The sequence below is a fragment of the Wyeomyia smithii genome, chromosome 2 (genome assembly GCF_029784165.1).
Source record: "Wyeomyia smithii strain HCP4-BCI-WySm-NY-G18 chromosome 2, ASM2978416v1, whole genome shotgun sequence".
In the NCBI taxonomy this organism is placed as follows: domain Eukaryota; kingdom Metazoa; phylum Arthropoda; class Insecta; order Diptera; family Culicidae; genus Wyeomyia; species Wyeomyia smithii.
In genome coordinates, this window is record NC_073695.1 from 16,212,641 (window position 1) to 16,329,335 (window position 116,695).

The 116,695-nt window shown below is 39.6% G+C and overlaps 9 protein-coding genes across 23 annotated transcripts; 2 read left to right on the forward strand and 7 right to left on the reverse strand.

The window, feature by feature from the left end:
* Window positions 1–8,450: 8,450 nt before the first annotated feature.
* Window positions 8,451–10,768, reverse strand: LOC129722340 (retinol dehydrogenase 12-like). Its single transcript, XM_055675709.1, has 6 exons — window positions 10,323–10,768; window positions 9,995–10,258; window positions 8,997–9,345; window positions 8,874–8,941; window positions 8,698–8,814; window positions 8,451–8,644 (listed from the first exon to the last, which is right to left on the reverse strand). The coding sequence occupies exons 1-6, from the start codon at window positions 10,385–10,387 to the stop codon at window positions 8,536–8,538; spliced, it is 972 nt and encodes a 323-aa protein (XP_055531684.1). The 5' UTR covers window positions 10,388–10,768; the 3' UTR covers window positions 8,451–8,535.
* A 2,453-nt stretch (window positions 10,769–13,221) lies between these two features.
* Window positions 13,222–14,088, reverse strand: LOC129725871 (uncharacterized). Its single transcript, XM_055682224.1, has one exon. It carries the CDS (start codon window positions 14,086–14,088, stop codon window positions 13,222–13,224), a length of 867 nt encoding a protein of 288 aa, XP_055538199.1.
* Window positions 14,089–15,619: 1,531 nt separating this feature from the next.
* LOC129725877 (uncharacterized) lies at window positions 15,620–18,823 on the reverse strand. The gene is made up of 3 exons (XM_055682244.1): window positions 18,407–18,823; window positions 18,124–18,307; window positions 15,620–18,048 (listed from the first exon to the last, which is right to left on the reverse strand). The coding sequence occupies exons 1-3, from the start codon at window positions 18,821–18,823 to the stop codon at window positions 15,620–15,622; spliced, it is 3,030 nt and encodes a 1,009-aa protein (XP_055538219.1).
* Window positions 18,824–28,096: 9,273 nt separating this feature from the next.
* On the forward strand, window positions 28,097–29,939 carry LOC129722616 (retinol dehydrogenase 13-like). The gene is made up of 6 exons (XM_055676213.1): window positions 28,097–28,416; window positions 28,483–28,746; window positions 28,807–29,155; window positions 29,221–29,288; window positions 29,354–29,470; window positions 29,529–29,939. The coding sequence occupies exons 1-6, from the start codon at window positions 28,352–28,354 to the stop codon at window positions 29,635–29,637; spliced, it is 972 nt and encodes a 323-aa protein (XP_055532188.1). The 5' UTR covers window positions 28,097–28,351; the 3' UTR covers window positions 29,638–29,939.
* A 9,932-nt stretch (window positions 29,940–39,871) lies between these two features.
* Window positions 39,872–53,587, forward strand: LOC129725879 (uncharacterized). The gene is made up of 2 exons (XM_055682256.1): window positions 39,872–40,004; window positions 53,067–53,587. The coding sequence occupies exons 1-2, from the start codon at window positions 39,872–39,874 to the stop codon at window positions 53,585–53,587; spliced, it is 654 nt and encodes a 217-aa protein (XP_055538231.1).
* Window positions 53,588–54,018: 431 nt separating this feature from the next.
* On the reverse strand, window positions 54,019–54,830 carry LOC129724763 (uncharacterized). Its single transcript, XM_055679915.1, has one exon. It carries the CDS (start codon window positions 54,828–54,830, stop codon window positions 54,057–54,059), a length of 774 nt encoding a protein of 257 aa, XP_055535890.1. The 3' UTR covers window positions 54,019–54,056.
* Window positions 54,831–69,528: 14,698 nt separating this feature from the next.
* Window positions 69,529–72,734, reverse strand: LOC129721779 (zinc transporter ZIP11). Of its 5 annotated transcripts, XM_055674714.1 has the most exons (5): window positions 72,589–72,734; window positions 72,375–72,527; window positions 71,131–71,201; window positions 69,994–71,043; window positions 69,529–69,936 (listed from the first exon to the last, which is right to left on the reverse strand). In XM_055674714.1, the coding sequence occupies exons 4-5, from the start codon at window positions 70,980–70,982 to the stop codon at window positions 69,858–69,860; spliced, it is 1,068 nt and encodes a 355-aa protein (XP_055530689.1). In that variant the 5' UTR covers window positions 70,983–71,043; window positions 71,131–71,201; window positions 72,375–72,527; window positions 72,589–72,734; the 3' UTR covers window positions 69,529–69,857. The 5 variants fall into 5 exon arrangements, with proteins under 5 accessions (XP_055530689.1, XP_055530691.1, XP_055530693.1 ...); XM_055674716.1 differs by lacking the exon at window positions 72,375–72,527 and having other exon boundaries at window positions 72,589–72,730; XM_055674718.1 differs by lacking the exon at window positions 72,375–72,527 and having other exon boundaries at window positions 72,593–72,617.
* Window positions 72,735–80,582: 7,848 nt separating this feature from the next.
* Window positions 80,583–81,304, reverse strand: LOC129724665 (uncharacterized). Its single transcript, XM_055679746.1, has 3 exons — window positions 81,168–81,304; window positions 81,006–81,102; window positions 80,583–80,943 (listed from the first exon to the last, which is right to left on the reverse strand). Exons 1-3 carry the CDS (start codon window positions 81,222–81,224, stop codon window positions 80,738–80,740), a joined length of 360 nt encoding a protein of 119 aa, XP_055535721.1. The 5' UTR covers window positions 81,225–81,304; the 3' UTR covers window positions 80,583–80,737.
* Window positions 81,305–81,564: 260 nt separating this feature from the next.
* Window positions 81,565–114,735, reverse strand: LOC129726138 (rho guanine nucleotide exchange factor 18). Of its 11 annotated transcripts, none has more exons than XM_055682797.1 (24): window positions 114,615–114,735; window positions 102,310–102,762; window positions 102,139–102,245; window positions 101,905–102,077; window positions 101,716–101,845; window positions 101,520–101,653; window positions 100,796–100,867; window positions 99,563–99,669; window positions 99,430–99,500; window positions 99,308–99,363; window positions 98,380–98,466; window positions 90,480–90,551; window positions 89,748–89,913; window positions 88,975–89,672; window positions 88,774–88,906; window positions 88,548–88,705; window positions 88,376–88,488; window positions 87,824–87,847; window positions 86,764–87,704; window positions 86,537–86,702; window positions 86,377–86,482; window positions 86,199–86,319; window positions 86,044–86,138; window positions 81,565–85,886 (listed from the first exon to the last, which is right to left on the reverse strand). In XM_055682797.1, exons 1-24 carry the CDS (start codon window positions 114,664–114,666, stop codon window positions 85,508–85,510), a joined length of 4,614 nt encoding a protein of 1,537 aa, XP_055538772.1. In that variant the 5' UTR covers window positions 114,667–114,735; the 3' UTR covers window positions 81,565–85,507. The 11 variants fall into 11 exon arrangements, with proteins under 11 accessions (XP_055538772.1, XP_055538774.1, XP_055538773.1 ...); XM_055682799.1 differs by having other exon boundaries at window positions 90,480–90,545; window positions 114,615–114,732; XM_055682798.1 differs by having other exon boundaries at window positions 88,975–89,669; window positions 114,615–114,732.
* Between the last annotated feature and the right edge of the window lie 1,960 nt (window positions 114,736–116,695).

Here is a 116,695-nt window from a genome sequence, read left to right on the forward strand (position 1 = left end):
GAGTGATGCTGATAATCTCCGCTTTCAATTGAAAATCATTGCTTTCCCTTCAAACTCTTTATGTCAAAATCAAAGCATGAGCTTTCGAGTAGTTTTCATTCGACTCACAAAGTGCTCGAAAATGATACAAATGCTTGTCAATTGAAAGTGACGGGTCATAGCGTCACTATTACCCAATAACTGTACATTGAAAATGACTGTCAGCCTCTGATTTTGTTTACTGTTGTTCATTTTGCTTCCTTACTGTAAAGCCTGTAGTACACTCTTTGACCGAGCGTCAAATATTTGTCACTTTTTGACAGATAAAAATTTGGTCGAAGATAATTATTTGTCACTCTCCAATTTTAACATGGGGCAAACACGGGCAAACAACAACCATGATGTCAAATAAATTTGGCCATTATGTCAGAAGGTCAAATATTTGACCATTAGACAAAGAGTGTCCTACAGGCTTAAGACTTTTTTTATTTTTCACCCCCCTTTTGATTTATTCGTGGAATTACGTCTCACGAAAACATTCTGGGATGGGGTGCAAATTGAAAACGTCGAGAGCCCAACAGAAATGATTCAATTTCAAATGCTAATATTGTCTGTTTCTTTTAAAACAAAACGCAACAAATCCGTCACCAAAATCGTCGCCCCGCCTTACAATTTGTATGGCGACGATTTCTGCGGCGAATTTGGCGCGTTTTGTTTTAGCAGAAACAGACATAACTCATTCAGTTTTCCACGGATTGTCTTCATTCTTGCAGGAATCTATAGAAACCCGAAAAAAAACTTACGAGGTGTTTTGTGGTGAGAACAGTAAATGGACAATGTTTTTAGTTGTAACCATAAAAAACAATGTATTTTTATTGTAAGCTTGCGAACGTTTTTTGTTATGACAATGTTTTTTGTTGTTGAATCAACTATCGACGATCATTTTACCACGAAAAACATTGTCAGTGACTTCTAAATGTATGGGAAAAGTGCCTGGAAAAATGCTGTTAATATACATAACAACCCCCCTTTTTCATCGTAAAAAAGGCAAAAACAATGTTTTTTATTGTTCTGGACAATGATATTTAATCTAAAAATGATGAATTTACAATGAAAAACATAGTTACATTATTGTAAAACTATGTACAAAACCTAAATTAATCCACCTAGCGGTCAGACCCAGCCTTTCTCATTCAAACTTTTATTTGTTTGAATAGATTTACATGACCGCTTCAATCCAATAAATGTATATTCACTCTTTAGGTTCTAAACTATTGATGTTGTAATCTTTACATATAAAAATGCAGTCAAGTCTGTCTGTCTGTCTGATCCATATAGGTTTGAAAACTACCGAACCGATCGACGTGAAAATTTGTATGTTATGGTTTATGGTGCCGATAAAGGTTCCTATGATAGTTTGAGACCCCTCCCTCTTCTGGAAGGGAAGGGTCCCATACAAATGAAACATAAATTTCTGCACAACTCAAGAACGAACCAAGCAAATGAAACCGAATTTGGCATGTGGATGTTTTAAGGGGTAACTAATATGTCCATAATAGTTGGATGAAACACAAATTTGTGCACATCTCGAGAACTAATCAACCAAATGGAACAAAATTTGGCAGGTAAATGTTTTTAGTGGTAACAAATATGTACATAATGGTTTGACACCCGACTCTCTCTTCTATAAGGGAGGGATCCCATGAAAATGAAACACAAATTTCGCACAGCTCAAGAACCAATCGAGAAAATACAACCAAATTTGGTATGTGAATGTTTTTAGAGGTAACAAATATGTCCATAATGCTTTGCGCCCCTCCCTCTTCTGGAAGTACATGATTCTTCACAAATTTCTGCACATCTCGCGAACTAATCAACTAAATGGAACCATATTGGCAGGTGAATGTTTTTAGTGGTAACAGATATGTTCCATAATAGACCTCAGAAAACATTTCGGATTGTAAGATGGCAACTTCCGGTTTCTGGAAAACAGCCTGAAATGGACGATTCCCATTAAATATTAGTATTTCTGGAACCAGCAAGATGCATAGAAGCTAAAAATTGATCACAGACACAATCTTGAATTTTAAGATGGTGACTTCCGGTGTCTGGCAAACAGCCGGAAATGACCAAATACCATTCAGTATGAATGTTTTCGAAACCAGAATTACGCCCAGATGACAGAAATGATGACGGCTGACGACTGAATGACGACTTTCGGCTTCTGATAAACAGTCCAAAGTGACAAAATATCACCCAATATGAGTTTTTCTTTAACCAGCATCCTAAATACAATTTTGAAATCCAAGATGGCGACTACCGGTTTGTGAAAAACAGCCTTAAATAAACATTGACCCTGGACACCATTTTGAATTTAAAGACGACCACTTTTAGTTTCTGGAAAATAACCAAAAATACCTCCCAATATGGGTATTTCCGGTGTCAGATTGATGCCAGAAAGTCTGCTGAAAATGACAGAATACCACTCAATATGAATATATTCAGAATTAAGGCGATGTACAGAAGCCAAAAGTTGAGGATATTGTCATTTCGATAAAACCAATCATTTCAAACGATTTGTTATTTGACTTTGATCATATCCTATTACCGATTCGTCGTGCATTTGCAGACTTTGAACACATTGCAAGGAATCAATGAATTTGAAACGTTCAAATAGTACGATACCACACTTAAATTATGTTAAGTCCACATATATCGATCAAAGCAGGTATAGTTTTAAGTAGTCTTTGAATTTCTCTTCTTTCCATAACTTTTGAGCCACATATCAAATTGTTATGAAGTTTGTTATTTGTAAGTTTGAGAGATGACTCCTTCGTATGACACTAGTTATGTTCAAATAAGTTATGTAATCTTTGAGATAATAGACTTTCGTTGTTTTATTAACAATTTAACGGTTGCTTAAGTTCGATTATAATCAAATGAAAAGGGAACGTGTAGGGCAGCCAAACTTTGAAACTACGTGTTCAATCATAATTCATCAGTTAACCCTTAACTAGACCGCTCATCTGATAATAATAATCGAATCGGTTGTGTAGTTTCTGAGATAATGAAGTTTCGTGATTTTCACAAGTCGGTACATTACAAATGAAGTTACACTTCGATTACAGTAAAATTCAATAGAGTCTTCTGAGGCAGCTAGACCATTCATTTGACACTAATTTTGTGGAAATCGGGTCGGCCTTCTCTGAGATAAGTGAGTGAGTCCAAGTAGTCTTCGGAATATGTTCCTTTGCATAGCTGGATTTCACATTTTTAAACATAACAGGCAAAGTAATAGTCCGATTGCAAAACAAATTAATAGGGTCTTATGGGGAAACTAAACCTTCCATTTGACACTGATTTTATGAAAATCGGTACAGTCATCTCTGAGAAACATGAGTGAGATTAAACAGTCTTCAGAACACGTTTCTTTTCATAACTTTTGAACCACATGTTCAATCTTCATAAAACTCAAAAGTTAAGGGTTTTTTAGGTAGCCCGTTTTTTTAGACCAATTTTGTTCAAATCGGTTGTGTAGTTTCTGAGATATTGTTGTTTCGTGATTTTCACATTTTGATACATAACCTCTAAACCAAAAATCCGATTACAATAAAATTCAATAGGGTCCTATGGGGCACCAAGACCTTTCATTTGCAATTAATTTCATGAAAATCGGTTCAGCCATCTCTGAGAAAAGTGAGTGAGAATAAAAATCTGCACATACACACACACACATATACACACACACACACACGCACACACACACATACAGAAAATGCTCAGCTCGTCGAGCTGAGTCGAGTGATATATGCCATTCGGCCCTTTGGAGCATTTTTATACTTTCGGTTTTGCAAGTGATTGCTATACCTTTCTAGGAGAAAGGCAAAACAGTAACTTTTAAGGTTTTTTTGATGTTATTTTTTTCGGGAAATTAACCGTCCACCAAAGTGCGAAAAAGGTTATTCCATGATACTAAATCTTGTAATATTTAAAATTGTGGAGCATTGTTTTGAACGCAAATTATAAACAATTAGAGCTAAAATGAAGGGTAAATACCATCCAATATGCGTATTTTCGGGACCGGTTTGATATGCAGAAGCCGAAAATCGACCCCAGACACCATTTTGAAATCAATGGCTGCATCTTCCGGTTCCTGGAGTATAGTATAAATGACCAAAAACCACCTGGTATGGATGTTTCCGAAACAAGAAAGATGCCCAGGAACCGGATATAAACTTCAGACGCCATTTTCAAATTTACAATAGTGACTTCCGGGTCCTGAAATACTCCAGACGCCATTTTGAATTTCAAGATACCAAGCAAAGAATGGTCAAATACCACCCAAATATGGATATTTGCGGAACTGATTGGAAATCGACTCCAGATGCCATTTTGAAGTTCAGGTGATGACTTTCAGTTTTTGGAAAACAGCCTGAAATGGTCAAATATTACCAAATATAAGTAAATTCGGAACCATTTAACGTTTTGATTCTCTTTAGAAACGACATATTCTTTTCATAGAATTATTTTATGAGGGTTAAAGAGAAATACTGATAGTAAATATATTTATACCATATTGTCTATCGTTATCTTAGTGTTAGAGAGATTTAAAGGTGAATTATTACTGAAATTTACTTCTTCAGAGCATCAAATTAATTGGCTTCAATCGAGTGTGTGTTACACACAATCTTTTAAAATTTTTGTGTTACTTGATTTTTTTATTTTTATATGCGTTTTTTGTTTTTTTAACCCACGGATATTTCTTGAGCACTGTACTTAATTTCGGTTCTTATATTTTAATGTTGGAATCCTTGTTAAATCTCAGTTTTCGTTTATTTATATCTTTCTATTCAGGTTAATGTTTTAATATTTCTTTTCTCTTTCTTTTTTTTCCGTGTTGATGAATTCAAATATTCTTTTTTTCTTTTTGTCGTTTTGTTGAATTCAAATATTTCTAGAAAGATATCGTATCGATATCCAAGCTGTATCATTGTATTCCTATGTTTGGTTTTAGTAAGTACCGTTATGCGGGCCTTCTTCTGATATGCGGGGCTACTTTGGACACTTCAGTTTTATCATGTTTTTTTTTTTTTTTGGCAAAAATACTATTTAAACTTGCACATTAGCTTCTACATGTTGATACAATAATGTATTCTGCAACATTTTGAATAAGCTGTTTTAAAACATCACTCGTTGTCAGAATAAAACTAAAAGTTATCAAGCTTTGATAGCCGTGTTGCAGGTAATTATAGTTGCTTAGACTTTGGTTCCAAAATCGTTGATTTTAGTAAGTCAATAACTTTATCAAAAACACCTCCTTTTTCATATTCGGCCATCAGTTTTATTAAAGTTGACTCAAAGATTGTTATTTTTGGCAAGAATATTGAAGGGGGTCAATTTTTTATTTTTGCAGGTTAACAGGTTAACAGGTTTTGCAGGTATTTGCTAGGTTACATGCAATATAAATATGATTTAAACTGTCCATTCTTTAGCATAGTGAAGAGAGTCTAGTGCTTGTTTAAAGTCAATGAAATACGTATTTCACGGTTCGTTTTTCTCAAAGTTATGACACAAATTCTAACAGATCACTTGGTTGTTCCAGAAAATTGATCAAATAAACTGAGTTCATGAAACTATACACGTGCGAGGACACAAGGCACAAGTGAAAATGATTTTTTTAAATACACTTTCTATAACTGAAGGTACTTTATTTTTTATTTAGATTTTTTTGTTCGAAAAAGCGTGATAAAAACGAAAAAAAAAGCGTGAGAAAATCGAGCGTGAGCTTGGCGAGTAGAGATTAAAACATCTCTTGAAAAGAAATTTAATTTAATTTAGTCGAAATGCATTTTTGAATAGCATTGAGTTAACTGTCAAAGGTAGCCCTCAGCCGGAGCCAACAAACAACTTTCTGATCGCAATATGAACTATTTTCGCATTTATCAATAAATTCAACTTAAATAATTCATGATTGGGCTCCTTTTACTTCAATATGAGTTCAATTTACATACTAAGATTTTATTGCCGAGAACCCAACAGCTGATAAACTCAGCAAAATGTTCTACAAGTTTTCGGCAGAGTTTTCAAGAACTTCGGCAACATTTCTGTCATTTGTTAAAAACTTTGCCGAGCCCGATCAGCTGTTGGGAAGTTTGCCGAGATAAATTAAATGCGTACACTAATTTGAAAAACTTTTAAAACAATAATTCACCCAACTGTCTGATTAACAGTAGAGTAGTGAGGGGCAAAAGTACGCACGGGGTAAAAGTACGCATTGGTCTTTTCGAAACATACGAGCGAAATAAACTGGAAACAGTGTATGAATTTGCAGTATTACAACGTCAGGTAATCACACATGTAAACACAGAAGATTCCGTTTAAATGGTGCAAAGCTATGAGGAAAATTGTGTTTCAAGCTTTGATCTAATTTTCTTAGTTTTGGGAACTATGATTGACCTATTGAAAAACTACAGAAACTCGAAATCAACAGAACCCAAAAAACTTTTGTATAATTGTGGTTTGTAGTGTGAATTTGTTTTGCCGAAAATATTTTGATATTTGTCATAAAACTCAAACCAGCTGGAAAACTCATTGTGGGGCAAAAGAACGCATAGAGCGTAGGGCAAAAGTACGCACTAAGTGCCATTAACCGTAATAAAAAATAATAATAATAGAAACCATAGAAACAATGAAAAAACAAGTTCAAATACCATCCAATATTTATTCTCGCAACCGGGATGATGCTCACAGATCGGAAAATGGCCAAGAGGCCATTTTGAATTTCAAGATGTCAACTTTAGGTTTCTAGAAAACAACCTAAGATGGTCAAATACCCTCCAATAAGTGTATTTTCGTAACCGAGATGATGTCCAGAGCGTGGAAAACGACATTTTGGATTTCAAGATGACGATTTCCGGTTTCTGGAAAATAATATGGGTATTTTCGGAATCGGGATGATGCTCTGAGACTATTGAATGACACCAGACGTGATTTTGGGTTCCAAGATATCGACTGCCGGTTTCTAGGAAACAACGCAAAATGGTACCCCCAATATGTGTATTGATGGAAATAAAATGATGTTCTGAGACTGGAAATCGACTTCAGACGCCATTTTGAAACTCTAAATGGTGACTTTCGGTTCGTCTGGTGTTGTTTTCAGGTCTCTTGGCATCATTCTGAAACCAAAAGTGTTTGGTATTTGGATGTTTTTCAAAAACCGGAAGTCACCATATTGAAATTTAAAATGGCGCCTGTGGTCGAATCGCGTTCAAAGTAGATTTCTGGTGTCTGCACATCATCCCGATCCGTGAAATACACACATCGGTATTCGGCCATTTTGGGTTGTGTTCTGGAAACCGGAAGTCACCATCTTGGAATTCAAGATGGCATCTGGAATCGTTTTCAGGTCTCTTGACATTATTCCGAATCCGAAATAACTCATATGGGGTGGTATTTGGTGAATTTCCAGAAATACCCATGTCGGGTGGTATTCAATTATTTATGGTTGTTTTGCGGAAACCAGAAGTCGCTATTTTGGAATCTAGTATGGCATCTGGGTCGTATTCGGGTCTCTAGAAGCCTCAGTGGAATCTATTCCGGATGGTCCATTTTCGGGGCATATCACAAAAAAACACTCAAAACCCGGCCTGTGAAAGTAATTTTATGACATTTGAACCTATAATTGTAAGATTCTGTTCAAATATTCATAAAGTTTCTAAGTTTCGGAACATATCCCCAGAAAACTGGATTTCCGGAAATAAGAAAATTGTTTCGGGGCACCGCTCTAACGCAACTAGAAAGAATAAGTGCAAAACTAGCAAAAAAAAAAACAATTAACTTTATTGAGGATAGTAAAATAAATACAATGTTCATACAGTGCGAACGTTTGCCCCGTTAACTGCGTACTTTTGCCCCGCATGCTGGGTAAAAGTTGGCATTTGAGTATTTCTTCAATAAGTGGAATTCTCATGCTACAAACAAAATTCGAAAAACTCTGGTAATACATTTTAAAGACAAAAGGTTCATGTACCGCTTGGAAACAAGACCGAATTTTATAATGATTGTTTGCAAGAGTTCTGTTGTAAAAACAATTAAGTGCGTACTTTTGCCCCTCACTACTCTAGGTATTTGCTTCAAAGGTTGAGCTTTCAAATTACTCTCTCCCCCTCCCCTCAGCACGCAGCTATGAACTGAACAAGTAAAGGTACAATTCTAGTCTGCTTTCGATCAAACAATGCAAATTAGTAAGAGAAAAAAATACACAACCTGCCGTGTTGCCGTGGTTACGCCGTCACTTGTTGACAGACCGCTAGTCGGCGCAAATGGCGGATGACGTTTCACGTGCACGTGAGAACGCTGTCATCGTTCTAAACAGCGTAATCGGATAATAATTGACGAAGAAGTATGTGCCATAAGCCTTGACCGAAGGCGGTGAATGTAATATGAACTCGAAGGTAATTGACACATTGTACTGTTGGCTGTATTTTGTAACGTTTATTAACAACGTAAATGCCTTACACTAATTATAATAAACTGTTATCTGAAACTTGAAAGTTGTTAGGAAGATTTTCCGGCCAATCCGGTCATTTTTTCACTAATATCCCACAACCAGCTGGCAGTTTCGTCGTCCCTGGCTGCTTTACTGGGAACAGTTTCGCGACAGTCACTGAAACAGAAATCTATCTGTCAGAGCTCCCGATTAAGGTAAATTATACTCACGCATAATATTTCCCACTTTGGTTGGCCAATTCTTCATCCAATGCTGTATACAAGGTGGTCTGGGCTCCTGACCGCGGTGTTTTGAAAGCTACTCTCAGGAAAGGCTTTACGAAATTGCTGGTAGAAGGTACTGTATGAATTAGGGCGTCTTACACAAAAGTCTCCTCCATACTTACTGCTCAAAAAGGAAGAAAAATGTTCCCATATGCCGCGGGAGCTCAGTGTTTACAGTTCCTGGGTGAACCTGAATAAAAATAAAAATCTTATTTGATACTTAACATTACTATAACGGAACTCACCGCATAGGTTGTCACTCCGGTGCCTTCCAAGCGTTTGGCCAACTCTCTCGTGAACAGGACATTTGCCAGCTTGCTCTGACAGTAAGCTGTCACTTGGTTGTAGGATTTTTCACTGTTCAAATCACGCTTGTTAATCGATCCGTACTGGTGGGCCAAGCTGGACAGGTTCACGATCCGACTCGGACTGGACGCCTTCAGTCGATCCAGCAGTAAGTTGGTCAGCAGAAAATGACCCAAATGATTGACACCCAGTTGCTGTTCGAAGCCGTCTTTGGTTAGGCCCTTCGGGCAGGCCATCACTCCGGCATTGTTGATCAGAATATCCAAGCGTGTCTCCTCTGCCAAGAAGCTGTAGCGAATGGTTTGTTTAGGGGGTCTAGTTCAGTCAGCCATTAGCAGCACCATCGTAGACTCCGAGGAAATTTTGTGAGTTTGGTTAAACATTGTACAATGATTACATGTTTGTGAATTTTCTTTCCGAAAATTTGTTGCTAGACGTTGATAACGTAGTTTAAAGTTTCCACTGTTTTCCAATCATTGCATTTACTTCAATTTCTAATTAAAGTTGCGAGTTTGTGCTTGTATCAATACACTTAAGTACCGTTAGCATTAATTGAATATCGAAATTAAATCAAAACGCCTGATAAAAATTCAATCAGTCCGTTATGCTCTCTTTTTGTAGATTGTGGCGAGTCCTATGGACTCTTAAATAACGTATCGCTTTTCTTCCGAAAGAAACGTTTACAAGAACACTTTATTAAATCAGACATTCAGCACTTTCCACCAAACAGTAAAATAAAACCAAATTGCAAGTGAAATTCTTATGCTGTTACCGGCAAATTAATAAAGGAATTTAAAAAAAATTGTCTAGATTTTGTTTGAGTATGTAAAGCTTGAACTTCCGATGTCACCCAACTCACAAAGTTTCACTAAATTCTGAGCGGGTGTTGCCAAACAGCACGGACAACTTGTCCACAAATAAACGATAAGAACATTACCCAGCGGCAAATTTTCGCACCGACTCCAGCGACGACAGATCTAACTCGCGAACGTGAACATTACTCGAACCAGTTTCCGCCGCCAGTTCTAGCCGGGCTTGGTTTGCCTTTTCCAGCGAGCGGCAGGCGATGTAAACCTTTCCACCACGTAGCAGCAGCTCTTTGGCCGTTTCCTTACCGATGCCCGTGTTCGCCCCAGTTATCACTATCACTTTCCCGTCGCAGCGCGTTGCCTTACGAAATTGACCGCCCTCGATGAACAATCTGGCGAGCAACGATCGAATAGAGGTTAATTAATTTTACAACGAGAAATGATTCCACTGCGCACCTGAATAATCGGAAACCCACGTAGCCAAGCAGCGAAAAGACGCCGATATAAGCAAGATTAAACATCTTTGGTTTGAGCTCCCCCTGCAGGTGCGTCCTCGGCCAGGTGCAAAGTTAAACTAAGCTATTAAACGATGTTCGTCTTTCAGTACACGTTGAAGGCGCCACTCCACTGTGACGGACAGCAAACTGCTTTAGCTTACTAATTAGTACATGAACTTAGCGCACTATGAAGCTTTGACGGTAAGTAACGATTCGCGATTTTTTGTTGTTGTTGCTATTCCGACTTAATACATCTCCGAGTGAGTGTTCCTCAGCCTGTGGCCTTAGTGTTCTCGTTATCACGACTGAATGAGAATGCAAAACAGTCAAGACAACCGAGAAGGCAGCAGGGCTAGCCGATAGAGCAACATAATCCACAATAAGTTTGTTACGGTAATTCATCGTTTGCGCGAAGAAGCGACACATGGGCACTTTTTTCGAAAGTTTCTCATATTTACTACCAGGCAACGCGTGAAGAGTGTGTCACTGATATATAAATGCGTTAATAACTTTAAGCTTTCCTTTTGATTGAGAATATAATTCCAGGTGCATTCAGCGGGAGGTTTATATTCTGTCGGAGTTCATTGGACATATGGGTTTTTTATGTTTCGTCGTGGCCTGATAAACACTCTAGTAGAGGAAACCGCGCCCAAAAATCATCAAATGTAATCTAAATCACGAAATTTGCCACACTCGAATTATTATATTCTTTATATGATTGTTTGATGGATAGAGCTTTCAGGCCAAATGACCTGCCTCAAGTGCCTCCGATTCGAATGCACATATATATGGCTGGTCACGTGAAATGCGACTTAAGTGTATTAGATTTTACATGCCTGCCGTACCCAGATGAAGATGCTGGAGAATTCACGATAGATTGTACGGATGCTAATCGATAGTAAACTTAATTTCCGTGCTGCAATGTAATCGACACTAATCACAAATCAATAACGATAACAAATTAATATCGATGTATCAAGCTCGTCACAGCACAGTCATAAATACATATGTCCTTAAGATTCTTAATATACATTGGCTCGATAGAAATGACTCAGAAGAGAATATCTTGTCCTTTCATTTTTTAACACATTTTTAACGTGTATTCGAACTTGTTGAACACCCTGTAAATGAAAGAAAAGTTGAAGAAGATCAAAAAAATCAAAATTTTCCGCCGAAAAAGGTACTCAGTGTCCATAATGAAATCCTTCCGGTGGAACAGCTTCTGTATCGCTGATTTTCCTGTTCAGGCGATGTACACTACACGGTACAGTATAAATTGTCTAATGAAATATTATCGTTCTTCACTATTTTAGAATGATTTTCATTTCTGATATCTAAGTTTAACATCAATACAATTGTGAAGACGGAAAGAATGATAACCATCACTACGCGATGGGTGTTGATGTTTATCCGGGTGGTGTTCACTGATTGTTTATTATCATGAACTAGTTGAACGTTCCCGGCGATGCTCGGGATCAAAGGTTTTAAATTTAAGAATCATTTTTTATAGTTCATTACTGCTTCAGCACAACTTACTTAAAATACTTCAATATTTAGAGAACAGAACACACATAAACTGGAAGTCGCCATATCGGATTTCCAAACGACGTATGGAGTTCCACTTTCGGAATTATTGAAATGGTTGGCCAAATACCACTTTAGGTTATTTTTCTTAAGCCGGAAGCCGCCGTTTTGGATAATGTTGTGTGGAGTCATCCCAGTTTCGAATATACCTATACTGGGTGATATTCAGACTGTTTGACAATCGTTTACAGTAAAACCTCTTTTTAGGAAATTCGAGTAAGTAAGAAGAATTGAGCATGACCATTCATGCTTATTTCTCCTCTATAATGAAATCTAAAAAGATGCTTGTGATTTTTTTTCAAAACGAAAATGTTTGTTGGTGTCCAAGGAACACGTCTGAGAAGAAGTGAATGTTTTCTGATAACTAACAATTGTGCTTTAATCCACAAAATTTTATAGAAAACAAAAAATGACTTTCAATGCCTAAATCGCCTCTTAATCTATGTTCAAACCGATGAAATGGGACCTTTCCTCCAGCTAAATGTTCCAAGATCTAGTTTGGGTAAAGGTAAAAAAGTAAATCGAATCCCGTAATGTGTTACTATTAACAAATCTACGAATACATCAGAAATGTAAATTTTTTATGCTCGACTCGCACTGATTCAAAACATGGATTTTTCTTCAAAAAAATATTTGGAAATATTGAAGACACAACGAAAATTTTATTGAAAGAAAAATCACATGTCATCGTTTTGAATTTTTATTTAGATGCGACTTGAGCTTATGCTTAAAAAGTCAAAGTTTTGCATGTATTATATGTTTTAAAAAAAAATCACAGAGAGAATTTTAAGGTGTTTCTTTGCATGCAGAAAATCATCTTCAAATTGCTTCGAACATACGTAGTTTTTTGAGTAATATGTCAGCTTTTAGCAATAAGATACGTGTTATTTTTTCTCAAATATCTATCCTGAACATTAACTAACATTTTATTGGAAAACAATCACATATCATAGCTTTGAATTTTCATTTGCAGGCAAATGAATGTTCATGATTTTGCACGTTTTACTTAGTTTTGTGAATAATATCTACTGTTGCTTCGACCCTTCGGTTCGGAGAAATGATTCCACACAGTAAAGGTTTTCCCAATAACTCGAAATTTAGTTTCTCAACAACAGACTCACGTTACAAACTACAGTCCGGCTTTCCTGTCTAAAGGGATGACACAAATTTGACGCTAACAAACAGCCTCTAAGCGTTCCAGATGAAATTCCACTTCTTGACTTCTCAACTGCACGCTAACGATTCTACTGCCTATTGTTTTATTCTATCACTGGCTATCGTGCCGTTTCGTGGCTAATCTTGCGCCCCTTCGCAACTGGAGTTTGGATGGACCCCCCCTTCGCAACTGGGTGTACATTCAACATACCCTCGCCCGTAAACCCTGTCACTGCTGCACTCGGCGGCAGTACTGGTTTACTCTGCTCCATCTCCACTTCCAAGACTGCCAGCCTTGACACTGGCCGAAGTTTCTCGCCTCTACTAGTCCTTACGGAAGCAGAACGAATTCTTCCATCAGTACCAGCTAGCACCTTCGTCACTATTCCTCGCTTCTCTCCATCAGCAACAAATACTAAATCCCCGATCGCCACGTTTCTCTGGTCTACAAACCATTTTGATCGTTTGTTCAATGTCGGCAGGTACTCATGCTGCCAACGCTCCCAAAAACCGTCTGCTAGCTGTTGAGCTTTACTGTAGCTACTCCGCAGCGTCTCAGGTAAGCTTTCCGGGTTCCTCGATGGCAAACATTCTACCGATGAACGGCCACGCAAGAAGTGATTCGGTGTCAATGCCTCTTTATCTTCCTTAACATTAGTCGACACATAAGTGATTGGTCGAGAGTTAATTAAGTTTTCAGCTTCAATCAAAGCTGTATGCAATACCTCATCCGTCAGCTTCTGCCCGTCAATAAAGATATCCATCGCTTCCTTTACTGAGCGTACCATCCTCTCCCACGCGCCTCCCATGTGTGGCGCCGAAGGGGGGTTGAATGACCATCGAGTTTTCGCTCCAGTGAATGTGTCGGCGCATGCAATATTGATTTCTTTCAACAACTCTCTATTGGCTCCGACAAAATTCGTGCCATTGTTAGAAAAGATCTCTATTGGGCTGCCACGCCGTTTTACAATTCTTCTAATCGCCATTTTGCACGACTCCGTTGTTAAGCTGTACGCCACCTCCAGATGCACGGCACGAACGGTTAAACACGTGAAAAGTGCAACCCATCGTTTTTCCTTCCTTCGCCCTACACTCACTTCTATCGGGCCGAAATATCAATTCCTACGTTCGAAAACGGATCGAGTCTTGCCGCTAAACGCTGTCCTGGTAGTGGTGCCATTCTGGGTACAGTAGGTTTCGATTTGCGAACCTTACACCACATGCACTCACGCATTACTTGATCGACTAACGCGCGTACGCATGGAATATAGTAGCGCTGCCGAAGCTCATTGACAACTGTTTCTCTACTACCATGGCCATATTGTCGATGGTAATGCATGACCAACTTCCTTGTTGCAGCGTGATTCCAGGCAACGATATGTGATGCAACAGCACACTTGCGCGAAGTTCTTCCGTGTTTTCCACCATGGAACGTTTCTGTTTTGGCTACTTTGATTCATCTTGATACAGAAATTCTGGTCCCAGGAACCATCGACTACGCGACTTTATCTCTGTTTCCTTACCCCACTTTGTAAAATCATCTGCGGGATTTTCTTTTGTTCCTACCCATCGCCACTCTTCAGGGTTTGTTAAGCTCAGGATCTTACCTATCCGGTGCGCTACGAATGGTTTAAACTTTCGTTGATCGGATTTAACCCACGACACCACAGTGTCTGAATCGCACCACAGATACCGTTTTGAAATTGGGAAGGAATGACCTTCACAAATTGTCTTCACCAAACTTGCGCCGCGAGTAGCTGCTTCTAATTCCATGCGTGGTGTAGAAAGATACTCCAATGGTGCTACTTTCGCCTTTGCCTCCACGAACGCGCAGTGAACGACCCCCGCTTGTTCAAATCTAAAATAGGCAACACATCCGTAGGCTGCCTCTCCAGCATCAGTGAATACATGCAACTGCACCGACTCATATGCAGTCGAACTCAGTCCACCAAGATAACATCGCGGAACTTTAATCGCTTCAATTAGATAGAATAACCGCGTCCACTGTATCCACCTTTCGTAATGAGGTTTCGTGACCTTGTCGTCCCAACCTATGCCGCTACGCCACAAGTCCTGCATGAAAATTCGACCTTGTATCAGGAGCGGTGCCAAGAATTGTTTCGGATCGAATATGCTCGCAATACATTTTAGCACTATCCGTTTCGTGGGCCAAGCACCCTCTTGAATATATGGCTGGAGGTCCGACCGAATCGCTGTCGAGAATATAAAATTATCGCCTTTAGGGTCCCATAACATCCCTAAGACCCGTTCCGTCTCACTCGATTTGTTCGCTTCTAGTGGCTTCAGCTCATTTCTCGACTTTCCTAGCGCCTCTAGAAACTTTTCAGAGTTACTGACCCAGTTTCGTATCTCGAAACCTCAATTCGCGTGCACTTTCCTAACTTCTTTCGCCAGCTTGACCGCCTTTGCTTCAGTTTCAGTGCTGTCGAAGTAGTCGTCAACGTAGTGTTTTCGAACGATCGCATTTGCAGCTTCCGGATACACCTCAGAATGCTCTCACGCATTCAAATTTTTAACGTACTGGGCAGAGCACGGCGAGCAGCTTGCACCAAAGATTACAACATCCATAACGTAGATTTGTACATCTCCATCGGGGCCTGGGAGCAGAAAACGCTGAGCTTGTTGATCTTTCGAACGAATCTTCACTTGGTGATACATTTCTCTGATGTCACCTCCGAACGCGATATGTTTCTCACGAAACCCATTTATCACCGTTGGCAATGAGGTTACCATATCTGGCCCTCTCAACAGGCAATCATTAAGCGAGACTCCGTGAGCTTTCGCTGCTGCGTCCCACACTAATCGTACCTTGTCTGGCTTCTTCTGATGTACCACATAGTTCAGTGGCAGATACCACTCCTTTCCCCGCGGTGTCTCTTCTAATTCGCGCTTGGTGATACGATGAGCGTAACCTTTCGTGACATACTCTTCCAGCTGGTTTTCCAAATTTTCTCGCACTCCGGGGTTACGGTTTATCCGAGCTTCCAAACTACGCAAGCGTTTCATAGCCATATCGAAGCTTTCTGGAAGACACACATCATCTCTCCTCCAGAGTAGTCCAGTTTCAAACCGTTCTCCATTTCTCTTTGTTGTAGTTTCCAGGATTTCACGCGCTCTACGATCTTCGTTGGACTCTAACCGAATTGCCGGATTTCCGACTTCCTCCAAATCATACTGTTGCTTCAAGGCTTCGTCTAGCCTTTGATCTGCTATACTGCACTTCTCACACATGCATCGACGATGACCCAGGAAGTTCACGCTACTGGAGACACTCGGTCTCGGCCCGTACACCATCCAGCCAAGATTGCAACGAACTGCTACAGGCTCACCAGAATCTCCATGTCGGGATTCCAGTGGAGCGATCAAATGAGCATTGTCGATTCCAATTAGCACTTTTGGTGCAGCTATTTTGTAACTGGGAAGTCGTATGTCCTTCAAATAATCAAACCGCTGTTTCAGCTCTCTGGCATCTACCTGTTGTACTGGTAAATCCAATCTTGACACAGTACGAACTTCCGACAAGTCATAGCGATATGGTGAATCTTTGGCTGAAATTTCTAATTTCACCTTTTTCGACTGATTCTCCGTACGTTGCACACCATTCGTCCAGCACATCTGCAGGGGTTCCACTGGTCCATCTGCTCCCAACAATTCGACCACTTCACTATCTACCATAGTTATGGATGATCCTTCGTCGATCAAAGCGGGAACGTCAACCGCCTTCCTACCGTGGTGCAGCGTTACTGGAGCCATTCTGAACAGTACTGCACGACCCTTCTCCCGATGACTGTTACACTGCGCTCGGATTTGCGCAGCACTTCCACTCGAATGTAGCAAAGTGTTATGCTGCTCAAGACAACCATCTTCTTTACAGCGCATTCTAATCCGACAAGATCTCTGTCCGTGGTCGTACAGACAAAGTGGACACAGGTTCAATCGCTTTACAGTTTTCCACCGCTCTTCAACGCTCTGCTTCAAGAATTCCTGACAGCTTCTTCCATAGTGCCCCGGTTTCTGACAGACTGAACAGTTATATTCTCGTTGTCGCTGCTGATTTGACGACTTTTGCTCTAACCCTTTTTTAGCTTCCTTTTGGTTTCGCTGACTCTCTTGGTTTCCCACATCTGTGGCGTGAACGAAGGCCTTCAACTTCGGCTTCTCTTTCCCTTTCACCTTTCCATCTAAATCAGTCTTTTCAAATGTTGCCTCCAACGCCTTTTCCACGAGACCTTCCATAAACGCCCCAAACGGCTCCAAATCCACCGTTTTAGCGCGGCGCTTATAGTCTACCCACTCCATGGCATAATACGTTGGCAGTTTTTGAACTAGACTCTGCATTAGAATCGGATTCTTAAGATGGTCAACTAATCCAGCCGCTTTAAGGTGCTGACTAAATTCTTCAACAGCACTACCGAATTCAATTACGCTCTCCAAGCTCTCCGAGCTTGGTCCATCTAGCTGTTGAATCCGCTTAGCCAACCTAGTCGACAAAATTTCCGGGTTGCCGAATCTTTTCCGTAGCTTCTCTATAATCAATGGGACGTTCTCTGGCAAAAGTAGGCGATTTCGAACAGTCTCCAACGCTCTACCCCTCAAGGCTTCTTGCAACCGAACCAGGTTCTCAGCATTGGTAAATCCACATGACTGATTTGCATGCTCGTAGGCGCTAATAAATACCGGCCACTCTTCGGCTGCACCGTAAAACTTGGGCAAGGTTCTTGGAAACACTTGTCGAGACGCTATTTTAAGCCGAGTTGGTCCCTCCACCTTAATTTCATCATCAGAGTCTTTCTCGCCCATCGAAGACTCCAGGTTATCATCGTCTTTTTCAAATGACGGACGTCCATTCTTCGAGGAACGTTTCGAACTTTTCGTCGTGTGTTTCTTGCTTGCTGATGTCGAACTCTTGCTGTTATTCAGTTCATCTAGAAGTTTTAGAAATCGGTCATACTAATCCTGATTGCTGTCCTCGGTATGTTGTTTCCGTGGAACAATTTTACCCGCATTTGGATTCCTTGTAGATCGCTTCTCTGGCAGCACCGTCCCGAGACTGCATATCGATCCATCTACATCTTCACCTGCTGTGTCCGAATCATCTTCGGCAATCTGGTTGATCGTCTTTTCTAACTGCAACCTTTTTTTCCAGCGCTTCCTTCCGCCTAACAATCCGCTTTCGCTGCAGCTCTAGAATTCAAAGTTGATTTTCCTCTTCGAGCTCGCAAACGTTAGTGGTTGACTTTGACTATTTCGCAACTTCTCTATCAAACCAGTTAATGCTTTTACCCTATCGTCTACCTTTTCGTGTATTTCACGTCGAGGTTCATTATCATTCGAAATTTGCTCATCCTGCTCTGATTCGCTACAGCCACTATTATCCTGTGCTCTTTCTCTACTAATGCGAAGAGATTTTGACGCTTTTTCCTTACTTGCTATTTCACCGACCTCTTTATTAGTACCACCTTCGGCCGGCTGATGTTCGATCACTACCGGGTGAATTTTTGTCTTTCCTGGTGCGCCCAATGACTGACGGGCTGAGCTATCCTCTCCGATGCACGTCGTACAGAACCAGACTTCCTCCGCAATAGAATCATCGACACCGGCGCATCCGAAATGGTACCATTCCTCACATCTTTCGCACTGAACACTGCCGTCGCATTGCTCATCACCGTCACAGCACGGGTACTTGTAGGTTGTTTCCATAATCAAAGTAAATTTCGAGAATGTTGCGTCGACCCTCCGGTTCGGAGAAATGATTCCACACAGTAAAGGTTTTCCCAATAACTCGAAATCTAGTTTCTCAACAACAGACTCACGTTACAAACTACAGTCCGGCTTTCCTGTCTGAAGGGATGACACAAATTTGACGCTAACAAACAGCCTCTATGCGTTCCAGATGAAATTCCACTTCTTGACTTCTCAACTGCACGCTAACGATTCTACTGCCTATTGTTTTATTCTATCACCGGCTATCGTGCCGTTTCGTGGCTAATCTTGCGCCCCTTCGCAACTGGAGTTTGGATGGACCCCCCCCTTCGCAACTGGGTGTACATTCAACAATCTACATTTTCAGTAATCAGCAACCTAACATTTCTTCTCAAAAGCCATTCCAGCATCTTCATCTAAGTTTAACATCAATACAATTGTGAAGACGGAAAGAATGATAACCATCACTACGCGATGGGTGTTGATGTTTATCCGGGTGGTGTTCACTGATTGTTTATTATCATGAACTAGTTGAACGTTCCCGGCGATGCTCGGGATCAAAGGTTTTAAATTCATTACTGCTTTAGCACAACTTACTTAAAATACTTCAATATTTAGAGAACAGAACACACATAAGCTGGAAGTCGCCATATCGGATTTCCAAACGACGTATGGAGTTCCACTTTCGGAATTATTGAAATGGTTGGCCAAATACCACTTTAGGTTATTTTTCTTAAGCCGGAAGCCGCCGTTTTGGATAATGTTGTGTGGAGTCATCCCAGTTTCGAATATACCTATACTGGGTGATATTCAGGCTGTTTGACAATCGTTTACAGTAAAACCTCTTTTTAGGAAATTCGAGTAGGTAAGAAGAATTGAGCATGACCATTCATGCTTATTTCTCCTCTATAATGAAATCTAAAGAGATGCTTGTGATTTTTTTCAAAACGAAAATGTTTGTTGGTGTCCAAGGAACACGTCTGAGAGGAAGTGAAGGTTTTCTGATAACTAACAATTGTGCTTTAATCCACAAAATTATATAGAAAATAAAATATGACTTTCAATGCTTAAGTCGCCTCTTAATCTATGTTCAAACCAATGAAATGGGACCTTTCCTCCAGCTAAATGTTCCAAGATCTAGTTTGGGTAAAGGTAAAAAAGTAAATCGAATCCCGTAATGTGTTACTATTCACAAATCTACGAATACATCAGAAATGTAAATTTTTTATGCTCGACTCGCACTGATTCAAAACATGGATTTTTCTTCAAAAAAAAATATTTGGAAATATTGAAGAAACAACGAAAATTTTATTGAAAGAAAAATCACATGTCATCGTTTTGAATTTTTATTTAGATGCGACTTGAGCTTATGCTTAAAAAGTCAAAGTTTTGCATGTATTATATGTTTTAAAAAAAAAATCACAGAGAGAATTTTAAGGTGTTTCTTTGCATGCAGAAAATCATCTTCAAAAATGCTTCGAACATACGTAGTTTTTTGAGTAATATGTCAGCTTTTAGCAATAAGATACGTGTTATTTTTTCTCAAATATCTTTCCTGAACATTAACTAACATTTTTTTGGAAAACAATCACATATCATAGCTATGAATTTTCATTTGCAGGCAAATGAATATTCATGATTTTGCACGTTTTACTTAGTTTTGTGAATAATATCTACATTTTCAGTAGTCAGATACCCAACATTTCTCCTCAAATGCCATTCCTGAACATGAACGAACAATTCATTTAAAAAAAATCACATGTCATCGCTTTGAATTATGTTTTAGAGACAAATTAAGCCTAAAAATCTTGGTTTTGCATTTTTCACGTAGGTTTATTAAAATTATTTAAATTTCAAATGATCAGGTACTTAATTTTATTTATTTTTCCTTAATTTCATCTTAAAAAAAATCACAGATCATAGATTCGAATTTTGATTTAGAGGCAAATTCAGTATGAAAAGTCATGTTTTCGCATGTTTCACGTAGTTTGGTGATTATTATCTCGAATTGTAGTAATCAAATACCTGTTATTTTTACTCGAATGTTTTTCTTGAACATCAACGAACTTTTTAATGAAAAAAAATCACATGTCTTCTCTTTGAGTTTTGATTTGGAGACGAATTGAGCATAAAAAGTCACAATTTTGCATGTCTTACGTAGTTTTGTGAATAATATTTCAAGTTTTAGTAATTAGCTATTAATTATTTATCCTTGAATGTCTTTCCTGAACATTAACAAACATTTTAATGAAAAAAGGATCTCATGTCATCGCTCTGAATTTTGGTTTAGAAGTAAATTTAGCACAAAAAGTCACAGTTTTGCATGTTTTACGTAATTTTGTGAATAAATCTCAAGTTTTAGTAATCAGATACTAATTTTTTTTCTCGAATGTCTTTCCTTAACATTACATACATATTAACGCATAAAAAACCACATGTCATTGCTTTGAATTTTGATTTAGACGCAAATTCAGCTTAAAAAGTCATAATTTTGCTTTTTTCCCGTAGTTTTGTGAATAATATCTCAAATTTTAGTAATCAGCTATTATTTATTCTTCCTCAAATGTCTTTCTTGAACATTAACAATCATTTTAATGAAAAAAGAATCTCATGTCATCGCTCCGAATTTTGATTTAGAGGTAAATTCAGAATAAAAAGTTACAATTTTGCATGTTTTACGTAGTTTTGTGAATGATATCTCAAGTTTTAGTAATCAGATACTAATTATTTTTCCTCAAATGTCTTTCCTGAACATTAACAAACATTTTCATGAAAAAAGAATCACATGTCATCGCTTTGAATTTTGTTTTAGAGGTAAATTCAACTTGAAAAGTCATAATTTTGTGAATAATATCTCAAATTGTAGTAATCAGATACTAATTATTTTTCACCAAATGTCTTTCCTGAACATCAGCGAACATTTTCCGGTTAAAAAACCTTTATGTCACCGCTTATTTTTCTGATTTAAAACGATTTCAAATGATGATGATTACTGTACACCACAGAGACGGAGGGAATAATATCAATAAGATCAAGCGTTACGGAATTCCATTTTTATATAGTAGAGAAGAAGAAGATGTCAACGTTTGCATGAATAATAAATTATCGACAAATGGAAGGCTAAAATCACCGCTTTTGAATATCTTAAAAGCGAATATCCTCAGCACTGATTATTATTTTTTGATCTTCATTCAACTTTTCTTTAATTTCGCACCCTAAAATTATTATTTTCCGCATATGGCGGATCATGATTGCTGCAAATGCGAAAAAATCTGAGAGGAGAAAAATAACTGAGTTATACAAGGTGAGGCTGTTAAATTACCGGGAATATTGCTGTAACCTTCCAGCACGACAATTTCAGCGTGTTCGTATACTTCGTACAGTTCTGGACTCATAGAGTTCTCCAAGCGAAAACACACGAACACTACGACACGGCCCGCTTTACACTGTATACTGAAATTTGTGAGAGTGTGAATCAAACTCAGTAGATTTTTATTCTCTCTTTTCGATGATAGTTCTCACAGGTGACAAAAAATTCTTACAGCTAACAAAGAAAAATCGAATACATCGCACTAATACAAACGCGCCTGGAGAACTCTATGCGCCTGCACTGTTCCCCATTTTCTAGCTTGTTACCAAGTATTGATCGCAGAATTTTACGTTTGAAGACCCCAAACGCTCACCGATCGGCCTTCCTCCCACGTCCACGATTCGTAACCGTAGAGCTCCATCGGGAGGATCAGCCTCCTGTAGACGCAATGTCAATAAAATCTTCGATATCGACAATTTCATGAACTTCTACTTGTGCATTTTTTCAACGGAGAAAAAGTTGAAACTTCGACCGACGTTGCCAAAAGAAACGCGCAGAGTTTGCCGAAGAAAAAGAGCGTATTCACGAAGCGGCCGAAGTAAATGGCTACGAAGAAGGATTCGTGAATAAAATCCTCCAAAAACACCGACGCAAACGACATAGACAAATGTCAACAACGCTGCAACCGGAACGAGAAGAAATGAAGAGAGTCAGCCTGCCGTTCTACCCCAAAGTTACCAACCCGATCAAAGCAACACTGAAACGGCAAGTACTTCAGGTTGTACATAAAAGTGATAACACATTACGTGATTCACTGTGCAATGAAGGACAAGGTTCCTCCAGAAGAGAATTCAGGCATTTACAGGATTCCTTCGCAAAAATTGCCCTTCAGTGTACATTGGACAAACTCGCCGTAAGGTTAAAGTGCGCTTGAAAGAACACAAAGCTGCCGTTGAGAACGGAGAAACTAGTGAATCAAGTGTAGCTGCTCGTGCAACGATTTGCAACCACGTGATCGATTGGAAAGGAGCGAAACTAAATTCGTTTTTACGGCAGGGCTATACCGTCCCGGACTACATTTTGCAGCTGAAAAAAAAAAACACTTTTCGAGCAGTTGCAATGGTGTGCGAAATACCAGAGGTAGCTGTCACCTTGTTTTGTTTTGGGCATTATCGCCATTGTCTTTTGGTCGCGTTTGTGGTACTATACGGATTCGGACGATGATGATTCCAAACGCTTAAAAAGTTCCTCCATTTCGCAAATGTTTTGACAAAATAAAATCCTACCTGATGTTTGACACGCGAAGAACGATAATCAAAGTAAACCGATTTTGCCACTTTTTTTTTTTGACACATACGTGTGCATGTGTTGGTGTCTTCAAAACTGCACTCTGTTTCTTTCGCGGACTGTCCGGGACAAAAAAGGGTACCGTGGCATGGGGTGAAATTGATCACCTGAAAATTCGTGATAAAAAATACTAATCAAACGATATTGCTCTTACAACACTAGGCAATGTTAACGTGTCCTTGAACGCAACTTTTGCATGATTCACATACCTGTCAAAGTTAAACCTTGCATGCCCAGTGCAATTTTTCATATTTTCGAGAAATTCTTCTAACTCAGTCATAACTCAATCAAATTTGATCGGACAAGTTTCCAAATAACAAAAAAAAAGTATTGAATTTACTTAAAGTAATCTTAGTTGAGGGTTAATTACGTTAAATTTGGAGAAGTGAGTAAAGTTCGATAAAATTTGATGTGTTAACGCCGTTATTATCACTCATTATTAATATTTGAACAAAAACCTGTTTTTTAAATTATTTAAAATCCCTGCATCCATCCATCAGAGCGGGGGCCTAGTGTGGTTGGTAACGTCTCCGCCAATCACGCTCGACGCCTGGGTTCGAATCCCACCGCCGACATAGGTGTCGATGGTTGTGAGGTGGCGTGATCCACTCACAACCACCCAACTGGTCTAGATTCAATCCTAGCCGACACCGGGAGATTTTCTGAGGCGAAAAATCTCTGGGATCACGCCTTCCATCGCATGAGGAAGTAAAGCCGTTGGCGCCGGTCCGTTAATAAACGGGTCGTGAGTTAGGGTCCTGGGTGTGGAGTCGCCTCCCTGGGCGTCGGTGATTGGCCACAACAGTGGCGGAACTAGACCGACGGAAAATAAGCGAGAATAAAAAAAAATAAAGCTCGATAAAAGCTCAAAAAACGTAATTTTCAACAATGATCATTCCATACCATTAAAGAAATACTGATGAATTCACAGGAAACCACAAAGATTTTAATTCTAGAGCTAGTTTTTGAGTTTTTGCAACAGACCGAATTGAAATCGGTCTAACGACGATCAAATAAGAGCAAATTTAGCAACAAGCAGGTCGTGAACCAAAATAAACAAATTTTAACCTTAAATATCGTTATTTTCGTTTCCAAACTAGCTGTGAATCATATTTTTCAGTACAGAAATCATTATTTATCTTTGGCATATCGAAAAAAAAGCACATTGCCAGAAGAATGTATGGATTTCAATGGTGATCAATTCCACCTCAATTTACCTCATAGTACCTTATAGAATTATCGAATTTATTTAATGAAGTAGACAATAGAAATTTCACCAATAGCCATAGAGGTTTGCTGGAGCACATACCAGTACTTGTTTTAAAATTATACTATTTCGGGAAAAATGTACATGAAACTATTTAATTGGAAATTGTTATAAAAATTAATCAATTTCACCCCGTTCCACGGTAGTCCGGGATAGTCCGGAAAATGAAAAAAAAAAACAGTGATAGGACAAAGTGTAGTCCGCGGGGTAGCTACACCGTAAAAACGAAAACGACATAATAAAAAACGTTAGAAAAGCATCTCAATTGAGTGCATGGGAGTCGTACGTCTGCTTATTCGAACTGACGAAACTGAGAGTGCAGTAAATCCCTTCTCTCTCCGAACGCCCACAGCGTACGGAGATGGAAAAACAACTAGTCTGGACAAAGTCCCGAAGATGGGCGGTAGCAGCCCGAAACCGGTCGACTAAAAGGTAAATTTTAATGCGTTTTTTATGTTGTAAGAACAATAAGTGTTGTTTGTCTGGTCTCGCGCCGCGTCGGGTAATGTTAATCTGTTTTGTTAGGAAACCATATTCAAGCGTAATCTGCCACAACTCGTCGCGTCTTACTGAACCGTACGTCGCCTTGAAGTCTCTAAATGTGCGATGTGTCTGCAACCTGTGTTCTTAAAATTCTATCTTATCTGGTTTGTTGTCTGGTATCACCCAGCTGGTCTCGAGGTACGATGCTGGCCTAACAAGCCAGTCGTCGTAGGTTCGAGTCTCGGCTCGGGAGGTACTGTTAGTGTCAGTAGGATCGTAGCGCTAGCTCCGTAATTGTCCTGTACACTTAACAGTCGGCTGCGAAGTGTATAGTAAACCAGAAGGTCGAATTCCGATACGGAATGTAGCACCAAGGCTTTGATTTGCTCTGCTGGTTTGTTGTAGATCGTCCCGCTCGAAAACCGCACTGGGATTCACCAGGTTTCCTGCAACGGCTTCAGTAATGCGGAAGAGAATTTTATATGAGCAGCTGAGTGCGAATCTTGCCTATTACGAGTTAGCGATATGAACTGACGTTTGGTCCCAGAAAAGGCCGCACATCAATGGCATCTTTTTTCTGAAAGGTGGCTGGGAACTCTGCTAACACCGTAAAACGGGGTAACATCGATCATTTTTTTTCACTTTTTCGTGAGTATTTATATATTTTACAACTGAGTTTCATATTTTTAGAATCAGTACTGGCATCCTTAGAACTTGAGAAGTTAGTTTTTAAAGCCCTTCGGAAACCTTGAACATTAAAAACATTTGTTTTTCGTCGTTGTTTCAATTTTCCTTATTTGGAGTAACTTTGATCAGTTTCAGTTTTAAATAGTTTTGAAACCTTTTTGAACTAAAAATGTTAGATAATGCTTTGATAACATGTTTAGAAACGCTTCCCGGATTGACATCACGTTCTCCTTGGCTGTTTTTACTGCGGAGGTCCTGTTTATATGTAATTTTACCTTTCGATGATGAAAAACGTAAACGTTGGTCGCGAAATGTGGCAGAAATATTTTGTAAGTCAGCAATCGTTGTAAAATGTTTGTGTTCAGAAAACGTATGTTGATCATATATGCAAGACCTTTCCAACAACAGAAGTATCAATAGGCCAGCTCTAGCCTCTTACGTTCTATGCTCTAGCCAAGACAACATCCGCAAACTTTGACACCTTCTGCTCTTTAACGTCCTGAAGAACTTCGAATTTATGATGCGCGGTGAAATACTGGAGCCCCGGAAGTCTGCTTTTACACATGTCTCCTCATCCATAACGAAGCAATTCTATTCTATTCTGCCGTTCATTGCGATTCGGCGCCTTCAGAACTTTGCAGGTGTACCTTCACGTTTTTTCGCTCCTTAAAAAAAAAATTTACTCAAATGCGGTTTTGTAGCCACATCTCTAGCGGAACTGATCGGATGTTCCATTATTCCCATATCCCATCTCAGCCCATATATTCACCTTATACAACACCACTTTTTATTTTAATCACTAAACAAAATCACTCACTACTATACTAAGAATACTTAAATACTTCAAATTTCCAAAAACAACCTTCAATTAGCAGAAATATATGAGATGAATTTTTGCAAATACTAAATTTCAACTGTATATATTTTCATCTGTTATCACTGCGTTGAAGATAATCAAAATTTGCCAAATCAGTGTCTGTTAATACCAAAAGTCATACTGAAAATGTTGAATTATTCCGACATAATTGACATAAATCGACAGCACTGCAGTGATTACCTAGGTTACCAATTTTGCACGTAAACAAGTACAGCGGACACCTAGGTAACATACTGAGACGGTTTCCGACTACGTTCATCCATAAAAGTGTAATTCATTCATGATTAACAGTGTGACGAATATGGGGGCGTCGTGAGATGAATAATTGAGTCGTGATTTAGGTTTTGAGATGAATATGGAAGCGTTGTGAAAAATGGTTTGTTTCTCAAAATTCAGGATGAATCTAGCTAAGTTTACTGAATTTCCAATGCTGGGCGATTCCACAAAAGCATGTAAGGGTAATTTGGTTATTTGTTCAATGATTCGTGAATATCTGCTTAATGAGATGAACAATGGAACAAATACCCTACTCGCATGTGATCCTTTACACTACACGGAGATCCATTTTGGCCACTTTTTTTCTTCCAGTCGATGGTCGAACGCTCGTTGCACCGATTTAAAACGCGGATTGCCGTAGATTGAACCATTACCAGCTTCCTGCTGATTGCATGATTGGATTTTCGAGGTATGTGCGCAAAATTTCTCTACGCCTCTTCTGTTCTTCCGACTTCATCGTTGCAACGATTGGACTAGCAGCTGAGTGCAACTTACACAGTGTCAACAATACACATTGAACAAATTTCACAAAAAAGAACAAATTACTACTATTGAGAAAACTGTTTTTCCAGTGAAAAATTATCACGTGAAAAAAGTTGCTTCTCGTCGTCGTCGCGGCGTGCTGCGATCTTCAGAGAGCACCCAGGTCATTGACTAAAAGATTTCTTTGATGGTCTAAAATAATGCAAAATAAGGAAATACCTACTAGTAATATTTAACTTTTCGCAGAATTAGTAGAGATGCTTTTACATACTAGAGAGGGCGGAACAGAAAAGTGGTTAAAAATTAAAATTGATTCTAAATCAATCGATCAAAGCAGCCAAGAAACGCTCCTGAAGGCGAAAATAGAAAAAGAAATTTTAATCGAGCTTGAGTAGTGTAAGTCCCAAAAAAAAAAAGCAATAGAATAATAACAATTATCTTTGAATATAAAATTAGCTGCGAACAAAACATGATCGACTGAAAATCACAACACAGTTAATGTTAATACAACTGGTCGAAGTCCAATCTTATCACCGGTAGATAAGATGCAAAACAGCATAAAGCCTCTAGCCTATCCGTATCCATCCACTGGCGTCGCTTTACTTGGATCGACATACGCGCGACTAATCACACCAAGTGTTCGAATTTTTTTTTGGCGCTTCTAGTCATATAGTGATGCGCCATCGGCAGAACGGTTCAGTGCTTCCTCGGTTCTGAACAGTGTCGGATCGCTTTGGAACGTTTTGAAAAACTCTTTTTTCTGCAAGTCATCAATTACTCCGCTAGCCGTAAGAAATGGCTTGCTTCATATGTCTCACCGTACTGTCGGTGGTTGCCTTCGTGGGCTTTAAATTGTTGAGGTAAGAAATAGTGCGCAATTAGAACATGAACAGGATGAATCTAAACCGGGACTCCTCTTCGCTTAGAACATATTTGCAGGGTGCTCAGTTCGAGAAGCCTACAACCTGTGAGGGAAAAGTAATTCTGATAACCGGTGCGAATACCGGTATCGGAAAGGAAACAGCCAAGGATTTGCTGAAGCGAGGTGGAAAAGTCTACATTGCGTGCCGGTCGCTGGAAAAGGCAAACCAAGCTAAAAGTGACCTAATATCAGAAACCAGTCAAACCAATATCCACGTACGAGAGTTGGATCTTTGCTCGCTGGAATCGGTGAGAAATTTCGCTAAGAAGTAAGTATTTTTGGTGGTGAGTCACAATCGTAGAAAATCTAATGGGGCGTTTATTTTTAGATTTCTAGCGGAAGAGTCACGGTTGGATATACTGATCAACAATGCCGGAGTTATGGCCTGTCCGAAGGAACTCACTAAGGACGGATTTGAGATGCAGCTCGGCGTGAATCATTTGGGTCATTTCCTGCTGACAAACCTACTGCTGGATCGGTTGAAGGCTTCCGCTCCGAGTCGCATAATAAATCTGTCAAGTCTCGCCCACTATTACGGTAAAATCAATCGGAAGGACTTGAACAGCGAAAAATCGTACAGCAAAATCGGTGCCTACAACCAGAGCAAGCTGGCCAACGTTCTCTTTACAAAGGAGTTGGCCAAGCGTTTGGAAGGAACGGGCGTGACCACTTATGCGGTAGGGTTTTGAATTTGTCGGAGTCGTAAAATTTTATGTCTATCGTGAAATTATTCCACCAACAGGTTCACCCCGGTGCGGTCTACACAGATTTACAGCGTCATCTGGGGTCATTATTTTTCTTACTAGACACGTAAGTATAAAGTGCAGTTCTTACTATAGGTCTATATCACGCATTAAAATTTTCGCTTTTATTAGCACTTTGGTGAGATCCATTATGCGTATGATGTTTAAAACCCCACGTTCTGGAGCGCAAACAACGATCTACACCGCTCTGGACGATGAATTGGCTAAGGAAACCGGCAAATATTACGCGTAAGTTAGCGTTGCTATTGTACGATAACTGTGCATCTGATATCGTTTTCGTTTGCAGCGACTGCCGTCAGGTGAAACCGGGTAAGGAGGCACGCAACGAGGAAACTGCCCGGTGGTTGTGGGACGCGAGCGAAAAAATGACCGGACTGTCGAAAAAGTCCTCCTAGTTGTGAAATAATCGAAAACAAAAATCGCGTAACAGGCTAGCACATGCATTTTGCTATCTCATTCTGATTATTTAATACTGGAGTCGAGCGTGACCTTGAATGGTGGAGGAGGAATTTTGAAATGCAGTATGAGTCACGATGATGTATTAATAGTTTTTTATTGATGAAGAGTTTAGCACAACCATCGGACTTGTTGTTGTCCGTGCTGGTGAATATTTGACCGACATATTTGACACTTTGTCGATGTGAATTATTGATGGAATTCGGTTTCGCGTTTTCTAACATTACAATAACAATAATAGTTCCTTATAAAAAGTAGCTTACAAGATGATTTTAGTCAGTTTGAGGAAAGAAGTTCTTCCCATTAATGTTCCAGAATAAGAAGGTTTTTATTCCTAACGTTACTGTTTCGTTTTCTGTGTCAGTGAAACATTCGACAGAAACTTTTCGTCTCAGTAGGTAAGTTACATGTTCATTTGATGAGTCTTGACCATTGTGGTGATCTTTCTCGATTAATAGAATGTTTTGCTGTTAATATTGAAGTATGAGGCGAACAGCACTGGATTGCAGCAAGGCTTCTAACCCGTGTTCTAAATCTGGTGAATTGGTTCCCTCTTCAACAGGGACCCGCATGTGCCCCTTGGGCTCAGTAGGAATCCTACTCCTCCTTCTCGAGTAGCATTTCCACCTCATATGCCCGAGTGGAGCAAGACTTGTCCCGAATGATGTCTTTTGTTCGCCAGTGCCCAGCAAACGGACTTCGCTCAACAACAACAATATCGCAAGCTAGCCTGGAGGACTAATAGCGGTCTCGATCAACTAGATTAGTTGAGAGAATTCTTTTTTTTTTCTTCATCTATAATTTATTTGACACGGCACAAATACAATTTAATGTTTAACGGCGCCAATTATATCTGGTAGCTTACTTCCTAAAGTATCTTATTAACTAAAAGCAAATTTTTTGTCCTCGCTGCCGACTACGAGCTGAAACTAAATCTAGCTTAAAGCTAGAATGTTTTGCATTAAAAGCACTGATTTGTTGTTTGATGGTTTTCCATCGCCATAGGTAAGCAGCATATTGCATATGTTCCGCTGCTGGGCCAAGATATTACGGACTGGCATATTGGGTTATCTCCCTCGGGACCTGAGAGTATCGTGCGGGTCTAGTTGCTGTTTCCGGATCCGGGGTCTTAACGTGTTCTTGTCGTTTGGTTGGATGTAGGCGGAAGAGAATATGATTAAACTGGGGCGTGGATGGATTTCAGGAAAACGTATATAAGGGACATGTAGGATAGGTCACGGCTCGCCAAGACATCACGAACAGGAACAGTCGGCTGCCTACTTTCGGCCTGCAGGGAAGCTATTAATTTAGACCTGGCGTCACGGTGTACAGGGCATGACCAAACAACGTGCTCTATGTCGTGATAACCTTCACCACAGGCACAGATACCATCTACCCCGAGCCCAATACGATGGAGATGCGCGTCATATCTATAGTGATTGGACATAAGCCGGGACATCACGCAAATGAAATCCCGACCTACATCCAACCCCTTGAACCACGGGTTCGTCGATACCTTGGGGATAATGGAATGTAACCACCTTCCCAGTTCCCCCTTGGTCCAAGAATTTTGCCAACTGATGATCGTATTCTGACGTACAAATGCGAAAAATTCATTAAAGGCAATTGGTCTTTCATAAATTTCACCGTTTGCTGCGCCCACCTTAGCCAAAGAGTCAGCTTTCTCATTGCCCGGTATCGAGCAGTGAGAAGGGACCCACGCTAAGGTAATCTGATACGATTTTTTGGATAAAGCACTCAGATGTTCCCGTATTTTCCCCAGGTAATACGGAGAGTGCTTAACATCTTTCATCGATCGGAGAGCCTCAATGGAACTGAGACTGTCCGTAAAGATGAAATAATGGTCCTTGGGCATTTTTTCGATAATCCCTAGGGTGTACTGAATTGCAGCTAATTATGCGACGTAAACAGAAGCAGGATTATCAAGTTTATGGGAGACGGTTAAATTGTTATTGAAAAAACCGAAGCCAGTGGACCCATCAAGAAGTGATCCGTCAGTGTAGAACATATTGTTGCAGTTGATGTTTCGATATTTATTGGAAAAAATTTTGGGGATCTGCTGCACGCGTAAATGATCCGGGATTCCACGAGTTCCTTCTATCATGGATGTATCGAAAAACACAGTAGAATCAGAAGTATTTGATAAGTCGACACGATTTGGAATATTCGAAGAAGGGTTAATATTTTGGGACATGTGATGGAAATACAATGTCATAAAACGGGTTTGAGAATTAAGTTCGATTAACCTTTCAAAATTTTCAATCACGGGACGGTTCAAGACCTCACATTTGATAAGAATACGAGAAGACAGGCTCCAAAAGCGGTTTTTCAATGGTAGTACTCCAGCTAAGACCTCCAAACTCATCGTATGGGTCGATTGCATGCAACCTAAGGCGATACGCAAACAACGATATTGTATTCGCTCCAGTTTGATCAAATGTGTGTTTGCTGCGGAGCGGAAGCAGAAACACCCGTACTCAATAACAGACAGTATCGTTGTTTGGTAAAGCCTTATAAGGTCTCCTGGGTGGGCTCCCCACCATTGTCCGGTTATTGTACGAAGAAAATTCACTCTTTGTTGACATTTTTTCATCAGATACCTCACGTGACAACCCCAGGTGCCTTTAGAGTCGAACCAGATACCAAGATATTTGTGTACCAAAACCTGAGAAATCGTTTTACCCATTAATTGTGTTTGAAGCTGAGCAGGTTCATGCTTCCTAGAAAAAACTACTATCTCAGTCTTCTCCGGAGAGAATTCGATACCTAGCTGTAAAGCCCAAGCAGACAAATTGTCCAAGGTATCTTGCAATGGTCCTTGCAAATCGGCAGCTTTGGCTCCTGTAACAGAGATTACACTGTCGTCTGCAAGTTGTCTTATCGTGCATGAATTTGCCAGACATTCGTCGATGTCATTTACATAAAAGTTGTAAAGAAGGGGGCTTAAACATGAGCCCTGGGGAAGACCCATGTAGCTAATGCGAAAAGTTGCCAAATCGCCGTGCGTAAAATGCATGTGCTTTTCGGACAGCAAATTGTGCAAAAAATTGTTTTAAATTGGAGAAAATCCTTGTCGGTGAAGTTTACCCGAAAGAATGTCAATAGAAACGGAATCAAAAGCCCCCTTAATGTTCAAGAACGCAGACGCCATTTGTTCTTTGCGAGCATACGCCAGCTGAATATCTGTTGAAAGCAACGCAAGACAATCATTCGTCCCTTTGGCGCGGCGGAAGCCAAATTGAGTATCTGATAGTAGACCATTTGATTCGACCCAATGGTCTAAACGACGGAGTATCATTTTTTTTATCAATTTCCGGATAAAAGGATAGCATTGCAATCGGCCTATAAGAGTTGTGATCAGAAGCTGGTTTCCCTGATTTTTGGATGGCGATCACCTTCACTTGCCTCCAACCCTGCGGTACAATGTTTTGCTCCAGGAACTTATTGAACAAGTTCAACAAGCGCCTCTTGGCATTGCCGGGTAGATTCTTCAACAAGTTGAATTTGATTCTATCTAACCCAGGCGCGTTATTGTTACAGGACAGGAGGGCAACTGAAAATTCTGCCATCGTAAAAGGTGATTCTATCGCGTCGTGGCCCGGAGACGCATCACGAACAATATTTTGCGGAGACGCATCACGAACAATATTTTGCTCAGGAACAGAGTCCGGACATACTTTCCTGGCAAAATTAAATATCCATCTACTTGAAGACTCCTCGCTTTCGTTGACCGTTACGCGATTCCGCATTTTTCGGGCTGTGTTCCAAAAAGTGCTCGTCGATGTCTCCCTCGACGTCTCGTTCACGAACCGACGCCAATATCCGCGTTTCTTTGCTTTAGCCAAGCTTTTAAGCTTGGTATCAAGCTCCGAATACCGTAAATAGTCGCCAGGTATACCTCCCTTCTGGTAGGCCAAAAACGCGTCGGATCTTTGCGTGTAGACATCGGAGCACTCTTGGTCCCACCACGGAGTGGGAGGCCGTTCTTTAATCGTTACGCCGGGATATTTCTTCATTTGGGCTTGCAACGCGGCGTCGAGAACCAAGCCCGCGAGGAGGTTGTATTCTTCAAGTGGTGGATGATGTTGAATCGAATCGACCGCTTCTGAAATCATTTCCTCGTATAACTTCCAATCGACATTCCGTGTGAGGTCATACGGAATGTCAACTGGTCGCATGCGAGTTGACCCGTTATTAATTGAAATAAGAATAGGCAAATGGTCGCTACCGTGAGGATCGAGGATTACCTTCCATGTGCAATCCAACCGTAGCGACGTCGAACATAAGGATAGATCCAAAGCGCTTGGGCGCGCTGGAGGTTTAGGGATACGTGTCATTTCGCCGTTGTTTAAAATAGTCATGTCGAAGTCATCGCAAAGGTTATAGATTAAAGAGGAGCGGTTATCATTGTAGGGGGAAACCCAAGCCACGCCATGAGAGTTGAAGTCTCCCAAAATCAAACGTGGCGAGGGAAGAAGTTCTATCAAATCAAAGAGCAACCGTTGCCCAACCTGTGCTCTGGGAGGAATATATATTGAGGCAATACAAAGCTCTTTACCTTGTATTGTCATTTGACATGCGACAACTTCGATGCCTGGAATCGAGGGGAGGTTAATACGATAGAAAGAATAGCACTTTTTAATCCCTAAAAGTACTCCTCCATATGGGGTGTCTCGATCAAGGCGAATAATATTAAAATCATGGAAGTTGAGATCAATATTTGAAGTAAGCCAAGTTACACAAAGGGAAAATGCATCGCATTTGTTTTTATTTATCAAAATTTTAAACGAATCAATTTTTGATAAAATACTTCTACAATTCCACTGTAAGACAGAGATAGAATCCTTCATATACGCAGTTGAATTAGGCATCGAAGGATACAATCGCTGCAAGGAGGGGCCATTGGGCAGTCAACTGCTTCAAAAATGATCTAACTGTTGGGAGAAATGCTGTAAGAAAAATTTAATTTGGATCGGGTACATTGAAAGTTTCAAAAATCCACAATGTCAGAAAATTTCACTAATCCAGAGTTTTTTTCATCAACTGGATGTGCAAAAGGAACAACTGGGGTTTTAGATGTTCCTGGCAGTGCTGGGAACTCCTTCGGGGACTTTAAATTTGCAAGCCCAGGAGGTTTCATCAGAGGACAACAGATCAAAAGGGTTTGATGTAATGGGAGAAGTGGTAACGGTCTTCTTCAGCATCTCAGCGTAAGAACGCTTCGAACGCTCTTTGAGAGACCTCTTTATTTTATCCCTGCGCTGCATATACACCGCACATGTCGAGAGCTCATGCTGACTCTCCCCACAGTGAATGCATTTTTCAGCATTTTTACTGCAGGAATCATCCGCATGATTCTCCCCACACTTGCCACAACGTGCCTTATTGCAGCAGTAGGCGGCGGTGTGGCCTAACTGCTTACAATTCAGGCAGTTCATGACGCGAGGCACATATAATCGCACAGGGAGACGAACCCGGTGGATCGAGACGTGGCTTGGTAGCGCTGACCCGGCGAACGTAACTCGAAACGAGTCTGACAGAGTGTATTCTGTTTTGCCACCGATGATCGATGCTGACCGCAATTGCTTGCATTCGAGCACTTTTACATCGGGACAGGTTTTGTTTTTAAAGCACCCTTTGGCACTTTCCAGTATACACTCGACGGACAGACTCGAATCGGTTATGACACCGTCGATCTCCACGTCTCGTGCGGGTATGTAAACGCGATACTCGCGTGTGAAGAGCTCAGAGCAAGCTATATCGTTGGCCTCTTTCAGGTTACTGACCACGACGCGGAGCTTGTTAGGCCGGACCTTGGGAATTTCGGTCACGCCCTTGTACTCCTTCGTCAGGTCTTTAGAAATTTGCAAGAGGTTCAACTGTTTCGATTTCGGTCCCGCCTTTGGCCGAAAATAGACAGTATAGCTGCCCTGGGCTCCGTCTGGGTAAAGCCTGGGGCGAGGGGGGACTGAAGAATGAACAGGGGAGGGGGTAACAGAAGGGTCAGGGTCAGAGGGGTTCGGGGATGGTGGCGCGGGAGGCGAGGGATCTACATCCATTCCGCTAAGTCTAGCGCACTAGCGCCGACAAGAGCACGTACCTTCTTACTTCTCCCTTCCAGTAAGGTTGGTTGTCCGATCGTTCGAAGTTGCAGCCGTTACAGCCAGCAGCACCAATACAGCAGCACCAAACAGCCACCAGCAGCGAGCCAGGTGTGAGATCACTCCACACAGCGATACAACTCAACTGTCAACTGATGGCTTCTTCTTTTTCCTCTTTTGTGTCTCGTCCACTGCTGTAGCACAATTCAGCCAGCAGCCAAATCGGCTCACGCACCAGCTGGCAGTCACGATGCGAAACAGTTGCACAAAGGCGCGACCTTGAACCCGGATTTATATCACTCGACCAGGCAAACAATGCCAACACTTGTTCACACGTCTTTTGTTTTATATTCTATCGGAGCGATCACCAAACACGTCCGATACTGATGCGTGTTCGGCACAGAATGTGAGAGAATTCTTTATCGATATTGTTTTTGGCACATTTTGCATGTTGTAGGATAAGTACAACGATACACCGTGTCCCAAAGCTGAGTCGAGAAAATTTGCAACTCGAAAAGATCCTCGACCTGACTGGGAATAGAACCCGATAACACAACCACGGGGACCACAACAGACTTCGCTCAGTCTCAAGATTTCAGGCGGCTAGCTTCCCTTGCAAGTTGAGTCAGCTGGGCTGGATAGATTTGCACATGTTCATTCTTTGCCAGTCAGGCACTGTTACTTGCAAACTCGCATAAACGAAATAGCGATGTGACGATTAACAAAACTGCTATATTTATGAAAAAAAAAAACCCGTGTGATTGTCTTAACACCTACGGAGGGACTAGTGCTACAACCAGGCGGCGCGACGTAGGTGATGGAATTAGGGAATGTAAAAAAGGGACGGATTGCGAAATTTCGACACAGAAAAATGAAAATGATACCACAGCAGTTTCACTCTCACTCTCTTCAAACTGATATTGAGTGTCACCTGAGTCAATAATCAGGGAAAATCATGTCAGTGAAATAAATGATATGAGCCAATCTATTGCATGAAGTCGATAAAGTAGGTAATCATCTTCATCCTACACCGTAATAATAATGCTGCCAGTTAACATTATCACTGACAACTGATTGGAGCTGAAAGCATTTATCACTTTCAGCTTGTTCGTGTTGGAACTGATATTCGTAGTTTTCAGTTTCATCTGAGAATTCATCACTGACAGTGACAATTTGCAACCCTGGTTGTGCGCAGAGTACAATAATTTTTCGTTAACTGTATAACCGTCAAAAAGCAGCTCGAAGCTAGAGCTAAATTAAAGCAATTACGAAATACACATACAGGTTCATGCAACGAAACAACTCGAGAGAATCGTGTAATAATTAAGTTTAAAGAAATGCTACTAGAAAAACCAAGAAAACGAGAACCATCCCGCGTCATATGACGGACTTGCCAGGTGTCACTATTGTGACAACACAAATGGCGCTTCTAAATACCTCAAAATCATTTGATTGGGAAAATGCTAGAACCTTCTGCCACTCTCGTGTATTGTTATATTCTGTTGTATATCTGCTACAGGGTGCGGCAGGAGAAAATGCTAAAATTTTTGATACTTTTTCAAATCTAATTTTTTACTACTTTAGGCAATAATTCTGTTATCTTTATCATGTTTTTGCAAACAAATGTTCCCGATGCGTTTTCCATTCTTATAAATAACATTTCTAAGACAACGCCGAAAGCTAGAGCGTGCCTTTCAAACGCGTTATAACAGACTTCAAAGTTTGCAAACTAGGATGAGATGTTTTGCAAACTCAGGCTACAACATACATCCAAATCGAATATTCCAACGGGTTACGGTCTTGATCATTATGCAGTCATAAATAATTCAACCAAAACTTTATGTTTTCGATCAGCCGTCGTTTGGGCCGATGTGACCCGGAACATGGCGCTCCCGTTGTAGAACAACAAGTTGACCCTAACGCTGGTTGACTTTCACCCAGGGAAGTATTTTTTTTTTTTTTCGACGTGGGACTACGTCTTTCTTCACCTTACTACACGGTGACAAAAAAGTCCGTACACGTTGCATCTCTCTGGTGCCATCTATATGTCAAATGAAAGGGTTAACTTTGCTGCCCAAAGTGGCAGCGTTTCGTTTCTGTGCAGTTTGTTTACATTAAGTTGTGAGTCATGGCAGAGTTAAGAGCAGCTGTTATCGCTAAATATGTGAAAGGGTACAAACCCAGACACATGTTCAAACACCTAAAACCGCTCGGAATCAACCGGAAATTCGTGTACCGGACCATAAATCGGTGCCTAGAGACCGGAGGCACCGAGGACGACCAAGGTCTGTGAGAACTCCAAGGCTGAAAAAGATTATACGAGACCGGATTCGCCGGAATCCCGCACAATCTGCACGGAAGCTGGCCAGGAACCTTAGCAATGAACCGAGAATCAATCCGCCTGCTTCTGCGCAAGGATTTAAAACTTACACCGTACAAAAACAGGTGGTTCATGGGGTTACCAAAGCTACAAAGGACAAGAGGTACCAACGGTCGCGGGAGTTGCTCGATTGGCGCGCAGATGACGAGATTATTTTTTCGGACAAGAAGCTGTTCGTTTTGGAGCAAACAGTCAATCGCCAAAATGATCGAGTTTGGAGTGTGAGCCTCCAGCAAGCTCCTGCGGACAAGCTGAACGTTTCCCGGTTCCAAAATAAGACGTCAGTGATGGTTTGGGGAGCCATTTGCAAGAGAGGTAAACTGCCTCTTATTTTTATCGATGAAGGGGTCAAAATCAACGCAGCGTACTACCTGAAAACAGTTTTGAATAAAAATGTTCTACCTCAAGCTGAACTATTGTTTGAAGACGATTACTACTGCTTACAGCAAGATGGCGCCCCATCCCGCGTGGCGGTTGTTCAGGCGTGGTGTGGGGAAAACTTGACCGATTTTATTTCGAAGAATGAATGGCCTCCGTCGTCTCCGGGTCTGAATCCTCTGGATTATTTCGTGTGGGGATACAGAATGTCGAAGCTGAACGACTATAAAATATCAAATTTGGAACAATTCAAGCGAGTTATCACGAAAATCTGGGACGAGATGCCGATGGAGCACGTGCGCGCCGCTTGCGACGACTTTCCGAGACGTCTGAAGCTGGTTCGATCAGAGAAAGGTGGTGTAATTCCGAGATATCGTCTTTATGAGTTACTGAATAAAGCTATGAAAGCCAGATTCAGATTTTCTTCTTATTCTTTGAAATATTGAGATTTTCCTGCGTGACCGGACTTTGTCACCCTGTAAGGTACATTCGGGGAAAACTGGATTGAACATGTAACATTTTTGGTTGGCGGAATGGAAGTTTTTGGATGCTAATAGCGCTCAAACAACTGTTCCGATTTTAATAGTTAATATACCGTTGGAAAGCTAAAACATACAAGATTTGTATAACATGATAATTCCGGTTACCATTTTCTTATTACTCAGTAAAAATTGCGGGAAAGTTTGAAGGTCGAATATCCACATACATTTTTCATACGATTGGTATATTTCCCTAACGCAGACTTCAAAAACATAGACGAAATGATTTCACGCATTCAGTCATTGGCTAGCAATGCCAGCCAATTGGCATCGCATTCATCACCCAACGTAAACGACAAAGAAAGAAAGCAGAGATGCCTCCACGTGATTGGTTCTTTCCCCAATCACCCAAGTTCCCCACACTGAGTGACACTATAAAGGGCTATTCCCACTGCTTCCGATCCGGAACCGGGCCGGGACCGGGCCGTGGCTGATCCGTGTGTCATCCGGGCTCGTTTGAGATTGATTGCATGCGTTCTTACGAACGCATTCACAGCGACGCGACGTGTCCAGACCGGAGCAGCGCTGAGTTGCCGTCGTGCTGCCGCCGTGCGAGAAAAAAACTATCGTTGCCGACGATACTTTGTGTTGCCGGGAGAGTGCACGGAAGGCATTCGGGTAGATGCGTGTATGTAGTAGTAACATATTTTCGGTTTTGCTTTGCATTTGCATTCATGCACATTGCCGTCACAGTCAAACGTTGAATGATAGTTCGGGAAAAGTGTTGTGTTTTTGCTAAAAACAAATATTGGAAATGGATGACGAAAAACTGATCGAACTTGTGAGAAGCCATCCTGTGTTGTACGATTTGGGAGAGGCACGGTATTTAGACTCGCGGCACAAAACGGTCATTTGGAACAGAATCGCTGCAGAATTAGAAGCAGAAGGTATGGCCTAATTCTTGATTTTATTTACCCCCTTAAGAACCAAGGAAAGCATTTTTCCCAAATTTTGAATTCTTGATTCTCTTATCTCACTTCGATGTTTTGTGTAATTTTTATATAAAATTTCAAAATAAAACGTGTGCTGACTTCTGCTCACATTAAAGTCATAGGAAGAGTTTAAAAGATAACGGAGCTGACTTGTATTCGGTGAGTTGTACGGGTAATTGTGTCGTGAATGATTGATATTCCTTTGTTTTTCCACGTGTTTAATGTTATTCGGTAAGTATGATTGCGTATAATTGCAAAGCAGGCTTGATCAGATATTTTTATTTGACACAAAACAAGTTTTGGGCAAAATATTTCCCTGTGCTCCATTTGATATCATACCTCGTTGTGCCGTTCAAAAGATATTTGCATTGATTTTCGAATATTGCATTAAAACGGCGTTTTAAGAGCAAATATTCAGTTATTGATTGTTTTAATTTGGTGCATGCACTTAGTGCTCAATAATTCTAACATATCTGAATTGGTTATTTTCGCGATTTTTAAACCCAGTTATTTTTTTGTTATTGAATATCAAGATTTGTTATTCATCTAGTCTTGAAGGAACAATATGTGGGTTTTATTTTTTGTTATTTTACCAACTATGTGAACGATAATAAAATCAAATTTAAGTATTGTATTCTCGAGTTCCTAATATCTGATTATGATATTATTATGATACTTTCTCCTACTTTGTATAGTTACAATTGATTAAAAATATATACCTTTCTCAAAAATGTATATTTTGTGCAAAGCTTTCTGGAGAATCTCGTTAAACAAAAAAGATTCGTTATAGGTTACAAAATTTAGAAAATTGAAAGTTTCGAAAAAAAGGTAATTTATCGAGTCATTTTAATTCAGATAGAGTCATCTTAAAAACCAAACCAAATTGCATTTCGAAGCATCAAAAATGTATTTAATGTGATATTTCAGACTTTAAATATCGCGTCGAAGAAATGGTATTTTTATTTTTATAATAATTATATTTTTTCAAAATTAATAACTTAAAACTGTGTGCGAACCATGGCCATCCTCACGCTAGTGACATAACATACAATCAAACTGCAATAACTTAATAAACGCGTACACCATAGGGGCCGTTCCTAAACCACGTGGTCATATTTTGATCAGTTTTTATACCTTCTACCCCCGTGGTCTTTCGTCTTTTGGTAAACCCTCTCGTTTCTCCAGTGTCTGCAACCACGTGGTCGTTTCATTTCGCCAAAAATGCACTTTTTCTCTATACTAGTTGCTGAATGCATTATTGTTATTGAACTTTTAGTACATTCTACATTCCGGAGGAATCAGTTTACAGTAATTTTTGATCAAATATAATAGATAAATGTTTGGTGTTATTTTTGAAAAAGTGATTCTAATCAGATTGTTCCTGTGCGTAATATCGAATAGAGTTAATTGTTAATTAAGTAAAGACGACAATATTTTTGTGACAAATGCGTTGTATGTGAAAGATTGCTCATATGTTAGTTGATTTTACATTAACCCTGGAAAGATAAACTAATGTTGATTGAAAATTGACTTTTAAATCTCAAAATCTGTCAATCTGTCAATAATGAGTGGTCATCACGATGTTAACTATCGATGTGCTACCGATACACATACCTACCAAAATTTATTTCAAAAAACGAGAATGAAATCCCACTATTAAAATAAAACAGAGGGTAATGTCACTGAAAGTGAGGAAGCATATTGACGCAAACTATCTATCTAGGATTAACAATATTTTTTTTTACGTTAAGAGCAAGTTTTTAATTTAAGGAGTAAATGTAGTAATGAAGATAGAAAATTAAACTAACTGAAAATATGATTGTAGAAACTACGAAAAATATAGTTCAGCAGGTGGGACTCGAACCCACAACTTCCAATCTCCGGTCAGATGTGTTCCCGTTAAGAGCAAGTCAATAATTTTTGCTTGAAATGTGTATCGAACAGGTTGTTCAAATTTCACTACTCTATTGTTGAGAAAGTCGTGATTTAATTTACTTCAAGAAAGATGCACACCATAATAAAAATAACCTCAGGAATTTTCGAGAACAAAATGTTACTCTTCGATTTTCATAAAAAAAATAATTTCTGATCTAATCCTGCATATATATATCAAAATAACGTATGAAAAATGTATAACAATATTAAAGGTTCTAGAAAACAGGTTTAAGAAAACAGATACAGTGATTCCCCGATTTAATCACCCCCTCTATGATGTTTGAGGTGATACAATAGGGAAAGTGATAAAATCGGGAAATTATTTTTATTATTATTTCGTTATTAAAGATGGTAAACCAATAATTTAATATGTAAAATCAGAAAGAAAAACAAGAAATCATATCATATCAAAAAGCAATTCTATCTGTCTGTCTGTCTCTCCTGATCATTAAAGACGAGAAAACTACTCTACCAATCGGCTAAAAAATTTGTATGTAGGGGTTTTTGAGGCCGGAAAGGTTGTTAGAGCAGCTCGAGACTCCTCCATCTTCTTAAAGGGAGGGCGATAACACAAACTCCTGCGTAACTTGAAAACTAATCAAGCAAATGGAACCAAATTTGACATGGTGAGGTTTTTAGGAGTAAGAAATATGTCAATGGTAAGTTGACACCCCTCCCTCCTCTGGAAGGGAGGGCTCTTATATAAGTGAAACATAAATTTCACTACTAGTTCGTGGGTTAGGTACTAGTGTTTGCATAAAGCTATGAAGTTGTGCTGTAAGTGTCATACATATCTCAAGCAGCCTAAAAAATTAATTTCTCGTGAGTTTCAGCTATTTTCTAAGGTAACGAAAGAGGGATCAGAAATGACCCTCAATGTGTATACGTGGTTTATTGATAGCCCTTTCACAAAATATATCTTCAATACATTTCAAAACACATGAAAATTGAGATTTTTTTTTACTTTTTCTTCATTCACCCGCAAGCAAAAAACACGAAAACAAATCGATGACGTAGTTGAAACAACAGCGATGAATTTAAAAACAAAAATTAATCGGATGCTGTCTACAGACTTAAAACGACGAATTTGTCTTTATAGGACGTTGTCTTCAAAGAACGAAGTTTGTATCTTGATTGCTAGTTGAACTGCCACTTGTGAATAATTGTGAAATGGTGCACGTGCAATTACCCCTGAAAATATTATTATATGGCAAATAGCTTGTATATTTTAATAGATAAAACTTTTTTTTTGCAAAACATGCATTTTTGGAAGGCTAATAGGCTAATAAGGTGGGTTCGTGTCCCACCTGCTGAACAATATTTTCCGTAGTTTCTACAATCATATTTTCAGTTAGTTTAATTTTCTATCTTCATTACTACATTTACTCTTTAAATTAAAATTAAAAATAGCATGACTTTGCTAAGAATCGAAAAAAGAAAAGTATATATATATGTATATATATATGTATATATATATATATATATATATATATATATATATATATATATATATATATATATATATATATATATATATATATATATATATATATATATATATATATATATATATATATATATATATATATATATATATATATATATATATATATATATATATATATATATATATATATATATATATATATATATATATATATATATATATATATATATATATATATATACGTTACACCACGACCGACCGGCCTAGGCGCACCCGGAGCCGAGACGTCAGCAAAAACCCAGCTGAGGCCCGTAGCAACAAGCGGAGGAACCAAACCAGCAACGAAACCATAAATTGACAATCGATGACGACTGCAGGATTCGATCGAACCACGCGGACAAAGGCTGCATCAGAATTGAACCACCGGAGGAACGACGAGTCAGCGGATTTAGTTTATTTAAGCTTTCTAGATTTAATTTTCAATTCAGTCTTGTGTGTAATTCAGTAGTGATCGGACATTAAAGTGTTAATCGTAGTAATAAAGTTTTTTTTAGTTCCCGCGATAAATCACGGCATAATTGGCGCAGTCTCAAGGCCAAGTGGTTAGACAAAGTGAACAGTGTTAACAGAGTGAATATCTAGTATCACAGTCACCGAGTTCTACAAAGAGGAACAGCCCACGTCTATGGCAGACAACTGATACACCCAGCAAGAACAACCCCTGAGTGAACATCAAGGACTTGCGGATATCAGAGGACCGATCCCGCCATTTGGAAACCTACCCCATCCATCCGTCACTTCACACCAAGACTCCAGGAGATGAAAGCAGTAATCTTCCTGTAAGTAACCACAATCATTTTTCTAAGATTAACACAAACAAAACCATACTAATTCAGAGGTGCGAGCCCCCACCAGCGGTAAGCGGACACCTGAAATATCACAAAGTGAAAAAACAAAACTAACAACTAACCGTGAAAGTGCAGTGTAAGTGAATACTGACAACAAATCTATACGCAATACAAAGCAAACGAAGTTAATTTATTATAATGGCCGAGCGCGACTTAATGATCTCACCAGATCTCGCAGCCCCAGAACTTTATGAAGAAGAGCCACAACCAGCTCCTCAACCAGCCCCACAACCGGCAATCACAATTGAGGGTTTACTTCAGCACATAAGAAGTTTAACCCAGAACCAAAATGAGTTGATTGAACAACTCAGAAATTTAAAAGAGAAGGCGGATGATCCTTTTATGCAATTCAGGACTCCAGACCCAATCAAAAATCTAACAACATTTAGTGGAAATAAAAAAGAGACCCATGCATGGCTGGAAGACGCGGAAAATACTCTCGAACTTTTTAGAAGATACCGAGATGAACCAGTGTATAGCCAATTAGTCAGGGCAGTGAAAAATAAAATTACGGGCGAAGCCAAAGAGATTTTGATCGCTGCTGGCAACCCGAACAGCTGGCTAGAAATTAAAGAGGTGATTTTGAATTCCTACGGGGATAGACGTGACCTTACGTCACACATCCAATCATTATTTTACATAACACAAGGGAAAAAGACAATCCCTGAGTATTATAATAAAATCAAAACCATCGACACCGCTATCAAATCGACAGCGGCGACGATGGAAGATTATCAGAATGCAACTAAGGCAATAAACAATTTAGTAAGCTTGATGACGCTTACTAGATTCATAGATGGCCTCACAGACGAATTGTCTATGCATGTGAGGAGCTATCGACCAAAAACATTGGAAGAAGCCTACGCTATAACAACGCAATACGCGAATGCCGCGTACAGGCAAAAATTTAACAAACATTCCAGTTCAACCTCTAACAATTCATTCAATTCAAAACCGTTTTCAAATTCCAACAACGGTAATCAGACGAATACAAAACCCAACTACACGAACAACAACAACAACAGCAACAACAAGCACGGTAACACGTTCAACGCGAAACCGAACGGATCAGGGAAATTTAAAACCCCTAGAGGTCCACCGGTGGACGACGACGTTTCAATGAAAACCGCAAAGTCCCGTACGGAGGTGAACAACCACGAAACCAAACCAAAACAAGAAAGCGAATTCAGCAAAAACCACGAGGATGAGTACGACACCTCTAATCAGCTGGAGGAATCAGCTCTGAACTCGGAAGACGATGATTACTTCGTCGACGAGTTAAATTTTCACGTGGTAGAAGAGCCACATCGAAAAATATAAAAAGCGATAACAATTTTGTACCTTATATAATAATTCAAACCTCGAAAGGTGAGATGAAATTTTTGATCGACACGGGAGCGAACAAAAATTATATTTCACCCGAGCACGTAAACATTGAAAATTGCAGAACTGAGAATGGAATCAGGGTAACGAATATAAGTGGAACACATAAAATAAACAAATCAGCTTCTTTTGATCCATTTCAGATCAAGAAGAAATTGAAATTTTATATTTTTAAATTTCACAAGTTTTTCGATGGATTAATAGGTTACGAGTCATTAAGAGACTTAAATGCTCAAATCGACATTCGTAATAATTCCTTGAAAATCGGACGAAAAACAATAAAAATGCAAAAAAAATTCCCTGAAGAGCAAGCAATTAACATAAATGAACAAGAATTTCAGTACATCGCACTGAAAACCAAAAAGAACGGTGATTTCATAATAGCGAATGAAAAGAAATACAATTCATTCACTATTTTACCTGGTATCTACAGAAGCAGCAATAATAAAGCTTTTGTAGCGATTCAAAATTTCTCAAAATCTTCACAAGAAATAAATTCGAGTGAAATCGAAATGGATGAGGATCCGTTCGATTTAACCGAATTGCCAAAGCAAATAAACATGACAAACTATACCTTTCGTGACGACCACATGAATAGGGAAGAAAAACAAGCCCTTGAAACGGTGATCGATCAATACGAAGATGTTTTATACGTGGAGTCCGACAAACTGTCATTCACACACAAAATAAGACATAAAATTCGAACGGTAGATAGTATCCCAGTCCATACGAAATCATATAAATATCCCTACGTTTATGAAAGCGAAGTACAAAAGCAAGTTAAAAAGATGCTAAACGATGGAATTATAAGAGAATCAATCTCACCATACACCTCACCCGTATGGATAGTCCCGAAAAAGGCAGATGCATCTGGTCACAAGAAATTTCGTTTAGTGATCGACTACAGAAAGCTAAATGAAAAAACTATCAACGACAAGTACCCCATACCCGAGATTACCGACATCTTGGATAAACTGGGAAGGGCTACATATTTCTCAACTATTGATTTAGTTTCTGGCTTCCACCAGATCCAGCTGGCAGAAGAAGACACAGAGAAAACAGCATTTTCTGTGAACGGAGGAAAGTACGAGTTTACTCGCATGCCATTTGGGTTGAAAAACGCCCCGGCAACTTTTCAAAGGGTAATGGACTGTATACTAAGGGATTTAATTGGAGTATGTTGTTTCGTCTATATGGACGATATAATCATATTTTCCAGTTCACTTCAGGAACACAAGAAAAATTTAGCACAAGTTCTAAAAAGACTTAAAGAAGCTAGACTTAAAATTCAGCTAGACAAGTGCGAATTTTTTAAAAAAGAAACGCAGTTTCTAGGTCATACTGTCTCTGAAGATGGAGTAAGACCAAACAGTGACAAAATAGAAATCATAAAAAAATGGCCAATCCCTAAAACAGAAAAAGAAGTTCGTCAATTCTTAGGAACGCTAGGCTATTATAGGAGATTTATAAAAGACTTCGCTAAAATAGTGAAACCGTTGACAGCACTTCTTAGAAAAGACGCGGAGTTTGAGATAACACCCGAAATAAACGCATGCTTCGAAAAGTGTAAACAAATTCTAACGCTAGATCCTGTGTTAATTTACCCCGATTTCAGCAAGGAATTTATTCTTACTACCGATGCAAGCGATTATGCAATAGGGGCAGTACTGTCGCAAGGGCCCGCAGGCAATGACAGACCCATAGCATACGCATCGCGAACTTTAAGTAAAACAGAGGAACGATACTCAACAACGTAAAAGGAATTTTTGGCAATCGTTTGGGCGGTCAAACATTTCAGACCGTATCTATACGGACGGAAATTCAAAATGTTTACAGATCACCAACCACTTACCTTCTCTATGACTAATGCAAATCACCGAATCATAGGAGGTAAACTGGCTTTAGAAGAATTTGACTACGAATTAATCTATAAACCAGGGAAACAAAACGTCGTCGCAGACGCGTTGTCTCGGATAAACCTAAAAAAACATAATCAATTAAACGCACATTCACAATCATCGATGTCTTTAAACGTGGAACCCTCCGAACGAGAAGAGGAACTTTCAGATGATGAAAGTGACGACATGACAGTACACTCAGCGGATACAAGCGATGATTACTTTATTCCGTGCACTGAGAGACCAATCAACACATTCAGGACCCAAATTATTTTTAAAATCGGAAAAATAGAGATTACGGCATATGAACAGATCTTTCCCAAATTTCACAGGCACATAATAGTCAAACAAAGTTATACGGAAGAAGAAATAGTAGAAATATTAAAGCGGACTCTTAACCCCAGAGGTTCAAGTTGCCTCAAAATTCCAATCTCTTTAGTTCAATTAGTTCAAGAAACTTACCGGAAACATTTTTCAACTAATAGCCCCTACAAAGTTTTTATTTCAGAAACCCTTCTAGAGGACATACGCCTAGATGAACAACAGGATGAAATTGTGAGGGAAACTCATAATCGTGGCCACAGAGGAATCAAAGAAAATAAGAACCAGATAATGCAAAAATATTTCTTCCCACAACTTGATCGAAAGATTAAAATTTTGATAGATTCCTGTGATATCTGCAAAAAAGCCAAATATGACAGGAAGCCACCGAATTTGATAAGAAAAAGCATTTTCGGCAATAACCCTTTCGATCGAGTCCACATTGACATATTCTTTTTAAAAGTTCAAAAGTGGCTCACCATAGTCGATTCGTTTTCCAAATTTGCAAATGCCATACCTTTGGAAACTAGAACAATAGTGGACGTAAAAAATGCTATTACAGAACACATTAGACAATTTGGCAGACCGAAGACTATTGTGAGTGACCAGGAACCTTCTTTCAGGTCTATTGATTTCATCGGATTCCTTAACGACCTAGGAGTCGAGTTACATTTCGCGAGTAGTTCAAATTCAAACGGTATTGTAGAACGGTTTCATTCTACCCTAATCGAAATTTATCGAACAAACAAAATTAAATTCAACGATTTGTCTACAAGAGATCAAATTAATATCGCCGTCGATATTTATGACAACAGTTTTCATACCGCTATAAAAAATTTACCGCGTAATTTGGTATTCAATCATTCGGGCTCGACAAACATGGAAGAAATTTCGGAAAAATTTAAAAGCTTGCAATCAGCGGCTAAAATCGAACTGGATAAAAGGAAAGCTAAATATGAACAACAAAATAAAGATAACGAACAACCTGAACAATACAACCCAGGCGATGCTAAATACATTAAAATTTCCCAACGAATAACTAAAGACGTAAACCCTTACAAAATAACTACCATAAAAGAGAATAACGATCTTACATTTAAAGACATCAATGACGTAAAAATACACAAAAACAGAATAAAAAAATAATCGTTTAAATCAATAACTTAACTCTCGTTACAGATTAACTTACATCATCCTAATACACGGCACAAAATTTAAAGAAATATCATATAATAATGGCATAATTGCCATAAAACTAAAACAAGTTAGGATAAGAATAGGGTTTGAGAGAGTTATACACAAAATCAATATTAAATCCATTGCAAACAACATTGACTACATAGAAAAAACGACAGAAAACCTGAAAATAATAGATCATCTCAGAAGGACCCTTGATTACAAAATCCAATACGCAAGAGGAAAATTGTTGAGTTTATATCCCCGCAGAAATAGAAGAGCATTAGTTAACGCTTTAGGATCAGTAATTAAACTTATTGCAGGCAATCCAGATAACGATGATATGGAAATTATAAATCATAATTTAGAAACGTTAGAAAAGCAGGGAAACTTACTCTCTCAATCTTTATCAAGGCAAATAATTATAAACGAAAGAATTCAGAATAAACTGAATAATATTACAGATATTCTCAAGAAAATAAACAAACAAATTGTAGACCAAAATAATAACTCACTTACGACCAATACGGACTTGGAATACATTAATCTTATTATGAACCTTGACATGTTAATTCAAATTCTCACTAGCGTAGAAGAACAAATCGAATTTGCAAAGCTAAACATTTTGAATAGAAACTTATTTTCATTAGATGATAAATTGTACATTTATAACAGACTTAAAGCACAAAAATTGAATCTGGATTACTTAGATCAAATATTCCAATACAGCTCAGGAAGCGTAATTGTAAAAGGCGACGAAATCCTAATTTTGGCGAAAATACCCATCCTAGAAGACAACGAGTTCGACCTGATCAACATCCAGACGCTCAACTTAAACAACACACGAATCAGTACAGACATCAAGCTGGTGGCAAAGCACAGAGACATTATCTATAAACGAGAGCACATTTGTGACATCTGCGAAGCAACAACTCTTATCGAAGACGACTGTATCAACAACCTTTTGAATCATTTGACACCAAAATGTGTCCTAGAACCCGTCAGGCAACATATCAGAATACAAGAAATCAAAAAAGGAATCATACTATTGGATACGAATCAACAAGTATTGATTTCCGACTCATGTAATAACTCGAGATTAGTCAACACCCCGACTATTGTCGAAACAGACAATTGTACGATTAAGGTGATGAATCTCACATTTAATGGTCAAAAGCATCTAACAGACCACGAAGAATACCTCATACCAATCTATGGAAGGAAATTCATTCAACTCAACTACTCGGAAGAGCGGAATGAGATCACCCACATCAAACGGGAACACTTAAACAGTCTTCAAGAGATAAAGTTGGACCTGCATCGCTCGAAGAGGACAACAACCATCGGAGGAGGAATTCTCCTCACACTAACCTTTTTCTGCTCTTTTGCAATTTATATCATCAACAGAAGAACCAAATCTAAGGAAGATACCATCCTGAAAATCCATAAGCATGCTGAAACCACCACGGAACCTAAAGGAACCATTGGAAAAGGAGAACCCGCAACCTTACCGAGGCTCGTCCTTTTCGAAAAATCGTCCGAGGACGGACGACAATCTAAGGGGGGAGACGTTACACCACGACCGACCGGCCTAGGCGCACCCGGAGCCGAGACGTCAGCAAAAACCCAGCTGAGGCCCGTAGCAACAAGCGGAGGAACCAAACCAGCAACGAAACCATAAATTGACAATCGATGACGACTGCAGGATTCGATCGAACCACGCGGACAAAGGCTGCATCAGAATTGAACCACCGGAGGAACGACGAGTCAGCGGATTTAGTTTATTTAAGCTTTCTAGATTTAATTTTCAATTCAGTCTTGTGTGTAATTCAGTAGTGATCGGACATTAAAGTGTTAATCGTAGTAATAAAGTTTTTTTTAGTTCCCGCGATAAATCACGGCATAATTTATATATATATATATATATATATATATATATATATATATATATATATATAAACTTTATGGCTTGAATCACTATTCAATTAATCGAACGAAAACGCAAAAATAAAACACTGTACAATGGGTGAGTTTCCAATGAAAAGTATATCTAGAATGATGGTATTCTACAAAGAGCTGTGAAAAAGTCCTAAAATATTGAATCTAAATAGAAAATCAGTTCATACTTATATTTTCTTTGATGAAATGTTATATGATGATAAAATCTGATGAAAAAGGTGATAAAATCGGGGGCCGATGAAATCGGGGGCAGATAAAATCGGGTACTGATATAATCGGATTATTACTCTATTATGAAAATTTCGAATGAAATTTTCGCCAATGTTTTCTCAGTAAAAAGTGAGTAGATGAAAGATTGTTTATTTTTAAACACTTTTCGTCCATAGTTATGGTAAACTTTATACTCATCTTAAAAAATGAATGTTTGTGTTAATTTTGAAATATTTAGTAAATATTAAATAAGTCTTTACTTCTAGTGATTTTTTCCAAATTTTTTTTTATAATTCAAAAACTGTTTGAAAGGCGATATTTTTTTTAATTGTTAGGAACAAAGATCATTCCGCGTTTTGAACTTTGTTCCTAAAAATTAAAGAGCTGGTTTGACTAGCGATAATAGAGCAATTGAATGACATATGTAAGGCAAAAAATACATTAAAACTTTCAGCTCTGCAGATTTTAGTGCTTCTGAACTCAATAACACTTTTTATTGAATGTTATTAATTGAAATCATCATTATATTCTACCACAATAGTCAGGCCCGTATTTGAGGAAGGGGGGGGGCGGAGGGGGCAAATTCCCCGGGTCTCCCGATCTAAGGGGGCCCTAGTCCTGGGGCGACCTTTTTTTTGCTCGTCTCCTTCCAGAACATTACCTCTAAATGTTTAAGAAAAGAGGGCCTCACAAACAAATTTGCTCCGGGCCCTCAGCATCTAAATCCGGCCCTGACAAAGGCCCTGAAAAAGTATGTACTATCGTACTTTTAACATTTACAATTGTTTTAAGGCCAAGACGTTGATATTTATTAACTACAAGCAGTCATTGAGTATTATGCCAACTTCCAGAACTAATGTTACAAATCTCGCCGCACTGTAAAATACAATTTCTATTTTTCAAAAGGTAAATGTCACATTAGGCAAGGCCTCCCTTAAACCGAGGAAATAATATTTTTTATCTTTCTAATCGCTGACAAATCGAAAATTTCCTTAAAAATTATAAAGTATTAAGTCGTAACAAATAAATTTATTGATTGAAAAAAATCAATAAAGCTGCGAGTGTTTCTCAATTGGCAATTGGCTTGTACACTTCTTTAAGGACAAATCGACTATGAATGTATATTTAGGTAATAATAAATTATGATTCAGAAAAAAACCTCGTGGTTTATTCGCTAAACACCCCACCCCCGCGTGGTCTTTTGTCGGGGTCTAGGAACGGCCTTATACCAGACAATTTTTGTTGGTATTGACTGGAATACTCGAGCAAAGGATGATATTAAATTGATAATAAAAATTTAAAAACAGTTATAGTTACTCGTTTTGGTCGTTTTAATGGTTAGCTAATTAGAAAATATAACAAAACATATTCGTCTTGATTGAAAACATATTATGCATTCACGCTAAAAGCTAACCAACATAACCAACTGAACTTGAAGAAATTAAAAATAAGGAAAATAAAATTTGAAAAAAAAAAATTGTTTAACAGTGTAAGTTTTTTTGAAACTGCAACTTTGCCGAAGACGTCTCACCGCTCAAACGAATCGTTTTGGCTTTACAAGTATTTGTAATCATCAACACCTTTTTCACATAGCTTCTCAAAATTGAGTCGTGTTTCAAAAAAAAAAGTACTAAATGACATGTTTTATCCATTGAATCATCCATGCGAAGTTGCAGCCAAACAAAAATTAATCGATTAAAATGGTTGCCGTTTTTTGTGGAATTACTTCGTATTTAATATATCTTAATTTCAAGAACACTTATTCCATATTCATTTCCAGCGAATGATTGCAAATCAAGATGGAGTAACATCCGAGACCAATATCGGAAATCATTGAAAAAGGAAACTACGAGGAGTGGCCAAGCGGCCACTCAAATCCGGCCATACAAATACAAACATCTATTGAGATTTCTAAAGCCAACTTTCGAGGAACGGGCAACCATGAGCAATATTGAGCCTGAGGAGCCTGTTGATGACTCGTGGACTGAGCCAGCGGGCGATATATCGTCACCATTGTGGTCACCACAACGAAATCCTTCACCGCTACAAAATCCGTCACCGCCACGATTTACGTCACCGCTGCGAAATCGTAGTTCACCACGTAAGTCTACGCCAACATCCAAATACGCGCCATCACCTCCACTGAAAATACCTCCGTTACGACCTGCAAAACCACGAGCCCTAACACCACCACCACCGCAAGAGAAGCACCCGGACAAGAAACCGATCGAAAACCACTCAATTTCGTTTTCTTATAATGATTTTTTTTTAAATTTTAAATTTAATATGAATAAACCTTGAGTATTAAAACATGATACGTACTAAGAAGTTTATTTATTTATTACTTGAAACACCAAAATCCAGATCAGTAGAGCAATTCCACAAAAAACGGGCAACCATTTCAATCGACCATTTTTTAATCATCTGAAACTGTGCAAAGATGTTCCTTGGGCAAAAGATGCCATAACGTGTTATTGTATTTTTTTTTAATCACGATGTAAACATGATATGTGGAAAAGATATTGATAATTGAAAAAAAAATGATAATTGAAAAACGGTTCGTTTGATCGGTGTGACGTGATTAGTAATTTCCTACAACTCAGACAGTTTTTCTACACAATAAACAGTTTATCTATACAACAAACGGCATTTGACCTGCTTTAAATGTTGCTATATGTTCACGAGTTTTAATTCATTCCAAAATTTAAAATAATAACAATAATAATGTTGAGAATTTAGAAAGAATTTTCTGTTTATTGATGTTTTTTTTTCATTGCCACGGGACCAATCCTTCAGTAGAATTAAAATAATTCTTGAATGATTCCCGAGCATTAAAGGCATTTCTGGAAGAATTTCCTCCTTGAGCTGGCAGTTTCGAAAGGCAGGGCGACACTTGATCTTCCGATGAAGACGCACTGTATGCAGGCGTTACACCATGGAATGTGCGGATGTGGTTATGCAGCACGCAGCTCGAAAAAATCAGATAATCTATGTTTTCCGGGTTTGCATGAATGGTACGGCAATACATTCGGCACCACGCAGCAAGCATGCCAAATGCATTTTCGGACACCCTTCTGGCACGGCTGAGACGGTAGTTGAAAATCCGTTTGGCGTCATCAAGATTTTGACCCGGATATGGTCGCATGAGGTACGTTTTGAGCGGGAATGCCTCATCACCGACGACGACGAAAGGTGCGGATTGGTTTGTTCCGGGTAAGGGTGCATCCTCGGGCATGGCAAAAGTACCATTTTGGAACCTTTTCCCCATATTGGAGCTCGCGAAAATCCCACCATCGCTCTCTTTTCCAAAACTTCCCACATCAACCGCTATAAAATTACCATGGGCATCAACCAAGGCAAGCAGCACCACAGAATACGTTTTTTTGTAGTTGAAGTACTTGCTTCCGCTATTGGCTGGTTTATTAATAGTGACGTGCTTCCCATCGATAGCGGCCACGCAGTTGGGGAAATTCCACTGCGTTTCAAAATCATTCGCAATTTTCCTCCACTTTTCTTTGGTGGGTGTCGGCATTACCTCTGGCATTAACACGTCGACAATGGCACGGCATGTCTCGTGAATGATTTATTTATTTGGTACTTCCTCCCAAACGGTAACTGGACGAAATCGTTTTCTGGGCATCACCAGTAGCCAAGTACCTAAAATAAAAAAAAAAATTTAAAAAAAATAAAAAAAAAACAAAAAATAAACTAAAAACAAAACTTGGAAAAAAAATAATGCAAAAATATTTAAAAAAAAATGAAAAAAAAATAAAAAAATAAAAAAAATAGACAATAAAAATTTCAATTAAATAATTAAAATAATGGAAATAAAATTTAAAAAAATGAAAATAATATAAAAAAACAAATTTTTAAAAAGAAGAAAATATAATAAAAAGATATAAAAAAAAAAAATAAAAAAAACAATATAGTTTTAGTAAATTCCCTTAATTCGCGTTCAAACACCCTCAAAAATAGCGTTTCAAGTGTTCAACCTTGCAGAAATCGACACTATATTCTACTCAAATTCTGATAAAACCTGGACAACATAACCCTATTTTCGTTCCCCAGTTATTGGAAAACAAATTTCCGGAACTTCTACCGGGTTAAAAGAAATACTTTTGAGCATCACCAGTAGCCAAAAACCTAAAAATTAAAAAAAAAATTAAAATGGAACAAAAAAAAACTAAAAGCAAACAAAATAAAATAAAACAAGCAAAAACAATTGAAAAAAAAAATAAAAAAAACTGAAAAAATAAATAAAAAGAAAAATTAAAAATAAAATTTAGAAAAAATAATAAAATAAAAGAAAACAAAAAAAATTGAACAAAATAAATAAAAATAGATAAAATAAAATTATTTAAAAAAAAAAACAGAAATAAAAAACAAAAAGAAATAAAACAAATAAAAAACAAAAAAATACAATATAGTTTTAGTAAATTCCCTTGACTCGCGTTCAAACATCCTCGAAAATAGCGTTTCCAGTGTTTAACCTTGCAGAAATCGACACTGTATTCTAATGATAAAACCTGGTCAACATAACCCTATTTTCGTTCCCCAGTCATTAAATAATAAATTTCCGGAATTTCTACCTGGTTAAAAGAAATACAATCAAACCTGTTTTTGTGCGAGGGATAGGGACCGCACAAAATAAATCGCATAAAAAAATCTTTTGAAACTTCACGTGCAGATCTAAAACGATGTTTCCACAACATTATTAAAAAAATCTTTTTTTATGCGGTGGATAGGGTCCGCATAAAAAAATCTCAGTTAAAAATTACTCGAAAGTTGATGATTCTGATTTAGAATACTTATGAAAAGAATTTTAAAACATCTGATTAATAAACGTAACTTTTTCGAACATTCTAATTTTTCCAACCGCTATCCTTCGCAAGCTGGCAATACGTGACTTTTTCTACGTAAAACGGGCTCAATTAGTAATTTTTTGACGCAATGTAATGCGTTGAGATTCATTCCAAGGATTGGAAAAACTAAATGGCTGGAAATCTTGTCAGATGTAGTCCTTTTTCGTATACCGCACAAAAAAAAATTCGCACAAAAAAAATCGCACAAATAAAATAACAGCATAAAAAAGTCGCACAAAATATAATTCGCACAAAAACTGGTTTGACTGTACTTTTGAGCCAGCCTGTGGCTGAAAGCCACCCTAATAAAGCAATAAAAAAAATAAAAGAAAAAATATTGAAAAAAAAAACAAGAAATTAAAAAAAAAACTGAAAAAAATAAATAAAATAAATAAAAAACAAAATTTAAAAAAATTGAATTAAATAAATAAAAATAAATAAAAAAATGGAAAAAAATGAAAAAAATAATAAATGAAACAAACAGAAATAAATAAAAAAAAGCAATAAAACAAATAAAAAAAAAATAGTTTAAAAAATAATAAATTAATATAAATAATATAAATAAATTAATAAATTTAATTATTTAATTAATTAATTCCCTCGAAACACCCTTAAAAATAGCGTTTCCAGCGTTCAACCTTGCAGAAATCGACACTGTATTCTAATCAAATTCTAATAAAACCTGAACAACATAACCCTATTTTCGTTTCTCCAGTCATTTGATAACAAATTTCCGGAATTTCTACCGGGTTAAAAGAAATACTAACCTCAATGTTACAGCCAGGCGCTCTCTCGGCGGAATAGCCTCCCGAAAGTTGGTATTCTGTTTCCGTATCTGGGGACCGATCTTTTCAACCAAAAAATCGAAGCAGGCTTCCGACATCCGAAAGTATTGCCAAAATTTTTCCGCATCTACCACCAGCTCTTTGTACAACGTATAAAATTCACCCTCACCTTTTCTCTTTAGCCATGCCTCGTGAACCCAAACCTGTCGTTTGTTTCCTTGAACTTCGTCTTCGAGGGCCACGGCAATCATCATCAATTCCTCCTCTGTAAACGGCATATTGAAAAATCACACAAAACCACAAAAACTAGAAAACTCTCCGACAAACTGAAAAGCGATCAACTGACGCGACGATACAAACGAAAAAAACAGCCTGGGACGCGAAGTGCGGTTGCGGTATGAGAGAAAGCCGAAGACGTTCTTTCACATACACACATCAACATTTCTCAGCCAGAGCGCAGCGCAGACACGGTTCGTTCACGGCGCAGTGTGAATGCATTAAAGTCCCGGACGGGACACGGACACGGCCCGGTCCCGGATCGGAAGCAGTGGGAATAGCCCTTAAATGGACATTTCGTGTTGAGAGAAGCTCATTCCCTGGTCGACCGTCAAAGCGAACAGTTCGGCTTCCCTTCGATCTGAGTTGGACCCCACCAGTGGTAATCTAATTCAGATATCGTTGTTGGAATATAGTCCGAAACTGGACGTGATCGGCACTGGGGACCATTGGAAGCCGTTGGAAGGGATCATTGGAAGACTTGGAAGCCGTTTGGATGCTGCTGATAGTAATTTGTGTAGATATAGTGTGTCGTATACCAAGTATGTGTGTCTGAGTAGCGTTAGCGTGTGTATGTGTGTGTGTGTGAGTAGCGTTAGCGTGTGTATGTGTATATGTGTGTGTGTATGTATGTGTGTGTATGTGTGTGGGTGTGTGTGTATGTGTGAGGGTGTGTGTGAATGTGTGAGGGTGTGTGTGTATGTGTGTGGGTGTGTGTATGTGTGTGTATATGTGTGTGTATGTGTGTGTGTGTGTTAATGTGTGTGTGTGTCAATGTGTGTGTGTCAATGTGTGTGTGTTAATGTGTGCGTGTGTGTGTGTGTGTGTTTGTTAATGTGTATGTGTAAGTGGCTTGTGTATGTAAGTGGCGTGTGCATGTAAGTGGTGTATGTGTATGTGTGTGTAAGTAGCGTGGGTGTGTCTGAGGAGCGTGTGCTTGTGAGTAGTGTATGTATATAGCGTGTGTGTATAACGTGTATGTGTTTAACGTGTATGTGTGTGCGAAAATGCATTCATCCGAGGTAAATTTATTCATGACAGAATACTTTTATAGGCAACAAGTTAATTATGTTTCCTATTAGTTTGTATGCTATGGTTCATGACAGGTGTATGTATTTTTTTGTGAAGTGTTCATGGATTGTTGTGTTTGGTATTCGTACGTTTGGTGTGTGTTATATACTATGGCTATGGCAGAATTTATTCCTTACACCCACAATAGTCCCACGTTGAGCCTATGTTTGTGCACTCAAGCATATACCCTTTAACTTTTTGAAGTAGAATACTTCTCTCAGGAAGTTCGGCTTCATAGGGATTTGAAATGAAAATCTAAAACCGAAAAAAGTGAAAAATATGTCCAATTTCAAATGCTAATAAATCGGCTGGTTTTCGATGGATTTCCTTCGTTCTTGCAGCAATAGATTGGAAAATCTTCTAAGATTCTTCCCAAAAGAAGATAATTGTAATTTTATTATTCACACTGTTGTACTATTGAAAATAGTCAAGCCTTGTCAAAACGGAAAATTCGACCTCTGATTGGTCGTTATATGATTGCTTCCCAAGCACGGTCGACAGAATCATATACCTTGCAATTGTAAACATGCTATTTGGCCTAGCCGAAGCCGCTCATAATACTTCTAGACAGCGACTTACTTCTAGCAGTCGTCCTCCCTTAGCAGCAGCACTAGCAGTGCAGTGGATACCAGCGATGGTGGAAAGCGGCCACAGCTGTGGTGTAGCAATGGATAGAGCACGAGTTGCAGCGGATTCCAGCAACGATAGCAGCTGGGCCAGCTGATGCAGGGACAGTGGATACCAATGACAGCGTATAGTGGCCACAACTGTGACATGGCTATGGATAGCGAATTAGTTGCAGCGGATCTCAGCATCGGTAGCTGCTGATGCAGTGAGGCACTTTAGTGAAATGCAGTCTCTGTGCGATAGTGGGCACTAGTAAATCCATTCAATGAAAAGTTGACTGATTTTGACAACACGTGAGCCGTTTAGTTTTGAGTGTTATATCAGCATTTCACCGTTTACTTTATCACAACTAATACTTTGTTAGCACTGTCAGTGATAACGCAAGTAATCGGCATCTTATCCGATACTAAATTGAACAACAAGTTGTCCTTTTCTGGATGAAATAAAAACCTGATGATTAAAGCGTTAATGTTTTCTCTTGAGTTAATTTACATTTTTAAATTTGTAAAAGTTATAAATTTTACTTTATTTCCGTGTCAGAACGTACTGAATTATCTTTTCTTTCAAGCAACTAACTATATTATTGAAAATGGTCAATCCTTGTTGAAGCGTAAAATTCGTTTGATCTGATTAGTCAACGTTTATTTACTAGAAAAAATGACTGACACGCAAGCAGCCGGGTTATCTTTCTTGTAAAAGTATTCTACTTCAACTTGCGGTCGTGGCTTTGCACACAACCCTCCTGTTTTTTTTTTTAATAACGGTATACACTCTGGAATTGATTTCAACTTCTGGCGTCGATGCATTGATATTTTTTTTTTATTCTCGCTTATTTTCCGTCGGTCTAGTTCCGCCACTGTTGTGGCCAATCGCCGACGCCCAGGGAGGCGACTCCACACCCAGGACCCTAACTCACGACCCGTTTATTAACGGACCGGCGCCAACAGCTTTACTTCCTCATGCGATGGATGGCGTGATCCCAGAGATTTTTCGCCTCAGAAAATCTCCCGGTGTCGGCTAGGATTGAATCTAGACCAGTTGGGTTGGTTGTGAGTGGATCACGCCACCTCACAGCCATCGACACCTATGTCGGCGGTGGGATTCGAACCCAGGCGTCGAGCGTGATTGGCGGAGACGTTACCAACCACACTAGGCCCCCGCTCTGATGGATGGATGCATGGATTTTAAATAATTTAAAAAACAAGTTTTTGTTCAAATTTTAATAATGAGTGATAATAACGGCGTTAACACATCGATACATTACAAAAACCAGAATTCAATTTTTCGAAAAACGGGAACGTTTTCGTACTATTTGAAAACGAAGAGGGCAATATCACTAAAAGTGAGGAGTCAGATTGACGCAGACTATCTTTCTAGGGTTAACAGCACCATTATTCACAACAAACGACATTTTCAAACCGTTGGACACTAGTTAGGCGTCATGCTACACGACACCAATTAGAGATCACACCAAGACAGCATCATCATTATCTCTATCCGACACGTGTAACTTGAGACCTTAATATGGTCATTCACCTCTGTCCAGCAACTCCTATCTCATCCTTCACGAGGTGCCGACCGGGATACGAGTAACATTAGCGGAGATCGGGTAACACCCGGTGGAAACTATGGTCGTATGCTGACTAGGAAGGGGACCTACGCGGCTGTATTCCCATATTCTGGGCGGCGTACAACAGCGTCTGACCCGGAACGGGCGGCTGAATTATGGAATGCTGGATCCCGCCAGCTACAGCCAAGATGGCAGCCCCATCAGCTAGATGTAGGTATCGCGACCCTGGTAAGGTAGCATACCGAAACCTTTCTTCAACCACGAACAACGAAATTAGAAATACGAAACGGATCAATCGGCAATGACCTAGGCTATGAACACGCAAAAAGATTAAGGTAAACGATTGGAAATTGGGTACTTGGAACGTCCGATCTCTCAATGAACCGGCGCGGGCTGGCTTGCTTGTTCGAGAACTACACCGGTAGGGAGTCGAAATCGCAGCGATTCGGGAGGTTCGGTGGCCAAATTCCGGAGAAAGGGAATTCTGTGCAGTAAACCCCATTGCACACACTCCTTTCAAGTACCACATCTATTATAGTGGCGGCAAAGCAGTGGAACGGGGCGTCGGTTTCTTTGTGCTGGAAAATCAGAAAACAAGAGTCATCCGGTAGAGGCCCGTAGATGGCTGATATGCGTGTTGAGGATTAAGGCAAATTCTTCAACTACAGTTTAGCACATCTGTTCAACTGAAGTACCAAAAACGAGACAAAATCTCTTTATTTTAAGTATCGACATCTAGCGGTGGAGAGCATGCATTTTACACTCGAAATTTCATTACGCTTATATTCCATTCATTCAACAAAAGGACTGTATGAGCTCTCGCCGCTTTTTCATCGAGAGAATCCTTTGTTCTCCCCGGTACTGGTATGGCGAGGGTGCCTTTTCATGACAAACGTACAGTACCACTCGCATGCGTGCAACGGTTTTTATGTAGATATATTTTTAATGAATTTCATTGTTGCCCAAGTTGAAAACTGAATATCTTGACTAACGACAATCAATTTTTACATTGTACCTAATGAAGTAAGCAGTGTTTGTACAGCGCGTCTGATATGCATTTCTAGCAATGTTAGGTATAAAAAACGGTAGGAGAAATAAATATTGTCGTTGATCGAGAAATTCGGTTTCCAAGTCCAAGGAAAATATTCAACTAACAGGTTAAAATAGTTTTAGCAGTCGTGAGGTGTACGATCCAAGAAAATTTGTTAGACAATATTTGAATAGTTGAAAGATTTTTAGTGTAATTTGTTTCATTGACGTTGATTGTGAATTGTTACTGAATTTCCACTTTAAAGATCTCTTGAATGATTCAACTATTCAAGATCACCTTTTTGCCTGGACATTAAAGCAAAAAAAAAAATAGTATTTTGGTACATGTTCAAACTATTGGAGCGAACTGTACGAACGATGCACTGTAAAATCAATGTAGGATGGAACAGCAAAAAATGAATGCGAAAGCTTGGGCACCGATTTGCTGCAGAGTTTTGTTCGAAGTTGCATATCTGTTCTGTGAGTTTCGTCAACACCTACGCACCGACAAACGATAAATCCGATGAAGTCAAAGATGAGTTCTATGACAAGCTTGAGCGAATCTATGACGAGTGCCCAAAACACGACGTGAAAGTCGTCATCGGAGACGCAAACGTACAGGTTGGTAGGGAGGAATTCTTCCGTCCGGTCATTGGAAGGCATAGCCTCCACTCGTCAACCAATGAAAACGGCCTGAGGCTGATAAACATTGCCGCGGCCAGAGGAATGGCCATATGTAGCTCCTATTTTCCACGTTTGAATATTCGGAAACACACCTGGAGGCATCCAAATTGAGAAGCCTGCTCCCAGATCTATCACGTACTGATTGACGGTCGGCAATTTTGGGAGGTTACTGATGTTAGGTCTTTTCAAACATTGACTCGGACCATTATCTCGTCGTTTGTAAGATCTCGCACTTAGAGGATGACGCGTTTCAACATTTAGCGGTTGAAAGCTGATGGCGTGGTAGCAGAATACGCCAGAGAGCTGGATCAACGGATCGCAGAACAACAGGAGGAACGAGTGGAAGATATAAATGGGCTGTGGAGCAGTATCCACGTTGCCATCGAAACGACTGCTAAAGAGGTGGTACGTACGACGCGTGGAAGATAGTGTAACGGCTGGTTCGATGCCGAGTGTCAGAGAGCAACTAATGAGAAGAACCGCACCAGGAGCCGCATGCTCACTGCGGCTACGCGTCAGAACAGAGAGAGGTACAGGGGGGCAAAAGCTGCCGAAAATAGAACCCACCGTCGGAAGAAGCGCGAGTACGAGAAGCAGATAGCAGAAGCAGAAGCTTCTATAGAACCGTCAGCAGAGTCAGAAGCAGGAATTTCCCTGTGCCGGTCATGTGTAATGACAAGGACGGCAACCTGCTTACTGATAAACCGACGGTTGCAGCCAGGTTGAAGGAGCATTTTCAGGCGCTATTGAACGGTGAGGAGCCGGATGAGCAGAGCAGGAACAGGATGACGATTATGAGTGACAAACGAGCTGTGGAGCCACCAACACAGGGGGAGGTGAAAAGGGGGTTTAGTGAGCTGAAAAACGGCGAGGCCGCTGGGAAGGACGGTATCCCGGCCGAACTTGTTAAGGCGGGAAGCGAGCGGCTGTACTATGCGATCCACCAGATAATACTAAGGATCTTGGCGGATGAACAAATGCGATTGACTGGTTGGAAGGCCTCATATGCCCTATCTATAAGAAGGGTCATCGATTGGATTGTTGCAACTATCGAGGCATTAGATCATGCTGGAACACGGTTTACTGACGAAACTAATCAAGCTGAGTCGTATGGCGCTGGAGGGATCGAAATCATGCGTGCGGATAACTCACAAGATACTCCACACATTCTCCTTGGTTTTGCGGATGACATTGATATCATTGGTATCGACCGTAAAGCCGTAAAGGGGTCATCCACATACCACGTGGACAGCTTTGGGGGGGGGGGGGGGTTGGCTAATGTCCACGGTCCATACAATTTTTTTTGAATTTATATGGACAGTTGTCCACGGAGGGGGAGGGGGGGGGGTTCAAAATCGTTAAAAATGTGTCCACGTGGTATGTGGATGGCCCCAAAGAAGGAAGCAGCGAGGTTGGGACTCAACATAAACACTGCCATAACAAAGTACATGGTTGCTTGCTGGGAGCGTGGTAGTTCCCGCTGTGTTGGTGCTGAGGTGGAGATAGATGGGGTACGATTTGGAGTGGTTGATGAATTTGTTTATCTTGGTACGCTCGTGACATGTGACAACGATATGAGCCGTGAAGTGAAACGACGAGTTGCAGCTGCGAACAGGGCCATCTACGGACTACGTAACCAGCTAAGGTCCCGTAGTTTGCAAACTCGCACAAAACTAGCGTTGCATAGGACGCTGATACTCCCGGTGGCCGATCGACTGATCGGCTGATCGACGAGTGCTCGGAGTTTTTGAGCGTAAAGTTCTGCGGTCGATCCTTTGCGGTAAATTGGAAGATGGAGTGTAGCGCAGGCGCATGAATCACGAGTTGTACCAGGGAAACAAACATGCTGATATAGTGAAGGTAATACAGCGGGGCAGGCTACAGTGGCCTGGGCATGTAGCCAGAATGCCTGACGAGAGAGCCGCCTGAACTATCTTCAGTAGAGAACCAGGAAGAGGCCATCGACTCCGTGGTAGACCTCGCACGCGGTGGATGTGCACGGTAGAAGAAGATGCACGATCTGCTGGTGTACGAGGAGACTGGAGAACGGCTGCTCAAGACATGAAACATGAACTGTCTCACGGACAATGGTTGGATTAGAACATTATGGTACTTATTACGGGAGTCACTTCACGGTGAAATATATTTCACTCTCACGCAAATTTCACTTTTTGAGACTTCTTCCCGATTCCATCTCAAGTGAGGTAACAAAAATTATCTCCACGAAGTGAGACTGACAGTGAAGTGAAATTGAGAATCGGACAAGTGAAATGAGAATATTTCCCAAGTTGAAAAATTTCTAAGGTGCTTATTACGGGAGTCACTTCATGGTGAAATCAGAGTGAAGTGAATAAAGTCCTATTACGGGACTCACGTGAGTGAGAAAAACGTCGTAAAGTGACATCTGCCGTGAAATCTGGGCTTAAGTCCCAGAAAGTAGATTTTTTCCGTTTTATAGAAAACTTCAAATCTTGACGTTTTCCGCATTTCTAAGACATTTGGCATCAAAAAATTTTTTTTTAGATATCGAAAATTTCATGAAAAAGTATGCTTGAAATTTTGACCGCTTCGAGGCACGTATCGAGTTCTTATTCGTTTCGTTGCTGGAAGATAAATCCAATATTTATCATTAAATCACAAATCAATCAATTTTCAAGACTTATCCCATCTTCGTGGAATTATTTCACCGTTCAAAATGGTCGTGAAATAATTCCACGCGAAATGTTTTCCGTTTGCACTTCAGAGTTATGACAGTCATTTCATGGCAGATGTCACTTTGCGACGTTTTTCTCACTTACGTGAGTTCCGTAATAGGACTTCATTTACTTCACTCTGATTTCACCGTGAAGTGACTCCCGTAATAAGTACAGTAACTGTTCGCTGACTGGGCACACTTTAACTTGGCTTCTTTTTAACGGGGGCACGTGAATAGGGAATATTGAAGGATGATGCTGCTCCTTGTTGGTTTCGCGGTTAACTTTCTAATTTGGCCTTCTAGTTCGGGATCCAATAGCAACATTAACAGAATAGAATTTTCTGTCTGGCGATCAACTGCTTACCAGAATATTTGTCAATATATGTCTAGAACAAAAATATTGCGTACACAACCTTTTCAATAACATTATCAACAAACTGCAGGAAATTTAAAACAATATAGAGAACTATCAGACGTAAGGTCACATTATTGCGTAGCGCCTACACCTTTTTGAGATATAGATCCTTGTCAGCCTTTTCTGTACTGCCGAATTCACATAAAGTTTCCCGTGTACTTTATCTGAACTAGAGATGCACTGAATATTCGGTCGCCGAATATTCGGGCCGAATATCAGCAAAAATTGGATTTTGCCGAATAGCAAGTTTATCAATCGGCCGGATATGCCGGATAAGCCGAATAGTGGCCAATGATTATCAGAAAATAATATAAAAGTATAGTGCAAAGTTTTATGAACGGGGGTAAACGAAAACTGAAGATGTAACTTGGGCTCAGAAAGGAATATATCTCATTAAAACGGAACACGAACCGCAATCTCCACACAATGTTTCATGTCTTGTCTTCATGAGGTATATTTTTTCTGAGCCAAAGTCACATCCTCAGTCCTCGTTCATTTCTCGCATTTTATTTATTTTTTTTCCAAAAACACTCAAAATGAAGTTGTAACACAAACTTTTAAATTGTTTTAACCATAATCGTCAAAAACATTATTTTTAAACGACAACTCAAATAAGAACAAAAGTAGGTGCGCCACGGATCAGCGTGCCTTATTCCATAGGAGCAAAATTAATTATTTCTTGTGCAATAGTTCGGACAATTTTCAATCGTTTGAACAATTGAACAATTGGAAAGCGAAAGAAACAATTTAAACTTCAAACAATGACCATTTGGTTTTGAAGTAGAATACTTCTCTCAGGAAGTTCGGCTACATAGGGATGTGAAATGAAAATCTAAAACCGAAAAAAGTGAAAAATATGTCCAATTTCAAATGCTAATAAATCGGTTAGTATCCGATGGATTTCCTTTGTTCTTGCAGCAATAGATTGGAAAATCTTCTAAGATTCTTCCCAAAATAAGATAATTGTAATTCTATTATTCACACTATTGTATTATTGAAAAAAGTCAAGCCTTGTCAAAACGAAAATTTCGACCTCTGATTGGTCGTTATATGATTGCTTCCCAAGCACGGTCGACAGAATCATATACATTGCAATTGAAAACATGCTATTTGGCCTATATAAGAGCCTGTTTCAGCCGAAGCCGCTCATAATAGTTCTAGACAGCGACAACAGCAGTCGCCCTTCCTTAGCAGCAGCACTAGCCCTGTGGTTGGTCACCACGTCTCAGAAGCAGCGCGGTTCTTTTCAGCGTGTGTCGCCAGACTGCCATTATTCCCCCCGTGTTGGGGCAGCATGAAGATTGCCATCAGGAAATCCAATTTTGAAAATCAAAATGCCTTTTTCAAGGCAAATAAACAAGTCATTGAGAGTTAATAATTTTTGACAACGCAAGCAAGCATTCTGTGTTGGATCCTAGCAATTTAAATCTGTCGCATCCGTCTAATTTACTGAATGTGGAATAGCTTCCACAAGGCATGTTGTCCGTGTATCTTAATTCCCCCACTATTAGAGCAGCTCAAAGGTTGCGGTTGCGATCAGCGATTAGAAGATAATTGTAATTTTATTATTCACACTATTGCACTATTAAAAATAGTCGAGCCTTGTCAAAGCAAATAAACAAATAATTGAAGGTTAATAATTTTATGGCATCAACACAAGCAGACATTCTGTGCGGGATGCAATCAAATTCTGTTGTAGTTGTCTTATTTTTACTTTATTAAGTAAACCCCCCAGTGTAGGGGCAGCGCAAAGGCTGCGATCAGCATAACCGACTTTGAATAACAAACTGCCATGTTAGAACGCATTCACAAAGACACTTAGGCCTCTGCCATGGTGAACGCGAACGCGAGCGATGGGGCGAGAAACTTGCCGTAGGTAAATAAACAGCTCTCTTTACGGCTGTTCGGTATTCTGAATTTGGGCAATCAAAACAGCCAGTGTGATTTTCAGTGTGCAAACAGCCTTCAACTTTGTTGTCAGAGTACCTGACTACGATTTGGTAATATTGTTTGAGTTAAATGTTTACAAAATTTTACAACATTCCTCTTTCTCCCATTCAATAAAACGGGTAATACGATGCCTTCGTCATACGCAGATTCACCATAACTCCCGCTATCGGCGTAACACAGAGATGCAATCAGCGTCATATCCGATTTTAAATTCATCAACAAACTGTCCTTTTTAGGACAACCAAACAAATGAATTGAAGATTTAATGTTTTCTCGTTCTGAGCTATAACCAAAAGTTAATTATCTTAATTCGAATTCACATGTACATATACTCTGACTGTTGAAACTTGTTTGTGCCGCAAGGAGTTTGTTCTTTTCCTGTTCAGTGAGGTCGTATTTATATGTGCAAACTTAAATTGAGTAGTACTTCAAGTTCATTTGCACAGAATTTTCAATACTGCCAATGAGCGGTCAACATTTATTTGCTAGGAAAAATGACTGACACGCAAGCAGCCGGGTTATCTTTCTTGTAAAAGTATTCTACTTCAACCTTGCGGTCGTGGCTTTGCACACAACCCTCCTGTGATTTTTTTGTTATCATACGATCAACGTTGTGTTCAGTCGAATATACGGCCGAATATTCGTCTCACCGAATAATGGAAAAAAGGTTATTCGGTATTCAGCCGAAGGCCGAATAGTGCTATTCGGTGCATCTCTAATCTGAACTACCAACCGGAAAAAGAGACCCGGTATGTTCCTAGTTATGAACATGTAGGTAACGATGAGAAATCACCACACACAATATCGCACGCTTAGCCTTGGGGCTAATAGCGGTCTCGATCAACTAGATTAGTTGGGAGAATTCGTTATCGATATTGTTTTCGGCACATTTTGCATTTGTAGGATAAATACAACGATACACCGTGCCCCAGTGCTGAGTCAAGGAAATTTCCAGCTCGAAAAGATCCTCGACTCGATCGGGAATCGAACCCGATATCACAACCGTGTGGGAGAGCTAGCCGACCGACATCGCTAACCACGGAACCACGGGGACCACAAGAAATCACCACATCTAGTAAAATCGATACGGACCTCATAGAGCGGGAACAGACCAATGGTATAAATCTTATTATTTTTTCAATTTAGAATTTCTCCATTACACACTTATCATGAAATTATACCATTACGAATAATAAGTTAGGAAAACGATAAATTAAAAAGTGCAAATTGGTTCTTAATTTTAAGTTTTTTGAAGCTGAACAGCGTTCTGTGTAGCGACCTAATCGAATGTGAACTTTCTAGTTCGATTTAGTACTGCCATGCATGCTACTCTGAGTTTATTGATTAAATGCAAACTTTAAAGTACGGTTATTTACTTAAAAATTAAGCTGAATTGAATTATATTTATGATCATAAGTTTAGCTGATCAGGCTATGAAACCAACTTTAAATGAGTTTTTGGTTATTTGGGATACATATTTTTGTATATATAAAAGAAATTATTTTGTAACTCTCTTTCAACTTGTTTGTAATATTGTTCAAGAATGATTAGACAACAATAAAAAAAACCATTTTATATTCAAGTGTGCCAAAAAAAAAACTCCCGAAATGATTTTAAGACGATTCTAATGTAGATTAAGAGTTACTAGTGTTTGTTACAATTTTGTTGTGTATTTTCGAATAAGACCACTTAGACATTATTAATAATATTATTATTGAATAACGCGGAGGAACCAGGCAAAACCAAGGAATTTTCATCGAGCTCGCTAGCTTTGCATATACAACAATTGAACGATTCTCCGGGTTATTATCTTTCGTAACTTGTTTCTAGTCGATTTTCTTAAAACTCATTCACCCTTGTTTAACAATTAACACGAATTATATAGCATTCGAGGTAGTCAAAGTACTCTAATGAAAGGTTGTTCATGTTCAAAAACCAGCTTTCAAAAAAACATTTTTATAACTTCACACCATTCATGATTAAAGAAATTCCTATGGCATTCGGTATCAAAAACTACATCCTAAGTGAAATTGAAAATCACTGGTTTATTTCTAATGTCACGATTGCTCAGCGTCATAGACTAACTCAACCGTTGAGCGTATGTGTTTCACTACGAAAGTGATTTTTACATTCGCAACGGGCATGCACATAATCACAACTGTTTAAATAGATGCACAAATGGCGCATCATACCTGACAGATTCACGTTAGTCTGCAGCTAACCACGATTTACGGCTCGTGTGATATTATTATAGCAGATTTGGATTGCACAATCAACGTTACCACTTGTCATAAAATTTATTTGTACAGTATACTAAGTAAACTTGATTAAAATAAGAAGGAAAAAACGTTTTGCGTTGGATTTTGTCCAATATGTACATCTCATGTTTGTGTGTAGGTGTTTGCAATATGCTACCATTAGTGCCACACTTCGTGGGAAAATCGAGAGGCGTTGCTTAATAATTCTTTCTATTTGTTTTTTTTTCTTCTCATCTCTCACACTATTAAGCATCTAACGAATACAAGTAATACTTACGCAAATTGAAGTACATTTCAACAGTCGAATCACATTGGTTTATGCGGTTTAAGCAACGGAACAAGGAGAGATTTAACCAAGCCCAACATCGAGGCACATCATTACAACGAAACCTGCGACAGTTCCCCAGGTCGCTAACTGACCATTGCCACTGAAAAATTACATAATAAGATAAGCACTGTCTGAATGGGATTAAAGTTGCACTCACCTAGCATGCGCCTCAGGCAAAATATCGTCCGCAACAATATAAATCATAGCGCCAGCGGCGAACGACAGCGCATAGGGTAAAATAATCGTAGCGAGACTCACAGCAACTGCACCGAGAACTCCGAAGATCGGTTCTACCATCCCCGAAAGCTGACCGTACCAGAAGCTTTTACCCAGACTAAAACCGGCTGCATGTAGCGGCAGGCTAACGGCCAATCCTTCAGGAAAGTTTTGAATACCAATACCGATAGCTAAATTCCGGGCCGCCTCAAACGTTGCCGACTCTGTCGTTCCGATTGCACCAAAGCTTACACCCACTGCTAATCCTTCAGGAATGTTGTGAACGGTAATAGCTACCACTAGCAGCATGATTCGTTTCCACTGAGATAGCTGAGCGTCGATCTGACTTTGAGTGGCGTTAGTGTAGAGAGATTGCTCCTTCGAATGTTCGCTGCCCTTCCTTCGCTTCCTCGAAACGTTTTCATGCTGTGCGTTAAGACAATCGGCAAAACTGTCCATCCCGATTGCAAGCGAATGGTCCTGTGGGTTTGGTGTGACTCCAGCATAAGAGCTTCTCCCATGTTCCAGTGACGAAACCTGATCGTCAATCGCAATGTCCGCCTTGTCTTTGTTGGCATGAGTCAACGCAATCATCATGGTCGGACTGTTAATACCCAGGAACGAGATAACTCTATCGGTTCCATACACAAAGATGGCTCCTAGCAGAAATCCAACTGCCACCGGTATGAAGGCAAACTCACCCTTGCTGCCGTACATGTTGGAACTTTCAGCCAGCTCAATAGCGGGTGCTAACAGTGACCAGAAACTGGCGGCGACCATCACGCCAGCGGCAAATCCCAACGAAATGTCCAACGATTTGCGCTGGTTGCCTCGCAGAAAGATCACCATTGCCGAACCGAGTGCCGTCAGACCCCATGTTAGCAGGGTTCCCAGCAAGGCCTGTGTTACCGGACCGTAGCCTTGAATCATGGTGCGTGATTGCGTCTAGTAGTGCCTGCGGCGATCCGACGACGGAAGGGATAAAGCAAATCTGTAGATGAGATGGGGAAATAATTGTCTTCTGAAAACACCTTTCTTACAAAGTAATAACGGTTAAAGCTTATCCGGTGATACTTACGTCATATAATTGGTTTCAGAGAGCGAATGCTGATGATCTTCTGGATTGTGAGCGACCGTTTTGTAGTAGTTCTGAAACGAGGGAAATAGAACTTGAGTTCATTGCCTTAATCAATCGCACCGTTGTTATAGAATCGCACCCAAAATTTTTAAAGTTACTCATCAGATACCAGCTAAAACCTAGCACCAAGCTATGGTTATTAAATAGTGCTCAACTCTGGGACAATAGTGTGACTTTACTTGAGAGGTCTTCTCAGCCCGAAACTAACAACGTAATATCATCCGGTTGGAAAGGGATTGCTTATATATACCGAAACTGATGTTCCTTTTGCGCAACAAGGGAAATGAGCTGCACAATTCTAAACAGCATCAAACCCTGCTACGAGGACAAATATTGTAAAAACTTGTAGTGCTACGGACCAGTGCGAGGGGTGGACTAAACTGCAATTAAATCGACCACTCAATTTTAATTGATGCCTGCACATCCTAAATTTAGCTTCCATTTGGAACAAACAATTAGAAAGGATTTCCTACTGCTTGTCGTTCAACTAACTCGTGTCAAAGGTTATGTTAAGCATTCAGTTTGAAACGCAGCTTTGCGAGAGACCCCTCGGTATAAAACAAATTCGTACAATATCAAATTGACTAGAAGTACGTGATCTACGAGCGAGAGTGATAACACACTTGGATAGCACCACTTTATCACACTTTGACAGTCCACTATCAGACGCACTGGGAGAAATCTGGCAATATACAGAGGCCCGCAATGGAGACAATCTGTTGAGCTTGACATTGGCGTTGCAGAAACGCCCGAGTAGAAAAACTTAAATTTACTTAGCATAAAAACCCTACTAAGCAGCAGCTATTATTTTAATGATAAAGTAATCATCAATCTGGGGCGAGACGCCTACAGTCGAGGAATAATGTTTGCCACTATTCTGTGGCGGATGGATAGAGACATTCACCTTTTGAAGTTCAATGTTTGTTTTGTATTTTTGCTCCAGCAAGACAAGACGGCTGATATTGCTCATCTTCCACTAGAGATCTCACTATCAAAACATAGCCAGCTAAAAAAAAAAAAGTAACACGAAGGCACTACCAAGATTGAGGTGATAATTCTTCTGTATTACGTGGACAATCGAATGTGCAGCGTGTGTCTACTACAAAGTCTTTTCTTTGATATGCACAAGAAGCACTATTAATCAAACCGGGCAGGAATCTTCCACGTAAACTTAATTTACTTACATTGTTAGAAACACAATAATCCACTCGAAAATGCACTAAATTAGACAACCAGAGGTGAACCAATTACACACTTGTACGGCCCGAAATTGGACATTTTTCCATGCGTGCTTATCTTCCGTACGAAAAACTTGACTGATGGATTTCGCTGATCGGCTGCTAAATGGTAGCCAAGTTGATTCAATGAAAATGGATTATACATTCACAAAACTCGTACCTACTAGTAGTATACACACAACACAGCTTGCATGAGAAGATGCTCTCTCGACTCGGTCTCGGGTTCTCGATATTGGAAACGGGATTGTGCTGGAGGTACGGCGCTGTGCTGACGAACACAGTGTGGAGGGCAAAGCACGTAAGAACGGGCAATGTGTTCGCTGCTGCCGGACGGTCATGTAAACATTCTGCAAACTGATGCTATCGTTCTTATTAATATAATTCGAAAATAATATTTTCAATAGAATGTACGCTTACTCTTGAAACAAAAGTAACTCGAAATTAATTGTTACGAGATTCCTGATCAAACTAACAATTAACAATGCAAAAATCAAGCATAAATAAATTGTGAACGTTAGCCGCTTATGCAAATAAAGAGTGCACTATTTTGTCCGACTGATTGCACAAGGCAGAAAAGAATGTCAAATTGGTTAGAAGCGGAAAGGGTTTGGTTTATGGTACGTAGTCTTGCTATTGCATTCGTTTATGATGTTTTTCAGAATACAGTGACTAGCAAAAAATTTTAGTAATTATTAAAGCATGAATATTAAACGGGACACAAACACTTAAGGTTCTTAAGTTGTAAGAATCATAAGTGTTTGTGTCCCGCTTAATATTTATCCGTTAGTTCTTACGTTGCACTAAAATTTAAAATTTAAAGTGTCTATTAAAGCAATTATAGGTAAAATGCGAAAACCAAACGTTTGGTGATAGTTTCTCTAAGTAAGTAAGTTAAGTTGCTTTAAGTAAGTAAGTTGTTATTGCGTTAAAAATTTATTGATTAAAAGTATGTATTTCATGTTACTGGGATAAAATTAAGGGCTTTTTGTAATGAATAACTACTATAACTATAGCCGTTGATGCAAACCCATGAACAACATTTGTCGAAAAAATAAGTTGTTTGATTTCTAATTTCAAAAGGGGTCAACTCGAGAGGTTGGTCATGGAAGTTAGACACTCAACTAGGATCTTATCCCAAGTAAAATGCAGACGATAAAGCTTCACGTAGTTTTAAAATTGGAGAATTTCTACTATTTTACAACATACATTTGTTATAAAGGCTATTAAAAACAATTACTTGCAATTTTCTTCTATAAGGATGCTCTAAGAAAAGAGGCTCCCCTGAAAATAATTACACCGACATCGAAATGGGAACAATTACAGTCAAGTTTTTTACGCGGTTTTTTATACGCGATTTTTTTCTACGCGGATGTTTGAATTAACACGTTTTTTACGCGGATTTTTTAATGGACGCTGATTTTTGAATTAACGCGGTTTTTTCACGCGATATCGCGCTAACTCAAAAAAATATTCGCGAACTTCCGAATTAACGTGGGTTTAGAACCAAAAACGTTTAAGTGTTTATCTAGTAAAAGACTTAGTCCAAAAAATACCCTCCTCCCTCCGAAAGATCCGGAATGACCGTCAAAGAGGACAATTTTAAATACTGGTTCTAGAGCGTCTCGGGTTTTTTCTAGAGCCCCTCTTGCTAAACTACTTTACGCGGATTTTTTGAATTAACGTAGTTTTTTACGCGGATTTTTGAATTAGCGCGGTTTTTTACGCGGATTTTCGAATTAACGCGGTTTTTACGAGGTTCGTATCCCCGCGTAAAAAAGCCTGATTGTAATATGTTTTAGAACTGCGACGAGTTATCAGGGATCTCCGATCCCGCTTTTCTCCCGCACCGACGAAGTAACGTTCATTACACATTCCAAAATTCCGCAGAACCTTCTGCGGAGTTTTGGAATGTGTAATGAACGTCACTTCGTCGGTTACACGTTTTCTTGGAGATATATCAAGACGGTTTCATAAATGATACCGGTTGTAACTCATCAAAACAAATTGTTTCACTATAGCACATTTTTCAACACCACGATGCAAATTGTAAAATGAACAATCGCGCGAAGATCCTTTACACCTTTTTTTTTCGAGGTAACACCAGATCTGGACGTTTTATACATTCCTAAGACATTTGGCATAAAAAAAACAACCACAGACAGTCGTCTGTGGTTTTCGTCGTCAGTCGAAAGAGCGAAACTTCGACCGCTTTGAGGTACAACTTCCCTAAGTCCGATTTCCGATTGAGTTGAAATTTTGCACGAGAATGTCGTCCGAGAAGACGAAACATCCCAAGAAACCAGGAGCATTAGGAGATAGCATTTTATTAGCACAAATTCAGTCCTGATAATGCCAAATAGCTTTATGTAATGTTTTCTATTGTTTAGGGCATTATGCTAAACTAGCATTACTAAGAGCAAAATATGCGCTCAAAGGGCTACCGTAAGTGCTACGTTGTAATGTTTTAAATGCATATAGAAGACGCATTACATTTTTTCGTATATGCCAATAACGAGCGATATCGAGGGGTCAATTAAAAATAGACGGAACATGGATACTCCACATAAATGGAAAAAAAAAACTTTAAGGAGTGGGAATTTTCGACGCAAAGTTCGGGTATATGAAAGCATGAAACTTTCCGAAATACCCAATACAAAACAATTGCTAGTTTAGTGAGTTGGATCCAGGATCTACATCTCCTGGGCTCGTAGTTTCTGAACCGTCAATATCAGAAGATGAAAATTTATTTCGCCTTTTTAACATTATATCAGATATATACAAGCATTTAGGTCAGAATAACTTCTTACCCAGAATTCTGTAATCAAATATAGTATTCTTGTAAGTCAATGATTTATTGCTTACTGGTCTGAAAAATTGGCAACACAAATGTTGTATGAATTGTATGAAGACTTCAAACTGACGTAAACAGAGTTGTCAAAAAAGTGGGTAATTTATTATGAACTTTGCATTATAGCGTCCACCATTATGGCGCGTAAAACGCTGGATACCTTTGTTATCATTAGATCACAAATCAATCGATTTTTAAACATTCCCCATCTTCGTGAAATCATTTACCGTTCAAAATGGTCTTGAAATAATTCCACGCGAAACGTCGCTTATTCCGTTTTCACTTCAGTGATATGACACTCATAATAGCCCAAATTTCACGGCACGTCACGTTGCGACGATTTTCTTACTTATGTGAGTCTCGTAATAGGACTGTATTCATTTCACTCTGATTTCACCGTTAAGAGACACCCGTAATAAGCACCATAGTCAACTACTTTTTTCGTTTCGTATTGTCGAAAACGAAACAGTCAGTGTTTGTTTTTGCTTTGATTGTTCAATAAATTCGGGCACCTCATGAACACCTTTAGTCTGAATGACAGGCTTTCACTGAAATTTTGAACTGTTTGAAATCAGGGCCTAGTCGTTTCATCTGTCCAAAGGTTTTGACTTCGTTGCTTGTTTCGATTGAAGGCTTTGATGTTGATATATATCAGTCATCATAATGGTTCGCGACATGACGTAGCATAAGTGAAGCAGAAGAGCAAAGAAAAGTTTCCTATTGCAAACATAGATCTTCCCCCGGCCCGCCCAAGGAAAATGCTACCATCAAACGAGCATATCGTTTCTCGGAGATTGCAGCATGAAACCGGAGGTCAAATGCAGCTACATGCAGAGGACGAGAATGGATCTGCAGAATTTAAACCGACATTTTTGGTCTCTTCACACCGAGATGACGAAGGCCCTCGGTTTGCTTTTAGAGCAGACACCCTCGGCTAAGCCCTTCAAAACCTCTTTGTTCCGTGGGTTGAACGGGAGGGAATAAAGGTGTTACGCGATCCAATAAAGGCAGCTCTTGGGGTCACTCTGGACACCAGAACCCTAAGGTGCTACATAGCGAAGGCAGCAACATTGGTGAAACAAGAGATTGCCACTGAAATGAGGGAAAAACTTGTATCCCTCAAAATTGATTCGGCACGGTTATACTAGCCCAGTATGAGTTGAACGGCGAGGTGGTCATCCGAATCCTAGATAAGTGATTATTAGAAAAACGATAAACAACAACAACACACCAGGCCAAAGTTATTACCATTAAAGCGAATTGAATTGAAAGGGTTACACAATGAGCTCATTTGACGATTTTTAGGAAAAATTGGAGTCAATGTTCCTAAAAACAAAAATTTTGCAAGCTATACAGCACTTGCGACACTGGAGCAAATATGCTCGCCGCTGTGAAACAGCTCGAGTTGGAGAAACAACAGAGTAATGTGTATGCCGATGATGATGATGATAATTCCGATTACAGACACCAAGACGCAGAAGGTGATATAGTGGAGCATCAACTAACTGCCTCTTTAGGAGCAAAGCTATGCGAGAGCCTGAACCTAATCCAACCGAAACCAAATACAGCTAGCGATTCTAGATGTAGTAAGTCATACGAAGCAGCTAAGCTACCTACTGAGAGTACTGAGACTACCAAGAAGTGCAGATTAGTTAAGTACACCAGTGCCTTCGAGCGGAAGGCACGATACCCTCCCGTTTAGGGCAAACCCGTTGATGCGGTATGTATTCGATGGTGTCTTGTTTCCTCGACCAGAAATCGTTTTTCAAGAAACTGCCCAACAAACAATTTTGTTGGATAACGGCTTGTTAAGCTATAGTTCAGCTGAAATCCACTGAATAATAGCTTAGACTGTGAAGCAGTTCCTTGAGATGGGTAGTTAAAAAATTCAGGTATAAAACTCGACTGTATGCATAACACGTTTATATATTCCATAATTGTTTATGAAAAAAAAAAACTGTTCAAAAATAGACGTATTACCATTTCAATAACAACCGAAAAATTTATATAACTTATACAAAATGTTCCAGCCTTACATTGTTGAAACATGGAACAGAATCCGTCAACTTCAAACTCCGGAGGCGAAACCATCAGACGTTCAGCAGCTCTCCATCCCAGACGAAGATGAAGATGAGAATGACGTGTTACTTACAGAGCTTCTCAAGGGCACCTTAGAATCCTCTTTTTCGAAGACTTCAACCAGCGGCTCAAGACGATAGAATTAGAGTCAAGGAGAATATTCAACTTCGACGCGTGGAAATTCTGGGTTGACAGAGATACTCCACATCCTGGATTGAGTGCTGTTGCTGCGGTGGTGTTAGCTACGCCGTCTAATTAGGTGTCGGTAGCGAGAGCATTCAGTGCTTTAGCATTGGTGCTCACCAACAATCGATTAACTCTTGGCGAGGGTACACTCTCAAATACCCTGATTGTAAAGTTTAACAAACCGCTATTCGAAAAACATGGTTGCCATCAAGTTTTGATCACAGGATTCTACGCTCGTATACCCCAAGCGCTCGCCGGTCGCCCTGTTTCCACGTCCACGATTTATGTCCGTAGAGCGCCAGCGGGAGGATCAATGTCCGCAATTTTCGTGCGTTTTGTATGTTGCAGGACGTAACCTGGCTACAAAATCTGTAATAAGCCTTGTACGGTACCACAATCCGTCTCCTTATCTCATGGCTCACTTCTTTATCACACGTTACTAGTGTACTAGGGTAAACAAATTCAATAACCACTTTGCAAGTATCCCCATTCACCACCACCGTAGCACGAACGTCTGTAGAACTACCATGGGCTCTACTAGCCTCCATGTACTTCGTTTTGGCTATGTTTGTGATGAGTCCAATTCTCGCCGCCATAAAGGCCTCCTCCACAGCTCTACGGTTAACACGATAGTATCAATGTCGTCCGCAAAGCTAGAGCAGAACGTTCGAACCCGTCTCCTTGCTTCAGACCATTCAAAGTCACAAACGCGTTCGAAATTTCACCTGCTGTCCAAATGCTTGATGTGAAACCGCCAAGACCACGTATCGACATAATTAGTTTTGTTGGGAAACCATGTTAAAACATCATTTGCCACAGCTCGTGGACATTCACTGAATCGTACGCCGCCCTAAAGTCTATAAACAGATGATGTGTCTACAAGTTGTGTTCTCGATACTTGTCGAAGATCTGCCTCAAGGTGAACATCTGATGGGATGTAAAACGTTTCGCTCGTAAACCGCACAGTTGTTCACCAACAAAGGTTTTGGCAAGGGTCTCAATCTATGGAACTGGATGCGGAGAGAATTTTATATCCGGGATTGAGGAGGGTTATGCCTTGATGATTACTACAATCGAATCTGTGTTCCTCCTTAATAAGGATGTCATGTAGAAAACCTCATGTAGTTTTCGACGAGTTTTCTACGTAGAATATCTCTGGTAGAATACCTAACCAAAAACGAGTATTCTACGAAAACCTGCAAAGAGATTTTTGTAGTGAATTACATGAAGAATAAACGAAATTCAAGTTTTAAGATACTATTTATTTTTAATTGTGATGATTATTTTGTGTGAATTGAGAGAGAATTTGACATTTTAAATCGTTGCTTTCAATCTCCATCGATTGAATTTGTTTTTGATGTGTTTCATAAGTTTTCGGATTAGAAATACCTCCCGTTTGCAGAATATTCTAGGGCATTCTTGCCAGTACAAACAACAAACCCAGATATGTTTAATTTTATCTTCGAAACTTTATATAAATTTGTAAATTAAATTAAGTTTTAAAACGCATTGTTTCTCAATTATGCGTATTTACGGAGCTACTCAGTTTATGAGTGGTTCCACTTTTTACGAAAATGCGTCAAATCTTACTTATTTTAGAGTTATGTTTTCCAAGAGTGTAAATAATTCCATCGTGGCCTTGATCAATCGTGTTAGTTTCGCAGGGAAACCATTTTCGTCCATGATTTTTCATAGCTCTACACGGTCGACAGTATCGTAGGCGGCCTTAAATTCGATAAATAGGTGGTGCGTGAGAACTTGGTAATCGCGACACTTTTGGAGGATCTGCCGCAGCGTAAAGATTTGGTCCGTTGTCGAAAGCCCACCCACAAAACCGGCTTGATAACTTCCAACAAACCTCCCTGCGAGCGGCGAGAGACGGCGAAAGACGATCTGGGAGAGCACTTTGTAGGCTGTGTTGAGAATCGTGATCGCTCGATAGTTTTCACATTCCAACTTGTCACTCTTCTTGTATATCATGCATATTACCCCCCCTTCCACTCCTCCGGTAGCTGTTCTGTGTCCCAGATCCTGTCTATCATCTGGTGCAGACAGGAAGCCAACCTATCCCAGTTTGATAAGCTCCGCTGCGATGCCATCTTTTCCAGCTGATTTGTTGTTCGCGAGATGCTTGATGGGATCATCACTTCACCTATCGAAGGGGTCGGAATGTCCACCTCATCCATTGTGCTGACGAAGTCGTTCCTCCTGCCGTCTTAGTCATCTGTCTCGGTCATTTCGGCTCGCGGCACAAAGCCGGCGCCGGGGGATACGTTCAGTTTCTTGTAGAACTTACGTGTTTCTTGTGAACGATACAGCTGCTCCATTTCCTCACACTCCATCTCTTCCAGGCGGCGCTTCTTGTCCCGGAACAGGTGGGTTTGCTGTCTTCGCTTCAGAGAATTTGGTTATAATTGGTTATTAGTCATCGTTCACTACAATTGCTTTCCATCTGTTCTTGAGGTGCTCGCTGGTCACTGCGAAAGTGATTGTCTTTTGAAGTTATCCACGGATGAAACCTTTTTTCATGTGAGCTAAGCTGCTGATCAGTTATACCACGTCATCCAAGGAAACAATAATCAAGGATTTCGGGAGGTCAAAAAGTTGTCATGCTTTGCATCACTTTTTCGTACCATTCGCTAGTATTATGAAGTTTTCCTTTTTTGTATTTTTTACTATTATTGTAGTAAATTATTTTTTTACACCCGTCACGATGCGATACTTTCTTTCTGCCAATGCAGTTGTTCGCATTCGCAGCCGAAAAAACAACATCTTTTTAAAATAAATCACAAAAGACCCGACGAACTTTTGAACGAACCAGTTAAGGCTCGTTGCTTCACTGCTAATAGCATCTTCGTAAACGCTAAGATATAAATTAATCTTTATGAAAATGATTAAATTCAATTAAACCATTAACTTACTACTGAGTCCATCTAAATCAGTGGAATTTAGATTCTTTTTTCGGAAGGTATCGTCGAATGTAAATTGAATCTTTTGTCACTCGCTAACTAGTGTGAAGGCGATTTGCAAGAAGAAACCCGCAGAATGGTGAGAGATAATGTTTTATTCCGTTAACTAAAAACATTGCAATGCGTAAATAATCTGCTGCCTTATGGTTGCAAAGACTGCGCTCTCTAAAAATTGCATTCTATGAGACAGCCCGTCACTGTTCGAGTTCACAGCTCACACTCCACTGTTAAATAGTGAACCAATTCCGTTCCTCTTCGCTGAGCAGTCTGCCGGATAAAACATCCACGCTCATCGCCTCACGACCGGCCGGTTTGGGTTTACCCGCTTTCGTAATCGCATCCAAATTAAGTGTGGGATTTTTCAAATAGTCATCTGTTTGGTGGCAACACAGGCCTGTTTCAACGTCTATCACGAAAATTGTTGCGTTGCGGGCTACGAAATTATCAAGCTTTGCTGTAAACACTAGCGTACACTGTAAGCGAAAGGTTACTGACCTTTTGGATTTATGCTGGCTACTGGTACTGTGTTGCTCAGCTGCAGGATAGGTTTTTTCACTCCTTTCAGGTAAGACCTAAAGGTGCATATGTACAGCTAAGGAAAGTTTGCGTGATAATAAGTCGAAGTGCCGTAACTGCTTGCAAGGTTCTTTTACTTACCAGTAAACAAACGCAGAAGAATCCGACGGACCATATCAGAACGTGATGCGGCATCATACGTCCACCTTGCTCAACTCTTACAAGACTGTCCAAGTCTGAATTGTAGTGGTCTGAGTATGCGACGCAGGCATGTGTGGTGCAAGTCCAAGCAGAAGCAAAGTGTGTCGGTGCCCACAATTAGTCAAGCCAAGCGCCGATTCGTTCAGTTAGAATACTACTCGCAGCGTGCGATAAGGATTATCGCAACAATTGGCTCAACGACTTTTCCATGACAATGGCCCTCCGAGTCACGGTTGAAGAAGCGGAGGGTAGTAGAGAGAAAATTATTTTTCGCTTCGATTTTCCTTTTTCTCGGTGCTGAGTGATAATCACAACGGCATTCATTGGAGTCGCGGCGTTCTTTCGTTTGAATTTATTCTAACATTTCAACAGTGATTGAAATAACATTTGAATAACATTATATTTTTGTTTCAGTTGTTTTTTGCTTGATTTTTTTTTTCATACTTGCTTATTTATTTTGTCATTCACTTTCAGTAGTTGTGGTTGTTTTCGGTTGCCGAATGAGTTGATTACACTTCGCATCTTCGCCAGAATGCTTTTTTTCTATTTTTCCTCCACATATTTAAATACATAGTTGCTTCGCAAGATAAAACTATTAAGTTCTCGTTGCGATTAGGTATACTATATCGTACTCGTAGAAAGGAATGAAGTCTGTTTACATGATAATGCGCTAAACGCAGTCTCGTCTCGATACTGCTGGCGACATTTCGGCTGGTAAGCGACAAAGGAATGCATCGAAAGTGCGATGCTTCGCGTACGTAAACAGAAGTCGACAATAGTCAATATAATGGTACGTTATCATCGTGTCATGTTGTTTTTTTTCTGTAAGATTTGGACCACTGCGACCATTATTTTGATCGTTTGTGGTATGTCATTTTGTTCACAATTAGGGCGAAAGTTCTAATTAGTGCTGTCGATTTAAAATAGTTGTGTGTTTTGTATATGTATAAGTAAAATCGTTACATTTTTACGTTTCAAGATAGGATTAAATAATATTATAAGTGTGTAGAATTAGTAATAATAATAAAGAACTAGTTTACAGACAGTCTATACTTGATTGTTTCCTCTCGTTTGTCTAAAATTGTTAAGTTTTGTTTTTGACCAATCTACGGGCAGCGATTCTGGTCGCCAGGCAGGTAGTGAATCAAGCTCTGATCATGTTTTATGTTTATTGTTGAATTAACCGTTCAAATAACATTGCATTTTTTTTTTCGACGGGTTGTTTAGTAAGCCATTGCTGAGCTGATCGTTTGACAGACGAGTTGGTATAGGTACTAATAATTCACGAGGTTTGAATAAATAATGTAGAATGTACTTAAGAATAACAATAAAGTCGATAAAATAAAGTCGAGGTCGTCGTTTTAACTTTGTACTGTTACCTAGTACAATTATGGATATAAGAGGTTGAAATTGAACCATCATTTTACTTAACACAAAACAAGTTAAGTAGTTACTGATTAGTAAAGAAATAAGCGGTAGATACACAGAAAAGGAAACTACCCTTTGTTAAGTCACTACTACCACATATGCAACAACGACCACATATGATAAACAACAAGAATAACTTTTTTTCTCCTGCGGTTGTACAATTTAAGCGCAAATGTATGGATTTAGAAGGGTATATATGCCATCCGTACTGTCAATTACAAAGCGAGTTAGAAAGCAGTGAGATTTTGTGAAGCGGTCGTTCAATGGTCTGAACAAATTACGAAAAATCCCGTGGTTACCACGTGAATCTCGATATAATAGAACAGCTTGAAAGTTCCCTCTTTTTCAACCTTAGTTAACTCACATCAGGCATACAGTGTATATAGTATTGTGACATCAGTTTTGTCAAATGTTGATACCCTAGGAGAGTTGAGCAGATCTAAATTCTGTTGAGTTGCCTTCTTTCCGTCGATACTGTATGACTGTTTGTCTACTACTGTTGTATATATATATATATAATCTGTCTCTTATACATAACTGCATAGCTTCTTTAAAAATACTTATTCTCTGGAACATTGAATAGTTTCCGGTCTCTAATATTTACAGATTTCGGGAATGTGTTTCAGCTGCTCAGAATGGTAATACTTGTGTCTGTGTAGTCAACATATGCGCTCAGTTCTATACATACATACAGTTTAGTTTCATTGACCAAATCTACTTCAACAGACAAACTTACAACTATGTTCCTATAGTGTTCACAAGCTTCTTCGAATAACTCTGCCTCAGCTCTCTGCGATCGTACACTATTCTTTCCAGCAGTTGCAATAATTTGTATCGTATTTGTTTTACTTTATAGAACATTTGTATTGTCAAGAAGTTTATTTGAAATAAGTAACTTTTTCTGGTATCTGTAAGTGTAAGTGTGATTGTGTTTTTACCAGTAAGTTTAAAAATTATTAATACTTTCATTGTCTCAGGTTTCTACAATATATCTCCGCTTGCAGGCATTACAGCAGATCGCTGACGTACCTGCAAAGCAACATAATTCGCGAAAATAATGCCCATCCGGTGCGCTCACAAACACCCAAGCATGGTCGCATGCACACGCACACATACACACCAATTGATTCAAGTTCGAAATTAGTAAATTTTGAAAACATTTGGCTTACATGTGTGTCTAAAAAGATTGATTGTTTTGAGCTTTGTAATTTCTGTCTGCATCATTGTTGGGCAAAATACACGCATCTACCAGTGTTGCCCGTTTGGTTACATGTTTTTTTTGTTGGCTCAATTCAACTATTTTCTCTACAGTAAATGGTAATGCTTGTTAATGTTATATTGTCGAGATGTTTTGCATTTTTTCCCCTTTTGTTCGGTTTTGATAAGCAATGTTTTAATGTTTACTCTAGACTAACACTAACGATAAGTAACAACCAAGGGTAGTCTTATTACTTGTTTTGGAAATGTACTTGTTATGCGGGGGAAAGATTGACGACAGCGTGCGCCTCTAGTGTTGCGATATTGTTGAACTTTGATTTTAGATCAAAATCAGTGTATTATAGTTCTCTCCCTTTAATCACAACTTCAACACTTGTGGTGACATGCCGCCGGAATCTTTCCCCGCAGTTTTTATACGATATTAATATTTATTCACATGACGTGTGTAGCGATTCTCGAAAAGTAGTTATGTAACACGTGAGTAATGTTTTTTTATACCTCTCTAAATACCAGTCTCGTTAAATTTGATGAGTAATAGTACATTGGTAAATATAGCAGCTGTGTTATCATAGCTTAGTCGATGGAAACTAACTCCTATAAATGCAACACTCTCTCTTTGATGCCGATCAATATATATGTATGTGTATGTATGCTATATATATAAGTACTCTATAGAAAAATCAACAGCTTGATCACATTGGAATAGGAATTCCTACATAAGGAAAACTGGAACAAAATGAATTCGACACATCGCTCAGCTGCGTTGCTAACTGTTTGTAAGAACTACTGTATTCTTTTGCGTTTTTTTTTTCTTCTAGCTCTAAACATAGCATTACCACTATATACATATACACACAATGGATGTATTCGAGTCTTTCAGGTTTAACATCTGCTCGACTAGGTGCAGAGAATATGTCGTCCTTCTACGGAACACACATAAGTCACAAAACTATTGTGTAGACTTTTAAACGTCCGAATTGTACTGATCGGAAAGCTGTAGCTTTTGTTTGTGCGTGTTAAAGAAATGGTGGTTAATCTGATAAACCCGTGTGATCAACATAAACTATTCTGTTGATTAAGCGATTATCGGTAACAAACGAAAACCTACTGTCGTGGTTTGTTTCTTTTTTTACAATCCGTGGTTGTGCATGTTCGAGCATACTCACTTCGCTACGCTCAAAAATAGGCCATATTGATTTGCTTATGTCGTTTTACGAAAAGCAAGCGTAAAATTAACAAACGATAGTCACTAGAGGAAAATAGATTGCACAGCACTTTGAGCGTCTGGAAAAGTCAGCTCCGGTGGGATTTTTAGTGCAAAATTCACAAAATAAAAACATCGCACAACTTTAATTCTCACAATTCAGATTTTTCTTCTTAACTGAGCCATAATTCATAAATCTACTTATCCCACTCAGAGAACCTCTCTAGCTAAATGTAGAAGTGTCAGTTCAATAGAGAGAAAATTAGAACGAACAGAAGTCTAACAATAGTTCAACAGAGATCATATAGTAGGAAAAATTAATCGCAAAATCATCATTACAACATATAACGTCAGCGAGATGACCAGCATGCACAACAAGATCCAGTCCAACACTTCCAGGTGATTAAATTTCGACCTCAACTGGCATGTATCAAAAATAAATCACCTCTTCCTCCTTGCCTTTGGTGGAGTCCTTTTTGTTGCTAGCAGGGCTGTTGTTACTGGTATTGTTATTACTGCCGGCATCCGAGGAAGATGAAGGCGACCCGGCCTGTGGTGGCGACTGGAGACTCGAGTGCCGCGACGAGAGCGGCGTGCTGTGCATCGAGTGATGCTGCGGGTGGAAGTGATGCTGTTGATATTGCTGCTGATGTTGTTCGTGAATTGCCGGTGAGCGGAGCGAGGAAGCATGCGAGGGAGTTGGCGAGGCCAGTGGATGCGGTTGCGTGTTAGCGTAGTGCTGAGATGGCTGATAGTTGTCAGAGCTGCGTAGGCGATATCGTTCCGGAATTTTGGGATAAGTGTTTGTTCTGAAAGGTAAAAATGAATATTATAACCTAAGATGCTGCAGACATTCGTTAAATAATTCCATTGTCAGTTTTTTAACTTGGGGAATCGATTCGGAAATGCTCTAAAAATTCGCTTTTGAATCAAATAAAATCTAAATATGAAAGTAAGCTGTCTCACCTTGTGGCAGGGTTTCCGGGCTGAACTGGTACCTGCTGCTGAATTACCGCGGGACTGCTACCCGTTCGCGAGTGGTTTGGTAAGCTAGAGCTAATCTGTGATTTGAAGATATACCGTTTAAGAAAAACGAATAAAGTGGTTCACTGATTTTATACCTTTTTATCGGCTAGCTTGAGAGGAAACATTTGCGTGACTCCGACACTGCCACTGCTCATGAGACTTGGACTACTACCGCTGGGGGAAGTAACAGAATTGTTGTTGGAGCTCGGTTTGGTACTGAAATTAGCAAACATTGTCATTTAATCAGAATTGGTATGACTGATTATACATTACCTCGACAGAGATGACAATTTCAGCGGAAGCTGCTGTTTGATGGCAGACGCGTTAATCTTTGGTGCATTGGTAGCACTAACCAGATTCACTGGAGGAGCTTTGTTAACTGGAAACACAGCATTAGACTTATTGCTACTAAGAAACTCTATAACAAACTTACTGCTGGCCGTTCTCCATTTATCCTTTCTTCGATCGATTGTAGTATTCGCAGGGCCAGCGGAATTGTTTCCGAACCCAGCCATGCCACCATCAAGATGGTACTCTTCAGCTCCCATTAGATCTTCATGTTGCGATGCCATCGCTCCAGACGATACAGGAATGGCAACCTAGGACGGTATAAAACCTCTTATTCCATTGTAAATCAAGAAAATAATGATTTCTACTCACACTCGGTGACAACAGCAGTCCCTGACTGGACAAAATTTCCATCTTCCGATATAGTTGCTCTCGCTGCTGCTTGATGTCTTCCTGCTCGGCGCGAATTTGATCTTGTAGAGTTTTTTGCGATAGTCGCTGTTCATCCAACTCGCGTTCTTCAGTTTCTTTCTGTTTTTGCCAAGCCGTTTTCTCTTCCTGCAATTTGTCTTGCAAATTGCGAAGCTCTTCCAGCTGATCATTGTGACGATACATATTTTTTGGGTTCTCACGAAAAGCGTTAAGCTGATGCTGCAAACTTTGAATCGTTGTCATCTGCTGAGAGATAATGCAGAGAAGAGTGTGCAGATGATGGGACACGTGGAGTGCTGCATAGCTGTTATCCTTTGCTTGTTCGGTAGATGGACCTTCAGGATTCAGTTTTATTGGAGCTTGTTGCAACCCTGGCGAGAACGGGCCACCTTCCGCCTCCGATGCATTGGACTCGCGTTTTTCGTAGATTTCCCGATTGGTAAAATAGCCGGCCGATAGGGTTGAGAGTACAGCATCTCGCGACGTGTTGATAATGCTCTGCTGTTGCTTAGATCGTCGTTCGTCGAATCCTCCGAAGGTTTCTGCCCGCTTTGGTAAGGTTGGTGAGATATAAACTTCACTTTGCCGCTCACCCACCGAGCTGCAGGATCGCGACAGTGGCAATCCGGTGGCAGCGGTGTACAGCGAAGCTGCAAGGTTGCTGATTTCCTGAATCGTATTCAACACGCGCTTCCAAATCTCTATCGTATCACAGTCGTCCGAAACCAGATCCCGGTAGGAGCCGTAGTGGGAGATGAATGCCTCTACCGTGGGGCCAAGCTGTTCCGTATTGTGCTCGTTGTCCAGCAGCAGGCTCAGCTGCAGAGCGATCTTTTCCTCTAGCAGGATCGCCTGTTCGAAGTCTTTTTGCCTCATTTTACCTGTGGGGACGTACCAGAAGAGTGCGAACGTAAGTACGCGGGTACAAATCAAACTCGATTACAGCTTACAAATAAATGTACTACAGATTCAAAAGTCTACGATAGAAAGATAAGTTTACCTTCGAGTTCGGTTGTTCCCATCGCTTGAGCAATGAAATTTGATAGAAACAGAACAAGCAATGTCTAGTTTAGTACACATTTAGTTCTAGCGGTACATTTTAGTGCGGAGATCTAGCTTATTGTCGTGGCAGGGAGTACATAACTTAAAACTCATTAATGTTAAGGAATCGTAATTGTAGTAAAAGTTTCTAGTAAAGTTTTGCACAAGATCCAATGAATCCAAAAAAAAAATACTAAATAATTCGATTTGGATTTGAGACAAAAAGTTCAAACTTGTAAGCTAACACTTACACTTATTTAATATTTCATTTCCCCATTCGAAAGTTAAATTTTGCAATTCCATTTCTCGAAAATGCTCAAAAGTTCTTTTTACTGGATAAAAAATTCTAAACAGAAACACATTCCACCGAGTCGAAGAACGTGACAAACAATATCGAACTACGCTCCAACGCTACACTCGCGATAAGTTATACTGTTACCCACATCTTCAGGAGAACAAATACATCATCGAACAACATCTAGCACACACCGTCCATCGGCCTTATACTTACAGATAATCTCTCGAATGTTGGCTTGCTTAGCATCTATTAATTTTTGGCGTTGTTCGGCAGTCATGTAATCCTCAGCCTCGGATTCGTCCGATGGGCAATCGAGAACGGCAGCTCTGTGGCGTAGAAATTGTTAATAACTTCAAACGCCTCGATTCTTTCTGGCGCGACTCACCTAATTGATTGAATCCAAACATTTTTATCTTTGGGACTCTGAACCTTCAGCTCAAACATCTCCGGGTATGCCGGGTTGGAAGAAATGATGTAAATGCCCCTAGATTCGGTGCCAGCTTTTTCTCGGATCAGAAGCTTCTGCAGAGAAACCACTCCAGCCTGTTTTGGGCGGACAGAGATGAGTTAATTCAGATCTCACCATTGAACAGCACACCCACCAATCTTACCTTATTTTCAGGAGTGAAAAACGAGTATTTGTGAGAGTTTTCCAAAAGGAAGAATAGACAGTCGGACAGGACAACTACCAGAACCGTTTGCATTTTGGATCTGCCCTGCATCAGCGTCGCAATACCTTCGAATCTGGATTGAGTGATAAGCAGATCAATAATTATTACCTAAACCACAAACTAAAACCGCAAACTGCTTACTTTAGCTTTCTATTACTGGAGATAATATCGGACTTTTTGAACTTATCTTTCTTAAAAATTGCATATGACTTGGCGTCGATTCGTTTGAAAATTTCTAATTGACGATCCTCTTTCTCTTTGTCCGCTACCCGTGCATCCACATCGACAAGAATCTCCTTGACCAGCTGCATTGCCTTCTGCAGCTTCTCCTGTTCGATCCTATCCTCCCGGGAACTCTTGAGCAATGGGTCAATCAGCAAGGGATACTTGGTTAGCCGCTGGGTCACAAACAGTATACATTCTGGAATGCCCTTCTTTTTGAGCAGAGGATTCTGCTGACAGTGTTTGTACCATTCAGCGAACGTATTGTCCCCGGTCATGTAGCACTTAAACGTGCTCAGTGCGGATCGATGGTTAGAGCAGAACTCGCCATAGGCGGACTTGAGCTTCTGCGCTGACATAGCCGAGAAGAAATCCAACAGAATGTCAGCAATGCTATCCACGACGTGCCGCTCGCGCTGCTTTAGCCGAAGCTTCTTTAGGAAGCCCGTGTGCAGCTCGGTAAGGTCGAGCAACCGTGGAAACATTCGTTCCAGGTTTAGATGACTAAAGTGCTTCTGGAGGCTCTCGACAAAAACCTTTTGCATGACTAGTAGCGTTTCACAGTGATGTTTCTCCGTCATAATGAACTCGTAGATGTGTTCCTGGCGTTTCACCTGCTTTTGGAGTGTTATTCGGGAATAAAAACTATCAGCAAACTGTGTGTTTGCAAGGGTATGCTATGGAGAGCTCACCTGTTTATCTTTAAGCGACTTCACAATCTCCTTTGGTACACTAGGACTCCACGAGTCGGGCTCATCGATGGCCACACCTAGAATGGGTTCCGCACCAAGGTCATGTGGACCGATCGGCGCTTCATGTAGAAATTCGTCCCGTATCAACGGTGTGTCATCCGAGTAGCTGAAAACACAAAAGAGGGTGCCAAAATTCACCTAGGATTTGCTTCGAAAATCATCACTGATTCTAGAGTCGACACATATTTCTCAAACACTTTTGGCAGTTGGCTTTATGGTGCTTTCAGGCTAGCTTAAATTCTTGTTCTTTAGATTATCGTTAATATCATTTAAAAGAATAAACCAACATTGAAACGATGGTTAAGAAAAAGGGCATGCTGTCGTACAAATAAATTTCTTATACATATTTGAGAGAATTAGCAAAACTGAATCAAAACGCAACTTATGGAAAAAAATTACCAAAGAATAGGCTTTGAGGCAATTCATCGAGTTGACGTCGGTGTAAGTGTAAGGAGAGACAATACCGCTTTCGGTTTTTTTTCTGCAATGAGGGCAAGGAATAATCAACGAAAAAACTAAAGGGAATAAAGGGGAAAATCGCTATTAAGGAAGATGAGAATACAGTGTAACAGTTTCCGGTTGAGAGCCCTTGTTTTCGACAAATTCCAATTAAATAGATGCGAGTGTTTTTTTTTTTTTGGTGTCTTCTATAGGTGGAAACACAATACTCACTTTGAGTTGTCATTTTGTATGTTGCCATCGTAATAGTCTCTACCTTGATCATCATGATGCGAAGAACTGTGGCTACAGCAAGCAAAAGTGAACGAAAGGAAGAAAAAAAAACATGAAAACATATAAATAACTCAAACCGAACAAACTTTCTGCCGAAGTGGGACGACGGCTAGAGGCTAAAAAAACACAAGAGGGAATCGAAAGTTATTCGCTTTCCACTCAGAACTGAGACACAACGAAACAATCGAGAAGTAACTGATCCAACGAGAGTGATAGTATTACAGTACATGTGTGAATGTGATACAGTTTGCTGATTGTGTACGTGTGTTGGGTGTTTGTTTTTTTTTCGTTTACACAACTCAGAACCATTAGAGATAACAAAAATTAGATACATAGTACTTCAAGCAACAAAAGTTTGGAAATGAACCGTGTGGAATGGTTGGCTAGTACACAAAAAAAATCACATTTTTTATACAGTGTGATTGCTAGACGTGGACTATGGTTAATCTTCCTTAGTGTACAGGATTTAAGTACAGTTCTAGGATACAAAACATGATGAGCAACATGTTCTGTGGAAATAATAAACGAGGCACAAAACTACCAATTTTGATACTCTTCTATTAATTAGCGATTGTGTTAGATAGTATTAGATAGTTGCAGTACTAACAGTGGTATCAGTAGTAGTAGTAGGAGAAGTAGTAGAATAAGTAATAGTTCTAGTGGCCGTGGCAGTAGTCAATGAGATATTGCAGTGAGATTTTCATGAACGATGGGTGCGAACTGTTGGATGGTTGTGAAGAAGCAGCAATCTCTAAAGCGGAATGATTTGGGAGACGAGACTCAATCCGTAGTATGTTGTTAGATTGCTCCACTATTTTTGTTGCGATGAGTGTTTTGATATATGCAAACTTTTATTTAACTTTGACTGGAAAGTTTCTCAATAAACTTTCACCAACATTCGATTTATATATTAACTATATTAATGGGAATAAACTCATATGAGTACGTGAATCTCAAGGTTTGCTTGGATTTTTTTTAATAAAATCAAAGAGAAATGATTGAAATGAATGATTGAACTTCGCAAAAAGTAATGGAAACCAATTTCTGAAAAGTTAACTTATGAATGTTGTTTTTCTGTAGCACAATCTACGTTGCCAATGATACTGCCGGTTGCTGGTTGAATTTATATGTGATGGGACAAAATATGCGAGTACTTTTGAAATGTACCCGCATATTTTGTCCCATTTTGTCTTTTTTTTCAAGTTATATAACGTAAAACCAATTCCATCCATGGTTTTTTGTTCTCAACAATTAACTTGTGGTGCCATGAAACTGTTATGGTCATTGGTTCTGGATGTAATTTCTGGAAACCCGAAAATTCACGGATAATATTAAATCGCCGTTTTCTCAACATGTTGTTTTTCATTCGGGTACCGGCAGTGATGTTATCTCGAAAAAAATCGTGTTTCTACAACATGAAAGTTTTTGAGCAGAGAAACAGACTCATCTCAAAAATTTCTGAATCCAAGAAAATCTTTTTTTTTTTTGATTTTTTGAGGTGCCTAAAGCAGCCATGGCCTGACAGTATTTGTGTCAGGTGGAAGTTACCTTCCCCATGGCGCCTCTCGGTATCCGGCTACCTCCGGGATGAGTCGGTGCGTTCATCTAACTTTGGTAGAATTGGATCATTCTCGCTGCCACCTGACCATCGAAGTTAACCCCTTCTGATGTTCCGTTTGTCTCTTGTGTCACGTTGGTCGAAGCACTCTACATCCTCTTTGACAATGATGCTGATACGCATCATGCCAGCCAGGGCCCATATTGCTCCATATGACACGGTTCAATACGCGCACACGACCCTCAGACACATGAGCCTGTAGGTGCTTTCCAATTTCCCGCGGTAACTGGAAGTATTCAACGCTTTCGACCACACCGGTCCGCCGTACCTGAATATGAACGTTGCCACGCTAGCTAGCAACTTTCGCCTGCTGCTAAGTACCGCCGAAGCTTTCTTGCAGGCTCTCAAACATGAGCTTGTCGTCTATCACTACCCTCAAGGATCGCTTTGAGGCGATAGTGCATCCATCGGCACTAATCGACGCCTTTTGTTCCGATTTACGGTTGTTCACGATGACCTTTGTCTTGTCATTAGCAAAGCAAACGAATTTACTGGATTTGTTGAAAATCGTATCCTGCGTGTTGATGTCCGCTCGATTCATTACACCCTGTAGCGCAATATTGAATAGCAGGCAGGAGAGACCATCAACCTATCGAAGCCCCCTGCGAGATTCAAATGGACCGACTATCCACCCGAAAGCCGCACACTGCACTGCGTCCCATCCACCGTAGCCCTTATCAGTCTAATCACCTTCCCCGGAAAGCCGTTTTCGTCCATGAACTTCTATAGCTCTTTTTATTTCGATAGTGTCATACGCGGCCTTAAAGGCGATGAATAGATGGTGCGTGGGGGTTCTGTATTCACGGCATTTCTGGAGGATCTGCCACATCCACGAAGCCGGCCTGATAACTTCCCACAAATCTGTTGGCTAGGGGTGAGAGGCGGCAGAAAATGATTTGGGAATGCACTTTGTAGGCGGCTTTCAGAACGGTGATTGCATGATAGTTTCTGGTAGAATTTTTACGTTTTCTAAGAAAGATGCAGAAAGATTTGGGTTCGCAGCATCTTCTTCTGTCGATGTCTTTCCACATTCTGACGAGTGGCACTGCGCATCCTAGCCGCCCGCGCAGCATTCTCCTCATCCATCACCCTCCTACATTCGTCGTCGAACCACTCCTTCTGGTGGGTTCGTCCCACATGCCGGATGACGTTCTCCGCTACGCTGTTGATGGATTTTTTAATTGTGTTCCAAAAGTCCTTGAGAGGACCTTCCTCCAGCTGGACCTCTTCCGACAGCGCAGCTTCGAACAAGTGCGCGTAGTTTTCGGCGACGTTAGGCTGCCTCAGTCGCGCGAGATCTAACCGGGGCGGGCGTTGGTACCGATTGCTGTTAACAACGGAGAGTCGGACCTCTGTCTTATGGTTCGCTAACTCCAGTTTCCTGGAGTTCATCCAATCCTTAACTACGCGTATGGATAGCGTGGCTTTCAACTCGACCTTGCTGACTTACTCGTCGTATACTTCTAGAGTTGTCATCCGCAGAGCCCAGAATCGCCGCTCACGGTGGGAGCTTAAGCTTCAGCACCCCGTCATACATGTCATTCTACAAAACCGGACCCACGATAGAACCTTGCGGTACCCCCTGCGGTAATCGGGACGCATTTCTGACCCTCGTGTATGTTGTAGACCAGCACTCGATTCTGAAAGTAACTTTCCAGAATCTTGTACAGTGGCACCGGCACTCTAAGACTCCGAAGCGCGTAGGCTATAGAGTCCCAGCTTTCGCTATTGAACGCGTTTTTCCTTAACGCTGGAATGCTACCTCGGCCGTCTTTATGACGGAGAGAATAGGATCCACCGTGGACCTACCTTCACCGGAAGCTGAATTGGTTGCTTACCAGACCCATTTCACTCTCGGTGAATCTCACAAGTCTGTTGAGGATTACCCTCTCAAGCGCCTTGCCTGCTGTGTCTAGCAGACAGATTGGTCTATATGCCGACAGGTCACCTGTTGGTTTCCCGGCCTTCGGTAGAAAAACCAGTCTCTGTCGCTTCCACTTATTCGGAAAGAGGTCATCGTCTAAGCATATCTCCATGACCGTTCTGAACAACCCAGGGGCGATCTCAATGAGTTCACCGTCCGTTACCCTTGCCGCTTTTGGGCCAGATCTAAATTGAGCTTCGCCAAAGCTGCCAACAGAATCTGGCGCTTCTGGTTAGTGCAGTGATTTTCCCACTCAACAGCCTAAGCGTACCATCAACATCTTTAGTCCCGTTAGTTCCAGGGTTATACGGTCGACCATCTGAGCGAACCTCTCTGTGGGCCAACGGAGCGTAGCAACTGCAGTAGAAAACTCCGTCCACCTTGGCAGCCATCGCCACCCTAATGTAAGCCAGTGCCAAATTTGAATAGCCGAGACTACATTCACAACGAGTTAACCTACTCTTACCTCCATCATCTGCGTCGAATATCGCTAGCTTTGCTTCTGTACACTGCGATTTGTTTGTAATACTCGAATCTACATTATCATGGGCAGAAAATGTTTTAACGCAAAACAACTAGAGCGAGTTGCAGTCTATAGGTTTACCAACCACCACACTACATCAATATCGAAGGCTTATAGCACATCATTATCGTAAATAACATTGGCTAAAACTTACAAAAGTATCGATACTCAAGTATCGATATTTTTCTCTTGGCGGTTTTGATACCATGCTGACATTGAGGGCGGAGCATCGATACCAGCTGTATCGATACTCTGCCTGCTACTTGAAACAGGTCCATGAAAAGCTACCATTTTTCCTTGATCTTTCATACGGGCAATCAGAGATGTCAGGTGTTTTTGAAAAATGCATGCAAAATGTATGCAACTTCTCGAAAAACCGACAAAATCTGCCTAAAGTCTGAAATAATTTGTCTGATTTTGAAAATAGCGTTCGCAAGTCTGCAAAAATTTGCACAGATGTTGAGAAAGTCTGTGCAAATATAAAGAGACTCTGACAAAAATCTGCAGAAACTATGGAAAAAATATACTTATCTGGAATCAGTAAAAATCTGCACACCGACTCTAAAAATCTGCGTTTTTAAGACAAATCTGCACATTTTGTATCCCCGCGGTCAATAGACCCAATGGGACTACGGCGGAACAGAATTATGTGTCACACACACACACACACACACACACACACACACACACACACACACACACACACACACACACACACACAAATCAGTGCAATGGCATAGCTGCGTCTGCGGCCTTATTTGAAATTTAAGACAGCACGAAAAATCTGGTTCCTTAAGGCCCAAGCACAATGAATACGTTTGCGTTGCGTTGACGTTAATTTGACAGAAAATGTATGGGCTAACTGTCAAATTGCCGCAACGTATCCATTGTGTTTGGACCTTTATTCTTTATTGTCTGCCTTTTTACAAAAACTCGGCGCTTCCGATTTTGCTCTGCACAGACAGTATTATCAAATGAGGGAGAATTTTTCTCGCACGAGGCATGAAAAATCGCCTTAGAAATGAGCTGTTTGTATCTTTCACAAAAAGAGCGCGAATCAAATTTCTGCACTGTTTGTAGAAGACATTACGCGATGGATCGTATCCGCGCACTTCTACAAGGATTTTCCCTTAGACAATTTGTAGCAATCGAGGGGTAAGACAGTGAGTAAATTTGAGGTTTTCCTAGTTCTTTTGGGAAAACCTGAAAAATGTTGAGCAAATCTGAGTAACTCTCGTGTCTCTGAATATCCATCCTTAAACTTTTTTCCCACCGCAAATATACATATGAATGTTGCTCGGTCCCATCGTTTATATATTTCTTACTTTCGAGGTAATCAAAGATGTGAATCATCTGAGAATTTTGGAGTAATATTGAGTAAATTGGAGTAATAAATTAAATTGGAGTAACTCAGATAAAAGTGAGTAAATTTAAGTTTTTCTGAGAAAACATGAAAAATAAAGAGCAAATCTGAGTAACACTCGTGTCTCTAAATATCCTGCCTTAAACCTCTTTCCCACCGCAAATATAAGTATGAATGTTACTCGATTTCACCTCTCATAAATTTTCCTTGTTCTCAAGGTAATCGAAGATGTGAATTTCTGGATCTGGAATTTCGGAGTTATATTGAATAAATTAGAATTACTCTCAAGTATTAGAGTAACTCAGATGAAAGCTGTCTTGCCCCTTGGTAGCAATTAACAATATTTTCCGATTTTATAGTTTACCTTCAGTTATCAGTTATTATTAGAAAGCTCATAAGTTGGTTTGTTTTCAGCCGTTTCCAGCCGTTTTTAGCTGGCTATCCGAATTTGCTTTCGGCTTGAACAAATCACTTTCTGGTTGGTTACATATCAGCAAACGTTTCGATTCTACGAGCTCCTTTGTCAAGGCAGCACAAAGGTTGCGATCAGTTTATCCAATTTCGATCAGCAAACTCTCAAGTCTCAAGCACTAGAGCTTGGAAATAATGCATGAACATGGAAGCATGAACAGAGTTCTATCCCTCAGCCGCACAGTTGCAATATGCTGCAACATGCAAGAGCGAACAACAGAAATCGCTAGTCGTTCCAACTCGCAACCACGATACGGGTTATATTGTTGCGTGTGTGAGAGCAGCATATGTCTTTTCCGCTGTGAAGATGAGAGAATGTGAAACTTGACAAAAAGGCGGAGCCTACTATGAAGCTTTAAAAGGGACTATAAAAGCGTGTTTCTGGTCAAAATTGTTACATTTTTCTGCAGAAGGTGAGACGGACGGACGGCCCTACATTCAATAGCGTAGCGGGTTGTGGCAATAGCAGCAGCGCACAACTAAAAATTCGCAGTTTCGAGAAAAACGTTTTCTTTCTTTTTTCATTCCCGTGTATACATCTAATTATCCAATTTTTATTGAAATTGAATGGGGTGCATTATGTGCATATAATGAGTAAATTAGATGTGTTGTAACCTCAGTTTTTCGTCTTTTATGCGATATTTTAGATTATAATAAAGGCACATCTACTTATATTTCTGGAATTTTTGTAAATTTTGAAGCGGGTTGTTGTGAGATTGAACTTAATAGTAAAAGTTTCTTGATTTGAGCAAGCAATAGTAGTCTTTATGACTCATCAACAAAACACGCGTAGTTCTGCGTCAGTTATACGATCGTACCTTGGATAAAACTTCCAACATTTTCAAGTGTTTCCTTTTCTCATGGTATATTTTCTTATTGTTTTTAAGTAAAAAATCTGCATTATTGATCCATAGAAAAAAAAAACATTTTTATAAATAACACTAGAATCGGAGAAAATGTTTTGACTGCAAATTTATAAAAAAAATATATAATAGGTTTATTTAAATCAAATATCAAAATAAATCAAAAAATGAGGTTTTTCATGTACGTTTTTGTTATTTTTATTTACATACGGTATCCGAATTTTAGATAGGATTTTGAAAAAACCTTGAAATTCACGAACTGCAAATAGGTTCAGATTATTGTAAAAACAATTACTGGCCTCAGCCATTTTTAAATGAAGGCATTCGCTGAAATGTTAGTAATCGTAGTCAAATGATTTCCAAATGAAGAGAGCAATTCGAAATAATCAAAATGCTTTCCACTTTCGTCGCACATTGAGAGGAAACAAAAATTTTTCGTCTTCTAATCTTGGAACTTTTTCAACAAGCCCACCGAAAGTTGAGGATTACGACAATGAACACTGTCCTTCTTTTACATCAACCCTTCACTGACTTCCCGCGCGTATTAGCTACCCAACAGCATCCGTTCCATAGTTATTTAATGTTCATCTTGAGTCTGTCGGAAGTATTAACCTGTATAGCAGGGGTTGTTTTTTTACAAAGAGCAAAACAGAGCAACTAATAGCTTTCTACTCAAAAATCAAATATTAATATTTATTACTGCGTGTTTAGACATCGTGGACAGACTAGTAGTAGCTTGTAGCGGACAGTTTGAAAACAGATTTTTTTATTGGTTAAAGTAGCAGTAGAAATCGAACATAGAATCCAACAACGGTAACACGTAAACTCAAACTCTGTGTTCGATGGGTGTTTGTTTGCTTCTGTTACAGAACAAAATTCAAATGTTATGGAAAAGAGGTGAAATTGCAACTTTGTAAACGGTAAAAACATGGGATTAACTGCGAAAATTTTATTGAAATAATCTGATTGATTGGTTGTTGGTGTATAAAGACGCACAGAGACAGAGAAATATAAACATGGGTGTAGAAGAAGTAGTAGTAGTAGTAGTAGAGTGAGAAAGAATTTTGACTAGCGTTACCTAGCGTGAGTGGAAACCACGCCTAATTTGTTAGCGACCAATCTCCACGGAGAGTAGCATCCAGTCATTTTCTTGCCGCTTTTTTCACTGATTGGGTTTTGGTTTGGTTTTTCGTTTTGCGATATTTTTTATGATTTGACAAATACAGTTTTGGACATTTTCGCAAATATAGTCGATTGACGGATTTGGGTTAGCATTAATAACAAGAACAGAGACATTGGAGGCTTATTATTAGCTGGAAATCAACAAAAAATGGTCGGCTCACAATGGAAGATTGTTTCAAAATGAATGAAAAATGTCGTTTTCTATCAGGAGTGATGAACGGAAAAGTTTGTATACTTGCTGTTAATATAGCTTTAGTATTTCGATTGGATTTCGTAAGAGCATTCTTTAATTTGGCTGGAAACGAAAACAAAGCTCATAAAAAGCGAACGAATCGATTGAAGCAAAATGAAAAAAGCCAAAACATAATGCGGAACTTAGTCGGAACGTAGGTAATGACGGAACATTCTGCGCTTGGAAAGTAAAAAAGTTTTTCCACTCAACACATCCACATCATATCAAGTCATTCGCTCTAGTTATGTATAAAAATGCAAATAGATAAAAGCTATAAAAGTCATCCTCCATGATCTGGATGTGATTTATTTTCCACCAGTTAGTTTGTGGTTTAGTGTGAGATTTGACGGTCTTGTTTCTTACACTGTTGCTAGCAGCAGGCGCTTGGCATGTTTTGATGCTTATTGCTAGTGAAACGTAAGTAAAAAGCTATTCAGAAACTAAAATTGTTTCATCGCAATTTCATACATAAAACTAACTAGTTCCGATGCAAGTACAATTAATGTCAATCCCAAAACCAAAATCAAATATATGAGCATATTTAAAAGGCAAACGACAGCCAACGGGGACAACACGGGAATCAAATAGTTACCTGTTGGTTGAGTTCTTCTTGTTTGAACTGGATTTGGGTTGCACTTGGAAATATTTCTGAAATATTTCAACAAGTTTAAAAACTTCCAGCTATTAGCGATTGTACCGGCACACAATACATACCTTGGCAATTTTCGCTTTGCACTCGACGGCATGCTCTTTGTAGGTAGCCAAATTGATGACTGCGCCACACGCTAGAAAAAAATAAAGCGCTTAAGTGATGAATCTGGACTTAATCAAGGTGCGAAATACTGACCATCGCAGGTGGAATTTTGTCCCTTGGTTTTGGCCTTGTCTTTTTTCTTGCGGAAAAATAGCGATCCTCGTTTCCTGCGCTTTTCCGGTAGGTCCGTGTAGCCCTCGCTGCAAGGATGATGCAAATAAGAGAAAAAGTTGGTTTAAAATACTGCAATGGATCACTTAAATTAGAAGAACGTCCATTTTTAGTTAACGAATCTATTATATGAGTACGTTCAGCTAAAAGAGTTCCGATTACACAGAATGGCGAGTTGCTAACGAAACTAATTAGAGCGATGGTATTAGTTTTCCATTAATTAAAATTGATACAGCAGTCACTATTATTTAAATACAAAGCTCTTGTAAGGTATTTTTTTAATTTTTAAATTAAGTTTTAATTGTATTCAATGAGATTTGCGTTTACAAAGTTGATTTGGATTTTCAAGAAAAGATATTTTTAGCACGTTCTAAAACATGACTTTACGTTTAGTTTTCAAATTGCTTTTTTTATTTGCTATCTTAAGTTTGTGCAATCGCAACTGCTGTATCCTGTGTTTCCATTTTATTCGTCATTTGCTCTAATTTAAAAGAGTAAACCTGTTATAATATATTTGACTGATTTATTTTTGTCGTAGTGTTCAAACAACAATCCCAATAAGAATTGCTGTGACGGGTTAGATACTGATTTCATCATTAAATACTTTACACATGTTAGAATAACACAAAACATTCAATTGAAATCATGATTAGTACACACATTCTCATATCTCATTGCAAGGGAATTGAATTTTCTTTTTTTTGCTAGAGTCTGAAATAATGTTTAACATGATGTTTACGGTCAATGACTTCGCATTGCTAGTTTAGACCTTTGAACCGATGAAATGCGAAAAACAAAAACACACAACAGATCACAAACGAATGAAGCCATCTCATGAAACAGACAGATTAGAAGAGGATGTCGGTCGAACAGTAAAGCCGGTAACAGAGAGTAGAATTTAGTAACGCAGTAACAATAACATGAAAGAAAAATTAAACACAACAGACAAACGGAGATGCAAATAACCAGGCAAACATGAACTTAACCATGAAGGTAGGCTTAGGACAGCAGCTAATTAGTAGAGCGCGACGGAAAGGATGAACCCTGTACAGTGCGAGTCAGTTCGAATGCCAATGGAGAATGAGTGGAAGGATAAACTTTTGAAAGGTGACAGAAACAGATAGCCGGAGTTAGCACAATTACACGCGCACTTACGTTTTGTCTCTCACACAGAGCAAAGACCGATCGTCATGGGTTTCATCTTCACTGTCGGAAAGATGCCTCGAACTACGAGTTGGGTTTTGCGAGTGTTGACATGGGGTTGAGGTCGTTTATATTTTTTTGATTGTTTCAGCAGGTGAATGAATAATATTGGTGTGTGCGGGTGTGGGCGTATGTGAGTGTTTTCGATTAAGAAGAAAAAGAATGCGAATAAAAGAAACAAAAACACATAAACAATTTGAAGCACTGGGCTGGCAATGTGTTTGGATGTTAAGCATGATTGTTCCTAATTCACTGTTTGTTAAATGTTTGCTGTTTGAAGGTTTTACTGAACATTGACAAATTATTTGAAAGAAAAAATTGTGTAACCAAGGTGAAAACATGCTTTTCATCCTCTTCGCATTTTTAATATTAAAAAAAACTGCACACATCGATTTTATTTTTTGTGTATTCAAAAACACGTCTATCTAGCTGCGCATTGAAACCTGAACTCACAAAGATTATTTAAAAAATCGGTATTCAAAACCATAACTCAAGACACGTTTCAGCGAACAACTAGACTAGATGAAGTTCAAAAGCTTATCTCTGATTGACAATTTTCTACACAAAAACAACGCGGCTTTAATCGATGGTTAACGATGAAAAAGATTCGAAAACGTACAACTTGTAAAATAATTATCAAAACACGTAGGAGAAAACAAGCAAATAGAGCACTTACGGTGTGGCGGTATCCTCCTTTGCAGTTTGATTACGGACAGGTGCTATCGATGGTGTCGAGATACTTTTCTGCAGTGGAATTCGACATACCGCGGGGGCCAGGTTTCGTTTGGCGACGATTTTCTCAAAGTCGCGCTGAACATGAATCAAAGAGACAAAATCAAATTGATCAGCGTTTAGGCTCGACGAATACTTACCGCTAGTTCGGCCTCGTTTAGTGAGTGCGTCGATATTCCCCCAGTACTGTTACGACTGGTACGGTTGTGCAACCGTTCGGCAGCTCTCAGTGATTCCTGCTCTTCACTGTCCAAGCTCGATAGACTAATACTATGGGGTAGGATAAACAGTTCTGTTAACCGTAGGTACCATCAGATTGAAAGACGAACCTCTTGTGGGAAGACTTCGCACACTCCGTTAGATCCTCGATCGCTGTCCAGGACTTTCGTCGGTCGGTGTTCAAACCGTACATGTGCTGGTGGGGCCAAACATTGCCCGAGTTGGCGATCGTCAGATCCGGTAGCGATGGACAGGATGAGAACAACTTTGACGAGGATAGTTGCTGGAAATAGAATATCGTTTTGTAAAGCTCTGAAACATATCGAAAAGCATCCAATAGTTACCGATGCCCCAATGAAGCCGGCACCACCAAAATTGGTATTCTGGATGGTGGAGTTCTTCATTTGAACTACGCTTTCCCGAATGCATTGTAAGTGGTTTAAGGTTTCCTCTGGAAAGACAATTGTATAACTATATCACTCAGCTACTACTGAACTAATCTTCTTAGCTACTACCGAGAAAGTTGTACTTAGCACCCGGACTGTGCGGAGTCACGCTGATGATTGGCACCATGTTGACGTGATGGTTACTGTTGGTGCTGCTGTCTTTGTTGCTTGCGGCAACACTACTGTTGCTCCCGGTCGTCGTCGTTGTTGTCGGATGCTGCAGCAGTTGGCCGCAGTCACTGTTGTTGGCAGCTGCCGTGTCGATGACGATATCGCTGAGCTTGCCTCGGTTATTGCACTTCTCAATGATGCTGCTGTTACTGTTGTTGTTGTTGTGGTGGTAATTGTGAACGTTGTTTAGACTTTGCTGCTGGAATGACTGGTTGACTACGGATGCCAGCGTCGGATCCTTCGACGCTGGGGAATCATTGCATTTTGGAAAACCCGGCAGCACCGGCGTTGGGATGAGCGGATTACTGGAGCTCAGATAGTCGATCACCACGTCGTCGTCATTTTCGTCGTCTATGAGGGAAGAGGGAATGATGAGTATTTTCGGAGGTTAGCTAAACATTAAGAGATGTTAGTCAAACTTCAAAAAGTCCGGTTTCTATGGAGTTTTCAAAAAAAGAACTTTTTAAAATTTAAAACCGACGGGCTCGAACCCATGAGAATACCAATTGCTATATTAATTTCAAACCTCAATGTTAGCCCCATTATTGTTCCATAATGTAAGTAATCTATATACAAAGAGAACAGTGAAGGTTGACTAAAGCATAAAATAAAATGAGCTGTCAGAAAAATAATTTTAATTCTACAATACTAAAAAAAATTAACTGAAATCAGTCACAACCGATTTAGCGAGTAAACAATCTGGGAGGTTTGATAATCGTTTCGAGCACTAAATTTTTCGTTAGTATCTCCATTGCCGCTGCCACTCCCCAATAGCACTCTTCAAGCGTTGAAAATACATTAAAAAGGAAACTGGGTTAGTGTATGTTGTACAAATTTGAAGGAATACTATCTTCAAAACAATCCGAAATATAATCTACTTTAATCTAATTGAAAAATTATTTTTCGCACGGCTAAAATTTGTGTAAACACTGATAATCAAGCGTCTGACTGCTGACACGTACAGTTGTGTCGATTTCACATCATTTCGTGATTTTCCAAACTATTTGCGAGCAGTTTCAATTTGTTTTCATCTGCAATATCGAGGAGATTGGCATTTTAACCCTCTAGTGCCCAATGCCGCCTTTCGGCGGGCTTCAGTCAAAATTCTAAGAAGTTCAATAAATACCTAAAAAGTGTGATTCATAGTGATTTTACCGAAGCCCGTCTAGAAATTAGCTTGGGCACTAGAGGGTTAACCCTGTGCATCATTCGGCTCTACTTAATATTACCCGCTCAAGCTAAGAATAAGCATAATATAATACAATTGTGTGCATGTTCCTTGAATCACCGTTTTTTTTGTCGTTTGTCCTTTCATTTTATTTATTAAATCTCAAATACAATAATATGCTCATGATTTCTCTGTAAGTTTATATTGGGCCCTATTACATAAGACGAATCAAGCCGCACTTTACTCAATTAGTCGAATGAATTTCAGTCGAGCAGCTCTGTTATTTAAATGTTAGTGACACAAATCATCCCGTGCCATGGACGAAGGGTAATCCAAAATGACGATGAATTAAATAAATTTGTCGGTGCCACTAGTGTGAAACATCAACGGCACTTGGAAGCACCCCAAAATAATGGAACTGAAAAAGTTGATTTTTTTTTATTTCTGCTTCTCGCCAATGCGTTGCTGATTTGGTAAAAATGATAGAAACTACGCAATCAGCATATCATTGAGTTCTTGGCTTTCTTCTTAGTATTCATTATTCGACCGCGGACGGAGCTGCTATCGAAAATGTTTTATTTTTCACAGCCTTTTATAACGGACGGACCAACAGAGGAAACCGGCGGACCGCGCGCTGCTGATTGTAGAACACCTTACACAGCGCGAGAATTTGTATCTCCCTTCTAGCGGCATTCAGGTATATCCCCAGCTTTGTACAAAGTCCTTTTAAGCACGATCATATGGTCGGCGTGCGACCAGATCGAACCAAGCGCCACTTTTTTGAAAATTGAGTTTTTAACACCAGTGAATGTTAAAATTTATAATCTATCTTTCATGAAAAAAAAAAAAACGAAATCATTTGAACAGTTTATAATGGTATTATAACATAAACTCTCTGCAGCAGCTTGCAGGAAACATACGGGGTCGTTAAACTTTGATCGCCGATTACTCGAAATAATGGTTTTGGCGCTTGGTTCGGTCTGGTCGCACGCCGACCATATATGAAAGGAAAGAAGTAGTAAAAATTGGTTTTCAATACTACAGTTCTCGTGAGTTTAATATCAAGAAACGGGGTTCTATTTACTGTTAAAAACTGTTAGTGTCGCAGTTGGAAAAACAGCACCCGTAATTGGTTTGCAATTACTTCACAAAAAGAATAACGAACAAACTGTCACAAAGTGGCATATCTTCGTTCTTTTTCAAAAGCGGTACAACTCATAATTCATAGTTTCGAGAAGGAGCGTTGTAAATTACAATTCCAAGAAATTTTGAATTTTCCGTTCTCACTGAACCTATTTGAGTCTACCAAGTATTACTACTCTCGAAGATACGTAAAAGATAAAACATGAATCATACAAAGAATAGAATAAAAACAAATTTCAATGCATGCGGATAAAATCAAGTTTTACCACCATACGCAATGTTTTGGCGACTGGCAAAGAATTTTTACCTACTTCACAATCAAATGACTTTGGAGCGCTTGACCCCCCACCAAACAGTCCGAAGCCGTGGTGTGGCCTTTGCTGTACGTAAGAGTCGTCTCCATTTCTCCGGTCCATGGCTGCAGTTCGCCAGCCCTGCAGTCTGCGTAGGGTTCGTAGGTCGTCTTCCATCTGATCGATCTACCTTGCCCGCTGTGCTCCTCTTCGTCTCGTCCCTGACGGATTGGTTTTAAGAACCATCTTTACCGGGCTGTCGTCTGACATCCTTACAACATGCCCAGCCCACCGCAACCTGCCTAACTTTGCGGTGTGAACGATAGTAACTCCCCAAGCAGCTCCTGCAGTTCGTGGTTCATCGCACTTTCCGCTCGAAGACCGCAAGGTCCTCCACAAGCATAGTCCATGTCTCATACCCGTAAAGGACTACCGGTCTGAGCAGCGTCTTGTAGATGGTTAACTTGGTGCGGCGACGAATGCTACTCGATCGGAGCGTCCTTAGCACTGTCTTCTCGTGAATCCCTTCCCTTCATGTACTTCGTCTGCGATTTATTCATGACCAGTGTACGTATCCGCTATTTTTACAAAGGTCCGAGCTACAATGTCGATATCGTCGGCGAATGCTTGGACCGATTTTTGGAATCCGGGGCAATATTAAATAGTAAACACGAGAGATCATCACTTTGCCTGAAAGCTCTTCGAGTTTCGAAGGGGCTCGAGAATGCCTCCGAAACTCGAACTACACACATCACTCGATCCATCGTCGCTTCGACCAACCGCGTTAGTTTGTCCGGGAATCCGTAGTCGTGCATAATTTCCATAAATTGAAATCGATTTATAAATGATATGTGAGCACGTTATATTCACGGTATTTCTGCATGTCTGTGGTGGCACGGGCATCCATAAATCCCGCCTGGTAGTGCCCCACGAACTTCTTCGCGAATGGTGATAGTCGATGGCAGAGTATTTGGGACAGTATCTTGTAGGCGGCTTCAGCAGAGTGATTACCCAGTAATTCCAGCACTCCAGCTTGACGCCGTTTTTGTAGATGGGACGTAGGGGTAAGCGGGGTAAAACCGCCCCCTTAAGCAATTCTGTTTATAGAAAAAAAAGTTGCGGCTGCAATTTCATTTTTTCTTCGCTAAGAGGTTTTTCTATTCAATACCCGCATTTAAAAAATAAGAACTAAAATATTTTTGTTTGTTTTCCAGCTTTTTTTTATTTTAAAAAAATTCATTGAAAATGTGCAGATCTTTTTCATGCGGGGTAAGCCCGCCCACCAGCGGGGTAAGATCGCCCATCATTTTTTGAGGATAAACAATATTTTTAGGGCCGAAACGGTTGATTTTATCGGTATAGTGTCTCTGACAAAGTTGAAGATGGTATTTTTTTTTCTTTTTAAATAAAATATACACTGTGAAAAATCAAAAAATTTTTTTTTCTAAGTTTCAACTTATTTTGTTTTTTGATTATTCAAGTTCAGATCAATGTTTAGGTAACTTTTTTGGTTTTCAAAATAAATAGATTTTTCAGAATTGGGGTTTTTCAAGATATTGAATTCATAATATACCTATCTTTAAGCTAAAAATTAAAACTCATTAAACCTGTCTGTTTGATTTTTTTATTTTTTTGAAGACTTATTATGTATAGAAAAATACTAATAATTATTATTTCTTTTATTTATATTTTCAATTTTCTATGTTTTTTTTTTTTTTTTTTTTGAAGAACATCAACATATCAACATCATCAACACCATTTTCACACAGGTTTACTTTTTTCAAAAATAAGTCTTGTTAAAATATAATACTAGAAAAGCTTCAACCAAATCGAAAATGGTCGATTAACATCGATGTCTTATGTGGCTTGAAGTTGCTTTACTGATCCTGTAAATATTCCCTTTGTAGTGTCGAGGCATTTGGGTCTTGAAGTAAAACAACAAGCAGTTGGATACGTGGCGGTTTTACCCCTTGTATAGTGGGCGACTTTACCCCCAGTGGAACATTTTCATATTTGACCGAAAAAGTAGTCAAAATTACAAGATTACTCACGGCCTTCGATATTTCCGAAAGAAGATAGATTCAGGCAAGCGATTAAACGTATATTCACGAACAAAACAATAGATATTTAGACTGAAAAACCTTAAGTCCCGTTGCCGCAAAACAATAGCGCATTGGCTGGTTGCCAGCTGAAAGGTTGTTTTTGATTATTTCTGCGCCCGTTCGCGCACTATCAAAACAGAAAAACGTGCATAATGTTATGTAGTTATACTGTAATAGACATGTTAAAGAAATTTTTCAACTATTTTATAACTTGGTAGTAAAACTACAGTGGGCGGCCTTACCCCGCAGGGCGGTCTTACCCTGTTTACCCCTACAATACCTTCCATTCACTCTTCCGGTACTCGTTCTTTCTCGCAAATCTTGACAGTGATCCAGTGCACGGCTCTAGCCAGTGTTTCAACAGCATGCTAGGAAGTTGGTCCACCCCAGCTGCTTTGTTGTTTTTCAGCCAGCCAATCTCCTCCTCCACATCCAGAAGATCGGGGACTGAAACCCTGTTGTATTCTGCTCGTGTACCAAGATCAGTTGCCATGCCGTCCTCGCGCTCAACGGCATCGCCGTTTAGATGTTCATCAAAGTGCTGCTTCCAGCTTTCGATCACCTCGTCCGTAAGGAGGTTGCCATCCAAGCTCTTGCACTATCGGTTTATCGCACGTAGCCTTTACGGGAGCTACTCAGCTTCTCGTAGAACTTTCGAGTGTCGTTAGCTTAATCTTCTCCCGATCAGAAGAGCATAACTAAAACATTACCAAATTCTATCAACAGGAGATACAAATTACATATTTGGATACGATTTTGTATTTTCCCATTTGCTTTGGTAACAAAATTGAATCTGAATGAGTTATAATAACAAATCCTGAAATGAAGTTGCTATGAAAGGAATCTAACAATTTTTTCGTCTATCAAAACCTGTTGTTTATAACAATGGTTGTTATTATACTGTTCTATGTGCTATCTAATTTTGTTAGAAAGCTGATACGTTAGCAACAAAGTTTGATATGGGTTTGATATTAGTAGAATATTTTTTGTTATGATTTTTGTTATTTCAACACCTAACGGGATCAAAACTAAAACACAACCTGAAAGGTTTTTCACATAAGAAACTAACAACCTCTGTTACATTTTTGTTTTGTCTTTCTTATCGGGCTTGCTGATGCTTCTTTCTTCGGAGGACTGAATTTTTGCTGTTCCGTGCCTTTTGGTATTGTTCCACATTCGCTCTCATATGGTGTTGCAGCATTCTCACCCGTACTGCCTTCGGAGCCTTTAATAGGGTTACCATTTGGTCGGGGTTAAAAATCAGGACAACTTTTTCCGGTACAAATTTGATGTGAGGTGTTTTCTTTTTTTGAGGTATCATTAAATAAAACACGTAATTTGAGATTTACACTTCAAAATACGCCACTCATTTATTTATTTAAAGTATTTCTCGGACGATACAATTTTGAAATTTTGATTCATTAGGCGTTAGTAGATACCTAAAAAAATGCAGTAACGTAAACTGTTCAAAATTGGGTCCTAAAGTTTTACACGGTTTTTTGATTTTTTATATATCAGTTGAAAGAGCGCAATTTTCTGAACAAAACGTGATTTTTGAAGAATGTTTATCGTTGTCCTTCGATTTTTAAACGAAGAATAACAACCGGCTAGAAATATCTTAAATGTCAACTCTCCGATATACTGTACGTGTGCGAAATGTCATTTAAGACATTTCGAGCAGCTTTTTATGCTTCATTTCAAAATCGAAGGAAACGATAAACAAAAATCACGTTTTGTTCAGAAGACACGGCTTTTTCAAATGATATTTAAAAACTGATATCCAGCTTTTTACGCGCCATAATGGCGGACGCTAAAATGCAAAGTTCGTATTAAATCATCCACCCTTTTGACAACTCTGCTCATGTCAATTTGAAGTCTTCACGTATTTTATCAAAAGAGAAATAAATCTGGTAAGATTTGTGTTGCCAATTCCTCAGAAATCCCCAAAACTGACGTAAGCAGAGAGGTTCGCATATTACGAACACGCATCATAGCGACCACCATTATGGTGCGAAAAAGCTGGATAGCTTTAGGACCCAAAAGTCAGATAGTTGAGGGTTGCAAGAACTAGACAATTTCTCTCGACCATATTCAACCATAGAAAAAAATCGTTCAAAATAAGTCCGTTCCGTTCCGGAGTCAAAGTAAAAGTACTGAACGGTCTTCAACATTTCTGAACATCCGGCATCATCCAGAAAAATCAGGACAAATGCTAAAATATGAAAAATAAATCAGGACGCTCCAAACGGATCTCAACGGACATGTCCTGCTAAATCAGGACGGATGGTATCCCTAGCCTATAGTAGTACTACCTGTGTCGGATCGGATGCTCCTAAGCTCCAGCAGAGAGACGGGCGCTCCAGAATCAGAGCATTTTTTTCCGCACTGCAGACGATGAATGCGGCCTACCGGGAATTTAAGCCCGGCACGAAATTTACGAGATTTTTCCTTTCCTTCCTTACCGTGATCAGTATTGTACTGGCTTAAAAATAGAAATGAAGTTACAATTTCTGTTTGCCACCTCCTATACCAGGCTTTGAATGGAAGCTCTTAGGCGTAGACGATAGAATGAAAGGGAAAATGAAGAAATAAACACTAAGAAGGAACATTAGAGCACAATGCGCGAGTGGCACAAAAATTTTAACTGCTTCGCGATCAAATGACTTTGGTGCGCTAAGAAGCTAATTCCTCTTCATTGTATATTACCAACAAACATATGACTCAGTATTCGCCGATTCAATGTTCCGGCCATCCTTTGGTAAAGCTCTGCCACAGACAAACAGACGTGCCATTCGATGACGATTTCATCGACCAGAAAAATAACGCTTATTTTAACATGTTGCTTAAGCAAGCGTGCACACCCATTAGCAAAGAAAAAACAATTTTACGAAAACAAGTTAGTAGGCAATAAGCTCACATAGTTGTGCATGAGTGTAACGTTTCGAATAAGGACGAAGATTTTTCTGGATTTTTGTTCGAAGAGGCACGTCTGTTTGTCTGTGGCTCTGCCTTCTTGCAGCAACATGAACTACAAACAGTTTCCGTTACCTTACTAATCAGGCGAAGGCCTGTGTGGCCTTTGTTGTATATAAGTGCCGACGCTATTGTACTTGAACCATGGAGGCTCTCCGCCACGCTCGCAGGCTGCGGAGATCTCCTTCCACTTGGTCAATCCACCGTGCATGATGCGCGCCACGATGCCGTGTTTCTGTTGGGTCGTTATCTAGAACCATGTTGACTGGGTATTCGTCCGACATCCTCACAACATGCCCAGCCCACCGTATACCAAAAAAAATCTAAATAATGGTCGCAGTGGTTCAAATATAACAAGGAAAACCCCACAATAGCCTTTCGATTTCAGCCTTGGGGAACCTTCTATAGTCCACTGATGCAACTCGTGGTTCATTCGTGGTTTTTGCACTCCACCGTAGGTCATACGCAGCACCTTCGAAAACCCCAAAGACATGCTGTTCCTCCACGAGCAAGGCGCATGTTTCGAGGCCGTTTTTTTTTCCTGTGCGGACTCATCACTGTGACCGGCAATCAGATCTATTGTGATATTGCCCAGGTGTTTTCTGTACTCCGCACTTCATATTATTGGCAGTATCACTATTGAAGTAAGTGATACGCTTTTCATTCATATCCGTGCTTGTGTGTAAGTTTTACCTTTCCGTTTCAAGCTTACTGCTCTACTATACCGAGCCTCTGTCCATCCTAACAATATCGCCTGATTAATTTAGTTTTATTATAATAGGCACTTGTTTTTCTTCCTTCTACTTTTCATGTATTCGTCTTCGACATGTTTATGATTTCGTACTACTCGTGTCTATCTCCGCTTTTCTAATAATACCTTCCATGGCAATGTTAAACAGCAGACGTGGCCCATCACCCTGCCACAACCCTTTTCGAGATTCGAAAGGACTTGAGTGTCCCAGAAACTCTATTCATCGTCCCTCCGACCAATCGCGTAGTTTTGTCCGGGAACCCTTGTTCGTGCATAATTTGCCATAACTGATCTCGCTCGATTGTGTTATACGTTAGATGGTACGTGGTTAAGTTGTACTCCTTTCTGGAGTACTGGCCGCAGATTTAGTCCAGGGGGCGAAGACCCCTATGAGTTCCGCCTGGTATTGTCCCACGAGTTTCTTTGCAATAGGTGATAGGCGGCGACATAGAAGTAGGAGTACCTTGTAGGCAGCGCTTAGCAACGTGGTTGCACGTTAGTTGCTACAATCTAGCTTGTCGCTTTTTTGTAGATGGGACACTGGATTCCTTAAATCCATTTCTCCGGTAACGTCTCATTCACCCAGATCCTGACAATCACCCAGTGCAGCGCTATAGCAAGTGCTTTATCACTGTTTTGGAAGCTGCGCGTATCCCTGGGCAACTATATGATCCCGTAGTTGTTCGATGTTGGATCGCGGTGTTCGACATTGACGCGTGCTTAAGTGATTTGAGCGCGTGCATACTGCAATTGGATGGTGATCCGAATCTATGTTCGCACTGTTGCATATTGATAATATCGGAGAATCTGACTACCATACCACGTAAGGATGCAAAATTTATAAACAACCTCTTCAACAATTTTGCCCCCATAGCATCTAACGATCATGCATTGTCTTTATTTCCGTTCTACGTATAGGATGCTAAGTTTATTCTAGAGTTCCCTAGAACATCGGTCAATTACACTGTGCTACAAATGAAAAAAAAAATGCAAGAACTTTGGAAGTGACCTAGTGTAGGTTGTAGGTCTTGTTGAGTGTATCATTCGCTCATACTAGAAATTTTCCAAACACCCCCAAAATCTAAAATTATGGTCAAAATACGGTTTTTTGGACCTCAGTGCATACAACTTTTTTTAACTCAGTCATTTCTGGACCGATTTTCAATTTTTTAGCAGTTTTGGAAAGAAAATAAACAGAGCTTTCAAAATATATACGGGTTTGTACTAATTTCACTAAAATTTGTTGAGTTTAAAACTATGTTTTTTGATTCGTCATTGAATACACTCAAATGAAAGTTTTAGTGTATTTGTAGTTTCTTTCTCACAAAACAAGAAATCGCACGCTAGCCTGGGGGCTAGCGGTCTCGATCAGCTGGATTTGTTAAGAGAAGTCGTCATCGATATTGTTTTTGGATATTGGTTTTGGACCTGATCGGGAATCGACCCCGATATCACAACCGTGTGAGAGCTAACCGATCAACATCGCTAACCACGGAGCCACGGGGACCACATAAGTAGGTGGCAAATTTCAAGTTAAGTTGAAAAATTGCGTGGAAAGGTCTAGAAATTTAGATTTAAACTTAAATATCTTAAATCTGTAAATATTTAAACAACTCTGTTTGTTACGCAACGTATGCTATCGTCATTATTTGAAATCCATACTTGACTCAGAAACAGGCGAGTTGAATAAAGTTAAGACCAAACGAGAACGAAAGTGAAATGAAAAGGATATGAAAAAAGGAGATCTCGTTCGATCTTAACTTTCCGCGCTCCTTTTAGGTTCAAATAAACAGTGCAGGTTTGATAAACGCATGCGTGCGTCGTAGTAGAGAAAGAGAGATTGCGATGCAACTGCTTATCTATGCGTGGTGCATGGATCATCTATGCGTGAGGTAGATGTTTGAATTTTGGTGTTGTATGGAAATTCGGATTTCTCTGTGTTTAAGAAGTTTGTCATGTATGTTAACTCTAATCAGTACGTATGAGATAAAAAGAGAAACAGAACTATATCACTATCTTTGTTCAGTAAATCAAGCTAGGGCTAAGAAGATATACAAGTATAGAAATTCCCTAGCTAGCTTTTATTATGGTATTAGTTACCTTACTCCCTACAGAACATAATTTTAACCAAATTTTACTATACAAGGTTTGAAATTGTTGAATAAAAATCAAGTCATATCTCAGTCTGAATTTTAATCTTGAACATTGAGGTTTACTTCACTGCCAGCTCGAGAGCGACCAGCAGATTGTTTGTACGATTCCACTCATTCAGCCAAGAATTATTCTAGCGGTGAGTTTTGAGTTGTGCAATATACTCGTTGGTTAGCCCAAAGGCCGGAACTTGTAATACTTTTCTAGCTTGAATATTTCTCTCTTCATAACGCAAACCTCCAAAGGAGCAAAAAGCCCGAAGACTTGAAAGTTCTTGTTTGTAAAATTTACAAGCTGAAGCAACGATTCACACAAGTCCGCGGAAAGAAAGACCCCGTCTTAGCGTTGGAAGCTCTACGAAAGGGAGCTAGTGAACCGCGAGCAACACTGTTTATCTTTGAAAATGTCCAAAAATGACTGAGTTAAAGAAAGTTGTATGCACTGAGGTCCAAAAACCGTATTTTGACCATAACATTGGGTTTTAAAAATTTCTAGTATGAGCGAATGTTCCACTCAACAAGACCTACAACCTACACTAGGTCCCATTAGAAATTCTAAATCACTGTAGCACAGTGTTATTTGTAGGGCGGCCATTTAGCCAAAAGTTGAGGTTGTTTCAGACAATGTGACTGACTTAAAAAGCATTTAAAAAAAATTGTATTGTTGTAACACAGTGTATACAAACAGCCTACGGTGACTCGTTTTTGTTGCGTTGTTTCAGTAACGATTTCTTATAACAAAATCAGTTAAAAAAAATTTTTCAAAATATTTAGATAACGTTTTCGCAAAAGTTGTAAATCAGTGTGTTAATAATTCAAACAAGCAACTTTGAACCTGCCATAAAACTAGTTAATCTTAAGCTTTAGAAGAATTGTACACCTGCTAAGATAGAGAGGGTCATTGGTTCCTTGTTGGAATATTTCAGAGGCTGACAGAGGGCCATATTTAATGGAAAAAAATTTTCTACGTAGGTATAATATGGCCTAACGTTATTCTACTCAGAGTTGTTCAACTTTAAAGTTTCTTAAAAACTTTGGCTCTAATTTTAAATGTATACCCTTTAGAGCAATTGTAAAGCTATTCCATTTGTTTCATTTGAAAGCTAAGAAAATGTTTTACTAGATACAGCTTGCACTTGCTAAATAAATGTAAAAAGTAACATTTTCACAGAAAAAATTTTCAAAAGTAATGCAGTTTTCAACATATTTAAATTGTTTCTCACAGAAAAGTGGTTAACATTTTTTTAACTGGAAATTGCTCTACAATCTGTTCTTTGACACCAAGGAACCACCAAGAAACCAATCATCATATATATTAAGAAACCGGAAGATAAGAAACAGCTATTTCTTGCTTCACTACTTGGCTTTTATTAGATTTATTATACTACAAAATATAAATGTTAACCTCAACAGATTTTTAAAATTTCTTTGAAAGTTAATAAGCATTAGAAATAGAGCTGATAGGCATAGATAAATGTTAAACGTCTTAACCACTAGAACAGCTACACGCAACTTGTTGAACCAAACTCCGGCAACTCCGCTGCTGACAAATAACCACTACGCAATCCGTTAATAAGTAAGGCAACAATCTAAGGTAAAGGAAAATGAACCGAAAATGGTTACCTGACGACAACAGTATCAACTGTTCCGAGGCGAGCTGATCTTTACTATCCATTCTAATAAAACTAAATTAACTGTTTTTTTTCCTCTTCCCTTCTTCTTCTTTCTATGCAACACTTGGCAAAGGGAGAAACAACAACAAAGGCAGCAACAGTAACGATAAGTGTACTAGATATAAAATAGTAAGTTTCGCGCTGGCCGATGAAATTCCTGCTCAACGTGAAGAGTTTGTACGGCCTAATGGGTGCTCTTGACGATGGTGCCGAAGATGGAGCAGCAAATCTTGCACACTTGTTTCCATTGTTGGTGAAGTTGAAACACAATTTAATTATTTTTTCGCTAGAGGTTCTCGAAGCAGAAGACAACATTGACTACGGTTAGGCTAGCAGGAAGAGCAAAGAATTGCACAAAAAAAAAAAACAAGTCATTAAACTTTCTCGTTGCAACTATGTCCTTCTTCTTGTTTGTAATTCTTGTCCCATGCTGAATTTTCATGAAACCGAAATGAGCGACGATGTCAACTCGTAAAAACACACAAAACGCATTTAGCAGCTTATTTCACAAACACGCACAATCACATTCCAGAAACAATAGCGAGTAAATTGCAGATTAATCCGATAAATTTACGGTACTTAAAGCTGAACTAAATGCGAAATAGACTCTTTCACTAGAGTAGTACAGGATTTTTTTTCGCGCAAGGCTCTTGACACTTCCTCCACTGGCGCTGCTTTTCCGGAGGAGCGTTTGGTTCACCACATATTATGCCAAATTAGAGGGGGCATAAAACACACACAACAGGTTCTTTTTTGCCCTGTTACTGAATGAATTTTGGCCTCCACTAAAAAGATCCTGCTGAGTCAAGAGGCAAGGTGAGACACTTCGCAAACACACAAGAAAGAAGGTAAGAATGGCATCGAGAAAACACGGCACATAAACGGGGAAGGAAAAAGTTTGAACCTGTAGCTCTTTCTACACCATCATCATCATCGACATTTTGGACTGGACTGGAGCAAAAATGTACCAACGAAAAAAACAATTTTTTCACACTCGATTCGTACCGCCAATACGTGTCGCACTGCTAGTACTTGACGATCCGCGTATTACATGGTCTCTCCCGGAACGCTCGGTACGGGTTTTGAGGCTTTTTCCCAGTGAAAATTTGGCAAAAATTCGATTTTTACTTCCTTGCACTGCACTTTTGGCCAGCACTTCGCGAAGGAGAGACGAAAAACTTCATTACACTGGAAAAAGTGCCATCGGGCAACACTCCCGAACCAAACCGAGCCCGACAGCTGGGACGATGGTGTGTTTATTGGACGGGTTGGCAGCGAAGCAAGCTTGAGAGCTGTCAAAGCGGCAAAGTCGAGCGAGACGGCACAGCAGATAGAGGATTTTAAGAGAAAATTGCTGTTTCTAACATTCTACTGCTGGGTACGATGAATAAATGCGCTTGATTTAGTTTTTTGACGCTGGACTGCGGGTAACGCTCCCTATACGCAATCATGCAACATAATTTGTCGTAAAATTCAGCATCATTCTAACAGGACCGATGCGCTATCAAACGATTTCGTTGCTTTTAAGCTACTACATAGGCTGAGTTAAAGCTTAGTACGCTGTTGTACAAAAATATTTTTTGTTGGGAGTATGTAAGTTAAGATTGTTCGGTACGTTTATTAATAAAAAAAAGCTACATGTTGGTGAGCTTAAGGCCCAAACTAAACTGATTTATTATGTGCACTCCCCTCACAATTATGGATCTCCTACAATTATGGATCACTTTGGTGTCTAATGTTATTCAACTCAATTTAAATAACGGTTTGAAGGCATGTAACATTTTTGCAGCTTTGAACATACAAAACATCGTTCTTATCTCTAGATTGATGTGTTTTATATAAGTGCAAAATATTGTAATCGAGAACCTATCAAAATAGTTGTCGTTTTTCCCTATCAGCGTAAGTGGCACACTTATCATTCATAAGGTTTCTATTTGATATAATCGCTAATTCTCGTGCAAAAACTAACTTATACACAAAGATCAAGGTAAGTTCTTCACGATTCATCACAATGTTGATAGTTGGTAACGA

What these genes read in the sequence shown, in the direction of transcription:
- LOC129722340 (XM_055675709.1), bottom strand. Translation starts at nt 10,387, where the DNA reads ATGTTTAATCTTGCTTATATCGGCGTCTTTTCGCTGCTTGGCTACGTG. An exon ending in GTGCGAAAATTTGCCGCTGG is followed by an intron (nt 9,346 to 9,994) that starts GTAATGTTCTTA and finishes CATTCGCTACAG; the next exon opens with CTTCTTGGCAGAGGAGACAC. An exon ending in CCGGAGTGACAACCTATGCG is followed by an intron (nt 8,942 to 8,996) that starts GTGAGTTCCGTT and finishes ATTTTTATTCAG; the next exon opens with GTTCACCCAGGAACTGTAAA.
- LOC129725871 (XM_055682224.1), bottom strand. Translation starts at nt 14,088, where the DNA reads ATGGCGATTAGAAGAATTGTAAAACGGCGTGGCAGCCCAATAGAGATC.
- LOC129725877 (XM_055682244.1), bottom strand. Translation starts at nt 18,823, where the DNA reads ATGGAAACAACCTACAAGTACCCGTGCTGTGACGGTGATGAGCAATGC. An exon ending in ACGAAAAGGTAGACGATAGG is followed by an intron (nt 18,308 to 18,406) that starts GTAAAAGCATTA and finishes TTTGAATTCTAG; the next exon opens with AGCTGCAGCGAAAGCGGATT. An exon ending in TACAAGGAATCCAAATGCGG is followed by an intron (nt 18,049 to 18,123) that starts GTAAAATTGTTC and finishes TAAAACTTCTAG; the next exon opens with ATGAACTGAATAACAGCAAG.
- LOC129722616 (XM_055676213.1), top strand. Translation starts at nt 28,352, where the DNA reads ATGGCTTGCTTCATATGTCTCACCGTACTGTCGGTGGTTGCCTTCGTG. An exon ending in TTATTTTTCTTACTAGACAC is followed by an intron (nt 29,289 to 29,353) that starts GTAAGTATAAAG and finishes CGCTTTTATTAG; the next exon opens with CACTTTGGTGAGATCCATTA. An exon ending in GAAACCGGCAAATATTACGC is followed by an intron (nt 29,471 to 29,528) that starts GTAAGTTAGCGT and finishes TTTCGTTTGCAG; the next exon opens with CGACTGCCGTCAGGTGAAAC.
- LOC129725879 (XM_055682256.1), top strand. Translation starts at nt 39,872, where the DNA reads ATGGATGACGAAAAACTGATCGAACTTGTGAGAAGCCATCCTGTGTTG. An exon ending in TGCAGAATTAGAAGCAGAAG is followed by an intron (nt 40,005 to 53,066) that starts GTATGGCCTAAT and finishes ATTCATTTCCAG; the next exon opens with CGAATGATTGCAAATCAAGA.
- LOC129724763 (XM_055679915.1), bottom strand. Translation starts at nt 54,830, where the DNA reads ATGCCAGAGGTAATGCCGACACCCACCAAAGAAAAGTGGAGGAAAATT.
- LOC129721779 (XM_055674714.1), bottom strand. Translation starts at nt 70,982, where the DNA reads ATGATTCAAGGCTACGGTCCGGTAACACAGGCCTTGCTGGGAACCCTG. An exon ending in TTGCCTGAGGCGCATGCTAG is followed by an intron (nt 69,937 to 69,993) that starts GTGAGTGCAACT and finishes GTAATTTTTCAG; the next exon opens with TGGCAATGGTCAGTTAGCGA.
- LOC129724665 (XM_055679746.1), bottom strand. Translation starts at nt 81,224, where the DNA reads ATGATGCCGCATCACGTTCTGATATGGTCCGTCGGATTCTTCTGCGTT. An exon ending in TCTTCTGCGTTTGTTTACTG is followed by an intron (nt 81,103 to 81,167) that starts GTAAGTAAAAGA and finishes AACTTTCCTTAG; the next exon opens with CTGTACATATGCACCTTTAG. An exon ending in AGCCAGCATAAATCCAAAAG is followed by an intron (nt 80,944 to 81,005) that starts GTCAGTAACCTT and finishes ATAATTTCGTAG; the next exon opens with CCCGCAACGCAACAATTTTC.
- LOC129726138 (XM_055682797.1), bottom strand. Translation starts at nt 114,666, where the DNA reads ATGGATAGTAAAGATCAGCTCGCCTCGGAACAGTTGATACTGTTGTCG. An exon ending in CTCTGTGTGAGAGACAAAAC is followed by an intron (nt 99,670 to 100,795) that starts GTAAGTGCGCGT and finishes TCATCCTTGCAG; the next exon opens with CGAGGGCTACACGGACCTAC. An exon ending in ACAAAATTCCACCTGCGATG is followed by an intron (nt 99,501 to 99,562) that starts GTCAGTATTTCG and finishes ATTTTTTTCTAG; the next exon opens with CGTGTGGCGCAGTCATCAAT.